The 118243-nt window shown below is 43.4% G+C and overlaps 2 protein-coding genes and 1 non-coding gene across 4 annotated transcripts; 1 reads left to right on the top strand and 2 right to left on the bottom strand.

The window, feature by feature from the left end:
- Window positions 1-485: 485 nt before the first annotated feature.
- LOC124216429 (toll-like receptor 6) lies at window positions 486-98466 on the bottom strand. Of its 2 annotated transcripts, none has more exons than XM_046620933.2 (2): window positions 94079-98466; window positions 486-4304 (listed from the first exon to the last, which is right to left on the bottom strand). In XM_046620933.2, the coding sequence occupies exon 1, from the start codon at window positions 97759-97761 to the stop codon at window positions 94096-94098; it is 3666 nt and encodes a 1221-aa protein (XP_046476889.1). In that variant the 5' UTR covers window positions 97762-98466; the 3' UTR covers window positions 486-4304; window positions 94079-94095. The 2 variants fall into 2 exon arrangements, with proteins under 2 accessions (XP_046476889.1, XP_046476888.1); XM_046620932.2 differs by lacking the exon at window positions 486-4304 and adding an exon at window positions 75069-75526.
- Window positions 98467-109457: 10991 nt separating this feature from the next.
- LOC124218333 (U1 spliceosomal RNA) lies at window positions 109458-109608 on the bottom strand. Its single transcript, XR_006883034.1, has one exon. It is a non-coding gene; the product is annotated as a U1 spliceosomal RNA (small nuclear RNA).
- Window positions 109609-112991: 3383 nt separating this feature from the next.
- Window positions 112992-114750, top strand: LOC124217318 (cilia- and flagella-associated protein 53). Its single transcript, XM_046622726.1, has 2 exons — window positions 112992-113280; window positions 113390-114750. The coding sequence occupies exons 1-2, from the start codon at window positions 112992-112994 to the stop codon at window positions 114748-114750; spliced, it is 1650 nt and encodes a 549-aa protein (XP_046478682.1).
- The last annotated feature ends 3493 nt before the right edge of the window (window positions 114751-118243 follow it).

Genomic DNA, 118243 nt, shown 5'->3' with positions numbered 1-118243 from the left:
GGATTCAGCTTATACAGGAACAGTGATGAGTCCTTAATGGTCCTGCGATATGAACAGGCGTCAGGCGTGCAGGCGGATCGGTACAATTCGCTCAGGCCATCCTCTCAGATTTACCTTGTTACATGGCTTACAGCAGCCGTGTTACACCGCTCTTGACTCAGCCCTGTTGGCTCGAGTCGAGTGCTGTAACGCTCCAAAATAATGGGCATTGCGATGGGCCGATTGCCCATCGTTTGTGCAATGCCACCCCGCTTCGAGTCCGCGAGTCGATAAACGAGCATCCTCTACTCATCCATGAACATGTCCAGGCACAGGTGGGCATCCGAATTTCGTGTTACGTGAGTGATTGGCTACACCCGTTTCACGCGAGAGGCTTCTAACCGTCTTCGTGAATGTTGCAGACTTTGATTCTTAATCGTAGTTTTAGAGTAAAGGGAAAATTGGATGAATACTTGAAAATATTGAAAGCCTCGTGCAACAATTGATTAGAAATCAAGTAATAACTAGAAATCTTTATTATTTGTCGTGAATCGTGTTACATTACTTTACAATACAATATTAATACGGGTCGACTAAATGAGCAAGGCTAAATTATTCACGCAATAGGAATTGATTTTCATGTAATTGCTTCCTGTGAGATACAACGATGCGTGTGCATCTTAAATCAGTTGCTTAGTGCACAACGTCGTGACGGTTTTGTAAGAAAGAAAAGTGTGATTGAAGCTCATGACTTCTCAATTCTATGAACTCTGACTTTTCTTCTTCTTTTTTCATACGTACATACACACCGTTACAGATTAATGGATACATCGATGAGTATTCAGTCGGTACAAGTCCTAATATTAATAATGATAATAATGATAATAGTACAACGCGTATTACGTTATATATGTACAATTTCGATGTTGAAAAAAGCCACGTGAACGGTAACAACATTAAAGTGATTGAAGCGGTAAGTTGCAACGAACGCAGATGTGAGGAGTGAAAAAAAAAACGTTTTCCCAGCGGAGCTTTAAAAAATGTGTAGAAATCGCACACTGGGAATTTTTTGAAATTTATGTCAGATCTTATTTACTCTATTATATACACATTGCGTTCAGATTAAATATACAAAGACAATTTTTTTTCTTTGGTTCTTACGTGATAGGATTACTAATTTGCATGATAACATTTTCTATACATATATGTACTACTATAGCTTATAGCAGTAATTAAATATTTGAGACGTTAAAGAGCAGTGAGAACAATAAAAGTTTTATAATCATACGCTTTTGTTATACCGGGTGAACGAGAATTAGGCTTACGTTTAAATTCATCATAGCTCACCGTACAGGTTATAAAAATAAGCGAATGACGTAAACGACGTTACTGTGTTACAATGGTTTGAATCGGCCAAAATTTTCCCGAAAATCAAACCAGCCATCTTTTTCCGATCACCCCGTATAACTAATAAGTTTTATGCATGACAACAAATATTTACAAACATCATTTATATTCGCTTTGTTTTTACTCCATCCTTCCTATAAACCTTTAACCATTTTTTAATTACATTGCACGGAAAATATAGAAGCTCGTTTCTCATCCCTTTAATCTTATAATTCAAGTACACCGTATCGCCCACCGCTATACAGCCAGAAGACGAGATCGCGCATATATTTGTTATCTTGTCGATAAATCGGAAAACGTGTAACGCGGCTGTTTAGACGTTAGTGTGGGGATTGCAGAATCGAATATCAAACTACATATGGGGAAACTACGGCTCACGCCTTGCTGTAATCGTGTACACATTATGGTATTTATTTCCACTTGAATATTTTACGTCTGTATGTAAACGAAGAAGCAACAATTGTCGTCTAACTGCGCGAGGCCTCAAATTTTTCAACGGTAAATTTAACAGCAAGGTGTTATCACTGTGATATGAATGAAGCAGTGTTATCGTTGTCTTTCGAAGTTTCGTGAATATCCATCGTCGATCATAAGACAAATTGAATTTCTATTAGACGTAAATAAGCAGGCACTGAGTATTGTGGGTGAGTATTTCATTCATTCATCGATAAATTACACACTTGTCAAGATATCATCGTATTTTATGCTTATAAGTTGAATATAAAAACTATTATGTCAAGGTTAACATTTCAAAATTATCACTAATATTCTTTACGGGTTGTGTCTAACATCTACAAAATATCATTTTTCGAATCGTTGGAATCTGGCTCAAATTTTCTTTATCTACCTCTATCGTCGATCATTCTGGATACTGAAAGCTGATAGTGTTCGGGGTAGGTATAATATAATATGTACATTGTCTTTTTTACACTATAATTATATTACATCTTATAGTATTGAATAATACGTAGTCTTCATTTGATCGGAGTATTCCAAAGTGAATAACTTTTACCGGGGTATTAAATCATTATACGTGTTTGACACTCTCTAATCTATTTACTCTTATCAGCAAACTATATCAGTACGTGTAAATATCACTAATGTCAAATAACATGTCTGATTACCGGAATCGAACTGATTTTCACTTTTTTTTTTTTCTTCACTAGACGTATCTCAAGAATTTCGCTGACTTGACAACAGATATATAAAATTTATTATCAAAATATCTCTTTATATCGCACCGCTAAAATAGTACATATACTAGTCACGGAGTAGTTTTCGTGATATTGAAAGATAGACAAAAGAGATCGTTTCAACTTAGAATTGTAATTCGAAGTTGCCCGACTGCAGTAACTTTAACTGTTGAAGTCAGTTGAGTGATCAATATTTTTGAAAAGAGGTTCACATCTTGCACCAAATCGATGTCTTACAATTACGGAATATGTAAAAAATAATGATTAGAAAGTATTCAACGCAATATCATCGACTACAACTGATTGTTCCGATGATTGATAACAGATACCACAGAATTGAAAATAACGAAAATAGCATCCTTTTCGGTAAAATTCCTAATTGATTAGCATGACCTTTTGCATGAATGTCCAATCAGCGCGATACGGAATGGCATTGTACTATGTAGTTTGACAATCAAGATCTACCGTAATTCTGTCACTAGATTGCAATCTGATTGGGAGTTTCGTGTTTCTATCAGATAGATGTTTTGTAGACGTGATTGCGAGTAGTGCTGCTAGTGTAATTTGAGATATAGGTCAAATTTAGATAACTGCGCGCCTTTAAATCATAAATAATTGTAAAACGTTGAACGTCAGATATTCCAAATGGGATTTAAATTAGCCGTGCCAAAATCACGAAACTACTGGAACTGTTCAACCACTGACGGTAAATGCGTTTGCAGTATTTACTGTACACCACAAAGCACTGCGCATACCATTAAGAGTGACCCAGTGGTAACCTGTACCGATAAATTTCACGAACGAAATCGTAAATTACTTTTATCCGCTTTTGCCAAAAATGAAATCATGCCTAAATTATTCCTATATTCAAGCGACAATACTTCAATATACGAGACAAATTGAATTTGAGAGAAGTTTTCAGTTCAGTGATTAATTACAATACCCTTTTACTTGTGTTCACCCTAAAATAGCTATTGCGGTTTGATCTGGTCATCCAAATATGATTAAACATAATCCAGTGAAAAGTGATCGAACAAAAACCCACAATAATAAAGAAGGTACAAGCCGTAATCTTATACCGTATTTCTAAAATATTTCACTGCAAATGTTGGGATGAATATTTACTCGCAAACAGCAAGCTCCGCGAGCTCAAACAGTCCAGACATGAAGCTGTACAGAGATAATATTTATTACATTTGGACTTGTCGTCAATTAGAATAAATATCAATTAACAACAAGCGAGACGTAGAAATTTGACAATTTTTGTTAGTTACGTATAAATGTACGTACCCTTGGTGGTACGTAATGTATTATTTACATGGATCGATTAAGCTACTGTTATTAATTGAATAACTCCAACTACAAGCAGCTCGTTCAGTGTCTATATCAAGAAGTTCATTTGCGTCTTTCTCTTTTTACAATAGCACGAACATTCGCGTCAATATGTTATATCATTATTCGATACGAATCCTCAGCTTCCTCAGTCATGTCTTTTTATTCGCTGCAGAATTTGAGGCTCGGGCTGATTTGCTCGGTCCCCGAATGACCCCCGGATATGAGAATAGGGGCCAATTTCAATATCCACTTTCGCAGAACCTTGCACAGGGCGATTCTTTGCCGAGGTCTTCGTACTCGTCCGAGGATATATTCGGATTCAGGATATCCCGGCGGATCATGTGATAGCTGCAGCTCAGCTCCAATCGTTCCAACGGCCAGAGTTCTCGGCTGGAACATAAAATAGTTTCATTGATACCTCGCGGAAATAGAATTGCCTTCTGGTCGGCCATTACGCGCAAAATCGGTTGTACTGGGAGCGTTTGAGAATCTGTAGATCAATCGTACACTACGAACGCCTAACCGAGTTTATTTTCAAGCTAAGTGCGTTTTCTTTCGATTCGGTGTTTGTCCGTGTGTCCGTGTATCCGTGTGTGTGTGTGTGTGTGTGTCTGCCTAGAACCTACGGAATCTCTTATCCTGGCGGAGATTACACTTCACCGTATTGCCAGGAATTTCAATATTAAAAGCCGGAGTAAACGCAATACCAAGGAAATTACCATCGATTGCTTTCCCAACAGGATGCGCAACCGCAAGTTGCGATGCACGAAGGTGCAGCAGAAATAATACGTGCAGCGATCGCTGACACTCGCCTTAGGATATTGCGTACAGTCCACAGATTCTTGTATGTTTACATTTTCTTAAATAAACAGAAGAGGTGGAGAAAAATCTGCCCCTTGACAGTGTCAGATGCACAAAGGTTCGCAGAAATTTACGAACAAGAGGGCACCCTATACCCGCCTAGATTTATAGAGACACTTTGTTCGACTAACGTTCTCGAGTCATTCACGGTCGTTCGAAAGCAGCCATTGCGCCTAACATAATTACGACGTTCCCCCTTAATCTTCAGTTCGAATGCCTTGACGACTCCCTCATGGACGCTTCTCCACCCATTCGCATTGAAGCCCATGGTTTTTCCTAGTCCGATGATAATATAGCTGATAGTCACCGGTAATGACTCCGCTAGGATGAATCTAACCGCAACGTCTCTATTATCCACTCCCCGTTTCCTCGTCGTGTTTTTCCCCCCGCTCATCTCAAATATTTAAACCATAAACGATTAACGTATCGTCCGATTGTTTGTAGATGCCAATGAGCGAGGGTATTTAATTTTAAGACACCGTAAATTCGGCTTACTCAAAAGCGTATCAAATCCCTTCTGTTTCGAGGCAATTGTCCAAAGCCACGTTCTTCCGCCTTACAGGACCGCCCGCTGTGTAAAAAGCCAAAACCCCCCCGCATCTTTCTCGAAATAATCCGGAATCCGGGGAGCTTATCTTGGGTATATTGCCTCCCGGCGATACGAGGTGTCTTTCAGACTGCTTTGGCGCTACGTCAGAAGACCCTTTAATACTGTGGCACGGTTTAATCTTTTTTGCGGCATAAGGCGGATGAGAGGACGCCACACGTCTTACTTTTGCTAGACTGAATCCATTTTCGCATACATAACGCACAGCGTTTGCTTTGTCAATGATTTTCACATTCGTTTCCAACATATGTTCCTTCGTCGGGTTATAACATTGCACAAGTAACCACACGCGCGTGATTGATTGCGATGTTCGAATCTTGAACATCAAAAGATGACGAACAAGTCTGTATAATCGATTGAATTCGTGTGTTATATGTCTATATTTGTATACGCAAATACGGGGAGGACAATCACGAAAGGACAGCAAATGATAAAATCAATACACATCCGCAGAGAGTGAGAGAGGGAACGAGAGGTCGGACTGGCTGGCCAATTTTGCACGTAACTACCACGCGCAAGGGTGTGAAATTAATTGTGTAATTTTATCATTATAACGAGAATACACTGTTTGATTTCTGTCCCATGAAATTTTGCAATTAATACCGAACAACTGCTGCGTAGGATGCAAAGGGATGAGAGCGGCGCGGCAGACAGTCGGGGGTTCGAAGAGCCACCCTCTCAGCCAATATCAGCCGAGTAATTGCTGACAGATTTATATATTTTAAACAATATTGACTGCGCCAGTTGGCGAGATTTCAGATTGGACGTAAATCAACAAATTAATAATCCTATCAACGGTGAATATATTTCACCTCCACAGCAAGTTGCAGTACAACAAGAGGAAATAGAATGAAAGTTGTAATTAAAATATTATACCTATAGTATGATGGTATCGTGATAATTGCTTTTTAATCATAGAATTTTTCATTGCGATCAAGTTGTAACGCAGATACGAGTACACGTTGTACAAGATCGGATGTAACTGGAGCAATGCGAGCTGCTTTCAAAACTAATTTCTGAGAAGAAAGTTCAACGTCATTACGGTTAGAACAGCTCTCATATAAAATTCTGAAACGAAACATTAACAGTCTTACGAGTCAAACTTTGCTCCACTTAAATCGTTCCTGGTGTAACTTATTCGGATCTCTTTGAATATTGTACTTGGACTGATCGTCGTGCATAACCTTATACTTCTTCAAACGGTTTCAAACTCGTATCAGTGACGATTCGAATTCCGTCGCATTGTGGAGCCATGGCTCGTTTCACAGGGTCCATTTTAAAACATAATTTCTCAGATCATAGTTCGCTATCTATAAAAATAATACAATAGTTCGAGCAATCGTCCGTCATCCAAATAATCTGCGCTTTGACAAAACTCGGGAAATGCTTGTACCAAGGACGATTCAAGATGTTGTTATGATTATCTCCGAATGGCGTGCAAGAGACTCACCTAAGCACGGCGGGACTCAATGGGTGGAAGATCGCCTTTCCGGAGCCCCCACAGCAGAGCTTGGAGCCCAAGAATGGTCGCGTGCTTTCTTGATTGTAGCTTCACCCCATTCTTCGACATTCCGCGAAGCAGAAATACGGGAGCCACCGACCAATGGAGATGCAGGCAAAGACATTACCGAGAATCTCTGAACCTTCCGTTCCACCGGCTCCTTTCGCAAGGTAAATAAACGCTAATTTCGGCTCGCTATGTACACCAGCAAAGCCCACATAGCCACACGACTCGGCCCAATGAATATGGATGCTCTCTACTGTTAAATATGAATTATTTAGGACTGGCGAACTCACCAGGTCTAATTTCGCCCTGCACCGCGTGTACAGATTATAATACGCGTGGAACGTTCGCTGGAAAACAAAAAGTACTCACGACTCGGAAGTACCATTATATCATTGTACCACGAAGAGTATTATAATCATGACGCATTAGAATCCAGAACCATGTTTACCGTTACAGCGAACATAAGGACATCAAAATGATAATTGATGCCAATACAGGAGCGACGGCTAGACATAGAGGTATAATACGTGTATAAGATGCCCCCGAGACCAGGCGTTACGTATCCATATAAATCGTCGTAGGGGCCATTATCTCTAAGAAGGATAGAAACTTTTATCGATGGTGGAAGAAGTCAGGTACTTAAACTGGTTTACAGGTGCTCCATAGATTCCGTAGTGAAACCGCGGGCTTGTGAGGAATATTTTATGTGACGGTACAGAACCCCGCGCCAAAGCACCAACCTACGAGGATGCATGCGATATACGAGTGGATGTTTGCACGTACACACATGCCGCGTGTGCATAACGTATAATCTGGGAGCGCGAGGGTGGGCTGGAGACGGAGAGGGAAGAATAGTTATGGAGGCATATGTAGCCGCCACGTACGCCAGCATCCACATTTCCGTGTCGACCACGAACGGTCTGCGGTCCAAAATGTTCTTCGTAATGTCCGCAGTTATTACACTACGTTGGGTCACGTGCGCTACGTTCACCTACCTGACTCAGACGATTTATCTATGTGGTTGTACTCAGCATCCGTGTGTGTGTGGCTACACAGATCACACAGAAGTCAGTAAAGACCAAGACAAGAATGATATTTAGCTGAATACACCGCCCCGTTCTACATTCGACGGTGTATGTCTCCCTAAATTTATAATCGAGTCTCCCGTCATCTCTGCGTAAAGGTGGACGTACCTTAAATCTCTGCTTCTTTCGTTCGGTCAAATATGGTAGAGTCTCCTGACCGCGCGGTCTAATTGCAACAGTGACTAATTAGCTCGACGCATTGATCGACGAAGAAGCCTCGCAGAACTCCGGGCATTTATCAGCACGGTTTCGGTCCTTAACCGCGATCTCTCAGCTCTCACCCAGTCGTGTCAAACGGTGGAAACAATGCTACGTCTTACGGTTCCACGTCTCTGCGAATTACTTTGATAGTTCTTGGCGCTCGACTAATCCAGTTTAATTGGGTCCAAAGGCTCACCTTGTTTACCCTAGGGGTAAAATCTTTCCCCGGAATTGACGTCCTGCGCAAACACACCTTATGCCGTATCCTCTATTGGTCCTTTCAATCTACACCACCCGGGGCAGGGATCCCTCAATTGCCTGCAGCGACAACGTTGTCGAGATTAACTTTTGAAAATGTACGGAAGAAAATATTTTCACTCCACGGTTCTGAGGTTCTTTTATCTTTTCCTTCATTTCATCATCAAGCCAAGAGTGAAGTATAACAAAGAGGAAGAACGACAAGAAAGCACTCTTACGGACGACTTCGAGACTGATTGGGAATGCATTGATTGTCGCATTCTCCGAGATGGAGCGTGACAACAAAGATATCCATCAAGTATTGCTCTATCTCCTGTAAATATCCCATCCGAGTTTTCCGCGCGAGTATATATCGATATAATGTAAAACGTGCGAGCAGCAGAGCTGTGCTGGTATAAAGTCGTGGCTGACAGAGAGGTTTTCTCGCGGTTTGAGAAAAATAAAAAGAAATACACGGAGCCGTGCATAGAGCGAGATTGAGGGGTGGGAACTTGCATCGATACATACATCATATCGGAAGCGTGATCATTCGAAAACGAGGTCGAGCCAAGACTCGGGTGCCGCAGGCAATCCTTTTACGTACGAATAAACTGAGGTAGCGCGCAATTATTTTAACGCTATAATTATTATCCTCGAGATAAACACTCAGGGCGGATATACCGTGAATCGTTGTTTCCGGAGGGCTGCATGGTAACCACTCCGCTCTTTGTGGATGTGGCTAAACAGCGCTTGACCTATTCTCTGACCAGACTGTGCACGCCGCGAATGGCCGCAGAGGTTAGATTTTGAACAGAGCGAATAAAACATGGAAATTTGGGGTGCACCAGCAGTGGCACTAGCGGCCGCCTCGGTACAGTATATAGTGCCTGTATAAACCAGCTGTCAACGAATTATATATGAGACTCGTAAAACAAACGGTCCTGTGGGAAGCCGGGGAGCGTAAGCGGAGGATTTATGCTTCGGTTCTCTATTCCCAATTCTCAATATAATTACAGTTGTACCGTTATGCAAATAACGTGTTTACATCGCTGATTGAAAACGCCTACCGTCCGATCGTATTATACCTAATTCGTTGTCGAACCAAAGGAGGTCAACGTGGGAACGGTGCTCTACTTTATCGACTTCTAATCAACCACTTGTGGGGCCAATCAGCTTTTGTGATTGCCTTTCCGCAACTCTACTCGCGGTTCTCCAGTTCTCTAGTTCTCGGTACCTCCCTTACTCTTCTTTCTTCTCCCCATCATCATTCCTTTCCAATTATTTTTAACCTCAGTCGATTCTGCCGCCACAATTCTTAGCTGGTCGGGTTCAACTGCAATTGATGCGGGACTTTCACTATAGTTCGACATTTGAAAGAAAAAAGTTAATCCTACAAATGGGGATAAAATTATTCGTCTCAAACGATGAAGAGATCTCGTTTGGTCCGTACTCTTGAATTGAGACGGTGTCGTCGAGTCGTCGAAGCAACCGGAATATGAAAGTGTGTATCGTTCGATTAACACGGGAGTTACAGTTAAATAAACGCTTACGCCCAAATGAGTGCAGTGGGGTGCGAAAGGAGTTAAGCAGAGGACAGAACGACTAATGTCGAGACCCTTCCTGCAGAGCTGAATGCCTTGTCGTAGCTGAGGGCGAAACGAGGAAAGAGAAGAGAAAACAGAACGGAGCGGAAGTGAGACGGGGGGAGTGAAGGGTCTATGCCAAAACGGGATGAGCGGACCGGGACAGAGCAAGCGTAATATATGTACGCCTGAGAGAGCTTTGCGTTGTTCCATAGCGAGAAGGAAGGTGAATGGGGGAGGGAAAGCGGGGCGGGGCCAGCGGAGAGGGAAAACCTCCTTCTTTTCTTCTCCACTTCATTTCGCAGCACCTTCAAAATACTGGCTGTCTTGGAAAAGCCCCATAATCATAAATACTATACACCGTTATAACGCGCATATACCATTAATATTGCACCGCGTGATTTGCGCGTCTATCTCATCCGGGTGGACTTGCTATTACGGAGGAAACTCGCATGGAAACGTTTCTTTCTCTTTTTCTCTCTCACCTCAACTCGGTCTTTATTTTTCATACCAAGATCTATATTGGTTAAGTGCATGAGATTCACAATAGATTGGACGTATTGTCATTCGGATGTAAAAAACGAGCCGTATCTCAAACTCGAGCCAGTTCTGCTCCTATTTTCCGATTACTCAGACATATGTATGCCAACCCGTTCCATCCCTTGATCCCCTGCCACGTAACTGTACAACTGACAAGTAAATGTTATTTGAGGGACTGATTTTGTGCTAAACAATGGTAATGACGATCCACCAAATCCTCATCCGGTGTTTTCAGCTGTTCTCGTTAAATCAACTAGTGTTTCTCCTACCATCTATTTATACGCAGAGCCTGGTCCGTTTCAGACCTTTGACGATCCTGGTCGGGGCTGAAGAATCTTGTTGCGGTCGATTCCAGTTGATTGTCAACGAGACTAAGCGACACGAATCAGCAAATCCGACTTTACCAGCATTATTGAATCGTGAGCTTTCCGAATTTTGAAAAGACGTGCGTAAAAGCAGTGTCAAAGATTTCCAGTACATGAATCGCTTGCCTGCTGATACGGAAAATTCCTATCGTATAAAAAAGCGCGGTGATAAAATTTGCTCTCGTGAGTACAGAACCACTTCAAAGTCCAAAGAATAGAAACTTTGTTCAAATACAGAACGGAACAAGCAGATATAATTGATTTGCAACGTATGCAAACCGTCGAATAGTGCTTCCATTTTACTAAATCCAAAGCTTAAGCTTGATTGCGGTTTCATTCGCACTCGCGTTTGAACCATACCTATATGCACGATACACGTGAGTAGCCTAGAAAGCGTGAGGTAAACAGAGCCTCTCGCTGATCAGCTCAATGCAACATTGCGAGCATCATGGGAGCGAAACGAGTAACTGTAGCAGAGCGGAGTATAATCACGGGAAAACTAGCGAACAGTAGCTGTTATTATGAGTGCTCTACGAATTGCTGATGCTGTGTTTTCCCAGCCGTTGCGAATATGCACACGCGCACGTATAACGCGTGTGTGTATCGTAGATACGAGAGGGATTTCGGATGTATTACGGGCATTTACTTTGTGCCCTCGTCCTCGTTAGAGGCATGCCTGTGAAAGGTCGATCGTTGGGTTATGGCGGCGATCACATATTGATAACATTCGGACGACGTAACATCGTTAACCCGGAAAAGGTCTACCGGCTGGATGTCTCTTTGATTGGCGGTAGATCACCCCTCGGGAATCAGGTTAAAGCAGCCGATTTGAAGTCGGAGCGGCTGCCACTCTAAATTACCAGAGTAAGGAGACATTAGTGGGCGCGGACACGTAGCCACCGTGAAATACAGAAAGGGAGAAGGAAGGAGCGAAGGAGCAAGACTGGGTCGACGCAGAAGGGGAATATACGTGCAACGCGATGGAATCGAAGGCCTTCTATAGGCGATATACCGTGCCATCTTGATCTACCGTGAGAAGTGGCTTTGCGGGAACGGTATGCAAAGCAATGGCCTGTTACCTGGAAACTAATGATTGCAATGTATACGATATGTACAAGATGCGTATGGTGGTGGATTTGAAGGGGCTCGAGAACGACAACTTATCGTTAGCGGCGGTATGAAGGACTTAGTGTATCGAGGAAGTGACAAACGCGTTGGAAACTAATTAAATGGCCCTTCCGGCTGACGCAACGGGATCAAGGGAAAATAAATTTTCGGAAGTAGCAGGGAGGGAATGTGCACGGCTACTTTCCTAGTACCTCGATCTCAAAGAATCCGAAAGAGGACGGTATTTATACCGTAATCAAGTACAATCTTAATTAAAATCCTTAACAAACTCTCAAAGATAAAGCTCAAATTGAAATAATACCTGAAAGTTGATTCTTTTAATCACGAGATAGGATCGGAGCATTAACATTCACTGAACTTTTTGGTGTTCACGCTGTGTTGTGAACCGAATACAACCCATTCCCTTCTTCCATTATCTTTTTTCTTCAATTTTCACAAAGATGTTCAACCTGAGGATGCTTCGTACCGGAATACCTCTCTGTAATTAACAACCTAATGGAAAGAGGTTTCAGATTCCGTGGAATGTCTCGTTTCGAATAGGATATCGAGTGCTTGTACCGGTTCCATCTTCAGCCTGGCGTTGAAAATTGCTGAAACGTGTCTGGAAAAAAAAAAATGGTAGAGCACCGAATGCGGTCAAAAAAGCGCGACAGGCATTGCACAGTAATTCACGGGGTGCAGGGCCGTCGAGGAAAGGGTGTTAGGGTTTCCCGCAAGGAACCCCGACACTACGCTGGTGTGTAAAGTGCGTAACGCGCAGAGTGGATTTGGAATTCGCGGAATGACGCGCGAGTCGACAGGGAAACCGAGAACTATGTCAAAGTGCAAACTGCAGACGGGTGCGTGTGATTTAAGGGGTATGGAAGCAAAAAGCTTGTCCGCAAAAGCGGGAAGCTTGAGCTTAAGACGAGAAAGAAATTCTTCTTCATCCTCTTCCTGTTATTGAGACGTTCCTGAATCAACAGAGCATCCAGAAAGACGGGGGTGCGAACAAGCTATAGGTCACAAAAACTCTTCAGTCCTTGCGAAAGTATGGCTCCTCCATTCTTTTTGACATCCAGTTCTCGCCCATCGTGAATTCAGCTCGCAAGTTCCCCTGAAGGCTTTTCTTTCTCCATAGGTCCGCGCCTTGGACCCGACACCACTCTCTCCTGAGAATCTTGTTCGGAAAAGTTGCCACTCTCTTTCATATTAAAGCCTGCGATAACTCAATAAGTCCGAAAATATAGACCACGGTAACGTATGGCTCTTTTTTTTTCCTCTCTCTATCAAAACTATAGAGAATTCACAAAGTGCGGGCACGGACACAGGGTATAAAATTGAAATTAAGACTTGGATATTCTGTCATCGGGTTCGAATATATACGATTGCGACAAATCAAAGTGTTCTCAAAGAAGTATAAGTCTCGATAGGGATATCTCAGGTTCGCGATGTAGTTTATGAAGAATGAGAGGAAATAAGGGAATGAAAGAAAGAGACACAGAGAAAAAATCTCCCGTCAATAGTAACTAATCTTAAACTTTGTGACATTTATCTTACCAAGGATTTTCAACATCCTCTATCTATCAAAAAGTTCATATAGAAGGGTGGATGAATAACAGCATTTTCTAAACAGAGAGGAGAAAAAAAAGTCGAAGAAGATAGATGCCAAGGAACTCGACAGCGTATCGAACAAAACCGTGGTCCAGACGAAACTCCTTCCCCCCGGAACGACTAAATCAAACTCATTAGATTATTGTTACCACTAGCGGTCCTCATTAATACTAAAGGTAAAGTTTGCGAACCCTAATCAAGATCCATCACCGGCAGCCTAGCGCAATCAAATCGTCTGATGAAAGGTCTACTTTGATTTCAGCCCCGTAGAGAAAGTTTGTTATCCAGGCTCATGATCGCTCGACTGGATTAAGGCAAACACCATATAGTACGTAACGTAAGTCATGGTTGTGAGCAAAGTACAAATTATAACGGTTCGCTGTTCAAAACACCAGCGGTACTGCTTAGTTTAGAAATATCTTCGCGAGGCAATAATCTATTTGGATTTGTTGCGATACGTTTCTTGTTCATTCGTTCGTAGGCAAAGTGTAGGCATCGCGTGAAAGCCTTCAGAAGCTTCCGTACACTGGCGGTTCATTGTATACAATAATGATGGCCTCTAAGTACAGGTTCTCAACACACCATGAAACGACGTTTCAGCTTAACTTGACCACTGTGAAACTCCAAAGTTTGCCATCTCGTACGCCAAAGGGCAGATGCTCTCCAGATTACACTTGACCATACTAGCTGAAACTCCCTCGACCCCGTTGAAGCTCTATAGTCAGAGTGGCTAACTTGTGCGAACTGAGCGGTGTTAGTGACTCGAGCCAAGTGTTGTTTACTGTAATTTTCCACAGACCCGAATTTATGGTAATTGAAGTGATTGGTAACGTAAGAGTTTAGAATAATTCCTCTTGCTGACTTCAATACGAGTGACTTGCTAAGTGTACACTGTGTGGTATGATCTTCGTTCGGGTGAATGTTTTGTAAGCTGATTCATACAACCGTGTGCACTTGTTAACAATAATGAGAGATCCGAGTAGTTTTTAACCGACTTACGCTATGAAGTTATCTAAATAGGAATTCGGGTACACATAAATTTTGTAAATTATTGTTTAGTCAAAACAATGGGTACTGACCGGATCATTGGGGTATCAGAGGTGACCAATGAGCTAGGAGAATATTGACAATTTTCATGTATATCCCGGACGAAATTTAACGGCATGAGATAAATCCATGAGCATTACGAGCAATTGATGCACAGATCAGCTTATCGTTTTCAATTAATGGGAATTGTTCAGCTACTTAGTATAAATATGCCAATAAGCTTCACGCTGCAAGGTGGAAGAAATATCAATTTCCGAGAACACTGTACATAGGCCAGAATCCCATCGCTGTGATCCGTTTAACTTTTAATCACTTTGCGGTGATCCGGCTGGCCGGGCGCAGGCTGCAGCAGGAGCTAGCGAGTTTCCATTTTCATTCGAAAACTCCGAGTTTCATAGGGTGCGAGGCAAATACGTCAAATGAAAATCCATTCAATTATTCCATATTCTGTGTCGAAATCCTCTCAATTTACCATTTCACAACTCGAATTGTATAGGAATGGCCTCCAAGAAGTACTCAAAATCATGAATTGTGAATTTCAATGACTGGTCCCCAAAGTCGGTCCATTTTCTTCTGTCGAAAACTACTATTACCTAGTCTGCATATTCTGAATGGAGATAAATCGTTTATTTCGTCGGGTAAAAGTTCGTAAAATGTTTCAGGGAGTGAACCGATATCTTTTTACCGTCGATCGCGAGCTTTAGAACGGTTTAGCTTAGATTTCCGGCCACGTACAGAGATCAATTTTACAGCGATCAGCTATTGGTCACCGGTAGCGATTATCGGTTCTGAAATACCGGGTTACGGTTGTCGGATGAGGGGATTTGCTTCATGCCAAGGAAAGTAAAGATTGAAATTCCGGAGAGGCTGATTGACTCGGAGTCTAATTGGACTTCTCGTTCCCGTTCCCGTCTCCACTTCGGGGATGAGGGAGGCGCACCGCAATTATCCGGCACAGGGCGTAAGCTCTCCAGATTTGGGTGATCGGTTGTTTCGGACACTTGACTAGTCCCTCGCCCCCGGGCTGGCTGTCTGGTGCCAGAAGCAGCGTGAGGAAGGAAGGAAGAAGCAGCGGAGGAGGCGGTGGAGGGATGAGCGCAAGAGAAACGGGACTTGTTTAACGGATGCGGATGCGGAGCAGGGCGGTGCAGGGCAGCGGGGATCAGCAATTAATCTCCCTGGCAAAAACCGCAGCCGGATTATCAGCCCGTAAATCCCTGGATAGAACCGCCGCGAAGGACGTCTAGAGGAACCGAAACACGAGGCGCCGGGCGTGTACCCCGAAAACATGCTATTTGATAGAACAAAACTCGGCTAGATTGCATTCCTGATGTCCGAATACGAACGGAGTGAAATTCAGTGCCGCATCGGAAACATTGCGGTGAAGATTTACTCGAAATTCCAGCGAGTGTGACAAATTCGTTTCCATGTTAAATTCTTTAAATTCTAATCGTCGAAACTTGAATTCATCAACTCTGTAATATGTTTCGAATTTTTAGAATTCATTAGAATCAATCGATGATTCGACACTTCGGTGACTCGAATCATTCGAAACCAGCTTCGCACGTACCTGTGATGGTCCATCCGAATATCGTCTATTCGAAATTTCGACCCGCACTCTGACTCCTTAGATCAATCACAATAATGCTTCATATCCCTGGGGGTGAAAAAAAGATTGCCAGCCGTAAATTCAGCCATGCGGTATGTATGAGCTCAGCGTTTTATTTTTTAGCATACATTTACGTTGCGCGCATAGGTAGGTGCGGTACTATCTCTCTGCCCAAAGTTTTCCGCACAGCTGCCAAGGCTTTAGCCTGCAGTGATGGCCGTTTACATGCCCCGTTGAGCCTGCTATAACGAAATTGCTCCGGTATAACGACGTTTCTCACTTGTTTGAACGGCTTCTCGTGCGGTTTGTTCGTACCATTAATTACCTCTTCGCTTGAGAGACAGACGTAACTTGCATGCATAATTAATCTGCAGCTCAAGCCCTAGCGAATTCTGTCGAATCTCGCGACAGGCACCTGCGTCAAAAGCCTATCAGAACACCGTTGCAGTATTGGGGAAAAAATTACAGCTGAATCGATTTATCATTTTATTCCAAGGTTTATCCGCAAGCGAATTTTGACGTTACAACCACTCCACGTTTCATCACAACTTTACTTGCACTTGCAGGTTTGACAATGGGCAATTCACTGACGAACTCTTATCGATGACACGCATGAATTATGGTGTCTATTTCCGACTCGCAATTCTAGGAAACTTCGGGAAGTCAACGTTTGGCAAGTGTAGTTGCTGCAACCGGTTCTATACTACATCGTTTTGCGAAATAGAGAGACAAATAAATCTCTGCGGGACGAAAAGTAAATAAAAGTATGCAACAAATTTATTACCGGATCTGGACTACGTCATTTGCATGCCGGATTTTACTTTGGCGAGAAATTTATCGTCGCTCGACGATCGCCCTCCGACACACATATCAAGAATCGAAAAATACCCCAAACGCTGAGTCACCGAGGACAATTTACATATCGAATCCAAAAGAGACGGTCCACCGATAACGAAATTTGTTCTCTGTTTTAGAAAGTTTTGCTCGGGAGACCTGCAGGCGGACTCGTGACGAGAGAGCAAAGAAACTTCCGCTACACCAAAAGAACGGCAGACTTTAATTACCGAAACTCCTGAAAGAGTATCCGCTCCCTATCTAGCTGCCTCTCCTCTCCTATATAGCTCTCTGAGAATAACTGCACACGGAAGCAAAGACGGTCTGCCGAGTTTCCAACTGTCCAACAGGTCGATACTGATACTTTCTTTCTCACAGCGGAGAACTTCTCTTATTTCTCTTGTTTGTCGCCAAAGTATTTAGCTACGCTTTCTTCTTCCACTTCTTCTGTCTCTTGTTTCTTCTCTTGGCACTCCGGTTTTTCCTCATCAGACTTGCAGCCAGTCCCGAGCTGCAGAAGTAGTCTTGGTAAAAATAGAGTCTATAACGGATGGACCGAGATCTCTTCCTGCTTATATACGTACCTAAGTAAGAGAGGATGTAACCACCCGCCCGTCGTAACGTCTTTATAGACCGAGTCCGAAGGGAATATTAGGCTGAGAGCAGCTGACATGAAGGAAATGAGTTTATCGTCGGAGACGCGATCCCCTACTTTTCCCATTACGACCCACCAACGACTTTTCATAATCTCTTTTCCTTTTTCCGGACCCTATTCTTAACCATGGCGCCGTTGTTGAACGAACCTCTTCTTCGGACGCGCCCATACATATCTTGTTCTCCTTACTTTCGTTCGGGGGAACGATCCTGAGTCAATTTCATCACCTCGAGATTGAGGTCTTCTCGTAAGGATTTCATTTCTAAGAATAACGAGGGCGCAAGGATTATCAACGGAAATCGTAAAATTCATTAACAAAAGATCTCCGGTTCCAAAGTAAACTGAAAGTAGATCAGCTGTTCCCTGACTTTGTATAATCAAGGTTTCGGAGAGAGAGAGAGAGAGAGAGAAAGAGAGAGCGGCAGGCCTAAAGTTTGTATAACTTTCGTGGCTCGGAGAGTCCTCTCAAAGATCCGCAAGCACTTTCACATATACACAAGGAAATCGGTTAAGAGACGGCAAGACGAAGGGGTAGTTCAAGCGCCACGCCCTTGCCTGGCTGTTTGGCCGAATGAGTGGATCTTTGGAACACTAGGTCGTTTGATAGCTGGATCTCTCGATCGGCGAGTCTGACTGCCGGTAATAGTTTTACCTCCCCGCCGGGCCAAAAACCCCCTCGAAACTTCCAATACCATAACTTACCTCCCTCAGGATTCCATTGCTTACAATGGGCAGGCATTCTGCTTGCGTGGCATTCGCACATCGACCGCTACTCAATTGTCCCGCACTCCTGAGAGCGGAGTAAAATCGCTTCCTCCAACTTTTCTTCAAATAACCGTGGTGCAGGCAGGGCAACAATCGGTCATGGAATGGCTCTCCGTCGTCCGTGCCGAGGATAAGATAGCTGCCACCGAAGATGGAGATACAAGACACGTATGAGGCAGAAGAGGGATTTTCCTCGTTTCCACATTTCCATACTACGACGATAGTAGTTCCGTTTCGCCGAGAGGAAACGTTCGATTTAACTCAAAGTATTTTTCTCCTCGCTTCCACCGTATACGTATAATGTTATACCTTTCTATTCGTAACGCATCAAAGACGCACCGCTGCCAGATTATTTTTCCCGCTCATCATCCTGAATTTTGCATGCGGTAGACGCGATTCATAATCGGTGGGTACTCAAGCACTTTTTTCGTTACTGTTTTTTTACTTTTTCTTCATTCATCTTTTTTCTCCCCCACTCAGACAGGGGTAATTTAGTCCAGCAGTTTACAGCGGGGTGAAGTAATATTCCCGTGAACAGGTGGGCCCCCGTTTGCGTCTAATGGAAGTTATTATTCACGCTTTGATAAACGGTCCATGAAACTATATCAGCTGTTGCAAAACGACGCGACGCGACGGGACTATAACGCAAGACTGGTCTGGCGGTTGATATCTGTCGTATTTACCGACGAATTGTACACCGCGTATGAATCGTCGTAGGTGTAACCAGCTACGTGTTAACTGCAAGAGCAAACAGGTTTTTGGGGGTAATCTACCATAAAATAACGCCCTTGTACCCACCGTGAATATAGAACACGTGCTCCGACACTCGGCTCTCGTATACCTACCTATACACGACTTTGCCACGCCCACGATACACACGATTCAGTGAGCGCGGAAAATCTCTTTGCAATTGCCGTTTTCTCGAGAGATTTCGAGTACCTTGACGGTTCTGAATTCTCTCAAGCGAAATATATTCGGTACAGTCTTGTCTTACCCATAACCTTGCCAAAATCTCCGCTCAATGAACAGCTGGATTGGTAGGGCTGTTATCACTCTTACACTTTCCCGGATACGAGTTGCCTTGACTAACAATAAGTAGCGGGTCAATAAAATCACCGTCGACAGCAAGAAAACTCGTGCCAAACTTGGCTGATCTGATTATTGTATATTACGAGCGGTAGGATGTGCGTTTCTGAGAATTGTTCAATGTACCCAAATTAGTCACGCATTGTTGATAAAGCTCTCCTCGAATCGTTTACCCATAGGTATATACAATTAGGACCTCCCCAGCTTCCGATGAACATTCCTCCCGGCAGCATGAACCTTCGCTGAACCCGAACATCACAATACAGTCCTATAGATAAGATATTGGTTAATTAACCGAAAGGGAACTAATCTCGAATGTACATTAGTTGGGTACAAATTAGCACTTAGCCTTGAACTGTAAGAGCGAATTCAATGTTACAGTAGCACACGTGTTCCGCAGGGGTTGCGATTACTAACAGGAAGTAGGTCGCGTGGGAAAGTTTTAACATGAATTAATTCGATTTTCGTTCGTTGCCGTCACTAAAATATGCTGCCGGAATATTACCTTTCATACCTTTCTTCACCAAGCGAGAGGCGTGTATTTCACTGCAATTATAAGGAAGAGGCTTTCTGCGATATTAAGCTTCAATAATTCGCTCGTAAGAAGGGGCGGCGAAGGGAGGGCCTGAGTCGAAAATCCTCAGGGGATGATTGATCCCTTCGCCAATAACCGAACCGGCCTCATCTTTAAGGTAACCGACCATAACCTTCGCTCCTCAGCTCACCTTCAAGTTTGAACCTCAATTTCTGGCTTGAAACAAACGCTCCTTAGTCTCAGTCATCTATATCCACTGACTATCCCTGTCCTTTGCAGGGCTCGAAATACGAGGGCCGCGAGTTATTCCGAGGAAACTTGAGAATCAAAAAGGGGTCTTCGGTAAGGGCTTGGCCAAGTTTAACGGGGAAAGCAGCGACCTCGATGCCTCGCAGCACGTGGCAGTTCTTAAATGTGAAATTAAAGACGCCGCGTTGAAGTGCAGGCGCTGCCGAGTTCGTGTCTTCATCTTCTTTGAAGTACTAATCCTGCGTACATCTAAAAATAGCATCGGGAAAACTTGACGAATGATTAATTGGCGAGAAAGAAGGAATGACGAGAAAGCAGGGAAGTGGTTCGAAAATCATTTTGAGACCGTTTTATCGTATATTAAGTACTTTGAGAATTCTGTAAACACGGGGATATCTCTCGCGCGTTATTAAAATATAATTCCTGACGCGCGGCTTAGAAACCCACCTGCTCGTGGATGAAGAAGTTCTTCTGTGAGTCCCTCTTCGAGTTCTCTGGATGGCGTCGCCGCAGGCACGTCGGTGGCGCTTGTGCACTCCTTCCTCTAATTATCAAACTTAGCCGCAAACCCTCCTGGGTCGCGTTTAACCTACATTTAAATTATATCTCCCGAGTCGTGATCAACTTCCTGATGAATAATCTATCCCGTTCCAACTCGGATCTCCGCCAGTCTTATAACCTTAGTTTCCAACCGACCGCTTCTCGACCTTCGCAAGAATCTCTCACTCTCCCCCCCCCCCCCCCCCCCGCCCTTCTCTCTCTCTCTCTCTCTCTCTCTCTCTCTCTCTCTAACGCTTTCTCCTGGCATCTCCCAGCATCTCTTCTCCTGTGCGATCCTCTCATTTTCTCACTGTTTTTCCCCACTCCTCTTCCACCGTCCTACGGTTCAAAGTTTCGATTAGGTTTGCCATGCTGAATAAATTCCACATTCTCCCAAAGCAATCTAATTAGAATAAAACTTTGCTTAGTGCATATTGGCCGAGTCGCAAGTAACGAATGCAAACCGGTACCACGGCCCTAACTTAATTAGGAGGTCGCAAAAATTAAAAGACAATGTTTCGTGCCCAGCTATTCCACGATTTTACGAATTTTACCAAGAATCAACGGTGTCGTTCTCACAGACTTTTTTTGAAACTGTTGTCTGCAATTTACTGATTGAACTGTATACTTCGAAGCATTTGCTACCAACGAACAAAAAATATTGCAAGATTCGGATTTTTTCTATCCGTTTTAGAGTCAACGAGCACATCTCTTCAATTATTTTAATTGGGGGTTTCCCTATTTTCGGATTCGGCACTCTGTAGCAAATTTGAAAGTTGAAGTTGCATCAAATCTGGAATTAGCGACTCATCTGCGGTCATGTCCTGAAACTTGATACGTCGATTTGTTGAATAATTTAGGCTTATCTTTAATCGTGCTTCATAATTTTTATCTCGGACAACATTTCAGCCGATAACAGTTTCAAATCTGACGCGTGCCGAATATATGCAAAAACGTATTACACAATCAAGGCATTTGTTAAAGCATCAACGAATCGTGTAACTGCTTAAAAACATGCGCAAAGGGGAAGCGGTTCTGATACGCGAACCAATATCATAATAGTATCACGATAAAGTATGATAGCGGGTTTTGGGATGTAAAGGGAAGAGGTTTCGTCAGCGAAGGATGGCGCGGCGTGGCAGACTGAGTTTCGATAGGATTTATCCCCATTGTGTACGAAAGTGGTCCAACAAAGGGAATTATGTGTAAGGACCCAGGGAAGACAATGTGCTTTCACGGATGTAAGACGCCCGGAGGCTTTAAGCAGTAAAATGTTGCGCAATATAATGCCCTCGGAGATTAGGGTAATATTGCCGCGTACACTGTACAGTACCGATTAGTACAGTTGGTTCCCTTCGTTTCATGGGCTGGAACCAGGGAAGCGGGAAAAGCGCGCTACGCCTTCGCATATTATATCTCAGAGCTCGAATCCCTGATTTATTGAAGGGGCGCCGTACAATACGTTCGAAAATTAAAAACACTTGACGCAACTTCGTTGAACATTCAGGCGAGTGGAAGGGCTCATCGAGGACTTGTTTTGTTTGAGGCAAACGTGCTCGATCACGCGAGTCTACGCAAAAGACACGGGAATAAACGTACTAGTTTTATGCCGCTGTGCCCGGTGGATATTACTGAATTTGAAAGCGAGCTTTTATTCATTAATCACATGATCTGTAGTTATTCGTAAGTTAGTTCAAAGCAATTACAATACAAATATTTAAGAAAATGAACAACAGATGAAGAAAAAATAGAGATAACGCAAGAGACGCTGAGGTTCCATTCATCGCTTGGTTTTCTGGGGATATGTTTATCTTTATGGGTATTTCAAAGGGGATCCCCGCTAAGCTGGATCGATTCGTCAGCCTCACGTATAGATTTGGGTGTTCTTTTTTACACCCAAGTCCTATTTTTCGCGCAATATCACAGAAAGGGAGAAAGGAACGGGCAGCGCTCTCGGGCATCGAGCCGTTAGTCACCAGGGAATTATACCCACGGGTTGCGTGAATAACACAAGGCTCATGGGGCCCTGAGGCAAGGCTGAGTCCGTCGAACGATCGCTGAACGGTCGTTGAACAGTCACCGAGGGTGGCATACGCGGGTTTGACGGTGCCTCGGGGGCGGAGGTGAGCACATACTGACGACCCGTTGAAAGGCGACCTACCAAGTAATAATCCCGGTGCTACGTCCACCCTCGATTACGTCTTCACCGATCGGTGATCCGTCCGTTCCTCTATTTTCTTTTTCCGTTTCTTCTTCTCTCGGAGCAATCACTCGCTGACTTCGAACGGAAGATTCTGGTTCGGAGAAAGCCACCGTAACACGGAGGAATATAAAAAGTATCAGAAAATTCTATCGCGTCAAAACTGGTCTCTGTTTCCGTCGTGCAGATGTTACTGCCACCTTTTGTTGTACGTCGGGGGTCTTCGGTGTGTGTGCTTTCCATCCTTGATGTCTTATGTGCGGGACACGAACCCGAGAGCCGACGACTGGAGGAAGGTAGCGAAGAATCGATGCGGCTTGCAAATAAAAATGTACAAGACACGTGGCATCCCTCGCTGAAATTCTGCAGGTCTCCCCTTCAGTGGGACAAGGACGATTGCTCGGGAACAGTGACCGATGATCCATATATCTAAACACCAGTGTACCAAGGTATTGGATTACGCACAAACTTTTCGCTTGGCTCCCGATTTACTTTCTAGGTAGAATTGATAGTTTTAAAAATTTCGATCTCTTATAGTACTTTTGCGACTTAACAGAGATCCTTAAACATCTACAATCACAGCGTTTCATATTGTGATCTTCCTTTGAATCTCCAGATTATACGGGAATAGTTTCCTCGAATCATCAAATTAGTTCCAGGCTCATACCCAAAGGTGACACAACCCCGATATCAAATGATGCGCCCAAGGGATAATCCATCACTTATCGGACCAAACCGCTGCGAGGTGAACCCATACGTGAGTTAAATATTAGTTTGGATAAGCGACATCGGTACAATGTAGAAACCGCAGTGTGCTAAAATTGTACAACGGTATAATACGTACGAGTTGGAAGTTCCGATATTCGAGCACTTGACAATAATTGCAATATTTATACGAATATATCGGGTACATAAGGTGTCGAAGCGATAAGAGCTTGAATTTATATTAATCTGTGCTTTTTACACCGAACCCCAAAAAAAAAAAAAAAAACAAACAAAATCAGTTCGGAAACGAATTCTCGAATGAAATGTAAATGCGTCAATTTTTTGTAACGAACGCCGCGTCGCTAATTACACCTTGATTGATCGTAAATCAGAAGAATCGCTTAACAACTTGGGTAAAAGAGGCGGTGATAACATGAGACATGTGTAGCCGGATTGACCAAGTCCAACAAATTGTGACTAAGAGCGAATTGGCTGTAGGAGCGATCATTCGAGGAGAAAAAACGTTGGGTGAGGGGGATGTTCGGGGTACGAGGCGGATTTCCACGAGGCAAAGAGGAGCCTGGATACGTGTCCGGCCTTTGATCGAGCCGGAGCACGATCCTCCGCGTTGCCTTGCCCGCTCAATCAATGAATTGGAAACGTACATGCCTTGTATGTGAATGCGATACGGATACCCCTCGGCCCCGTTCGTCCCCCTTTGACGAAGAGTGGTGGTTATCTTGTACGAGTCTAGGTTACAGCTCTGCCAATTCGGTGCGCCTTCGCTGCCGCCATCGGGAACCAACCGAAATTTTTTATCCTTGTCCTCGCAGAGGTTTTATTAGCAGACCGAACCCAATCCAAAGAAAGAGAAAAAGTATCGGAGTATCGAAGAACGTCCGTCAGAGATTCGCAAGTCCTAATCTCAGACGAATTTCAACCGAGTTGTTACATGTCAACATCTGGCTGGCACTTTGGCTACTTTTTGTGCTATCGTAAGCTTGGGAACTTCGTCCAATACCGAGAATCCTGATTGTGACCGTTTTCACGCGAGTCCAAAGGCGCTGTGCTGATAATTTTTCTCGTATTCTAGACGTTATCTCCATAAAACCTTGTTTCCAAATCCACTCTCATACGGCCGTACTGTGCACGGTTTCCTTAATAAATCGGTTTCCTTTAAGCTAGCATTATTCAGATAGACTGAGGATAAATCCGACATGCGTGAACCGAATGTAAACTCCGGGCTTCCGAATAAGCCGGAAAGATATTGTCGGGCAAACGTTCCGACGTGAGATCACGGTTTCACGTGAAACGTGCAGCCGCTCTCTGCGGCTACACCGCTATTACCGAGTTAAAATTTCTCCATACAGCGTCCTGCAGCATGTCAGCTAAATCCAACAACCGATATCCGTTATACAGTGGCGTTTAAAAAATACGGGGGATTTAAATTTTCGTTACATGCAACTCCGTCATGCAGTGAACCTGGATCATTACCTGCAACGGGTCAACGGGTTAGTTGAAAAAGCTCGTAAATGACCGGCGCCAAGCTTTACGGAGCGGTGAAAACAATGAATATAACAATAACGCTTTTGGTCCTGTTCCGTTTCCGTTTGAACCTGCGGTATAATTCCGCTTAGAAAGTACTTTGAAAGAAGCAAAGAAAAAAACCTATCCGAATGGGAAAGATAAGGACAACTTCCCAGTAATATATTAAGCTCAACCTGTTTATGGTAATCGGGGTAATGACCCACGTGCTAATTTATCTCGTAAAATTTCTTGCTAAAACAGAATAGATACAGGGAGCGGAGTTTTTGCTGCTTCTTCGTTTTCTTCCATTTCACTGCGGACTCACGCGGTTCCGATTTCGCTCCTGGATTTTCTCCCTTGTCTTCAAATCACACATGTAACACGCCAATTTTGACGTTGATGCTCCCCAATCCGATGGGGTATTCGGGTCAGCGTATCAGACGGTAACCTGCTATAACGGAGAAAATGTCTCAGCATCAAGCGGGATTCTGTATTCAGTACGCAGAGCAGACGCCGGCTAGCGTCGACAGGCGAACGCCTCGCGGCCATATTGCTGCGGGCAGCATCCGTCGGAAACAATGCTCCCTCGCCTTTTCGCCACCCCTCTTCAACCCCGGTTTCAACCTATCATCTGCGCTGCTCTGACAATCTTTTCTCGTCCGCATTTCCGAACTTTTTTTTTCTCCCTTTGTCCGTAGAATATCCGCGTCCACGTTTTGTAATATGGACTCTGTACACTCCTCAGGAATTTATACCGCTCTGTTGTACCTCATTGAACGTGGACTGAGACTCTCGGTCGATGGAAAATTCGGAAAGTTTATTGTGTTTTGGACTAACCAATTCTTGAGGCACAACGGAAGAAGTTAAATTCATAATCAGTCTCTGTTGTTCACACATCGAAATTAAAATCTCAATCCAATTTGACTTTTTTGACGTTTCTTAATTGGCTTGTACGACTCTTCACATTTAATTAAATAATATAAATTTGCAACCCTAGATATATTGTCTTCCTACTTCATCGTAGTACGAAAAGATATAGATGTGGACCATTTTTTTTTGTTCAGCAAAGCCGAGCTCGATAGATTCATTAGTTTTCGGGGGAGAGGCACGCAAGAGTTGTGAAAAGAAGAATTGCCCGAAGCATCTTTAGGGTTTATGAGAGTAGAATTGTGTGAGAAAATTCAGGTGGCGCGTGCAGGTAAGAGTTTATGGCTACTAAATTTTGATTAAAGATAACACGGTGATTCATTCGTGGTCGACACGTTTTTATCTTCAAGTAAAACCGCCTTGGTGACGGGTCGTCGAGGCCGGCAAGGAATTCAACCCACACGTTCAGGCTTCATCCGAAACTCTCTTTTTCGAAGCCTTATACTGCATCGCTTAACTCATAATCAGGATTGGAAAAATTATCGTAAACAATTACTCCCCCAAAATGACGTATTGTTGTGAGAAGAATACTCGAGGAGCAAAAGAGGGACTCTTGAGACTTGGATGGAAAATGGCGATGGCGGCGCCGTTGTCAACGTCCTCTTAGATGTCCTAGATTCCTTTATCGCTTCTCAATGAAAGGCTGAGAGCTTATGTACTTATTCTCCAATATACCGGCAAACATCAACCGGCTGGTAACCCCGCTTTATCCGAGGACAGGAGTCTCCACTTTACGTCTTACTAACACACTGCCAAATCAATACAGAAAAGGATTTATGCCGGCATTGAATAAGCAGCAGTTCTGCAGTACTGTAAGTCGGATGAGCCATCGGTGATTCTGACAACTTCCGCGCAAGCTGTATGCATATACATTATACAAACAAAACTCGAAATATTCAGTTTTATGGTCTCCCTACGTCTGATTCGAAATTCATTCGAGCATCATACATCAGCAGACGCCTCCGCGAAATTTATTCGAATCAGACGTTTTGAAAAATTCCATCCATGCCGATGCTTGCAGACTTTCAGTGATAGGGTCATATTTCATGGAGCGTGGTGAAATTCATTTTTCGTATTTATAACCACGGTGATCAAATGTGGAAATATACCGACGATAATATATAATGCTTTTGCCAAAGTCACGTGTGAAGTTGATTTAGTATCGGTGATATCTGTAATGCCAAGTACACGCCTTTCAATCATCAATTTATATTCAGCCAACTGCAGGTTCAAATATAAAACATTGATTTTTCACGTTTAAATGAATAAGGTCATTATTTTACTACATTGAAACTACGAATGCATCATTTCACGGTAGGTGAAATTAAAAAAATCCCACGATTACCGATATATACTGCATCAAAGATATCTGACAATAAGAGATAAATTTCCGCACGAAGAAAAATCTGTTGAATATGCATGCGCGATGGTATTTACGTTTTCAGTACTTTTTTTCAAGTAAAAACTTGAAGCGCATTCGTAAATGTAATACCAAGCACCCGAATCGGGGTTCTTACTGGATCCCTGCAATTTCTACTCCAACAAAATTCTATCCATATAATTACCGTAGCACTTGTGAATCCGATAGGTTCTTTTCTCTGTGTAGGATGCCTATTTGAATTTTATTCGTTCCCACTTGATATCATGGTTTACGATTAGTATTCAGATCGCGAAAATCTTTGGCTTGCCGGTTGAGAATTTTCATTTTCAAATATGACCCAGTTCTGCGATTCACGGACGAATAATTATTAGAATTTAAATACGTTCATTGCAGATTTTTTTCCCAAGCATATTTCCAGGTGAAGTAGCATTATTTCCATTTCATTATCTCACTGTTATGACATTAAGAAATTCCATCCCCAGAGGATATTTTCCAGGCAATAGCACACGTGTTACGCCACGACCTACCTTTTTCAAAATTTCAACTTTTTTCTGATCTTTACTGGCTTTTATATTTTCACGAATAGACGCATTTGCGATTATTCCATTTTCCGTACCGAATTAGGTTCTGCCCTGATTCAATAGAATTAGGTAATATTTGGAGTCGTTTTAAATAATACTCAACTACGTTACCAATTTTAATAAATAATCGCTTCAAACTAATAACAATTCAGTTATTTCGTATTATAATTAATCGTGAGTGAACTTTGTAGACATTTTTGAACAATAACTTTTCGACGACAGAAATATCCAAATTCTAAATTCACAAATCATTCTGAAGCTTATCCAGTACTGCATTCAATACTGTCAAGTAGCTGTTCGTCTCTGTGAAAATGTGTTGGCCTTGATAATGGACGCTGGGTATCACGTAACCATCGGTTGAAAATGGGGTATAATGATATCCGGTTTTATTTCATTTTCCCAGTGAATTTTTCAATTCTCACGTAAGGTGCGGTCTCCCGATCACAGAATAGGTACCAACTGATCTGTGGGTAATGGGCACGAGTAAAATAGTGAAACAAACCTGAGTCATCCGATCGAAGGCGGAGGTGGTAGACACAAATTTTTCACCGGGTCATCGACTCGGAATAACAAATTACAAGCGCGTTACGTAGTAGACTAGACCCGAATGAGCAAAGCCAGTGAATCGAATGCGAGGATGCGATACCAGATCGTCGGAGTGACTCGAGAACGTGTCCTTCGCCCCTCGAGAGTTCCTGCAAGGACCGCGGTCTCGGTTGTATTCAACCGTCGACGATGACCCCAGCAACCACCTTGTGAAATTGAATGGACGATGCGTGGGTGCAGTTACGATAACAGTTCCAACTTTCACAGTTTCACACCTTCCACTTTGAAATTTATACGTGAAAAAATACTGCTTTCCTACTGTTCCACCAGCCAGTGGCGACTCACGGGGATTTTTCATCCGTGAATTGTTCGTGCAAATCTCAGCAAACAATTTTCAACAAGCTTAGTCAATAGGGAATGAACTGGAAAATTCTTTGGTCAACTAAAAAAAAAAAGAAGAAATCTGAGCTTGCATTCCTTATTTCTCAGAATGTCTTGGAGCTGAAACTATTTTTTGTAATTCGGTGAAAGACGAGTTTCGATCAAATAGAAACAAAACGAGATCTGATCAATAATGGTCGTCGTTTCCTTTCATTCGCAAATACCATCCGCATATTTCATCAAATACTCCGATTCTGCGTATCAAAAAAGTAAAAAAAAAAAAAACAAATCATTGTTCAAAGCGATACCAAGGACTCATAAAATCATGTAATTAACTTCGGTAACAATTCCAGCTCAATTTCTCATAGCTAAATATCTCTTCTCTTGTGAACTGGAATGAACAACTCGTCTTCAAAAATGAAAACGGTAACTTGGTCAAAGACTAAAACACGCGACGAGAGTACGGATGAACTGGTATTAAGAGATATTAACGGGTCAGAAGATGGATAACTTTAAATATGAATTCACGATACCGAGCTTTCACCGAAGACGAAATCCGATCAGTTGAGTGTGAATTTATCGAATGACCAAGGCGACACAATTGCGCATCGTAGGCCAATCCTTCCTTCATTTGATACCTGCCTGTATCCGTTATGTTATCCGCACGGAGATGAAAGTTGCGGAACGCCACGTCATCTCGGCCTCATGCATCTCTCGCGACAAGGCATTGCCGCACCCTACCTGCTTTGCCAAGTTTAAATTTGGCGCGTTAATAAATTTCGCCGGTATAAGGTAGGTGTGCGGGGTTCGAACGGCGCGTTCGTGCTAGGACCGGATTGTCCCGCTAACTCTGTGACCCTTCCTATAGTCGGACGCAGGGGTTGGGTTAGGGTGGATGGATTTTAGAACGAGTCTTTGATCTGTGGGGATCGACCGACCCGAGACCCTGAGAAAACCGGAAGTGTTTCTACTGCAGCTATAAAAGCTCTGCCATAGCGCAAAGACGGTAATCATCTATTGTTTCCAGAGCTCGAAGTATAATCTTTCAACCCGGTGACATGTACATATGTATTTCTATATGTGTTACATAGCTTCGTAGGTACGAAAGCAGAAAGAGAAAAAAAAATGGTAGAAGAGGAGGAAGAGATCTATCAGACTACAATGGGCAGGTGGAGGCGACTCAGAAGCGCAGCCACATAGAAAATGCACCGGGAGTAATTCTGGGAGCGCGAGAATTGCGGCTCACGCCAAAAGACTCATGAATACTATTCTCGCGATAAATCGCTCCTCGGCTAATTGTTCACCGCGACTTTGGACCAATTGTACCGCGACACCGGCATTTTGTTCTTGGTCGCGATAGGGAATCCCATCGAAAACGAGACAGTCAATCTTGGGTAACCAATCAATAAATTCAAGAAGGTTAATCTTTTCACGTCCAATTATCAACTGAATTTATATGTACCTGAAACATGAGGTCAATTTGTATCTTCACCGTTCGCGTCCGGTCAATAATCGTCGAAATAAGCGTGACAATCGTTGTTCTAAGTCAAGAGACGTGTTCTTGCTTAGAAAATTGGAGGAGATCCGGAGTAATTTCGCGAAAGTGCAGATTTTAATACCCCCGTTTGGGGTTTTCCGCGCTTTTTGCAGTCTTTCAAGAGTTCCGACAACTCCTCACCCCGCGCTATGCGATTATGAGGGTGAGTCAAAAGTTTGTCGCAGGTAGGTGGGAATAAGGTATACCTACTTTGCTGAGCATAATATCACAAAGTAAGTAAGTAAGCGTCACTTTGCAGGCAGTTAACGCGGCGCCTACGGGAAGAGGAAAGGTAGACGCGATATGCTCGCGGGGTCATACTCGTGGATGTTTTATCTTGCCGGGGCCTCGACAAGCCCGACGCCCGGTGTCAGACCGCCGAATGTAAAGCAGGTGGGCCAACGCCGGGTAACCTTTACGATCTACAAGACCCCGCTAATTTGTTAGCACCCGGGCAAGAATTTAATTCATATTTTAATTTTTAGGACTTGTTAAGTAAGTTGCTCCAGAGTTAGAATTAACTGTTGCTATAAATTTCAACAGTCCTCCACCTCCTCCACCACCACCGCCACCACCTCCATTGCCCCTTCCTTTGACCGACATAAGCTTCTTTTCCGCCCGCTCCGCGCAACTTTCGCACTTTATTATCCAACGGAATTATTCCCTATCGCGAAATGAGTCTGAGGGCTGCGAAATAAAATCAGAAATTACCAAATTTCTCCAGTTTCCTTCATTCCACTTTACGCATAGCCCAATTCAGCCTCATATAATTTCAAAGGCAGTTTAAATCTCATCCGGCTTGGAATGTACAATAAAAATTGCAAAAATCACAAATACATTGGTAAAAAAATTGGAGAAAACTTCAGTCCGTAAAATAATCACCCGATTATATAATATATTTGTGATTTGATGCTTCCGATTCATTATGCAACTTCAATATCCCTCAACAATCAAAAGTCACTGTTCCTAACACCCGGATATTCATTTCGATCTCAGCTCATGAAACATCACCTTTCTTCTCGACTCTCTTTATAGTTAAAATATGTGACAGAAACAATGCTGACACCGCGGATGAAAAGTGGCTTTTAGCTACGGAGGGAAACACAACAGCTGTACCGCCCCCTTCAACAGCGGACACTTCGTATAACTCGCATCCCTGGATGTTCGGGACGCAGAGCTTCGCCTCATTCCGATGCAGCGGGTAGGGAACGGTTAGTATGAAATGGCGGCACGAACCTCGGCCACCGTATCACAAAATTGTTGTAGCCTAAAGCTGTAATGGAAACCATCCGTCACAACTCGGGACTCGAAACTGCGGGATGCGGCTGCAGCTGCAGGAGCAGCTAGATGTCGAAGTCAGCGAACACCACCGTTCACCTGGATAAACGAGAAAGGCTGGACGTCCCACAGTGGCGCGGCATTTTGCAATGTGTCCTCGCGTGATATCCCAGCCTGTATTTCGCACCGACGCGACGCCGAGCGTCGGTTAATCACGGTTCCTCGTCCCCGCGAGGCATGGCCATGATCGGTATGATTCCGGTATTGCTGCATCAGGCCGCAGTTGCAATGGGAAAATGAAAAAAGCGCGGTGACTCCGGGGTGTTGCTGGGATGTCGTCCAATCGGCAGCATTGCCGTTATTTATCGACTCTTTTATTTACGGCCATGGTGGTCACTGATTCATTGACAGATTCGGTGTTTATATGCGCACCATAAAGTTTTGCCCTCGGGTCCAGCAGGTGTTGGCCGCTGGGCGAGTGTTCTGACTTCCCCCACCCGTTATTGCCACAATATTTTATCCTCATTTCTAACAATCGCTGTTCCGGATGAATGCCTTCCTTTTTTTCTCCATGCTGCGTGCTCGTGTCGTAACTTTTACAACTACGTCACCGCACTGAGAAAACATTTCGTTCGTTACCGTTACTAGAGAATAATAGTGGAATAGGTATCGTTACAATAACTGTTTGAATATTGGACTCACAATAAAACGACGTAAAAGCAACTATTTTGTACATCTAGAGTTGTCATTACTACATTTTCTCGTACTAATTGCGATGCAAAATCAGTTTGTTTGGTTTATTGTACTTTTTTAGTTAAATAAGACCTTGAAATCAATCTATCGTCGCAACAACATCAAATTTTTACAACAGTTACAAGAAAATATCGTAACATTGACCATAATTAAAAAGAACAATAACAGGTACTATATTTTGTGGTTACAGGTATGAAACTAATTTTTATTTTGTGCCCAGAAATATATTTGTCAGTTGTGATAAAAACGGAACTAGTTGAGGACTGTGTAGTAACCACAACAAAAAACTTCTCTCGGTGCATTAGCTAACAATAGTTATTCGAAATGCGTCACATTCTGTTTAACTTAAATTGATTTCCATCTTCCGCCAATCTTCAATGTTCATAATTCGATGAGAAATTATGATCATATCTTACCGTGCCAATTATGCTACCGTGAAAACACGTTTCAAACTAGCGAGTTTTAAATTTTTCGACTGGTCGGGTGACAGCATGGGGGGGGGGGGGGTAGTTTATTAGCTGTAATTGACTCAACGGGGGTGAAGGAATAATTCCTCACCAACTTCTCGAATAAAATTCACAAACTTTTCGACAGTCACGGATATTTTAATATGTACTTTTACTTTCTGCCTCTTATTCGGATTTACATCGAAGATATACTTCTACGAACAATTAATTTATATCGATGACATACTTCTAGGAACAATCTATTTACTATACGTATATTTAAGCATACACTTTTAGTATATCGATTGGATTTAATGGAAGATTGGCGACTATTAGAAAAAAAAGGTGAAGAACGGTGAATGAGAAACAGGAAACAGGAGGAGGATTTGTGGAAGGAAACAGCTAAGGAAGTGGAAATAAGAATCTATGAAATTTTTCTGGCGTCTATTAAAAGCCATTCGGTCTTCCCCTTCGGGCGCGACAGTTTTTGTTGCCCGTTCCCGTGTCCTTATCCCCCTATTCCTATCGTAATGGCAATTTTTTTGCGTCACCTTGATATATCTGATATATTCTACAAGTTAGATTGCAAAAACGCACGCACGAACTTTGCCCCGGTCTTCTGGTGGAGTGGCAAAAATAGCGGAAGAGCTTTGGCAAGAAGGGAGGGGAAGCGGATGAGGGGCAGGCCGAGCTATAAGTTATGCCGCGACCATAAATCCAGGCACTTTTAAATGTCTTGTATTTTCCGTGGAAAAGAGGAGATTCGAACTTAGTAGGAATTATTTTCCCTCCTACTTTTTTCGGTGCACCGCTGCAGGGAAAATTGTTACTTCATTAGCCGCCCGCACGACGAGACAGTTTTTTGTGATCCTCACAAATTACTCTACACGGCTGAGCGTCGTTGTACACAAGCGGTAGTTTCTTACAGGAATTTCGTCGGTGAAGCTATGCTAAAAACGCTGCGGAATAATTTTGAAGCGAAACTCTACGCGTGTAACCCGGCGTAACTTATAACCACATGGCGTTCAACTCTCGGCCGAAAATCGTTTTATAGATCGTCGATCTCGAGCCTTGTTGTTCGCTGGCTGCAAAATCCCATGACCTTATTTCAATCAGGCCACGTTTTGAATATATTATCAATCCTAATTACTCTAATTAATTACCCAGAATGCCGTTTACTCGGGCCGGGTGAATTGGGTAATTTCGCGGAGTTATGGATCGATGGATTCTCGACGCCGCTCGAAGGTACTTGTGCCTTACACACACCCGCTGCCCCTACCCACCGTAGGAGTTTATTCTCCATGAAACAAATCCCGCTGATAACACTCCGCGGGGTACAAAGAGGCCAGAGGGGTTCGTAATTGGTAGACATTCGCCCCCGTGGCTACGATCGGTGGCATGACAAGACACTCTCGCTACAGCCGGCTGGAAAATGTTCCAAGCCCACTTGGAAGAAAGAAGTGCACTCGGGTGTATCACGTTCGGCTTTTCTTTGCGTGGCTACAACTTGGCGATTAGATAGAATCTAAGAGGGCGGCCAACCAACTTTTTCCTAATCTCGTTCTTCGTTAGCGCAATAATACAGACCGTGATTTTCTGCCGCGCCCTTCGCCTCTCTTTTTCGATGGTTCGGCATCACATTTTTCGGGTCAAGCCTGCAATATTTTCCGATACCCGGTAGCGACAATTGTTTTCCAAGTTCTTTAGCCTGCGCTTGGAATTTCCAAACATTAACGATTCCGTGGCTACAAACCCCGTCTAATTTCCACGGCTAAATTTCAGGCCCTTAGTGTCCCTCAGAACTTTCGTCTTTCTGCGGGACAAAAGTCCTCTAGAAAGTCGGCTGGCCCCACGGATGTATATATGTATACCTGTATCTACGATAGTCGTAAAGTAAGATAGTTTCGCGGACGATAGATTTTTATTTCAACACTATTCCAACAATAACGCGCGACTTTTATCATTAAACTTCCGACTTCGTCTCCCTTCTCGATCCTCGAATCACGCCATGCACGATTCGATCCCATGAATTTCGGTGAACATAATGGAGCAATAACCAGCTCGTAACGGCCATTCTGGCTGATGAAAAACCCTGCAGTTCCATCTCGCCGTTCTCAAGCCCCGTTCGCTACACTCTAAGTGGATAATTCCGATTACCATATCCAGCCTTGGACGCTTAAGAGCATGAAACGCGGTTACGGGCATCGGGGGTGCATTATCAACTATTTGAGCATAACCCGAAACAACATCGACCAACTTCCCTGCCGAACTTAGCCACAATCACATGAACTAGCCTCAGAGACTAATTGTCAAGTTCGTGGAAGTTATTTCAAAATGTTCTATTTCATCGTGTATCGAACATTCTTCGTATCCTAGTTACGTTATTCTCGTCTGCAGGCGATGGGCACGAATACCAGCCATCAACGACAGCTGGGATACGAACTTTTCAAAACTAATCTCCGAGATGGCAGCGGCTAGATTATGTTCGTGCCAGAAGCTCCCACTTTTTTCCAGCTCTCCCCTCCTCCCTCCCTCGCTGCTTCTCTCTTTCTCTCTTCTAAACTGAATCTGGCGTTGACATATTGGTATTATGATTGACTGGAATAAATTTCAACAGTTTTTTCTTGCCGCTTCTATCTCCTCGATGTATTGATCAATCGATTGATCTTATTTTGTTGTCTCAACGAGAGATATTACGACAGAGTTTTTCTTTCTGCGTTTGACGCGTCTCGAATCCCCGTCCGATGATATTTTACAGGCCCGATTGAAGCTGCGGCTGCGTCAGCGTCATGCAAGTGGCTTTTGGCGAGCGAATCTCTAGGTGATCTTCACGCGAGCTTGTAGCTTCGGCAACGCGACGAGGGTGGCAATATGGCAATTTCCGGGTGACATGCTACGGGTTCGTGCACGTCTAGGGTGGATGCATAAAGCGGCAGCGCGCCTTTGCTCTTGGGCCAAAGTGTCTACCGAGGTGCACGAGACTTTGGACACGGTATACGGCTGCGATTCGCAGCCCACAAAGAAAAATGTTACCGAGTTACCCTCTCGGCTCCTCTCACTTCTCGTGCACTAAAGTGGTGGCACATCAGTGTCTCGCTTTCGCGTCTCCGAGGTGCTGAAATTACGCGGTAATGCTTTCGCTAAATTTGGCATCCTCCTCTTTCGGCTCTGCCTCGGCTTCTGGATATCTAGCAGAGTAGCAAGATTCTCATTGCATCGCCTCTTACGGCTCGTATAAATCATCGGCTCACACGGCGATGCAATTTATGGACAAGACGAATCAGCGGCTGCGATATGCACGGCCATCGAGCAGCCTTTCCTTGCAGATTACACCTTTTTCGATTAGAGGAGACTGAGGTGAAAATAACTGCTTTATTTCAAATCTATTCGAGTGAGTGAAACGGAAGTCAATTTGTATTTTTATTGATTGATGTATGAACACTTGTCCACGTACACCATTCAGTGTCTGGTTTGCACGTTACTTTTCACCTGTCTGTCAACGATGAGAAGTATTTTCTAAAGACTTGCATTTGGTCCTTTAGCCTATACCTTAGGTGAAAAGAATTATCCTTGCACAGTTAAGCATTACCACGTTGGGGATAAAAGAATCACTTTCAAAGGAAAATTAATCTACGTCAGAGGTAAAAGCCAAGATCGATATACATGTTATATTTTATTTTTGCTCCTTAGTGTTTATATCGCGTGAACAATTTGATCTCAAATGATAAAACGAGAAATCAGTACAGAGACCAAATTATTCTTCTTCGGAAAATTCGGCATTGCCGTTTGATGATAGGTCAGGCTACAAGGATAAATCGCGTTCGGAAGCCTTTCTTTACTACACGCTACAATAAGACAAAATGCTCACGGTAATAAAAATCTCAATTCGCCAATGAATGGGTATTGAAATTGTATGTTGAAAACATACAGCATTGCCTGCAGCAAGAGAGTTTCAATCTGAGGATATTTGAGAGTCCGAATGAACTAAAAATCACTAGGTAAAACTACAAGTATCTGCTAAAACTACTCGAAACTTCACATATCAAGGGAAATCTAAGGCGTATTGAAAATCCAGCCTCTCGCAGTCGGTGAAATTGATGCCAGTTTCAAAATACGAACCACTCTTTGAATCTGCTCAAACGATGGCCTATACGTATAGACTGGTTACGAAGTTGGGAAGCAGTGACCTCTTAAATCGTCGAAATGGACTGCCATATCGTTACTTGGGGCGGGTTAGACGCTCGATGCCAGACGGACGAGGAACCAGTAACGGCAGGCCTGCTTTATTGGCACCGTAAAGATTGCGACATCGGTTTATAAACGTTAGGATGTCGGAGAACTGCGAAGGGCCACCACCTATAAGTTTTATCGACAAAGCCTGTTAATCCGAGCGCGGTACCTCTAGCAGACGGAATTCCGTTACATCGGGGAGTGAAACAGCGCCGTTCGACTCATGGATAAATGATCAACTTTTACCGTTCCAATTTTATTTCTTCATTCGTTAATTTTCACTCCCGCTGCCGGATGCACAAGTTATTGTTGGTACTTTACAGGTTACGACCCCGTTTTTCGCACAAAGAAACCGCTAGTACTGTGTTCCGGTGGGGCGAGGAAGATCCACCTACCCGGGGAACGCGTGCTGGGAATATATAAACTTCATAATACACCGTGCGATATTCTTCACCTACTCCGATCTTTACATAAATATGTTCCTGTTGTGATGCCCCTCCCTTTCAGCCAGCAGGCATTCTGTATCACACTCGCTTATTTTCGCTCACGTAAACGCACTCGCGAAAATTTGTCCTAATAGAGAATTTCCTCTTCTCAGAATTGCACACGCTTCGAATATCGCACGGATTTCATAAAAAAACAGACTTTGCAACGATGCGGCTCGAATGCATAAAATTCAGTTTATCAGTGTCTCAACTTTCCCAAGAAACTCCTCACTGTATTCATGTATTCTCGACCTGCAGCTGTCGCAAAGAGTTGCATTTACTCACGAATGATCGCTCAAAAATGTACTTTTACTCAACTGTGCTTTCACCTCGTACCATGCCGAGACTGCGGTGCATGTTACCCACAGCGAAAGAAAAAGCGTCGCACACAGCAGGCTCTGTCGACAAACGCGACAACTCAACGAGTTACTTTCATCTTCGCCATTGTTCCCCATATTTTTGCACCGAGCACACCCGTTCGTGCTGCTCAAAAATACCAGACGCTTTCCCTAGTTACACTTCATCCGCAAAGCTTTCTTAATGGGAAGACGTTGGGTCCAGACACCAGAATGAATCGCGCAAGTTGTACGAGTTTCTCACAATCGGCCAGACTTGGAAACGGACACTTGTGGGAATTAGGGCGTACAATTCTGATCAGTTTTTCCAAAGTGTAGAGCACAATGAGTATTACGTCATTTCAAAGTGCATTGAATTCACCGTCGGTTAGGGTGTCTGGTAAATAAAATTCAAAAGCAAATGCTTCATATATTTTCCAATATTGTTGTCACTCTCATAGCTGTCGTTTAGAGTCACCTTCATGTCACCCAATCTTACGAACTCTATGAAAATTATCACCTCGCATTAAGACTACTCAGAAATTGACATGCACAATCTTTTTCATAAGCTCGAAGCCGGATTACCAGTCGGCAAAGTTCAGGAAGTTGTAAAAGCGCAGTATCTGATCAGAACGAAAGATACCCCAAAAACACGTTAAGTTAAACCGGGAAACTTTGAATTTTCGATCGACCGCGCTCCGAGGCTCATATTGGAAAGCATTCGGAAAGTACTTTAATTTAATTACTTACTCCCGCAAGGAGCTTGATCTGCGGTACGGGACGAGGACGGGACAAAATCCTTGAGCAAAGCAAGCTACTCAGCCGGGGCTCACTTAGCATAAACCGCTCCTACAATTTGCACTCCTTCCCCTCCTCCCGTCTTCCTTCTTCCTTATTTCCCTCCCCAACTTGCCTTCCTCTCTTTTCTCCCAACCCCTGAACCCCGACCCCTGATCCCACGATCTCTGAACTAGAGAAGCGCTTCACCCCCTACTTCGGAGCAACTCTTAGCCTGTTTTGTTTTCTCTTACCTCCGCTACGGTATACATGTTAAGACTATCCGAGACTTACCCTAGTTCCGCAGTCGAGCCTCACATTGAGCACCTGAGCATTCCCGCGTTAAGGACATAACCTGAATCCAGACTTTATTACACGGTGCAAAATTATTACACGCACTACGGCCAAGTACTTTATCAGTACAGTGTTTTCGGTTTCACATTTTAATCTTTTTCAACGTGTCGAAGCCTCGCGAATGACGGAAATTGCTACATTTGATCAATGATTTAGATTTTTCGTTCGAACTGCGGATACGATAGCTACTGCATGCAGATGCGGCCAGGGGAGTTTGGATTTTTCACTTTGTTTCAATTTAAAATAATCCCATTCGCAAGTCCCATTGGGAGTAGATAATCCGTGATCGAGTTACCCCGTTCATCGTTAGCTGGTCCCAATGCCAATCAAGTATGCTCGTAAGCGATATTCTGACCCAAATAAGATCATACGTTGAATAGACGAGTTCAGAAAATCGATAACGAATGAATACTCCTCGGAATAATGATAAATCAGAAAAGTTGATTCCGGAAAGGCAACAGCTTCTAAACCTGAACACAAAAAATGTCGTCATTGCGACTTATTATGGAGCTTAATGTATCTCATTATTCGTGGTAAAATTAGATAAAATACCTTTCTTAAAATTTTCAGAGATAATTCTTTATTCCACTGTCAAAACACCAATACGCTTGATGGGTACGAAATACTTTGGAGAAAGGAATGACTTATCAAGAAAAGATTTATTTACTCTGATAATGAGGATGAAAAATAAGATGAGGATTTCATTAATTACCCTGAAGAGCTTCTTAAACTTGTCATTGGAAATAATTTATTCTATTGAAAAAACACATCCAGAATAAACAACGGCGGACTTATTATTCACTGGCCATTCAACAGACTTTTTGATCAGGATAGAGAATATTGAATAATTAATTGTATCGAATTTACACGATCACGCAGTGAAAGTGAAAAATACTTTTCACTTTTCTGATCAAATGGCCACTAGAGAAACTACGGAATAAATTTTGACACACAAGTGCCGTGTGTGTGAGAATCGAGATACATTTCGTACGTGTGTTAATTCAGGGAAAGATAGCAAGGCTATCCCCTCGGAGGCATAACACGAGAAATCATTAATGGAGCGAATCTCTAGTGGTCCAGAGCGAGGGGCGGTCACGTCGTTCACAGATTGCTCCGTTGGGACTTCTTCTCATACTCGATGGTATTGTTTTCCCCGGTGATTCATCCGGGGCGACAAAGCGAGTGATAATACTCGAACGGTCGCACTCACCTCGGCAAACGATAGCAAAGTTAATACCGACGAAGCTCGAACCCTCGCCAAATTGTCCGGTGCTATTATTACGGTCGGAAAATCGTCGTGTATTCTCTCTTGCTAAAAATATGGTCAGTATATTTCCCAGGAAGGTATTTCGAATGCTCGTCCATATTCATTTGTGATCTTGTTAAGCGAGGTTATTGCGGAATTCCTACAAACATGTGAAGGTAGAAAATCCCGAGGATTCCAGTACCGTTTTGATGGAATTAATTGAGTTTGATTTTAATGAAACAAAACACCACCTATAGATTATACGTAATGCGGAATTTTTTAAACATCGGGAACGGTATTTTTTGTACGGCTTGCTTTAGTTTATTTCTTACCGTTCTCTTCACTTCACTCTCGGTATTGATCGATTTAGAACGTCAGCTCCCCGGACAAATTTTGACTATCATATGGACGATTAGAATATCGCATGAATTTTATAGAAATGAACACAGCTTGGAACCACCGAAATAAAAACGCCTAAATATGTGTATGTAGTTTATGCCCTCGCTTAATTTTTCCCAAGCATTGATTATGAAACGGCATTCTGGCAATCCTCAAATTTACTACGTACAAGTGTACTTCTCTTTCTTAAAAAATACCTCTCTGTTATTACACATCAGCTGAGAACAATGCCGCCAATACAGTAATCAATTTTCATGTCCATTGATTATATTCGCGCGGCTCTTTCTTTCCCCACACTGGGAAATATTTATTTTCGTTATTTGATTTGAATCAAAAAAAAAAATAAATAAAAAAATACAAATAATATGAGTAATAAATGAAGAATAACAATCGACCCATTGTTCACTAGTACGTGCGTAATTGTTTTGTCATATTCGACCGTTGTCATCGCTATGATATTCAAGTGAGGGTAAAATTCAATTTTATCAAGCATTGTTACACTCGATTAATTTATTATACATACATTTAACACATATATGCATAGAGTATCGCAATTTCAATCTAGAATATGAATTAACTTGGCTAAATATTAATTGAAAAACTAGCACTGTAATGAATGAGAACGTGGAAACTCTCCATTTTTGTTTCTAAGATGTAACGGTTCTTGTCTGTTTACCTGCAAGGATTAGCCAAGTGCTGTCTAGCTCTTACGAAAATTGTAAACACCGTCCCAGTACACCGAACGACGCCCGTCCGAACGGATGTGACTGAAACGTGCGTTCCTTCGCTGACAGTCAAACTCGTAAATCATTTTCTTCCAGTTTTTCGCGATGAAATTTATCGCACCCAGGTGCATATATGCAGTTGTATAAAGTTTCAATTCTCTTTTGAAACGTTTTTTCATTTTTGAATGAACACTTTGTCGTTCAGGTCAAGTACAAGCTTGATTTTTGCTCGTTCTGTTTCTTTTCTGATCGTATGCTTTCCAAATTTTCTACATCTGCGGAAAGAATGAAAAGCTTGAGTTTCGGTAAACAATAATAGAAGAGGGTAGCTTTCGCAAATTTACCCGTTACCTGCGGCACGTAGAGTACACAAAATCGTGGCCGAGGTTAAACGTCGCAATATTCGAGTGACTTGATATTAATCATGTGTGAAATAGTGAGCCGGAAGGTTGAGGTTTGATACAGATTATACGCAAACAGTATCGGTATTTCGACGTGTTGACCCAGCGATGACGAGGGTCAAAAGAAGAGGCCCCGCAAGTCTGGCTCCGAAGGTACACGAGGCAAGGGGCATCCTTCGGCAGGTCGTGAATCGAAGGACTTTGGAATCCGCCAGCCACGCTTCGCTCGCCACTCACAAAGGCTCGTCATAAAAATTAGGGTGAGTGTAAATTTTTCTTCCGGATCGAAGGATCTAAGAATACCAAAATTATGCCGTACTTCGAAGAAACTGAAACACTAGATTAAGATTGAACGCGAAGTAAACGATGTTCGGCTGTTATAAAATTTCTATGTATGCGGCATTCCAAGTTAACTCGACCAATGATTTTCCCTCGTTATTTTTTATTTGCGTCAGGATTCTTTATTCGATTTTTCTATCACGATAAAGCATTCCTGGCTTTTTTCGGATTTTTTTTTAGCACATTAAACACCTCGAAGAAACAAAACACCATGCTGCACCGTTGCGAAAATTCTCAAAAAATTGTTAAAAATTCTGTGTTCAATTCTGAATCTTGTCACGCAAGGACGCAGAGTTTTTGATAATTTTTTCGTAATTCGTTTCGAAATGTTGAAATATGGTTTTTTTCTTGTTTCTTGAAGATATTTAAAGTGCTAAAAAAGTCACAAAAAAACCGCCCTATCACGGGCCGATTTCCACTTGATCGGGATGAAAAATAAGATTTTTACGATTTAAAAAAATGCCAATTTTCAGATAGGTTTGAATAATTATAAAAAATTAACGGTTCTATGGAAAAATCTGAAAAAAATTCAGGAGCGCTTCGTTGCGATCGGAGAATCGTATGAGAAATCCTGAAGTAGGTAAATCAAAAATGGCGCGGTAAAATCAGTGGTCAAGTTGACGTGGCATACATATTATTGTGCTAAGGATACATTTCGGTAGGTTCACTTACAGTGTATTTCGAACTGATTAAATTTGTAAGCCTTCGCCGTTAAAATTGTGCGGTTTTCAACCTCTATTTGGCATTTTGCCAAAATGCGACTGAACCACTATTGGTATTAGCACAATACGATATGATAAAAAACACAGCTGACACACATCGATGTAAAGATTGATAAAGGAACAGGGGCTCGACTATAAGATTAGTAGTGAGAAGGTATGAGAAATCTTGAACACCGAAGTTATCCGCAAATTCTGTTCTCTCCTGGTTCCCCCGAACTCTGGGGTTCGGACCAGGCCATTCTTGGGGTAAATAAAGTCTGCGTAAAAGATGTGGTCGCAAAGAGCCGGCGACTCAGTTCGAACGACCGTCGTCCTCCGGTAGCCGAAGAAGAGCTCCTTCCCCACGGTTACTCGTCTCGGACGGTCGTTGGCGGTCGCGGGGGTTGGACAGGGGCGAGCGGGAACGTCGAGGGGGTGGCGGTGATTCATGGCCTGGGGACCGCAAGGCGGCAGACCGGATAAAGTTACTCCGGTGGACCGCGTGGATAAATTCCGTTACGAGTTTCGATCCGCGCGCGATTCAAGAATATTACACAATACAGAAGCTGCTGCGACGTGCGGTGAGCGGTGAAACGAATGAGAGCGTAAGAGCGATTCGCTCGCTAGACGGAAGGTTGAATATGTATGGACGTGCGGGGCTCGTACGAGTCGCCTGGCAGTAAACTAGTCGGGATCCGAGGGTTTAAACCGTTCCTACATAAAGCTGGATAAATCAAAGCTTCGGAGCGAGTTGAGACGCGCGATCGAAGATTTTATCAACCAGACCTGCGTGGGTGTGCGATCGTGTGTGTATTTCAGAACACCGGGGAAAAGTTCGTTTGAACAAACGTCGGATTAAATGACAGCCTGAAGAAGTTTCCTGCTGTCCTACAGGACAGGTTTACTCTCGGCCAAGATAAGCCGGGATGAAATTGGTCCAAGAATTGGAAGTTATTTTCATCTGGCAATCGACGTTTCTGCTCTTTTTCCCGTTTTTTCTGATCCAAGCACGCTCCTTTAGCTCGACGCTGTCTCATGACAGTGTAAAACTGATTTAGGCCAATGCGAAACGATCAGCAAAGCGGCACGAGAAATGCTCGAATCAAATTGTTTCTGTCCGAAACGCGGCCAAAATCCATCCTGCGCAAGCGTAAACATGGTTTATAATGTAATTTTATATACTCGGCAACTTTTTCACCTTGTAGAAATTTTCTAACGCGTTAAAATATTATTCAGATTTTATTCCGTAGCAGATATTTTAACCTTTCTTGTATTATATACCGAGGGCTCTGTTGAAATAATGAGGTTAATAAAGTTCCCCTCCACTTTTCAAGACTTATTCGTATCGTATTGACGCTTCTCTCACTCCCACTCGTGTAATCCAGTTGAGTGGAAGTATTATACATATAATATGTATACGTATATATATCGAAGTATAATATTCCTCTAAGTGAGTTTTGTATACATAAGGATATTAGAATATCTACTTCGCCTCTTCTCGTTCTCGGAAAATTCTTCCGAAACTGATGGTTTCGTATCACAAAATGCGATCGCTAATTACGCGATAAATCACCTTTAATTGGGCTCCAAATCTCATTTTGCCTGCGCCGATATCTTTTTATAACCTTCTAAAAAGACAGTCGGCCTTGAGGATTTATTTTTATCTAATACTCAATTCCAGTATATTCTTTGAAGTGAAAAATGAAGAAGCAAAGAAAGGAACTCGCGTTATAATTGTGAATGCAGTTTCCTCAGCTAGTTTGTTAAAAATCCACGATCACTGTTCTCGCATCATGTGGAGATTCAGTCGTCGATAACTTGCGTATATAATATGTTTTCAGATGTATTGCAACAATATAAGTATCCGGTTATTATGCCTTGTGGGAAGGATACTATATTTTCCTTATCTCCCCGCGAATACAAATGTACGTTACGCCAACTCCTCGTCTTGACAAAATCGATCTTTTCAAGAACTCTTAGTTAGTAAATCGTTAATGAATATTCGTAACCAAAAATGTGACGTTGATAAATATTTCGAAATCGAGATCTTTCACGTTTTCAACAGTGCGGCGAAAGGGGGCGGGAGGGGCATTACGTCACGTTAGCCCCCCTCCCCTCGCACCGAGTTTGAAAAATGATTAAAAAATCATGCGCCTTGTTCAAAACCGTAGGTAGATTCGTGAGCCAAGAAAAAACGAAAAAAATCATGGTCATTGAATAAAATTTCAAAAAACCTGCTTCCAAATTTGAATCTCGAAATCTCCTTCCATTTAGGTTTCGATTGGTTGGTGAATCCTTGATAAAGATTCGTAAATCGTGCATTATCGATGGTAAAGTCTCGAGAACAGATTTACGATTTTGGAAATAAATTTAAATACCTATATTCAACATGTGTATTAAACACGTCGAACCTCTCCAACTACATCTTCTTACTTATTTTCGATCTTATTCAGAAACTTGTATTTCTTAGCACCCAAGTTTGACCCACGTGAAAGAAAACTTGAAAAATCTCGATTTCGAAATATTTACCAAGGTCACATCATTGGTTACGAATCTTTACTAACGATTTACTAACTAACAGTCTTTGAAACGAGATCCCCCATCTCGGGGGGCTGGCGTAACGTACATGCGAATACAGCTGATTTAGGATGCAGGAACGACATCGCGGAATAGGGTGTTGCTAAATTATGCACGCATGCGTCAGTATGTGCGTCTTCCTCCACACATATACCTGCAATAGGGAGGTGAGAACGTCGGGGTGAATTCTCGATGAAAATCCAACGTGGAACGAGAAGATAACCCCGCAGTGCAGCTCCGGTTGTTATACGTGTAGTCTGGCGTTATTTTAACGCGGGTTAGCCGAACTCCTGGTCACGAAATACATTGCTTCATCGGGAATGTCGAGGTGAATGCGTGCGATAAATTACCACCAGTAAGGTGGCGGGTCAAAGGCAATTCTGCACCGCAAAACCGTGACGACAGATCCTCCGAGAAATACCGATCCTTAAATTGAATCCGTTTCGCGGAATCGCTGATCCCATTAACCGACTCGCCCTGAGTTTCACCGCCCCCGCAACACCTCGGCTAGACTGTAAGAGAAACCGCAAGATTCACTCCGAGGAACCCGTTAATATCGAGCCAGTGACATCCTGCACAACAGGAACGCGGATCGTCCCATATACACCAATGAACCAACTAATCGCAAAGCGTCCCCTCCCTCCCCGCCACCTCTCGGCTCTATCTAACTTCCCATTTTCATATCGCGTACATAACTCCTGGAAGTCGCCAGTAAATCAGCCGGCCCTGGTACACGCGATGATATAAGAATACTTCTCTGCGGGTGGTGGCTCGGCGGCTTGCGTTGAGCTGATAAGGAGGATTAGGTGGCAGAGGGTCGCGGTGTTCCCCTCGAAGTTACCGGGGCCCGGAACGGGCCCCAAGGCCGCCCCTCGGAGCCGCGGTACGTGCAGGTATAGGAAACGTACCGGGAGATGGCGGACGGTTATAAATGTCGACCGAGATGAAGAAGTCGGCGAGTAATGACGGAGCGAACGCTGCTGCCGTGCGCTCAGCTCGAGAGACACCCTTACAAACTACCGAGGCTTAAGTAAGACTGTGTGCTCGGACTCCATTTTACACCATGCAGCGCCTACCGCGCCTCGGAAATTCTCTCCGCGCTTTCGGTCTCTTACGTTTCTTCGTTCATCCGTTCATTCCTTCGTTCGTTTTCACGATATATTTGCCGGGTGACGACGCCGCGCCTCCGCCACGTAGGTATATAATATATATCAACCTGGCTAGCAATTTCACCCGTTTCTGCAGCTATCGTAGCGCTCCTCGCTAACTTAGTTCGTCACGTTCCTCGACTCGTTATTCGGTATTGCTGGAAATCGATTTTTTTCTCTCGTTTCGTTACTTTCATTTGCTTGGCTCGTCTTCGTTTCGTCCTGCTCGCTCGACTGCGATATCCAATTTCAGTCTCAGTCGTCAAATATCAAAGAAGATATTGTGATATCAATTACTATTTCACTGCGTGATTATTTGGAAAGAAAAATTCGTCCAACTTGTAAATATTTATGCTTTTATGCACTCCGTGCTTCGGCGGGGAAGTTTTAACGGTCTACCTGTGATTTCTCGGGCCGCCAGGAAGAAAAGCGTCTAACGTAAAGAGGAAAAAGGGAAGGACAAAAGTTTTGAACCCAAGGGCAGTGGAAAGCTCCGGGTACCTGATGGGACAGGGTAAGGAAGATGATTTGTTTAAATCTGCCTCTCATATTTCTCCTTCTCCGCATCTCCTCTCCTCCCTTTCTCCAGTATCGTTTCGTCTTCTTTCTTTCCTTCGCACCTCATCTCCTTACAAACTTCAACGTCGTTCTAACCCAACTTATTATGTCCCATATTTTAAGAAGATACGTATTTCTATGTCTGTATGTTATACATATGAATATTCCTAAGTCTCTGCACTCTGACAAGGCTGCTGCTGCCGCTGAACCTTTTATTTTGCTGAACTTTTTTTCCTCAGCTACATAAGCTATATGTAGACAAGCCAAGTTGTTAATATGCAGGAAAGGTTTACATTTTGAAATGAGTTTTCGTGGAATCTATTATCAAAATTAATCGAAAATTTTTTATCGTTGAACTAACGCAAAGTTTCTTTTAACGACTCTTTGATGCGTCAACATTACAGATTACCTTCTATATTTTACGCAGAATCGTCCAATCCTAAATCTTTTTTTTTTTTTTGTTTTTTATCTCGACGCGCGTACTTACACTTAAAACTTTACTGAAAACAATATTCATGCTGAATGTCCTCCCTCACTGCAGTCCTTACCTCCAATTACAATGGCCTAAAACGTCGCAAATAGTTTCAAGCTCCAGATAATTATATGTCATGGTTGCGTTGGTGGACATTTTTATGAGATTATTCAGTAAAGAATTACTCCAATTACACTTATTGTATTTCGAAATAGATTTATATCACTCGAATGTGATTCAATTGAAGGCCAGAAGAACATAGAATCGGATTCAAGCTTCGAACTTAAACTCAAATTTGGCGGTTTGGCTGTTTGAACATTCCCTGTTGACCAGCAACAACGATCTGGTGCCAGTACTTTTTTGATTGATTGTAAGACGTGAAGCCTTGTCGCGAAATATCAGCAGAATGGACCACAAAGGGTTGAATTAATCGGGTCGCGGATGATCTCCAATTGTTTGCTTACACCCTCGCCCCAAATTTCCCAAAGCACGTCTGAGATACAATTACCCAAGTCAGAAGGCGGGGGGTGAAAGAAAACGCTACACGGAAGCGACAATTATTAAACTTGACGGTATGATTAAATATCTCGTTCAAAACTCATGCATGTGTTCATGGAACTTTCTCGAGGAAAGAGTGAGAGAGGGAAATTGGGGGATGGGGGTGGTGGAGTATAGCACTGCGGCGCTTGTGGGACGAAAACATCGATCCGTGGAGGCGGAAGTAGGGGTGGAAAGGCGAGATACGTGACGTCATGACGCGACCACGAGGCTGGCTGTCGACGACCTCCTCTTCCCCCTTCCTCCTCGTCCTCCTGGCCCTCAAAAGACAGGAGTTCGAGACCCCCGAAAGGCGAAACAGGAGACTCTGTTCGCTCGAGGATATAATCCTAAGACTGTGAAATACGGGACGCCGCGTCGTTATCGACATCTCGGTGTACGTGTAGGAATACCTTGCAGGGTGTTTTCGAGTGTACAATAAATGTAATCGCTTTTCAACGATTTCGTCTTGTTCAAAACTTTCGTGCATACGTCGAAATTGTCGAGTTAAGAACGCAGTTTGCATGGTTCTACAACAACAGCGATTCCCGGTTTCAAATCTCAGATTCGTTCGTTAAATTCATTAGAAATTCTAAACGGACACTATGAATGAGAACAAGACCGACAAGGGCTAAAACTTACCGATTGAACAAAAAAGCTTGACTTTTTTCAATATACACGATCCGATGATCGCATTTCTAATCCTCGACAGCTCAGTTTAGTTCGTTAAAAGTTTGAACAAGAGAGACCGGGGCGAACTACCGTATTGAAAAAATTTCCAACCAGCGAACGATACCTAGTGCGAAACAGATACGTCTGAATTGAAAACAAAAGTTCACGTATAAAATATCATAAAAATTGGTGGAAAATTATGAAAGTCGATAGTTTTTGTTTCAAGTTCTTGCTACTACCATTGCATAACTGGAAGTCGACAAATATTCAACAAAATTGTGTAGAATCTAGAATCTTCATTGAACGGATAATTTTCTTAATAAAATTTGAATCGAATAAATTTGACCGCTTATTCGGAATTCAGGATATACGTAGCGGAAGTAGCAGATAATTATTTTTACGAGGTGACGTTGCTCGCAATTACAAATACTGTAGGTACTCCGTTTTAAGATCGTACCTAATAAACACAAGAATGATCCATACCGACGATAATCTCAGCCGAGTTGACGATGAGTGAGAAATAAAAGTCAAGGAAATGGTTTCAACGTACGATGAATCTTGGCCCGTGGAACTTCAGGTTGGAAACTTCTGACGATCAGTTTCCACACTTGCATCCGTGAAGGATTCGTTAAACACAAGAAAATGGCCCGTGCACATAACCCATATACACGTATCGCAGGACAGTGAGAGAGGTAAAGAGAAAGAGAGATGCCTCATAAAGAAACAACTACCGTTGCAGCGGGATTAAATCTTTCGGTCGAAATGTTAGACTGGAATAGAAACTTGCATTTCTACAAGAGCGACGAGATCAGAAGGGAATGCATTAGGCACGTAAATTCAAGCGAACATAATTATCATATTGTGATTCAGTGACTGGTCACAACGCAAGTGAACCTTGTTGCTGCGAATTTATACGTTAGCGACGATGTTGCGAGTCGAGTTATTACAGTAATTTATAATTTGCGCAACGCCTGAGAATCCGGCGAAATTTCTATCTCATTGCTCGGAGTACAATTCTTGGCTGGTTTTTTTACCTCTCATTCAACGAGTGAATATCAGTCGAGGGTTTTCCTAAAGTTGAGAAGTAATAAAAAGCTTTCACAGCTAGTGCGCTTTTTTTGTTCGTAGATATCACGTTCGGCGAACTTTTATTCTCGAGTCTCGATTTTGCCGGGACCAAGATAGCTTTAGTATTATATTCCTGACTATTAGCAAAAAACTACCGAGATGGCTCACCAGTCGAGAATCGTTTATTGTTTTACGATCCCTGCTCGCGAAAAAGTTATTTTACGCGACCCAGGATCGTATCTGAGAACTCTTGCCGTCTTGGAATTTTATTATTATCCATTGGACGTTGAACTTACAATACCCTGTGTATTTTTACCTCCGAAATTTTTTGTTCCATATTTTTTTTCGCTTTTTTTTCAAACTCTATTACTATGGAATTTATGAACACTTGAAGACGCGCGTTCCTAACAAATTCGTGCTATTGTGGCTAGCGGGAATGAAAAATATCCAAAAGTCTAAAGCTACCCAACTTTAACTCCAGAGGTAATTTATAAGAAACTGGTTTTTCAAAGTGGCGAGGTCCGTTTCGTACATGACACTAAGATCATTACGCACTCGACTGCCTCTTCAACTACGCGTGGGAGGTTAGTAAAATTCGTGAGTCAGTGTGAAGTGACAACAAGTTGTACAATATTCGAATATTTTGCTTAAAAGAATTGTCAATGAGAAGGTTTTGGATTATTCTGTTGGTTTCATTTTTCAACAATATCAATTTTTCACCTACCGTAATATTGTTCACCGACTCATTTTTGTATGAAAATTCTAACTCAGTGAAATTAAAGTGAGAGACAAGTTTCTCTTCCAATTTGCACAAGCTTCAAAGTGTTGAACTAGATTTCAATAAAATAGGGAAAAAGCCAAAATTTATATCGAATGTGCCGGGGAGTTTTCTACGTTTGTCACAGAGGATCACAGTGATCTTACAGAGTACTTAGACGACTGAGAAAGGATTTGTCAGAGCGTGAGCTAATCACGAGCACAAAGGCAAATATTAGAGCGAATCACTCACGTTTGCTCCCGAGAAGGATGCACTTCAGTGATACACAATTACCCAACTCGGCTGTAGGGGGCTGATTCTAATTTACAGCTCTCTGCTTCCTGTCAGGTACTCTGAACCACAAAGAGAATATCTCGCCGGGTAATCACACTTGTACAAATTCTAGCTCCTCTTTCTCCGTTTCCAGTGAAAGAGAGGAAGAGAGAGAGATAGAGAGGCAGCGTTCTCTTTGTTCCTTATCGTAAAACCAGTTACTAATGTGGTGCAAAGTTAATTTCATCTAATCTCGAGGAAAGTTTGGGACTAAGTTGGAAGCGCAAATCGAGCATAAGGATCCTCGGTTCTTAGTCGTTGCGTTCTCTGACTTTCACCTTTCTTCATCAGCCTCTGTCTCATATACTCCCTATTTCTCCCTCTTTCTCTCTCTTTCTTCTCCAATTTTGCCCGCAGCCACTCTCCGTCGTACCAGCCCCTCGGTAGGCATAGAAAACAATTAATTCGTGGCCGAGGGTCGCACCCAGGGTCCACACCATGACACAAGAACAGCCCGGTTCCATCGGTTCGTTTCGTAACGTTACGCTGTAGTTGGTTTGTTTGCCTGTATTGTCACGGATCTGACATAATAAGAACTCGGTCTTTTACTAGCTTATTCAAAAAACAACCTTCCACCTCTTGCGTACAGAAACAAGAAAAAATGAGTATCATGGGTTCGATAGGAGTAACAACCCAAAATCAGGTAGTTTTGATTAATTATAATATACGTACGAATAAAGTATACCAGTGCATTACATCGAACAATATTTCCGCAAACCTCGGTTAGAAAAAATCGAAACAACAACAGCGGATGGCGACGTATTTTGATGTAAAACTCTGCCTTACAGCCATCGCAATTCCCTTTGTGTCTCCCTTTTGTATCCTCTTGTTGAGAATACAAAAATGAGGAGCGAAATTTGAAAGCAAGAAACTACGCGAACCGGTCGCCGGAATATTGTATACGAAGCGCCATAATAATACGAGGCTTTTCGGCAAGGATCCGCCTCCCGCCTGGGGAAAATTCGAGGCTTATCTCAAGAGGCCGTGCAGTCAAAGAGATCCTGCAGGAGCGGCCATTGTTCGCGTTGAGATTTAGCGCCGCCTCGGTCCTGTCCTTAGTAATTTACACGCAATCCGGAACGCCGGCTAGTCTTGTGTGGGAAGTAGTAAAGCGGAACAAGTCATCCTAGATCCCCCATGACGTATGGATCGAAGGCTGTTCTATTGCAGCTACCGTATATGCAAGGACGCTGGATGCACTGTACTCTGTGCACTGAGCCGTGAGCCAAGAAGATTTAGTGAGATATCCCTGCACCCCGTGACCCGTCCTCGCGTACCGTTCTGTGAACAGGCCAGCCTTATACGCCGGAATCAAAATTGATATCAGCACGGATTCTGATAAATGTGTAGCAGGGGCTTCGGATTGAGATTTGCAGCTTTTGCTATCGTGACATCTTCATATGAGTGTACAAAAACTCAAGCTGATTTAAATTATTCGTGCGAAATATATTTACGCAGCCAGGATCGCCACACTGGAGTTTCGTGATGTAACCAAATTCCACTTCAGACGCTCTACAAAAATTGTCAATGTGCCGATTTCACGATTCCAGTACTTTCATCTGTGAAATAGATTTAAAAAAAGATATTTCGATGAAGTATAAATTTACGACTGCCAACTATACCAACGAAAAATGATATCTTAGGGCTCCTGTTTGTTTTACATACGTTTTGGCTACAAACTGTAATTCTTCAATCTGATTATGCGTCCTGTAGAGAGTAATTAGCTTCTCGCGGGCTTGAACCAATTTCTTATAACTTGATAACTTTCTCCGTTAGTGTTAGACCAGAACTCGATCCGTGCTAACAATATGCGGCTAAAGGCGACAGAAGCTAGCAGTATTTGTTCCTCTCGCTATTTTCGGAACAAGTTCACGCCCCCTAATTATCGTCGTACGTACATCATCACCAGTTTATCCTCGTAGATCGAGACCACATAAAAAATTTGAAATTAGATACCAGGCCGAGAGATCTGAGGCAAATCTACTCTCTAAATTTGAATCAGTAAAGATTCACTGAATCCCGGTTATAAGTATACCACTGGCAAAAACCAGTGCATATGAACTGACAATTCGATAACTTTCCCCTGATACTTCACTGACTTCCAGAGTATATACACTGATTTTCTTTAGTTATACACTTATAACTGATTCACATTTCGAGAGTCCGTTTGCTGAAAGACTAACAGCTGACCAAACACATTGAGTTGTGTTTTACTTTTTCGATCTTCGCGACAAACTTATCAATAATTGACTAGGGTTCAGTGAGCGCGAAATAAATGCCAGAAGCCAAATGCGCAAGGGATTAGAAGGCGACGAAGAAAAGGATCCAGCTGTGATAGAAGTCAGATTCCGTCTGTTCAATAATTTAGCGCATGAAATGCATCGAGGCGGGTGCAATATTGCCTCTGGTCGTAAGACAAAGGCTGCAGGCGTCGCGATGGATTCTAATATAAGGAGCCCGAGAGGTCGACGACGCTGGATGGAAAACGAAGGAGTCGACAGAAGCGCGATGGGGGAGATATGCTCGCACCCTCCGCGCAATGAGGAGCGCCACCGCCGTGCCGATATCCTTATTGCTTCAGAACTCTGCCACGGAGGAACCTGAGGAACCTGAGGAACTCGGAGAACCAACCCACCGTGATGAGACCAACGATTGAACCCATACATACATCTGCCTATCGCTGACTTTTCCTCTGAGGGAAAATACTTATGGCCCGGTTAAAATTCTCGCTACTGCATTTCACTACTTCAGCACCTCGAGAATGGAGCATTTATCATACTCAGCTAACATCCGTTACCTTGTTCCTCGCTCATAGACTTTAGTTATAAACAAATGGTCCTACTGAAATCGAAGAATAGTATATTGTGTAACAAGAAGGCAAACTCCCCATCCTTGTTGTACTCAATTTTTTGTATAACAAGAGTATGTCACATACCTTTTCACGAAGCATGAAATTGGGGTTATGGTCGCGTAATATCAGCTTTGTTTGCGAAAGCGCGTGCGCGCAGTGCAGAAAAGGCTACTTTAAAAGTAAACTTCTAGGAGTGGTGAAAATGGTTTCTTCTGTACTTCGCGCATTCGCATTCGCAGACTAACAATATGACGAGAATGATGTAAAGTGAGAAGAAAAGATTTTCGACTGGTAGTGGCCACTTTGACTGAATCTTTTCATTTTTGGTACTTCCTGTTGAGAAATAACGATGCTGTTAATTTCTTGGGTTTACTGGAATCTCCTTACTAGAGTCTTTGTGTTAGGCGACGTTCTCCAGAAAGTTGAAACAAAGCGATTTCCTTTTCTGCGACGGCTTTACATGTCAGGTTCTCTCTCTCGACTTTGCACGTTGCAGAACAGACGTCGCTGTGATACAGTATAAGGTGAACTCCGTCTTTTCTTCGTTATCGTAACAAGCATTGGGATACCACGAATAAACTGCTAACTAAATTGAACTTTCTCGTCATGTTATATTTCAAAGTATACGGGAAGCATCTATAGAAATAAATGAGGAAATTCTCCCTACATATATTGCCTACACTGTACTACACTGAGCTATAAGCCAGCATAAAATAGTGGTGTAACAAATAAAATGGCTGGGTGAACTCAGAACGAGATAAAATGGAGCTAAATCAAAGCTGTTGAATATTTTTTTAAATCCCGGTATCGCTATTTCAGCAAGCCGTGCCTATGCACAATAAAATAATTGTTTAAAATTTGTTGAAAAGCAGCAGGAACGTTTTTTAAAATTCCAACCGCAAATTGATATGGTTACCGGTTATTACAAATCATTTCGCAAATCTAGTCATTTTTTTTCTAGTCAATTATGTGCTGCTGACAATGTATCGAAACACGTCAGACAATGGTGAAACAATGAATAGTGCTGCTTGTTCATTGCTGCAGAACACCGGCCTTGCACAAGTAAGGCTGATTCCAGTAGTCCGGGTCAACGTCACGCGCGACGTAACGCCCGGAGCTAAGTTTCAAGTATTAATTTCATTTGGCAATGTCACCGGTTCTCAGCTGACCTGTATTGGCTCCAGGCAAAATTTACCACAATCACGAGGGATCTTACTCTGTTTAACAGCGACGATCCAACAAATAGACCAACCCACCGGGTATAAATACTCTTTTGTTAAAAATTCGTGTGTTATAACTCTTGATTGATTCTCAATATGTAACTTGAACGGTAATCGGTAATGCTCAACTTTTGACAAAAACTGTTCCTCGAAAAGTGAAGGAAACAACGGCATGTAATTATCGTCAAACAAGTTGAGTTCTGCGTAAAAACATGAATGTATAATCCGTACCGGCAACATCATCAATCATTTGAAAGAATCGGTACAACCAGACTTTCATTTCAGCATGCAGGGGATGACTGAGACTGACGCAGAGGAGAACATATCGTATCCCTTCTCTATCGATCAATCTCAACAGCAGGCAGGAAGGATAAAGAACAGAGGCATCTCGATGAGAAGTAGGAGCTTATTAATAAAATTAATTAATAATTAAAAAAAGAGGAACAGCAGCACGTGGCGCCATTTGAACTTCTGCTCGACAAGCTCTTCTTCCGCAAAGTAAACACCACTTTCAATTTGTTACTCTAATCCTCATTCAACTCCACAAATTAAATCCGTGTTTAGTCAAGTTTCAATTTCGTTACCGCACTAAATCCACTGGATTTTTCTTCACTTCGTTTTCCTACGCGACGTTGTACAATCACTTGATATGTACTCTCGCTTTGAGGTTTCCCATCAAAATCCAACTCATTTTACAACAGGTAGACTCTTGTCGAAGTTTCTCGGCTTTTGATAAAATCACGTTCACATTTGTTCGATGCGTGGCTTACAATTAATCGCCGATGGCAGTGTTGATAATAATTGACAGGTTCATAGGGTCGAATACCGAACTCATTTCTACTGATCAAATTAGAATCTATTCATCTCTTGATCATGTTCAACGAGAGTTTATTCGGGAATGCATTGCTGGAAATTCTGGCCGAGGTTCTAATTAACGTCTGCATCACCCAACGCGTATAACTTTACTACTTTACGGAATACCATGGACGCGTTTGAGAATCGCATTGCGATAGTTGGAATTCAGACGAGGAAATTCTCGCGATCACATTCGCAAGACATCTGCACTGACCTTTGCATAAAATGTACTTCAACCTGACGCAGCATCCCGAACTTACGGTGCAGTAACTCGAAACAATCCCCCGTGAGTTTGGTGGTTTGACAAACATGTGTGCGTTTGTGTGTGCGATACGCGTGTAAAGTCGATTATTCAAAAAAGGCGAGTCACCGAGGAGGGGTTCCAGCTGACAGTGAGTTCCACCAGCAGGCTGAAGCCGCAGAATTTGTCTCGACAAATTTCCTGGCCCTACCGCGTCAATGCGCGGTTGCTTTAAGTAAGAGGCAGGGTTAGGGCCAAGTGAGGATCACCAAGCGGCCCTGGGTTATATCCAGCTCAAGACTCGAATGTCCGTGAAACTTCCGGATGGTTCCACCGCGTGACGAAGGAACTACCGCGAGACTGGTGAGAAAGTAGCAGCTACTATCTAGAGGGATGCTAATTCAAAGTAAAAGTGGGCCAACCACCTCAGATAATGGAGGGCTGCTGACTTGCCAGCCGCCACCTCAATCTCCAACTCCCCTTTCACACGGATGTTATAACAGCCGGCTCTCTCCCCCCCGAAAAGGGACTTTGGGACTAACAGAGCCTGTCGTCGATTGGCATCCGAGAAGCCGTGCTTCGTTCCTTTCGACTAGTTTTATTTAGTGCGAAAAGCTGTACGTACTTATACTTGACCTGAGATGAGAATCGGAGCTTTACCCGCAAAAAGATATGAATAGAGCCCTAGAAATATAATCCTTTATACGAACTTTCAGGCAGTCAAATATCATCGATGTCCTACCCTTTGTTGCTTACTGACCAGTTGCACGTTATTGATTTCAGCATCAATTTGTCTCGCATTTAGAGAGGCGTGAGGATGTATTTCTGGTGTACGAACGTCTGTCGAAGAGCGTCACATGCTGCCGGACGATTGTACCGGAAATTAAAGGGGCAACGAAATCAGCGACCTATGGACCCGCAGCTGGCTGGCGTGGCGGTTGGCTCTGGGCAACTATTTCCGCGGCGTTTAAACATCCTATTAATCTTACACCCGGACAATCTCGCGGTGTTCTCGGAACCCTGAGTAATTTCCGTGTAATGGCGTATTTTTATCTCGATCCCTTCGCGGTATTCGTTTTTCGCACTGTTACCGCTACGTGCCGTACCGCTCATTTTCTCTTCTACAGAATGTAAGTACGTGGGTGTGTCGTACGCTAGTTCGAAACGAATGAAATTTGCACTGTACAACGGGGCCTGATGAATGCGTATTCTAAGAGCGACAAAAAATCGGTCGAACTTCGTAGTCAAAAATTCCGTAAACCATTCTCCGATGGCTAAAATTCATTGCACCAGTGGCAGTAACGAATCGATCCAGTTAACCGATTGCACGTCTATTATAAGTGCCTTCGCCAATAAGCGAGAAGACGCGCAGGAGCTTCGGATTTTGACGGTAATCTATTATTTGCGAGCTCTATTGATTCACCCTAGGTGGTATCAGGGGTTCTCGGAATCCTCTCGTAATCCGCGCTCTCTCTCTTTCAAATGAATTGCCCGACTCGCGAATAGGGTTGCAATTTCGTTTACTATTTTACAAACGCGTGAGATCTGAGATATCGACGGAGTAACAGTAATGCAGACATTTAATCGTTCCGCGGGGTATAAATAGTACAATACAATATCCGTCGTTGCAACGAATCGAGATCCATGGGAATGCCATTCAGAAGAAGGATCGTAGAGTGTAAGTTCAAGTTGGGGTGGCACTTACCATCCCAAACTATTCTTCTGAATTGCATTGGGCCTTATCAGCTATAATCAATTACTACACCTGCACAGTGACGGAATTTGCATCGTATCTGTTTGCATGGTGTAATGACGGACTTCACTGACAATGGCTGAAAGCGGAAAAAGTTATAATAACGAGAGTAAATATAAGGAACCGTGAGGCATACGTTCATCGCTATTAATATCGGAGAAATTGGAGGTTCGGTCTTTTCTTCTCGTGATCCTGTTAACCGAATCGAACGAAATTTAATAAAATTGGGCGTTGATTCAATTATTTTTAATGTCATAATTTAAGGGCGTCAGAGCGCGGTGCGGCCTCCACGTCACTCGCCCCCTTCGACATAATAGCTTTTCAATCCGAGGGCTTCATTTAAAACATGTTAATTCTTTCTCGACCGTGCCCTTCTCCCAGGCGTCGCGTCGCTTGGTGCGGTCGACTCGGCTCAGCTTCGCGCACCCAAGCGTAATGAGAGGTGTCACTCACAGCCGGTTCCTCTGCTCTCTGCTCTACCGGCCCCTTCGTTCCTCCTCCACCTCCTCCTCCTCCTCCTCTCGACTCTTTTCCTTCCTCCGCTTTATTCCTCCTGCTCACCCTTTTTTCTCGCTCTGTTTCACCTTACACCGAGCGTGAGGGTTGTATTGCTTCCGCCCTACCCTTTATTGCCTGTAGGAATGAAGGATGCGCGATCACTTGTTTCGAGGCAGTACCTCCACCAACGATGCCTTCGTTGCATCAGAAATGCGAAATCCCGTTTGGCATTCGGCCAAGAAAACAAAATCTATTTTTAGGAATTTTCAATTTGGCTCACTACAAGAACCCTCGCCTTGAAGCCGAACCAACTCGAAATAATTAGACGACCAACTTTACGACGATACGCTGCACTTCGGGTAATGCAAGACCATGCACTGATGCGCAACCAAATAGAAGCTGCATCCCAGCCAACTCGACATACGACGACTTCACTTCGGGCTCCTGGAACTTGTATCAATGGATTGTTCGACCATCTCCAGTCACGAAATTCGAAGTTACCGCAGTATACGGAAATTTTTAATCCATTCTAGGGGTTCAACCTTTTTTCGTTCAGCCGGAGTATCAGCCAACGACCTTGCGCTGTATATCAGTGAAATTTGACTGACTTACGTTTGGAGAGTTCAGGGGCATTCCTAGCGCGCCTTTCCAATACCGGGTTACACTACGACTGCTTGCACTGCATGGTACGTCAAACTTTGATTTTCCTCTCCTGAAATCTGATACCCTCAAGCTAAACTAAACTCCCGAGTAATATCCTATATCCTTAGAGTTTCGAGCTCCTTTATAAATCTCCACATGATCGCTTTCCAAGTTTCAGACAGTTTCGTTCAGTTTCATTTAGTTGTTTAAGCTATTAATGGTCGATATATTTTCGACTAATGTATGTAAGGTGATTACAGCCACATGCAGTATAACAGCGGTAAACGCATAGTCGTGTTTTTGACACGTAATGATGGAAATTCGTCACGCTTAACTGCCTTGTGTAACATGAGAGTGGCAGGTGTTGTCGGAAGTCACAGAGGAACGAACATGGCCGAGGATAGACCAACGTGGATGGGAGATACGCAGCTTTCGATGTGGGAATCGGGCCGAAGGATTAAACAGCGCATGTGGTCCTGTTTCGATCCGTCAACCTTGGGTACCTACACGATATTTGAATACATTCACCTTCACCCTGCAGACGAAGTGCTTATTCAACCGTTGCAGCTTTCACAAATAGCTCACATTTCTGAATATCCGTGGCAAATAATCCACACTTTAGAATGGAATGCTGTATTACTTTTTAGTTCCAGGCACAAAGTGGGTGTTGTCCCAGTTCCGTCTATTCACAAGGATGGTTACGTACCGACAATTTCATTTCAATGAATTTCCCTCAACGAAACTCAGATTTCTGTCACAGGCTAATAGGATTCTAAGCAGAAATAATCCATCAAAGATACTTATAATATATATGATGTACTTGAAATGAATTTGAAACATATACGGCAGCGTCGTATTGAACTTGTTTCAACAACTCTGGAAATTACATTTCTTTATGAATGAAAATATGGTGCTGTGTATGTTATTTGCAATTCAAAAGTGCAGATTTTGTACAAGCTTCTTGTATGATTTTTTTTCAGCTAATTTTCAGCTGTCCATCATTTCTCACCACAAAGTACAACGGTATAAATTGTTTAAAGATGTACTTGATCTGGACGCGATAGGAGCTGCAGAAGATATTTAACGAATAACATTTTCTCAACCATTTTCATCCATTGCAGTACCACGCCTTGTTAATAACAGAACTTCAAAGTTTTATGATTTCAGAAATCTCCTCGACACGTACCATTCATTAGCTGAGACCCGCGGTCGTTAAAAACTCGGAGAATGAACGATGTCGAGGTTCAGCTGCTATCTGGCAAAAACGGATTGCAGCCCTGACGCGGGCCATTCAACGTCATATAAATTCTATACATTCTACCATAATTCCTACCCCTATTTTCATCCTTTCTATCCAGATTGTGGTTTTGGTTCAAAGGAACATCCCGGGATCCCCGACAAGTTCCAGTGCGCCGAAAGGGTAGTGAAGTAGCTGCTTCCCCGCGGCCACGTTCTCTTTAAACAAAACGCGACCGCTAAGCTCTAAGTCCGTGCGGCTCGGGCTGCGGCACGGACTCTGCAGCCGTTTGACGGTCACGTGGCCTCAGGATTGCGGGCAGGATTAGAGCGCATAAAAAATCATATCATCGTGGCTTGGCTGGCTGAGACTGCCGTTTTCCATCTGGGGTGAGGAGGAGGCATGGGTGTGGGAAATTGGCGGATACGCCCTGCCCTCAGCCTGGTTTCCACATGTCGCCGCTCGCCGAGGGGAGATCGCGTGACGTTGACGTCAACAGCGGGACGTAATCCGCATACTTCACACTTCCGAAGTACGTAACTCGACTCGCCTTGTCGCAGAAACGAAATTGTAGGTTTGAATTTGTTTGGAAATTTTTTAAATCGTTACTTGATGATCTACAAAAATTTTTGAATTTCGCCATGAAAGTCCTTGCTCCTTTTGAAATATTTTTTTTGTTTTTATACACCACGTAATTTCATCCCAATTGTAACATTTTTACAGAATTTCGATGAGGATTGGTAACACCGATTCATAAACCGACTGATTAGAGACGAAGTGAAGAAATAGCGAGGACAAACTTGACGCAATGCAACGCGGTTACATTGAAGTGTTGCGCCCAAGTCCTCGAGGTATAAGGTAAATGCAATTTCGAGAAGATGTTTACACTACCGCGGAGAAATTTATTGTACGGGTTTCTCGTTTACCCTCCGATACCAGTTCACTGCAGAAATTGCCTTGTCAATATCCAACCACGATCTAGGTTTCCTCGCCTTTAAGGGAGTGAAATCGGTTTTGAGTATACCGAGGTAAGCAAAGTGGCTTGATACTACCAAAATATATTCAATCCACCCCATTTTCTTATTTTCCGAAGAAAGAAGAAAAAAAAATCTCAAGCGAGATCTGACTTCGATTGCCTCTATCCGGATCAGGAATACTCGCCGTCTCTCGATTTTATCAAACCCTAACGTGGCGAAGGCGCGTATATATATATATTTGGACGGGGTGCTAAACTCACATAATGAACTTTTCGCCCGGGTTTCATTTCCCGCCTGAATCGTGTTACTTATATAGTGCGTTATTTAAAGTAAAACGATGGCAGCATAAATCAGGGGTAAAAAGCCAATGGATTTCAATTCTGGATACACGCGGAGCGTGCGAATGTTTAATATGCTGCGGTAATAGGCAGTAAGGCGTAAGGCGGGGGCCAGTGGGCGATTTAGAGGGCGTCGGAACAAGCCATGATTCGAAAGGGAAAAAGAACCCTTGCACAATAAGTCACTGCGGTCCTGTCCTTCGTGCCTTACGTTGTACCGCGCGTCGTGTGAAATGAACAATTTTAACGGCACCTAGCGGGGCACCAATGGACGGGGGTGCCAGCTTTTGACCGGCCTGAAAAAGCCGTACGGCTTTCTATCGGTTGCAATGCGTTACCGGGTAGAATGGGTTTGGCCGGGAGCAGATCGGCAGAAAGAGAGTCTCAATTCCGAGAAAGGCACTAAATTTGATTAGCTTAGCGTCGGGGACTTGCAGCAGAACGGAAGGCAGAGAAAGTAGAGAAGGAGATGGAGAGAGAAGCAGAGAGAGAGAGAGAGAGAGAGACTGAATCCTACGATTTACGTTTTCTCGCAAGGCCAAGAAAACGATGGCGGGTGTATTATTGATTCCTAAGAACGAGGAAAACCTTTCGTCGACTAAGCTTTTGAGGGAAACGTCGGGGTAGAGAGGAGAAAAGGAGAAGAGGAAGAGGAAGAAGAAGAAGAAGAAGAAAAACCCAGATCTCGCAGTTTTATCGTCGAATTTCTCACCCGACGATCGTGATATTCGAATTATATTCGTCCGTTCGCGGTGATAAAAATGAAAAAGTGGGGAATAAAACAACTCTACTCAGTCACTTGAAATTTTAGGTTTGATTATAGCGGAGTAGGCTTGCGAGGGTGGAAAAAGGGGATGAATAATTACTGGAAAGCCGGCAACCGGCGAGTGAGGAAGTTGCCATCAATAATATTTTACGTGTCGTGAATCCGACTGTATACACTTATATTTCACACAAACACCGTGCACGCAGAAACCGGGAAACCCACCGCGTGTAATGGAGATGGAGGTGGAAAGAGATCGTGGAGAAAAATTAGCAAGCGAGAGAAATGAATTATTTATACCGCTAATACGTTGACCGACGAAAAGCTACGTCAAAGCTTCTTTCTTATTGTTGAGCTGAATCTGTGGTTAAATCACCCTTCGTGATTTCCTGTTCCGCGGTTCAAAATACATCACTTTGATTAGTTTCATGTAAAATCAAATAATTAGTGAATCAATTTCTCATTGGAATGAGCAATAAACGAAGTATCAACACCCCATATAATTGGGCTGATTGGCAATTACGAATTTATACCGTTAAACCCACACCGCACTCAATAAGGCTTGTATGTGGAAATGCCATTCTCACTTTTCGCGCGAATACATGAATCGACACACGTTTTTTCGGTAGAAAAATTTGATGAACGAACATATTTTGAAACTTGGTTAAAACTATTTTCCAACTATTTAGCTCGACAAATTTTGCTTGAATAACGACATAAATTCAAATAGATTGCTTGCTTGCGAAAATTTTGATCTACCAACGAGTTGGTTAATAAAAAACTATTCAAGTAATAAAACTATGAAAACGTCAACTAATTTCGTGACACATAGAACGTTAATATTAGAAAGTACTAGTTTTCAACCATGAACCACGGGGATTTTAAATTATCATGAGACTAAAATATCCCAGGTATTTGTATTTCAGAACTTCTCATTCGGCACGTAGAGCTTAAACATGAAAAACTATACTCAAATTCGTTCGTTGAATGAATTTTCCCCCGCAAGCTCGACGTCATTAGAGACGAAATTTTTTTATTACCTCGACTTTATCCCTGAGGGAATTGGATTGCAATTACTTACATGCGCTTTCAAATAAAACGTGTTTAAATAACGATGGACAAGCGTGACAGTTGCGGCGAAGGGGACGAACGGCTTATCGAGCAGTTGACGTACGGCTTTGGATTCTCATCCACGCGACTTGAGTCAATATTTGCATCGCTAATGATTTATTTCGCAGAGGCCGCCGTTTGTATGACTAAGTTATTACCTATGGTGTGATGCTAAAAGTCTACCGTTCGTAGGCCTCGTGGCTGCGCGCCCCACTCGCGTTCAACCCCTACATCGTCCGTAAAATGAGCCTGAACGCACGAGCTAATACCTTGATTTACGCGGAATCATTTTCTCGATGGACCGACCCTCCTAACACCATTAAACGCTGGCGACGGAGCTAATAAACCAAGACCAAACTGGGACTTGTAACACTTATTTATTTCATCCCTTATCGGACGAAAGAAAAATCCTATTTCTGGAAAAACGCTTCGTCAATTTTTATTTCATTCTAAGCTCTCTAAAACTTGCGCAAATGATGAGGATTAGTTTGATTTTTATTTTTTAGACACTTTCTCCAGAGTTTCCGAAGCAGTAAGACAGAGAAGTTTTTTCAAACGCAGTGGTTTCAACCAATTATATTTCTCATATTTATACATATTCTACTTTTATGTACTAGCTTGTCATTTTAAAACGCAATGGAGTCGAAGAATACTATATGACTTGATTAACCAAAAGGTTATTCGGGTATTCGCAAACATATTATATTATTGATACCTTTTCTTTTGGTTTTTTTTTTTTAGGCCCACAAACTTACCTATGATACTCATTCGTTCATTGCAATTTATTCAAGACCAAAGGCATCGAAATCCTTTATTACATTATTCGTTTCTGTTTATGCATTGAATACACGATCGAAAATTATACGCTACTTGCCGAACTTAGCTGCGTGCATAAAAGTATACCAACAGGCGCATACGATCGCATTATATTGTGACACCGTATACTTGAATACGCCTGCGCAACGCAACCGGTCGCATCATTTGATCACCGTACGTTTTCGGAAAAGTGTAGAAGAATGCATGTTGATAAATTCTTTGATCAAATTATTATTCAATGGTGGGTGGATACCATCATAAATCCAGGCGACTCTATGACCCTAAGCTCCCAGAATTTTAATAACGTCATATCAAATAATCCAGGTTTGATTAAAACGCGTTTACCCTAATCCAGAATGATTGTCAGCTTTAAGCGCATGATTTTAGGGCAACCGCTAAAGTGCATGTTGAAATCGTAAGACAGTAACGAATGGGATTATTTTCAACCAAGGAAGTGTAATCTAGGAAATGAAACTCCCCGGCCAAGTACATATATATATATTATATATTATATATATGTATATATGCATATAGACATCTATATACTACAACGGGGGGGATGCAGGATGTGAGTCACCCCTCAAATGTATTATATGACTTTGATTAAATCGTAACCACGGCAAACAAACTACTGCAGCTCGGCGATAATATCACCACAGTGCAGACGGCAGACCGCGAGGATATTGGGTGGGCTGACCGTTATGCAAATGGTAGTTTATAGATGTTGAGCTCAGAGCCGGGGTTCCGCCTTGGCAAACCGATTCTGGCCATATTCCGACGTAACCGCAACCCTACTGCCTCATATGAATATTTGATTGATACTTTTCGATTTATCTCGGTTTGCCGGGCTTATCAAACGCGTTTTATTAGCTCGAACCTTCCAGATGTTCTCGAGCTGCTCAATTACGACTATTCGTTAACTTTCGTAATAAAAGTTTCAAATCGCACGCATCAACGTTTGACATACTCGTTGTATCTGATTCCGAAAGAACTGAAATTCCACGGCTCTTGACCTACGTGAAGTTTGAATAAATCGATCGATGAAAAACTTTTTTTGACGTAAGTGATAAGAGACATAAGCTTACGCAGCATTTTGTTTCAATCGCACTCGTATTAGTTCCTTGAAATTCATATCTGTACCGAAGTTTTCACTTCTAATATGCAATCGCTACTTATCTAGATTAAATGGCCCTCCGAATATTATCGGAGTAAGTAAATTTGACGCATACTTGTTATCAGCCATTAAGGTACAAAGAACAGCAGTACGAAGTCCGTTGTACTTCGAAGAGCGAAATAGGTTAGAAGAATACACGTATGTCAACTTTTCCGTCATAGAGAGGAACGTAAATATATTTCGGTACACGAGGGTTATACTTTATATACGTGGATCGGTACATGGATGGGTATAATACGGAGTCTGCAGAGGGTGCCCGAAGTGTCTCCCGATCTTGCTTTAGCATGTCACTTTGTCCCTCCTGCGGTGGAGACAGAAATAGAGAACCAAGAGCTGGCGCTCCGAGGACGAACAGGACCAATCTAACAAATTACCCATCCGCTCGCCCCCTCGCCGCCAAGCCATTCACCTAACTTCCTCGTTTTCGTCCTTGTACGTCCCTGCACCAAGTTCCGTTTGTCTCTTTCTCCAGGTCTCTCCATTTCTCTTTTCATCCCGCCGCGTCTACGTCAGACGAAGAGCTTCGAGCTGCTTACACGTTCGACACCGATGCGATCGAAACTAATGCTTTTAAAATAGAATTATAGACCGAGATTAGATTCACACGAATTATTTCGATGGTTTCCCCATCTCTCGGACTCCATTTTGCTAGTCAGTACGAGAAATACATTTTGGTTGAGACTGCCGTCTGAAAAACGTTTTAATTTGTATGCGAAAGCAGATTTTGTTTGTATGGTTTACTTTCAGCTTTGATGTTGAAAATTGACTTTTCAATAAATGGCGATAACAAGGTTATATGCTGGCTGGAAAATTCTTTCGAATAAATTGATTGAACAATTTATGAATCGAATTCCTACGGTAAAGTAATCCATCTATCCTAGATTTTACTCATTGTCAATTTCAAAGTGATTTGAAGTTAAAGTAACTTTAAGTGAAGTAATATTCTCACGTTAGCCTGCCGTCCTCTATTGTCGCTTGTAGAGTAACATCGGATTTAATACCTTTTGATACCGGTACATGTTCCTTCTTTAAGATAGTGTGGTTCAGTTGTCGGCCAACATTCTCGTATTTCGTTGGCGCCATTTGCTGCATCTAAAATCGTATAAGCTGTAAACACTGAACCTCGTCTTCCGTCGTGGAATATTCAGTCAGTATATTTTTATAGTTTGAAAACAGAATGACAAATCTTATAGCTCTGGTAACCAAGCAATTTCACTGATACCACATTTAACGAGTATGGCACGGACTATCTCCGGAGATGCCTCAAACCGCCTCCACTAACATGTCTGAGCCTTTATCACCAGTCGAGAAAATTCTCGTTTGTGGAAGTGAAATGAAAGGTGGAAGTTCCTCCCATCGAACACACGTCCAACCGAGAGGCCGTGTACCTACTCCAGATAAGCAAACCTATTAAGCGTTATGATAAGAAACGCGAATGTGCGGGTTTTTTTTTTTTTTTATCCGTTTACCTTAACCATCGGCAGGAATTGGATTTTGAACTGGTCCAAATTCCTTGGGCTGCGGTAAAAAATCAGTCTAGTGCGCTTCGATTATTTTGACAAACTGAGGAGTAAACCAAGCTGAATTAAATTACGAAATTCGACCAACTATGAAACAAATTGTGGAATAAAACTTTTTGCATTTTTCGTCGTTGGATGTGTAATTTCCACATACAACAAACAGCGAACAATAACGTATGTGAAGTTTTAAGGGAATAAATTGACAAAAAATATTTCTGCTTCTCCTTCCAGCTGTGTGTTCGGTAGAATTTTGATAATCTCTGTTAATCCTCGAGAGTATCATATATACGATCAAAATTATCAATCGTAAACAATTGCGATTGTACACAACCATTTACAGATCCTCGCTGCAACTCAGTAATACAACAGCTGTTATATCAATAACTGTATAGAACAAGTGATTCACGAATCCGCTATTAACCCTTATTCGAAACGCGCGTTCAATTGCAATATCGCCAATCGATGTACAGCTCGTAGTGGATGATATTCTCTCTGTATTTTTATGAAGTGCTAATAAAAAAAAAGAATGAGACAGCGAGAAGAACAACAGCTGTAGCTTTATTTGAACGCAATTGGGCTCGCGGAATCCGCGCGTAGCACGGAATGAATATTAAAGTGATATTTTATTCCGCCAGTGAATAACCCATGGCTGATGTCCGTTTTGTACACCATACACCTGCGTCCACAAGCGCACCGAGTGTTTTTCCGAGATAAACAATACCGGGTTTCGTACCGAAGCATGCGTACCCGCCTCCCTTTTCCATGCAGGTGAATAATATATACCTAACGCGTGTACGCAGAAACGGGTGCGCATATAAAAGCCATACGGGGTTCCGGATCCGGTTGTGTGTAGTACGACTTTTTCAACCCCCCGCGTATCGCCTCTTTTTTCTACATTTCTTTATAAATTATTTCTATTTTATTTTTTACTTATTAGCAAGTTACTCTTTTTTCTTCTCTCGTTCTGCTTCGCTCTGTTATGTTCCGCATTTTTTTCTTTTCTTTCTTTTTTTTTTTTATTCTTTATCACCAGCGTTTTTACCGCACGCTCAAGCGGATTTGCGGGCAAAAAATTCGCACGTCAGGTAAGCCGATAGAATTATACACAGGGTGGGCCAAAAAAATTGGACCGATTTGAAATGCGAAATAAAATCCGAGAACGCGTTGACCGATTTTCGAAAATTTTATGTTACTTGAAACTAGAAGAATGACTCTTTCATGTCGCGTTCAAAAATTTGAAAAAAAAAAAATAAAAATTTGTAACAAAAACTTGAAGGAACAATCACTATTTTCTTAATTTTACAATGATTTTTAAGGATTCTTTGCTACGACTGAAAATATGATGCTCTAGGTAATTCGCCAATATCAAAAAAGGCAGTCGTAACGTCATCTCGAAAAATCAAAAATGCTCGTTATATCTGCCTGGTGTTGGGTGGTTCGTCGTTGGCTGAATCAACTTTGATCAAGTTCTCGACATCGTTTACAACCGACTTTTTTGATAGTGGACTCTCTTGACAATGGTTCCTAAAAACAGGAATTTAATTATAAAGTGCATGTTTTGATTCTAATTTTGCAAGAAACGTTTCATGTCATGTGAATAGAATCTTGGAGAATTTCTAAAATGTAAGAATCAATCTTCGAATCACAATTTAAGAAGGAAATTAAGTTGAACATTCTTTAAATTTAATTTTCTTTTCAGTCTCCCAGCAAAGTTTTTAAAACCTATTTTTCAAGAGCGTGTATCTCACCAACCAATAAAGAATTATCAGGTTTTCAAACGCGAAATGAAAGCTTCGTTCTTCTACTTTCGAGAGAAAAAGTTTTTGAAAATCGGACAAAACTTTTGGATTTTATTCACGTATATAATCGGTTCCGTTTTTATATTTGTTTATTTATTTATTTATTTATTTTTGGCCACCCTGTATATATATTCATCTCGTTTTGATCTCGCTACAGAGCACACACGCCGCCTCGGTATATTGCTGTTTCCGATAAGGTAATATTTGTGCCGATAAACTTTCGGAACCGGGCGAGTTTGCCCGGTAACTACTCAAATAGGGCCGGAATGTTATGCAAATCTACGATCATATCCGGTTCACCTTGATTACACGAGCAGGCAGCCCTGCCATTTTTTTATTCACAGTTTTATCTCCGGCTTTCGGGTGGCTATTTTTTATCATATTCTGCAGATTTCCGTCAGTTATTTCGCAGTTCGTATATTTTTCTGCCCGTGTCCGATATGCACCGTAGTATTTTATTCCTCTCGTATACCGACCGATGCGACAAGTGTTAAAAAGTTTCCCCTGCCCAGTAAACGTTGGCGTATGTCCCTAAAGCGCGGATTCACTCGGGATACGCGAGCGGCGGGAAAAGCAGGGTGGTAAAAAGCGCGATTACAATTCATAAATTAGGGAATAAAAATCGCTGGGCGATTTATCCTCGACTCGCTAAAAAGCTGGTCAGGAGGGAATTATGTTGAAAATTCGCGGCAGTTGCGCTGATGGCAAGGCAAGTGAGCTTTTTTTGCTGATAAAAATAATGACAATTGCAAATATACGTTGGAACAGTATCGAAGCATATAATATTCACTCATGCAGGCATATAACGATACTGCAAGGAACTCACGCGGAAAGCCGTTCCGCTGCCGACAACGCGGATACTTTACAAACCGCCTGATTCACATTCTGACGTTTCGTAATTATAATGAGGTTCACCTCATTCGTTGTACGAACACAAACCGTGAACTTCACACGAACAGTAGTTGAGAGCAGTAAACAAGGTAAAATTCGTTTAGATTTACTGAAAACTCTGCTTCGGCTGCGGTGAACGAACAACTTTTTAAAAATATTTAGTCGTCGTCTCGTTATTTTTAGTCGAGCAAAAATTGCCTGTCCGATAGAGAATTTGACTTCTGCGGGTCGCACGAATCAATTTTCTGGTTGCAGTTGCAAAACTTATCTTCATTTCATATCCCAGAACTGTATTATTCTGTTACAGTAAAAAATCTAAATAATGAAGAACTGTACGTTAAGCTCATCCAGAGATTTCTGTCCGTGCAGTTTGTTAATTTTTCCCATGCATGTGTTACTGGGTCGAAAACTTCACCCCTCCATGTGTTAAAAAAATGATTGGTAAAAAATCGTAATCTCAACGCTCCCGCTCATCAACGCCCTGAAACAGGGGTCCTCGCGTAAACACAGGAAATCGTCGCGAGGCGTTAAAAGGGGGACACGTCGCTGGGAGACTGAGGGCGAGGCAAAATTATGAACCCTCATTGAGGACGCTGACAGGCAAGGGTGTAGTTCGTTAACGTAGAATGTCAACGCCACCTGTTGGCGAACAGCCATTTACGTTTGCATCTGCGTGTCCGTTCGTCAGTCTGTATTTAAGTACGTGTCACTTATTACAAGATTGGCTTTCCCTCCTTCGTCATTGCCGACTGCGAGTAAACTAACGTGTGTATCTTGCGAATGTACGTGATAAATTACGATACAAGTCTTTTTTATATCAAAACTAAAACGAGTCGCATATCTCTGATGAAACCTCTGATGTCACCCGTTGAATTTTGTCGAAATTCCAATCTTGATTCAATACCAGGCTATTTGTCTCGATGAATATATTCTACTACTACAAATGCAATGGGGTTCTGAGTCCAAAAACGTTCTAGAGGAAATTGGAAATATTTACATGAAACTGACCAGTGTTACTTCTAGAGTAAAAAATTGTTTTCTCCCCATTAGTAAATCTGCAGCTGCGAGTAGAGTATCATATATGGCATCAGAGAAAACTGTTCTTCTCTCGTTAGCGGATTTTAATTGGAACGTGCAGTTACGCTACGAGAGCAATTGCAGAGTTTTCAAAAAATTCAGATATTTTTAAATGTTCCGAGTCTTTCTCACTGCCTATCCGGGGTGATTTAATTGGTTGTTAATTGAGCCCAGTATTAGTCCAATGGCTGTTACTATGACCACATCGTATTCAATGATGATTTCGATGCAGTCGACAAACCTGCTCAACAAAAGCGAAAGGACAAAAGGGTACTTAAATAATACTGTGGCTTTAAAACTAGAACAGAAGTATTTTAGGAGAAGTAAACTTAAATTGGAGATATTTTTTTCAATTCCGTTAGTGCCATTTTGTGAAAATTTAACAAAAATGCCAGATCCTCGTTACATGCAAATTAAAAAAATAAATCGTTCGTATCAGGCCTTACTTTTTGGAAAAGAAAAAATTGGAAGACAATTATTATTCGCATTCCAAGTTACGAAGTATAATCTCGTCATGAGTCATAAGTAAACGCAGAAAATTATTACTCAAGTGCATCGCATGTGTCCCGACGGTATAAGATAAGCTTAGAAATTAGAAGTAATACAGAATAATTTCATTTGCGAAAAAAAAATATCTGAAACTAATATTTTGACTTTGTAGATACAGCGCGTGTAGAATGTAGATATATCCATTTATATACGTAAACTGGGTTAACATACGGCGGTAATAACGGTACGTACCTGTTACGGATGAGGAATTTCTAATTAAACTCGAAGCATGTAAAACGCTAGTTTTCCGCCGGTGCATGTACAAGAATGCATAGATATGACGTATATTGAAAGAATAAAATAGTGAAAAATGAAACGACACAGAGAGAAAAACCCGACCTCGTAACAGCTGGCCATAATTAATCGAACCAATACCTTAAAATGTTATAATTTTCGCAACGCTAATTGGTTTTCGAAAGCCCCCGTTCATTTTCACTCCTATTTCAACCCCACCTTCTGTACTTCCGGTTATTTCTTTTACCCTGTTTTATTTCAGCAATACGTACAATCGAACGTCGCGGTTACATAAATTCAGCGCGTTATACTTCTCCGCCTTTTTCTAGAATTACACTTTTGACGAAGCTTGCTCAGTAAAAAATCCTCCATGCATATAACATAAACCTCACCAGGAAAAGGCGAATTTTGAGCTTTGAGGCCTGGGCTTAACGCCTCGTATTGCACGTCCGCAAGCAGCCGAGTAAAAGAAATTGCGTAAAACGCACGGCTCGAATGGCATTTTGATTTGACGGGGGTATCAGAAACATGATTTCCTGTACGAGATGAACCTGTGCGAAAGTTAATCTGTAATTTTTGCGAAATCTTGATCAAACCGGCGCCGCAAAATGACGGTAGTTTTTGCCAATGCGACTTACGTGCCTCGGTGCATTGGACAGCAACTCAATTTGTCGTCGCGTCATATCCCACAGACGCCTCCATTATGTCCCGAAAATTATAGCTGTGTAGCTGGAAACTTCGTACCGCTTTCACGTCTTTGTGAAAATCTGATAGCCGGGGGTGAATTACGTTCGATAATAGATTCCCCCGCAGCTACTCTCGCTCATCAGGCTGTGACACACGTGCTTCCAACGATGTGGCGACGATGAAATCAGCTAGTGACTAACCAAACTTCCAAATAATAATAATAATAATGAATAAAAAATACGCCGCCCGGTTGAACGCGTGATTACTAATTTTATGAAATTACTGAACTTGTATATTCGTGCACTCATTGGTGTATGTGTTTAGTCGGCATTGTATTATACCTGTTCAGTTATTACAAATCCAATAGTTGACAATTTGTGGCGAATTATTACCGGCTGTGTAAAACGAAGTGAGTTAAAATTTGAATTCGGAAGAAATGAAATTCACGAAGTTTTCTTTTTCAAACGTTGCGCGATTTCGAAACGACAATCTAAAATTTTTTTACGTTCATTGAGATCCTATTATCGTATATAATTAAATCAAACAATCATCTTTAATAATAGAATTCAAAAAAGTTAATCATGCAAATGAAGAACCGAAATTTCAGTTTAAGAATTTGAAAATCGCAATCTTGGGTGTTTGCACGGTAAACCACATCCATTATCATACTCATACACAAGTCAAACTGGTATCTAATACCCTGGGGTGAATTTGAGCTAACCTGTAAGAAGTGCCGAGGTAACGTGCGTATTTTCATTATAATAAAAAGAACGGTTTTCCGCTTTCACAGGATGTTTTCCTTAGCTCCGACTCTCTCTTCTCATATCTCTTCATTTTTTGTACTTTTGCCTCCCTTCTCTTTCTTCATTTAATACATTTAAGAGATATTCACCGACCTTTGCATCGCCTACACTCACTCACATCGTAGTCTTGGGATCGGCTAAGAAATAAAGTATCGCCTGCGAAGGAAAACCACAAAAAACTACTCACGCCGAAGAAATATAAAATCTTAACAACCGCCGGTATATACGTATATGTACGTATTCCCCGGGACGAAGAGTTTATTTTTTATTTAAATCATTTTTCAGCAGGCTTACGCGGCTCTCACGTTCTCTTGAAAGTAGAAGAAGAAAAAAATAGGTATAAAAAAAAAGTAATTCTGTACGGCTGTCTGGAGAAAGATCGCATGCTTCTGCGGATCGTCTGCGGCACGAAACGAGGAGAATTTTAACTCGTCAAAACAGATCTAGCGTAGTATGCTTAAACTTATCGTGGATATTGTTTTTGGTCCGCGTCTAGAGGTGTGAAGGTAAAAATTTGGCCAGCAATTACAGTCGCGTGACGAACAATAAACGCGCATCACTCACGCCGATGATGTGCAATCAAAAGTGGCGAACGCTCGACTGGCTGGAGGAAAATGATAACTCGGACGGGAGAGAAGAGCCCAACCTGTTGGTGGACATGTATCAAACGGCAGGACGTGTCAAGGACACTCGGTAGTCGGTTCGTACGTAAATCAGTTGAAGTATGCTGGAGCGACCAGGAAGGATGGCAGAGGGTTGAGGGGCGAGACGCTGCTCCTCTTCACGCCATCCTGCGGCGTTGCAACGCGGTCCATTAAGTCATCTTGAAGTAGCGCTGGCTTGCTTACTCGATCACTTTCTCCGTCTCATTTTCGCTTCCTCGCCATTTGTCTCCCTGTCTCCGGAAGCGTCGCCACGCGGTGAACTCGACAAACTCTTCGCTAAATTCCAACCCGTTCCCATTATGGTGACGGAATTTTTTTCCACCCTCTTTTTCTCCTTCTATTTTTCAGTTCCCCCTATTTTACGATCGAAATTATAGGTCGGTGCACTGGTGGAAATATTCAACCTGTATATAGTCTCGATCTCAATTTCTGACAGAAAAAAAAAGGAACGATTATACTTTTTCAAGCGGCCAAAATTTACTCTTCTCTTGCCAGCCGCGCTGCGGGGAAAGGATGTTGCTATCATTAGGGCAGCACAGAAGCTCAGGCCATGATTGACTTTATTAAGCTTATCGAGACAGTGACAGTGACGAATAGACTATCAGTCTTCTCTTTTAACTGGTATTAATACCTACGTTGATATAAACAGGAAGCGAGCCGTTGATGGATACTTTTGATTCACTCGTTGTAAGCATTGCGAGGTGTTGTTAATCTCAGAATGAAAGAAGATAAAGAGAAAATCTACCAGCGTGAATTCTGAGGGTTTTCATCGCACGTATATTTATAAAGATAGAGACTGAGTTTTTATACCTTGGAATGGAAATGAAATGAAAGAAATATTGACATGAGGAGCAAAGATTTTTGGCCAATCCTAAAAATCCGAATTTTCGAATGCAACATTCGTTACTAACATTGGAAGAAATGTAGCATAATTTGGATCAAAAGGATAAGGACGATCCTAGATTAAGTTCATTACTATATATATTTAACGATCGTTATTACAGTATTCGGTGTAAATAAGCGTAATAAATTATTAAACCCATTATATCGATTTAAATTCAACGATGTGTATTTTTTATTCTAGTTAACAGTAATCGTGAAACAGTTCCTTCAACATAGGTAAAATATCGTACAATCTATCTTATCAAGCATTAGTTTGAGTTGAGTCTTACACCTGACATTTCAAAAAATTGTGGCAGAACTTCAGTAATATTTTCCGTAGCTCTAGGTGACAATTTTATCGACATAACCTGTTCCAAGATCACCATCATTTTTATTACCTAAGTGTGTTGAATATGTACAAATATACAAATTTCTAAATAATTGAGAGTACAGGATTTCACATTGTACAAAGCAAAAGAATCTTCTCGATAATAACAAGAATGACGGTACTATTAATGATAATAATAATAATCATAATATAATAATAATGTTAATAATAATAATCAGTCGAGGTTTTGGGCGTTGTCTGCTTATATATTTCGTTGTGGACGAGATCGGGATTAAAATCTGGAAGAAAAGAAAGAAACAGAAGTGGTTAAAGTAAAATACCAAAATTAAGAACATTAGAATAATATAAACAAGTCAAGTTTATAAGTCATAAGACCGATATTGCTCGCAGAAATAAGGCATATGTAATAATAAGTTTTTCGTGGGGATTTAACAGCTGAATTACAATGATAATCTTATTAATAATGATAATCACAGTAATAAAAATAATGATAATGTCATCTGAACAAGCTTCAGAACGTAACACAATCAAATTCCAAAGTTGATTACTTCCGAAATGGAACATTAATTTTTTCATCAGTATGAATAGCTCATTCATTCAGTGTCGATCTGCCAAAAGCAGAGACGTGAATTGCTGAGATTTCGGTGAAATGTATAAATACTGGAATGCTAAAAATCGGTTTGCTATTCGTTTGCAAAGCGGGATAATGAATTCTCAAGCGTATGCAGGAGCCTGATATCCTTGCAACGCGAACTGCGTTGGAAAGAGCGTTTCGAACCTTAACATTCCCAATGTTTTTTTACTATGCACAACCCAACTTGGAGCAAAAATTAACCAAGTCAAGTAAGTTGTCTGCGGTAGAAAGTCTTCGTGTATACGCATACTTTACGATGGCTTCACGCTACCTCGTTACCCTCTCTTATTTAACTAAATCTCAAACGAAACAGTAACGAGTTGAGACAAGTTGGCGACGCCAATGACCCTGTACGCTGTTCCAGTTTTTTTCGCCTTTCAATCGAAAAACGTGACTTTGATGGCTCTCTTTTGATCTTGAAAATGCGGACCACGCGAATCAATTTATACTTGAAAATTTTGAATTGAATTGTCGAGTTGAAAATCAAATTTACAACGATTGCCGAAGAAAAGTATATTTCATAGATTATTTTGCCCACCCAAGCCAGACTTGATATATAATGCAGTTGCAATTTTTCAAATCAATAAAATTCCGTACTGCGATTGTGGAAAAAAAAATCGATACCAGCTTTTCTCCGGCAATTATATTTATACCATAGCATCGCCGCGACACGCCACCAAAAACAGTAATTATCAACAGCCGCCACTTCACAGCAGACAGAATTGAAATCGGTTCGCGTACTTGATGATACTCAAAGCGCGCTTTCACTCAAACACACCGTTGACCCGAAAATCACTCGAATTTGTTCGATTCCGAGATCCGACCGTGAGTTTTCACTCGAGACGTACAGCATTCACACTCGGTAGGTTGTTTATATAATAACGCACAATGTACATAAGAATTCTGTGCGTGGATGACAAAAAATTCCGTACCCATCGTGTTTGACAATTTTTTTACCAATTTTTTTTTTTTTTCTCTTTGAGTGCCCCGTTTTTAGTGGCTTGCATTACCAGCGTGAGAGGGGACATAGGGTAAATATTTTGAGCCGGTGTTTGAATAAATAGGACTGAATGGACGGCTCGGCTCACACATAGCAGGGTTGATAGTGGGCCCGGGGCCCGCTACTGGTTCGGCTACCGGCTTGGGGACATTGGGTATAGGTATACCTGAAGAGGACAGGTTTTTTTTTTCCCCCGGTCCAACAATGAAGTGCGGGTCTCCTGCGCTTCGACGAGAGCCAGGCTCGTTTTATTTGTTCACCTCGTCACATCTGCGTGCGTCAATCGGAGGGACTGGCACTACTTCCTTTCTCCGGGTACGAACGCAATAATCAAACCTCTCGGATCTGGACGTATCCTCCTTACACATCCATCCCGACATCCCTCGTCCCTTTTATCAAGGATTCAAAGAAAGCAGGACGACACGACCGCGGAGGGAGAAAAACGGTGAAGGAGAGAGGAAAAAAAATAATGTCCCCCAACCGCGAATGCACGTTGCCATTAATTTCTGCCACTCTTCAAGCCCGACTCGTTTCTCCGGCTCGCACACAATTGCACTGGGACAAATAGTTCTCTGCAATGGGCGACGTTCTGTTCGCTTTAAAACGCTTTATAGTAGAGCTAAAATATTTCAATTCAATTCCAGTTTACGATATGACCATGATTTTTTTACACGGAGAGACTTTTGGTATCAATGTTTGATTTACTGCTTCGTCATAGTGACGATAGAATTTACAAAATTATGGATAACGAACTGTAATAGTCATTCCTACAATAATAGGAGATCATAGTATTTCTATATGATTTGTTATTATCTTGACGAACCAGAGTTAGTACAATACTGTACATCTTGAAACGATACTATCCATTGGGAGAATTTGGAGTAAATACGTTATTGCTTCGGTTATTGCTGCGAATATGAAAATTTTTCCGTCAATTGAAGAACTCCGCTTCTAGTCCTGAAAGTTATTCTCGCATTGTCTGGACGAGGGCTGGCGATTCGCGAAAAGATTAATTATACTTCAAGTCTCAACTCTACAACAGGGCGAAAAGTTCAACCCTTCGTTGTGACGGGCATGCGCCTTGAACTTCGCGACTCCGATTGTTGTCCCACTTTCATAGGCAGGGTGGTTGCCTTATTCCAGAGCGAGTAGAAATCACCTGGTGAATTGGTAGTACGCTTTCGTCCCCCATCGCTGGCCCTTCACTTTTCGGAAAACGTAGTTGGGGCAAATTCTCAAACAAAGGAGAGCGTCGTTCGTTCTTGTTTTGCCCGTTTTGTTTCCAAAATGAGTAAATTTGTTTATTGAGATGTTCAAAAGTTGCACCTCGTCGAAATGACGAATTAATTTATACCACGTTGTTTTTTTTTTCCAGAGTCGGTAAAAAAGGTAAAGTGACTGTAACTCGACTCCTCTTTTTTTGTCACTTTAAAAAAATGTATAAACTGTGCAATTAGCCTGGTATAATTGGAAACCCGAGCTTTTCCTCGGTTCCTTTTAAGTCGGGATGGACTTTCGTGCGCGTCCTCTGACTTTCGCTATATGATACCGATTAGCCCGGGGGTATAATAATCATCGGCATATTTGGCCGGTCGAAAACGTTAAGTACACAGCAGCTGTCGGGGTGCCAAATTGAAGAGAGATTCCGTGCTTGCGTAACGGAGATGACTGCAGACCGGCCAAGTTTCGGTGGCTGGACTTCTGAACCCTCATTTAGCCGGGCGGTGTCCCTTCACTAATTTTAATAGCCGACTTCCGTGACCAGCTCTAGGTCCAGTGCCTCTCAACCGGGCGCGCCGATCGCATCTCAGATTGCCGGCCGGTTGAATTTCAAAGGAATTCGAAATCGGCCGAGGCGCTCAGCCGGTGTATTCACGTGAAATTTGCAAACACGGATCAGCTGTCGCACCCGGTTAATTATCCCCCCGCAACTTTAAACAAATTCGATTCGCTGCGATTACAGTCTGCACACCTCGCTTTGCTGCGATAAGGCGGGACGCGCGCACATCGGCTCTATGGACTGACAGGCCTTTCCGCACGTACCGGACGAACGATAAGCGCCGACAGCGTGAATGGCCCTGGAGCATGGCTCACGTAGCTGCCCAAAACCAAAGTCACGCAAGCCGGTGGGTATCTACCTGGCGTCATTAGGACCGGGATGCGCATATGTCACGTAGCCACGCGCCATGCACGCAGAAGAAGAGCCGACCCAGCTCCTGGCCGCCTGTCCGTGTGCCGGTTGGAAACCCGGGATGGACCGGTGTGTAGGCACATCAGGGAATCTAGATTCCAGAGGCTAGACGACTAACTACCCACCGCGACTAAAGTTCGTTCGGTAAAAGCTACTGTCGCTGCCGCCGCCGCCGCCGCTTGGCTATTCAATTTCGAGGCATTCACTGTGGGGCACAAAAAGAGGCTACCGTGTCACGAGCATATTGAATACCTTCTCGGCTGCTGCACGGCTATACAGACAACGGGCATTAAGAGTGCCGAGATTAAGAGAAATCATCCCAGTCAAATTGCTCGTTTCGTCCGTTTGGGTGGTCAAGTTCGATGGCCTGCAGCTTAAGACCCTTGGACGAAAAAAAAGTTCTTAAAAACCTGTCACGCATGGAGGAGCATCTTATTGATTACAGGTTGAAAAAATATCATTCGTATATTCTGGTCAGCGGCGGCTGATTGTATCTCATTTACACTCGAAATTCACTTCATTAAGAATTAGCGTCAGATCTTTTCAATCGATAAACTATTCGAATAACAAGAGATATGTAGGTACGTACATTCCTACTTTTATTTGACATCGGGATGCGGTAGTACATATCAATAGATCTTCTTTTCCGTGGTCGAATTATTCAAAGCTTTTTGTGTCAGATCGGGAAAGCAAATTCACGTATCTTCAATATTCTTCCATAATGAATAAGTCAAGAGATGCCTGATGTACCAGGCACAAAATAATTGGTTCTATGCAACTCCGTGCCAAATTTTGGAATTAGGGTAATTCACTTTGATCATCGATTTTTAACCTTCGAAATTAATTTATTTACATGTATAACTTTTCCGCTCACGTGAACTACGAATATAACGGAGAAATATTATTTTTACGAGAGAAGCTGGTACGGAAATTTTTCATCTCTATATCCAATGACACGGCGTCTTCAGAATGCATTACGAGTATGTTTCCATTCCTCCTGGCTCGCCAATTCTATTACTTGGATTTATGCATTGGTCGCCGAAACTGCGTTCAATGGAAATAAATCCATAATATGGCACAGCCCGTAACAAAAGCAATTCATTGACAAATATTTCCATTCAGGGCTCACCGCATTCGCATGACAAATGGAGTTTTCGTGGTTCCATAACAATGGCTGCTACAAATTTTTGTCAATTCACATTTAAGCTAAAAATATGTTTCCATCATTCATGATTTTGTTATTCACATATCTATTAGGTGTGAAATTATACCCGTATATCTATGCGTCTCTCTTTTAGGACACGTGCTAGTTGTCTTCCCGTTGCCAAAATTCTTATTCGCAATTTCCGCCCCTCCGGCTCTCTGCAGTTAATTTGAGCGTGAACGTTTTCAAAACCACATCACCACAAGCTAAGAATTTACTCGCCGAATTTTCAGGTCCCTTCCGGTATTTTGTCATTTGTACCCTCCAATTTGCCATTCTCCGCAGCGGTTACACTTTTCAAATTACAGCACGACCCCGGCCTGCCGTAAGGCACCCCTCGACCCTCGCTGTCCTCGCGACAATTCTCGACCACGCATAACAATAAGATAACCTTCTCCTTCTCTATGCCGGAGAGGTAACTAATGCAAATGAAAATTGCGCCTTTGGCCAACCGCCGAACTGGGTTGCCAACACCAGGACCTATCTTTTTCACTTAGTTCAAGGCTTTTGGATCACAAATGGCCTGGAGCCGTTCGAAGCAGCTCCCACCGAGTCTGGCACAATTTTCAATGAATGCCCGGAGGTCGAGGGAACCAAAGAAAGCGGGGAAATCCTAGTGTATCAAGTAACAAAATCTTGAGCGTACATCCAGCACCTGCTACCCGCCTGCCAACCCAACCACCCTTCGACCTGACTTTGAAAATGTTTCACACTACAGTGGCGACGGTAAGAAATTTGATATTTTTGGCACATGTCCTTAATTGGAAAGCGGAGCTAGCGTGGGAGCCTCGCTGAGTGACTGCCACACGATTTTTCCTCGCACGTTATCTCGTGTACTCACTCGTCAGAGTCTCTCGACAAATCAGTAATCGGGTTGAATGACGTCCGATGATTGTCATCAAATTGACAATCGAACAAGAAATTGAATGAGGAAATTTCAAAGCCAAATGTTACACTGTTCGTGTTTTGCGATAATTCAATAGTAAACCAATATGATAACCAGTGTAGTCGATGAAACACTGGCGTATTGATATTTCAATGCTGATACCAACGATTCAAACTAAATATGCAACGATAAGTTCTTCACTTCCTATAACCGTAAAGATTAAAATTTTCGTTAGGCTGTATTTTTCATGGTATAACGACACTGGTCACCATACTCTTCCATTTTGTGTTACCGGAGACGATGTACCGACTGAAAATGGTAGTTCAATATCAATTCGCGTAAGGGGCCCGTAGGTTCGTTTGAAACATCGAAGCCGTGGTAGGGTTGAAAATAATAGTACACGAATATTCTCTATCTCAAAACCATGTACCGGCTGATTGAAGTACGTTGCGCGTTTTGAAACGGAATGTTAAATGGTATGAAATTTTGCGTTTCCCTCATTTTTAACTGCTCATCATGCTTATGGTTCTGGCTTTGTGCTTGGACTTAAGTTACGATCACAGTCTGAAGTATAAACACGTACGATGATAGAGTTCTGGGTCATATGCACGAATATTTTCTTTCACGACCGGGACTTCAGCGGTTGGTCAAAGCATAACGGTATGCTATAACAACAATATTCCGCGTGTTCATCATTCCAGAAATGTCACCCTTCCGAATAACAGGGTCTTTGATCCCGGAAAATTTGAGTATTTTCCCAGCCGCGACGAGCGGATAACGATTTAATTTATGGATAGGCGAGAATCCAATCTGCGGTAGGCTGGGGAAAAGTATGAAGAAAATAATATCCGTGCAGAAATTTTGACATGGACAGAGGCTCGGGGATTCATTGTATTCAGCAGTTGCGACGTTTAAACGAACAATACGGTGAATCTGGTTCTCAGCAATGCCGGCACATCTACAAAGTCCGCAACACCGCCAAAGTTGGGGGTACGCGTGTGTTCAAAGCCTCGCCCAATATTCAGGCCTGAAAAGCCGGCCGTCCCGGAGGCTGCGTCACGGATGAAACTGGTCCACCTTGACATGCAGATTACCGCCGAGAGTTTATGAAAGCTAATAACCAGGGGATTGCGTTAGGCTCTGCGGGACGATCTCGACAATATTTTACACTGATTCTACAGTTGCGTCAGCGGTCAACAGATATAACCATAGATTTGGTAAAATTCTGCCTCTGCAGCCGACACGATAATTACTTCAGGACACCTGCCCCTTTTGTGAGTTATTCGATGGTTATTGCTGACTGTGCAATCTTTGCCGGAATTGATTGTATTTGTCAACCCGCGGTCACCGCGCTCATTAATGCCAGGGACGTGAGAGAGGTTGTGGGATTATTTGAAAGGTCACGTCATCCTGTTTTTTCATCTTTCTATTGTTAGTTAATCAATTTTATATGCTTCTTAGATTATTCTATGATTTCAAAATGATTTATCAATTTTTTGCGTAAAGGTGTACGAGAGCCATGTAGCATTAAAGCAAGCTTAATCAAGTCACTTCCAACTTCGTGATCAACGCGTTGAAAGTAACATTGCCATATCGCAATGGGATTCCATAAAATGTATGGTGTGATTTTCACGTGATCTAGATTGACAACCAAAATAAATCCAATTACATCGTTGACTACTGAAATTGATTGTGAGTTTGATGTGGGTCGGTTCAATGACTAGAAATTTATAGTTTCATGCATCCGATTTTAATCTTTTTGCAATACCCAAATCCGTTTGATGTAACATTCAAGGGTATTTTGTGTAGTCGTGTATTTAATACTTATACATTCAGCACTGAAGTTTTCACAAGCTGTGATAATATAAGCGTATCGGTCAATTAGTATCGAAGAGCACTAATCTTAAGAGTTATCAATTTGGTCATAATCATCGCCATACTGAAACTCGAGCTGCATCGGTATAAATATCGTGTTTTGGTCAACCCGGATTAAGCCTAATCCACATCTAGCGATGCCGTGCTCAGCGGCGTGTAAGCACGCCTTAATTGAGTATCTCGTAATTGCTGGGGATCAGTCGCTTTGCATAAGATGGTTCGAAAAGAGTACCGCAAATCGAATTATATTCAGGCAAAGCGATAATCGCTGTAGTCCTCCTTCGGAACAGACTTGGAGAAGCGCGTAGTTTTTCACGCTCGTGTCATCAGATAAAAGAAGCCCGACATATATTCGCTGCGGAAGAAGTGACCGTGTGTATTTTATCTCTCAGTTTAGGATGGGCGTAGAGCCGGCTGGGCAGGGAAAATTGGGGGTCTAGGATTCCCGTACGAGCGCTTAGGATAACATATTCGACGCGTGGACCAGGAATACGAGAATGAGAGAAACGCGCGGAGAAAATACTCCGACAGCCGAGGCTTTCTTCTCTCTTTCTCTCCCTCTCTCCCGTGATATAAGTCATATTCTTCTGTTATCTCTCGATAATTTACTTCCCATATCTGTCCCATAACTCCGACACCCTATATCCACCCCTTCTGACCCCTTCCTCCCCCACTCCTTTCTTCCAACGCCACCCCCGCTCTCTGTTTCCGCCCACATACGACATAAACAAACCCTTGGATTCTGGTCGAAACCCGGAGAGTCTGTGTATGTAGAGTCTATATGTAGAAATCAAGATTCCCTTTCTCGCAGCCGCAGTCCAGGCTCTTCGCCCTTTCGCGAATTCAAAATCGAAGACGTATGATTCATCGAACGTTACACATATACGCACAACTTGCATCTATACGTATAGTGTACTCGTAGTATTTTCCTTAAGCCCTACGCTGCACATCTTCTGTGTTAGAAACGGATATATGGACAAAATTCAAATTCGGAATCTGTACTCGTAAAGAATTACATGGACGTATATTCCTCACTAATTCGTTTGGACGCAATGTTGTGTGACTCGATTGTTTTTACGTGATTTTAACCTATTTTATTTTAAACCCACTTTACGAAGTCCGAGAATAAGAAAAACAAGAACCGTTTGCCCTTTTCGAAAGGGTAAAACTTTCCTCAAATCCGAACCTGTCGCGGGGTGCGCAATGTAGGTATACTTAAGTTCGGTTGTTTTTTGATTTTCATAGATCATATGATATATCTTACAAGCTATAAAACCCTAGCACGGGACATTGACGTGAATAGAGGATGAATATCCCGACATGGTTTTATTGAGACCGCAGGGAAACCGCGCGCAAATTTTCAAAGGCGTCTGGATGCCCGTTGTCGGAATACAGACACATCTACACGTATTAGTTATACACTATGTACGTACATATATGTATATATGAGGCATTCCATACGATCTGTACCAACGTTGGACCCTCACTATTTTCGATATTGTTCGAAAATTTTTATTTGACTATGATTTCAGGAAATCAACGCGACTCATGCCGTAATTTAAAAATGTGAAAAAATTCTCACAAATTCTGTAATGCCCTCTATATAGATTAGATGTAGATATAGATCATGTGTATAAGGAGAAAAGGGACCCGACATACACTGGCGCCGAACTTTTATAGGGCTCTATTTATAGTTTAGGTCAAGTTTGCGCTGACTACGGTGAATCCCCCATGCTGCTGCAGTATAGCGAGAACTAAACGACCCCACAAAACCAGCCAACCTCTATAACCGAGCGGGGGTGGGAGGCGGAAGACGGGGCGGCATACCGCCGTACAAGCGACGCGTAACCTATAGCACAGCCATCCATCACCGGTTGCCGCATTCTCATATCACGACCCCGTCCTAAACCTGTTATGGCGAAGGCTCCGCGGGTAGAATTCGAACTCTGATCGGTTATTCCGGCAGAATAGGTAAGTGACGAAAAAGTGTATACCGCGTGAGTTGAGTCAGGTTTACCCTCGATCGCTGCTGGGAGGAGGAAGAATGAAAATGTAAAATGAAACGTGGGTAAATAACGGTAAATAAAATGTATGAAAAAAATGGGAAGAACGAGATATTCGAGCGATGGAAAGTACGCGAATGGTGCAGCGAAGCTGCGCTCGACGCTTCGCACAGACGAAAATGTGTACTTAATATGTAGGCCAAATCATGGTGATGCAAATAATGGTTCAACTCGAATCAAATTTAAGAAAGACACTAGTGAATTAATAAACCACATAGCAGCGATCTGATCAATAAAGTGATGAAAAACAAAAAAAAAAAAAGATCGAGGTTCCGTTCGCAATTTCAAAACTGCAATTTTGTAAATAAAAAAATACAAGAGAGCAACAGCAAGAGATTGGAAAATAATACAAACGTAGAGAGAGGTACCGTCAATTTAATTAAATCCGACCATTGAAAAGGAAGGAAGCGATTCCGTCGAACCGGGAATATTCGCACCACGCGTTTAACGCTCCTGTGCCTCTTCAGGCAGATTGCTTGCCGTGGTCGGGAACTGTTCCTGGATGTGCAGAACGGGAGGAACACTCTGGCCATATGGTTGACTGTCCCCAATTACTAGACGTAATTGTGTCCAACTGTCTACAGATGGATTCCATATGGACGTTTCGCGGTGTCAGTTCGTTCTGACTCGACTGTATGTAGTGATGGCCTCAGGACCCCGCGTTTCCGAACAAGGGAGGAGAGGAATGAGAGGGGGAAAAAAAAAACTCGGAGCTCTGGAATTTCGTTTCGAAATGAATAAAATCCGTTTCACATTGCCCTTTTTCCACGATCCAAAAACTCTTCGTTATGTAGATGAATTCACCCTTGCCTGTTATTTATTCAAAACATTATGACGCGCTGTGAACAATTTAGCTGAAATGTCTGCTTCAGTTGTCGAATTATGCGAATATTGTGTTCCGTGAATGATTTGTTCAAGCTGTGCTTGCTATCAATTTGATAGACTCTCGGGATATTGCTACTGCTAAATACTAAAAGCTAATAATCAGTTCCACACATTTATCCCTGCGGCAGGAATTGTTCCGCGGAGTATTTCCGTTTTGTCTGTTTGCACAATTATTCAGGTATACATGACGGATACTCGGTGAGTGTTGGAAGAGTGATTTACGTTTCACTTTTGCTTCAGGAAATGCTACACAGCTCTCGGTGCGTATTATATTGTACCAATCAGTCTCATCTTGAATACTGTTCACTTTCTGCCCGCCCTACGAAGTAGAGGGTTCTCCGCAGACACTGATGAAGCAGAGTGATAATGAAATCTGCAAAACCAGTAGAATTCACTCTTAAGAGTATCATCGAGAATGACGGTGAAATTTGCAAACCGAATGAAAACATCGATGAGACCATCTGGGACGTGTAAGACGGACTACATTGACATCAGACCGAGGGGCTGCTCACTTAGGAAATCATTGAACCATTTTACAAAAAATCAGATAGACAATCGCTGGGAATCGCTGGAAATCTCATTGATTCAGGCGTTTCGAAAATCGCGAAATCACAAGAAATCGATTCCTTTCGGAAATCGATGAATCACGGAATAAGCGAGTGAGCAGCCCCTCGCATCAGACTACGAAAGTTTTCCGAGTATCTTTGGGTCTGATTCCGAATCCACGGGAAGATGCGATCAGGGAGAATCCTAAATTGGTCCCTAATATCGGTTGAAATTTTACTACAGAACACGTGTTCCTACAGCAATGCATCACCGATTGATTAGATCATCCAATCTCGCAGATCAAAGATACGCTCGCCCTGCGAGTAATTCGAGAACCCGGAAGTGGACGCGAATGAGAAGTGTCTGCCGTATGCCACCGTGTCCGTCGAAGAGTTGCGGAGCGTGAAAATATCCGATAGAGAAAGTAGGCCGGAGATGAGACATGACACTCTGTAAAAATCAATAAGTGGATGCTGTGGGTGCGATCAGGAGGGGCTCCTGCGGGAGGAAAGGGCGGGACGCGTTTGATTTAGGTGGCAGTCTGCGTGCGGGCCGTATTTCCCCATAATGCGGATTTCACGGGGAGCTGACTGCACATCCGTAACTGGAGCCGTCCGACCGAACGTACGCGTTCGCATTCGGACCGATACACGTACTCGTCTCTTGCCGCCGCATGCGGTCCTTCTGGCCGCACGTTCGAGGCCGCGATCCCGGTGTTCTGCATGCGGGTACCAGCTCCGATAATATTTGCTTAATTGGCATTTCTAGTCTGGTTACACGATCAAAGCAGTCGTGAGGCCTTCGCAGGATCCGCCGACTACCGTGGCAACAAACACTGATCATTTGCTGTGATGCAACCTATCCACGCTTTACGTGCAGGCGACATTGTTGGCCGCATGTTCGAATTTCGATATAATCCGGTTTGGAGTGTAAGCAACGACCGGGTTGACACAAATTCAATCGTTCGATATTTGGACTGTTCTCATAAAATCACTCGAGTTTAAATATCCTCGATTTAGTGACCGAAATACAAGTAGCCTAATCATTTGTTTGGAAGTCAAATGTATGATGGGAGCAAAAAATTTCCCGAGTACATGAATGTTGACCGTACAGCAGAAAAAAATTTATTTTTAAACCTCTGGGTTGCCGGCGATTCTCCCTTTTTTGTTGTTGTTTTCATCATCCCTCCCGATCGAGCAAGAAGGCGGCCTCAATCTGTTGTAATTCAGGTGAAAAATGTTCGCCCATCAGGGCGGATGAATTGCGTTAGGTCCGGGATCTTGATGAGAAAAAATCTAGCAAGAAACGGGAATTTATCAGTCCATCGGGACATCGTTCATGCATTTTTCGCATGGCTCGACCAAGCCGCAGATCATTCGGTTAGCAAGCACCCGGGAATCCCGCGGTCCAGTCGCAGTGTCAATTACTTCGATCAAAAATCGCGATTAAATGCTTTCACCTGTAGGGTCAGAACCACCGGCCATAGCCAGCTCAATTATGAACGAGACACATCCCTCGCTGATAGATTGACAAACGATTAATGAACGCACCTTCATGTGCACGTTGACTCGTGTTTCAAATCGTGCACCAATAATTCTCTCTTCAGGTTCTATTTCAACCAATGGGATCAAGGGAGGAAGGAAAATCATCTCTTACAATTCGGCAGAAAAGTATACATGAGATAAAATCCGCGGATGGATCGTTGATTATTTTTCAACAAACTGATCTCCTTCCCGCATGTCCTGCACACCTGGATCGAACGCTGTCGTGCCAAACAGGAGTTCCAAGCCTGGCCGAGGATTTAATGATCGAAGCACAGCAGGTGCGCATTTGAGAGTCAAGATTTAAGAAGTGCGTTGAAAGTGATCGACGAGTAGTTTGGCTTTTCTCCCGCGGTGTGAAGAAGGTTCCGGTAGCTTATAAAAGTCTGCGTTGAACGCTAGCGTCCCTCGTTACTTGGACGAGATAATCTCGACACGCTGCTTCATAAATCGCCATTATCTAAATAAACGGTCCTATTACTTTAGGAGGCGATAAGCGCCCAGCAGGGACTCTGTCGAGCGATCATGCGTCATATTTCACGGATCCGTAGACACGTCCGATTTTGATGCAGCTATACACGCCGGGGTCGTGATATGATCCACAAGATGGACGTTGACGCATCTCTTCTTGTGGCTTTAAACTTGCGCTCCATCGTCGAGACTGGTTATTTATATGTACGCCTTCATCGCGAAGTACGTGCGTATGAATCGAGTAGCGGTATTAAACCAGTTATAAGTTGCATCTAGGTACATACCCGTAGGTAGCGCATAATGCGGTTGGAAAGTCACCGCAACCGTCGACCGAAACTTTGATAATTATTAGAAATTGTATCGTATCGGGGAAAAGTTTTTATAAAAACAGAGCTACCCGCGGCCACAACGTCGGATACAACCTTTTTACCACGACCTGCAGGCTTCAGCGGCACGTCTGAGCGCAGGCCAAACCCGCGAGAGCGTTATGAACAAACTTTTATTTCTGTTCAGGCACGCGTGTTTCATATTAACGTTATTCCCCCCTATATTTTTTTCAACGTCCTTCGCCCTCTCCACCTTCCCCGCTCTCTTGGCCCTCTCTAACGTCGAAGCACGAGTCCCTCTTGCACGTTCTCTGCTTTTATTACTCCCACTGGTTATATAACGGTAACGTCTTCTATTCCTCTATCGGAAATTGTCCTCCCCTGTTCAAATTTGCCTGCAGGGGATTTTCTGGGCCTGTTTAAAATGATTGAATACAATGAAACGGAACAGTTTCAAATACGAGTGCTTTTCTTTATAGTTATTTCTCCTTACGCAGAGTTTTATCGCCACGTGGGCCTGAATACGTCGAGACGAATCCTTCGGAACGAGAAAACGATTTTTAAAACTCATCGCGTAAAGAAAATTCCGCAGATCCGAACGTTTCGTGCAGAAGAGCGCAGGTCTATGAGTTGGAAACTTATGTGAAAAACTGACGTCTGAACTTCGGTCATGATCCTATTAAACTGAGAATTCAGCTTTCTAAATTCACTTTGGAAAATCACCGATCGGTTGAGCCGTAGTCAGAGTTCGAGCCTTTGTCAAGAGACCCCGCTGCGTATGGAAGGCTAACTATAAGCTCGTGAAAACGAGAATAGTAGATATTTCGTCCAATGGATACACGCTCAAGTTCCTAGTTGGTGACCATCTGTCCGTTGCGTTTATGCCGTTTACCCCTGGGTCAGAGTTCGCCGCAGGGGGTGCGAACCAGCCCTCGATAAAAACGGCGTTGATCCGAGCTTTTCTCTACTTCTAAGCTAAGCTCCGTTGTATGTTGCCAGTGTGTTTTCTATTTCGACAATACCTTTGCAACTGGAGAACGATTAATTTCAATGAATAAAGTGTGTAACCAGAGGCCGCGTTGTGCGGTCTTTTTACTACCGGGACATTATCTCATTGACGGTATGATAAAATGGATCGCATAAAGCCCGTCACATTGTCGGTTCCATAATGTTATTTTATTTCGCTCATTTCAAAGTTACCGTTATAGTTATCAAGAGACTTGCCGAGAAATACAACGCAGAATCCAGGCTAAAGTTTTTATTTTGAATAGGTGCGAGCAGAAAGTTAGTCGATGCTAATTGCTCGAATACACATGCAATGAAGAGAATGGACAATAATCGGGCATGAAGAGGCGTCGGTTGTTCAATAGATTAAATTCTCATCTCGTGACCAACTGAACAGAACGGCTAGCTCAACTGATCTTTCTCGCCTTCGGATTCTGGCACCCGAACGAACTTTTCCCACCAAGAATTTTTCAACTTAAATCCTTGCGGCTTTATAGTCTGCGCAGATTTAACAGGGTGAGAAAACAATTTTCAACTTATCTGTTGTAGATCTCTGATGGAGGTAAGTTAAGTCAAAAGCCAAATCGTTAATGAAATCTTCATCCAGCCCTAACTGCAGATAATCAGGCCAATTATCACACAAATGGTAATTAGCTGCACTTGATGGTTGGTTAATTTATTTCGGAAATCCGATCTCTGAAGCAAAGATTAAGGTGATGACGTAATTTGTCATATGAGAATACAATTGAGAAGGTATGTGTATACATTTCCAAATGAGCCAGGTCTTCTGTATCGCTAGTTCAGTGGAATAATTATAAGTGACTCAAGCGGGAACGCTCGAAAATAATTTGAAAAATATTATAACTCGCCGGTTTCCACAGAAGCGAATTTATTCCAAAATATTCATAAAATAATACAGAGGCGGCGGCAGAAACGAGGCCGAGAGAATTGCGGCGTTTCGTGAGAGAGGGGCGTGAAGAGAGCAATGAGAAGCTGAGGTAATGGTGTTACAGTTGCTACGATAAATTTCAAAGTTAATTTTTGCAAGGTTCACCAGGAACGAGATTTCTCGACGGAATAATGGCTTTATTTGACTTCGACACAACGGTAGTTAGTCTCACCGGCGAAACAAATTTTATGCCCGAGGAATACTAAACGACCCATGATAAGCTCTCAGGTTTTGGCATTATTTTCACAATGATTACCCGCGATGACGGAACAGAGCGTCGACTAAACCGGAGCATCATCATTTCGCATCACAACTTCCAAGAGTCATGCACGTCTCATAGGTCGACTCTTATCTTCGACAGACACGAGGACGCCACCATGTAAAGAAATATTCAGACTTTTCCGGTTTTTTTCCAACGACGAACTCTTTTTCAAAACTTTCACAAGCGATGTTCCGACTATTTTTCACCGTCGTTGAAACATCCACCAAAGGTACACAATGTGAATAAAAATTGTGTCGTAGAAATATGTAACCGAAGAGCGTGCGAGACTTTGCCGCGTTTTATTCTCGCCTTTTTTTTATTGTTTTTGTATCTTCGTGGTTTTATTTTTTCTCATTCGAGTATCGCTCCGTCGAAGAGAAAATAGTGGCAACACTGGAAAACTACCTCGGTAAATCAAGCGAGTACCGAGAAACGAGGCTACACGTTGGCAATAAAGAAAGTTGCAGATACTTTAAAGAGTTTATTGTATTTATTAGTCGTAATCTCATATACGTTTGCCAATTTGTCTCAAGAGCCTCATACCAGCCCTCTAACCCAAGGGATAAAGATAAACTTGCGATAGACCTCGAACCCCTTTGTTCGACAAGTCTGGCTCTCGCACATTCCGCTGGTTGGTGTCTTAACGCAATCTTTGTTGTCTCGGGTGCATTATGGGTCTTGGCTAATGCCGGGCGCGATTCTCTCCGAAGCTTATCCAGAATCCGGGCGAATCCACCCCAATCCAGAGTCGGTGAATGGATTTGTTTTTGGCGAGAGGAACGCAGTAAAAAGGCCAGCAACTTATTTAAGGAGGGACGCGTACGAAGTGTTTCGCTTCTTGCGCCCAATCTTATTTCTTTCCGCTCCCGATCGGCTTACGAGTATTTCTGATTCTTTCATTCGCTTCTGCTGGGCACCAGCCATCGCGTTGCTCTTCTTCAGAATTGTTTTCTTTTCTTTTCTTTTTCACCCTTGGCTTTTTATTTTCTATTCCAGTTTTTTTTTTTTTTTTTCTGCTTTTTTTGCTTTTTTCCATCTTCAGCAGACAAAACCACACGCAACTTACCACTGCAGGCAATCGTCTGACAGATCGCGAAAATTCCCTGAGAGCTTACTATTAGCCACGCGGGATTCATGCTGGCGGCTGTGGAGATGCGTCGAAAGGAAAAGCGTTATTACGAGAAAGCTCTGCTTCATAATGGGTTGAGCGTTACGGAGCAAAAGCTTGCTGAAAAATAAAAGCGCTCCAGCTTAAGAAAATAAAGCTGGCCTATCCCGCTGAAAGAAACGTTGTTTTGGCCTGTGAGAAAATAAGTTCTTCATCTCAAGTATACCTTCATTTAATCATTGACGAAAATATTATCGTTCGTACGCCAAATTCCTCGATTCATAATTCCCATTTTATCTTGCTGGCAATATTCAACAAAGCTTTTACTAGCGGCGTTGGATACTGAAAGTAGAAAAATTCTAATTGTAACACTGACTAATCGTAGTGATATTATTCATGTGGTACCTACACAGTCCGTGATTTATAAAGCCGCGTTATTTATCGTCAAGTCAACAGGCGCTTCAAGCATGCGATCGATCAATCTAATCAGCGTGTCGTACATTGTAAAGTAATTCGTCGATGCGTTCTCGCCCGGGCGCAAAGAATCGGTGCCTCCTTTGACGTCGGCGTTTATAGAAATAGAAATATCGTTTGCCGTAGACCGGGGACTTGAGTTTGTCGAAAAACAAAAAGGTCCCGGATATCATCCCTTTCCCCCCGTTGCATCGTCAAGGAAAAAAAAGGTGAAAATATTCCCCGGAAACGTTTTATTATTCAGTCAAGTTCTTAGCCGGATTCAGAGGTGGAGCCATCAACGCCGGGCTCCCTGTTTCTGGAGGAGACAGTTAGTACAATTTCCAGCCTTGGTAGATCTTTGTCTCTGGTGCTAAACTTTTGCCGCTGGCATTCTCCTGTCTCCTTCTTCCTCGTCTGACGACCGCGCAGCGCCTTGAGACTCGTCAAATTTGCATGCCAAGTTTTTCTCCGTGAAATTAGTCGAGTCAGGAGTCGGTTCGAAACGACGGTAGCGAAGACGCGCCACTCTTTCCAATTTCGAGGTGTAAACACTCGTCTAGCTGCCGCGTGCTTTTTAATAATTTTTTCTACAAAGTTTCGACGCGGTCAGGCACTCGATGTGATTTGTAGATCAAGAACCGCCGAGAGTTTACTTTAATGGTACCATACCTAGTCCTGATACGACGATCACGTTCGGGTAAATGGAGGTTAGCCCGGTGAGTACAAGGCCGTTGACTCAGGTCGTAAAACCTGGATAAATTGCCTTATTTAACCACGTGATCCTTTGTAACTGTGCGACCCTTGTAAACCCGCGAAAGCCAGCCTAATAAGATATCATCTAACAAATTTCGCGGGGGAAAAAAATTTCTTCCTCATCTTTGGCAATGACTTCAAGTTAACGTATAACGAATTTTTACTACCTGCTACCCGGCTACCTGACTCTACATACACTGCAAATCCCGTCGGAACTCACCGCCGACTATAATAATATTCTTCATCTTGTTCGTACTTTATTAGCCAACCGGGTGCAGTCAGCCGTTTTGGCCAAGATTTACAGTAATTATATGTACGCTGGCTATTCACCGCGGTTCTATTTGCTAGACTCGTAAGTCGCGTATATTCAGCTTTGTATAATTTACCCACCTACGCGAACGAATAGAAGTGGGACGAATAGCTGCAGGTTGTTTCGTTCTCGTACTCAGGAACAAAGATCTCCCTGTTTGGATTTGCAACGTTAATTTGCAAGAACTATGTAATTGTGGTTTGCGAGAGTCATTTTGTAGTTTCGTCAACGATTGTTCGTGTCAATGTTATTCTCCCAGCTGCTTCGTGGCAAACGAGCGAATTACCGCCTAGACCACGTGGGGACGTGATCGGATACCTTGAGCGATGGCGTATAGTTTGAAAACATGTTACAATGTGACTCACCTGCACTGAAACATCCGCTACGCCCACAGGTGATGCGGCGGCGGAGGGAGCGGCGGCGGAGGAAGTCCCCTGTCTAAGGTAACCAGTGAGGCGGGTGGATCAGGCATTGCGAATCTGAGCTTTTGCCAGAAGAGTTTCTCGCCCCAGGCGACGACCGTGTGGGAGGCAATTCGCTTCCGCAAATCCGAATCGAGATCCTGGGGACTAACACCACCAACCAGTAGAAAGATAACGGAGCGTCCTTTGTCCCTGAGGATGCTTCTGAGCGCTGCTTTAAACTCAAATCTCGCCCATTCGCCATGGATGAAGTTTCTGGACAGAACGAGGATGGTTCGTCGCGAGGAGTCGGCCGCCTCGTTTACGGCATCGGCGACGCTCGAACCTGAGCCGAGGTCGCGGTAGTGGAGACAGAGTCTGTAGGACATTTCGAGGCCGGGGGCAAGGGACCTCGATACGAACGCCTCGTCCTTCGCCGAGTACGAGATGTACGCGTCAAAGGGTCTGTCGCTCTCCTCGAAGGCGGCGGTCTTGTAGCAGGCTCTCAGGCCGCATCTGCCCGCAGCCCAGGCTCTGAGGGTCTGCCTGTGTCTCAGGGCTCCGCAGACGAGTCCGATCAGCGCGAAGAATAACGCCGCGGACGCCAGCAGAAGAGGAAGGTAGCCCTCGAGAGGGCGTGTCTCAATGGCGGGAGTAGCGCCGGACAACGCGGCGCAATTTATCACCGAAGAGTTTCCGTGAATACCAAGGGGCGACCCCAGCGCGCAAGAGACGCGGGCTAGATCGGTAATCTTGGCCTTATGAACGGAGACCCATTCCCTGAAGCGGCCTAAATACCCGCACTCGCAGCTCCAGGGATTATTAACGAGCCCGATGTCCACCAGGTAAGGGTTCTGGGCTAGCTGCCAGACTGCGAATGTCGTTAGCCGATTGTTCTCCAGCCGCAGAACCTCCAGTTCTCTCAGCGGGAGGAAAGTCCCGTTATCGATATGAACCAGGAGGTTGTTTTGTAAGTACAGTTCCTTGAGGCCGGCCAGAGCGGCCAGCTCCAATCCTCTCAGCGTGATTATCTTGTTATTCTCAAGATGAAGCACAACCAGCCGCTTCAGTCCGCTGAACGTGTGGTTGTGAATGGACACGATGTTGCTGTTATTGGCGTAGAGAACCTGCAAGTTCTTTCGTCCAATGAAGGCGTGCGACGTCAGCTCTCCGAACTCGTTGCCGTCCAAGTAGACCTCGGTAGCGTCCATGGGCAGACGTCCTGGCAAGTTGGTGTAGCCGGACCGCGAACAGTCGACGACGTTCGCCGACCACGATTGGTCGTGGTAGCAGGTACAATTCGTAGGACAAGTCATCTCGCAGTCGCAGGCGTCGAAGTCGCAGCAGTGGCAGAGAGCGAAACAGTGCGTTTTGTAGGTGCAGAGAAACTGAGACGGCGATGCTTCGAGAAGCGGTGCGAACGACTTTCGCCTATCGTAAGGAAGCCGGCAGTACACCGATGCCAAATCCATAACTTTCGGATGCTGGCGTAAAGTTAACGCGTTTATCCTCTGCAGCCACTCCATGGTGCAGTCACACTGGAAAGGATTTCCGCCGACGTAAAACTCTGGCAAAGCTCTATCGGGTGGCACCGGGGCGAGTTGCAGCGCCGACAGTTCCATGCTCACGATCTGGTTTGCATACAAATCGACCCTGGTGAGGTTCACCTTAGCCACGAACGTGTGCGGTTCGACACTGTGGATGAGATTGTCATTGAGGAAGAGTAGCTCTATAGATTCGGGCAAAGAATTGGCCGGAATCTTGGTTATTCGATTAAAGGATGCGTCCAGGGTTTGGATCCGGAGTCCCGGCGGGGCGACGCCCAGGTCGGAAATTTTGTTCTTGTGCATGTCGAGCCACTGCAACTCCCGCGGAAGCAGGGTGTAATCGAAGTGCTCGATTGCGTTGTCGGACATGTTCAGCCACAGCAGACCCGGAGCGTTCATGAATATACCGCTCATGTCCCGAATGAAGTTCGCGTCTAGACGAACAGCCTGAAGCGCTGGACTCTCCCCGAAAGCACCGCTCTCCACTCTCTCGATTTTATTCCTAGCGAGGTTCAATATTTGCAAGGCCGGCATCTCGGCGAAAGCTGCTTTCGTGACGTTCGCTATTTCGTTTCCAATTAATCTCAATCCGTACAAACTAGACATACCCTTAAACCCCGGATCAACCAGTCTCTTTATCTGATTTTCGCCCAGATCTATCGTTCGCAGCATCCGCATGTCCTTCAGAGCTGCCGGTATGCTGTCCAAGTTATTACCCGACAAATTTAGGTCGCGGAGACTGGAACAGTTTCGAAATGCGTCCGGATGTATCCCTTCGATGTGATTCGAGTCAAGAGCCAGCAAAGACAGCGCGAATAGTCCGTTCAATGAGTAGGCATCCAGGTAAGTTAGGCGATTATTTTTCAGCACGAGAGTGTGCAGGTTACTCATCGGCGAAAACGTGTCCGCAGGTATGGTTTCGAGCTTGTTATTTTGCAAATTCAAAATCTGGACGGTGTACAGATCCTTGAAGAGCGCCGGGTCCAGCGTGGCTATTTTGTTCCTCGACAAATCCAGCAGAACCAATCTAATCAGACCCGAAAACGTGGTCGAGCTGAACCAAGCACTGGTCAGTGAATTCCTGGACAAGTATAACGCGACGAGCTGTTTTAAGTCGGCAAACAAACCGGGCGCGAGAACACTCAGTGAATTATTCTGCAAGTGGATTTCCTTGATAGTGTTGGCCGTGTCTCTGAACAACTCGGCGGGCAGGGCGACAACCCTGTTGTCTGACAGATCAAATATCTCAAGGCTCCGAAGACCGAATAGCGCCTTGTCGTCGACCATATTGATCTCGTTCCTCGCGAGGCGCAATTCCTTCAACCGTCTCAGAGTGGAAAATCCTTTCGAAGGAAGCACGATGAGGTGGTTCGAGGAAACGTCAAGGATTTGAATGTCCAGGGAACACGAGGTCGAACTCGTCGGCGGTTCCTCGGAGTCGGCGACCAATGATTGCGGCTGGGGTTCGCTGGTCTCCCGAAAATTGAGCTCCGTGACATCCTGTAATCTGTTGCCAGACACATTCAAATATACCAACGCCGACAGGGGGCAAAACAGACGGTCCGGAAAGGACCATATGTTGTTTGAGGCTAGGTCCAATTTTTCTATATGAGGCGTGACGGCGAACGCGTCCGGGAATAGTTCCAAGCTAAAGGCAGGATAATCGTTGTTCCGCGTCCTGATGGCGAGGTTCCGCAAATTTCTCAGACCGTTAAGAGCGCCCGCGGGCCAGTTGGCAAGTTTGCATCCGTCCAAGTGAAGCTCGCGGAGTTTGTGAAGGTGGGCAAAGCTGTCCTCGCTAAGTGAGCTTTTCGTCTGAATACTGGTGTCGCATTCTATTTTCAGCACGGCGGTATGTTCGCTCGGTATCAGGCTAAAGTTCGTCGTGTCGAACTCACTGTTTATCGAGCGAAGCGAACAGGTCAGCGAAACTTCGTCCTCCGAATTATGCGAGTGCCATGCACAGTCCTCCGGCGCAGCATATCTAAGAGGCTCCGCGGCGGCCTCGCCGACGAACAACGCGAAGCACACGGCCGTGTTGTAGCTAACCAATATCCTGATCACCCAAAAAAGCATCATTTTCATCACAATTTCCCGCATTTCGACCACTAGTCGCGCACCGTGTCAGCCGGTGCTCGATTGTCTTCCGTTGATGAGAGCAAATCGAAACATAACTTTAAAAAAGGAAATTGGTTAAGAATCGCACTATCCTAAGCTTCGAATCCGTCCCGAGTAGTTCACTTCGGATTAGAAAATACGTTCCGCGTCAATGCCAGAGTCGCTGCTGTAGATCGCGAAAGCAAAGAAGCCCGGTATGACCGAGTAATAGAAATAACGATCCGTATGCCACAAAACCGAACATTTTCTCTCAGCAGCGAATGTTATCCGTAGATAACGGATACCCGAATCAAGACTCGAAATCCTTGCCAACTTTCCCTGTACTCCGAAGATTCGAAGTCGACAGCATTAATCCCGTGATCTCGGGGCGAGTTCCCTCTCCTCTAAGCCTTCCAAAAACCAGGGTGGTTCAAAGTTGTCATTCGTCCTCGTCGGCCCTTCTCACCGCGGGCGATTCAGCAAATCTCCTCGACGAGGGTATTCTCATGATTCGCGAGGCACAGTCGCCCGATCATCAACTCCACGCCGGCGCTAATCGCCGCGATAATTTATCATTCCCACAACCGACGGATCAGTGACACCTACAAGGTACGTCTGGCTCCATTAACATCTCGGCGAGGCTGTGCTCTGACGACGCGACCGTTCATCCCGACGCGCGGCAGGAGACTGCTGGCTGTTCCAACTCTCCCGTCCGACCGGGTCGACGGTGCCGCCAGAACCACCAGAACCGCCAGAACTCTGCTCCGAACCCCGCTTCGCGGGGCTGCCGAAGCACACAGCATCACTGCAGCCGGCGGGGGTGGTCAGCGGGGGTTGTTCGCCCCGAAGGCATCCGACGACCGCCGGAAAACCCCGACGGGGGTGAAAACGCGTGGTAGAAAATCCAATATAGCCGACAAGAAAACTACACGCGGGGTGTCCGGGTGTTGGTGGGAGTGTTTCTACGTGCAGGAGGAGCGCAGTCGTGCGTCTACTGTGTGGTCTAGCACATGCTAGCTACACCTCATCGCCCTGTCTGTGTGCCTCTATGTATCCCGGTTTCACCGCTCGCAACACGGGCTCATGTTTTCATTTGCAAGCGCTCCTAGCTTTCGTTCTTTGCCTTGGTTATACTCCCGCCAACCCCCCTCGCGCCCACGCTGACGTGTTCAAGGGTAGTTTCTTCGTGCTTCATGACTGAATCAAAATTTTCACCTGAAACTCAATATTCGCGCGACGTTGGCTGCGAGATTGGAAATTGCAGTTGTTGCTACCGCGTCTTTATACGTATCTGTGATTTGTGCCTGTATGGTATTCTGTCAAAAGAGATGAACCGATCGTGATAAGTCATGTGCGAAATTCAACGTTGGCCGGAAAATTTCGCTCACCTTTTACGAGAATGTGAGCGAGAGAAAAGGGTGAAATCTGTGTGACTTTGAAGAGCAAACAAGGCGGACGCATGTAAAGGCTATTTTTGGTCCCGTCTCCCTCTGCCTGTGTTTCCTCTCCGCTCGGCTCAATGAAAAAGTTCCTTTCCTTCATTTGTCCTTGTTAAGCATGATGTATATCTGTACAGGGCAAAGCTTCGCGCGAACGAGCGAGTGAGCAAAGTTTCCATCGAGCTTCCCGCCCCGCTGATGGTAGAAAGCTCGTTAAGCGACACCGGTTCAGCGATAGAAGAATATAGACGAGCTGCTTCCAAAGACAAGGACGCCCATCTTACATAACACTCTCCCTCGACGCTTCGTTGATTAAAGAATTTTCAGACGCGGTTTCCGAGTTGGCCATCGTTTTTTCACCGAGTTTGAATTACGCTTTAATAACCAACGGTAAATATCAACTACATCTGGATCATCGATGGAAATGAAGAGTTTAATTGGATCATCGTTTACTTCGAAGCGATATACAAGCACGCGGTGTATCCGCACCTGCGAAAATCTGCCACCAGCCGGCGTGTCAAGGAATGGATTGGTTTTCATTGCTTTAATGGCCAATGGCACGTAGCGGTTCTAATTAGAATAGCACAATCGCACCTGAAATGGGATCGTTGTGATTGTTACGAATTGTGGGCGTCGTAGACGAGAACAGGAGAGGGACAGATGCGTGGAGAACGATGGAAGAGGGAGGGCTGGAAAGGTGCGAGAAGGATAATAATCCTCGGGCCGATTGAATTTGTATCCAGCTGTGCGGGGTGCTGCCAAGGGATAGAGTGACTCCACGGACTGGACCTCGTGTAATACGCCGAGTCGAGCCAAGTCGAAGCCCTCCTGGAGGGCGGCCGTGCTTCCTGTCATTGTGCCGTTAATGCCCGCCTCCACTTGTTGTTTATTCCCTGTGATTGCTTCGGCCCACTAACCAGATATTGCTCGACGTAAGAGTTGTCGTCTGGTTCGAACGGCGGATATGATGTAAGAATGTTGCTTCTCGATTGTTTCGTTTTCTCGTGGAATATATGAACACAAACGATGTTTTTTTTTGCGGGGTCCCAACCGTATGAGACAAAATTTATTCAGATATTTATTTGTTATCTTCCATACAACCCGTAGTAAATGTGATTTCGTTTCAAACATGTCGTTATGAATTTCTCATGAGTTTAGCAAAGAAAATATTACCTTTTTGTCTCCTCTACTCTTTGCAGGTTTTCGCGCTTCAAACGAAATACTCTCTCCCGACGCGGGAAGGAACAACTGGCGTTATTCTTGGATGTAAAGTAAGGTAATCCACGTTATTTCCTGCGCGAGTTGTAAAACTTTTTACAAAATGCTAGAATCCTGCAGGCTTTCGTAAAACGGCACACCGCTGGCCTGTTACGGAAACTGGGAAAAAGGAAAAAGTTGTAATTCAGTTTTGCTCAAAATTTTTGCAAGCTTCGCGCAAAAGGTGTAATTATTCGCGGACAGGATGCAGTACGAAAAATATATATATCGTGCAGAGATATACGAGTACGACTGTCCTACGTAGAAAAATGGCAGGGATATTCCCAAGCAAGGTAAAAGTCTTTCTCAAATGTTCCCCCTGCTTTTTTTCCATCTTGTGTCCTCGGGGAGTTGATTATACAGGAAGACGACCATGTTGCTGCTTTTCCTTTCCGCTGCGAGGAATAACGAGGTTGCGTCAAGAGTTCCTGCAAGACTGCCAGTTACACACAGTTTTCGGTCCCTAATTAGGATGCGAGAACCGTAGAAAATCTGACGTCAGTCGACCTAGATTAGCCTTTCGCTTGGACGGTTGAGCGAGGGAGCGGTGAGACTCGGGGGTGTGTGAAAATTCAATGAATATGATTTCCTTACCTCTGAGGAAATTACGAGTATAGTTCTCCGATCCTCGCTTTCTGAGAGATTGTCAAAATTGATTGGCAACCAACCGGAAATCACTTCGGGCAAAACAATGTTGAAATTTATTTTACCCCGCGCCGGACGCAATTTATATGGAATTCGATTTTCGCCTCAGCTGATTATTGACACGGATGATCCACCCTAATGACTCGACAGTAATTTTGCCTTTTCAAACTAGATTCCTTTCGTGAACGAACCCCTCGATCGTTATTATAGTTATATATACTTCTACCCTGCGGCCCTGCGTTGAGATGCGATACACAAAAGCATATTGTTAGCAACGGAATTAGTGGCTCCCTGAGTTGGTATGGGTTTTATTTTGTGGAATGACAGACTGTCCGGTTGCCGCTCGGTTCGAAATGGTCGAAATACCCAACGATCTCTATTGAATGAGTTTTATTCGTTTTTCGTACCAACAACGATAAAACCGCTTTGTGTTCCTATGATTGCGCGGGTAGCTCGGGCTGGTGCTCCACATTCCATCCTGTCGTTGCGTTCTATTTCATCCCGTAGAGCTTTAATTTGAAAAGATTTGGGTCCCAGCCAAATTGGCGTTACGACCCAATTATATAAGTAATTATGCCTCCGAGTATCTCATAATACATAATGCACTTCCCAAGTACGGTTCATTTCTTTAAGTCGTTTGTTTTCCCACTTCTCTAATTTCTTCTTCTTTCACCGCGATCCCTTTTCCCGAAGAGACGCGATGATTGCATCTTGCCAATTAAATATTTTGCCACGAGAGAACGCGTCCTTTAATTACCTGCACGTTCGTTTAAAGAAAAAAAATAAATTGTTATTGCTTGTTGAATTGAGGGAGCAGTAGAGTAAAAGGAAATGAAAGAACAAAAAAAATATTCGGTAAAGTCGTCGCTGAAAAATGACCTGTTTTATTTCGCGCGGCAATTATTACAGAATTCTTCTTAATAATGGAAGCGGAAAATTCGCAGACGCAGACCAACCTAATTAATGAGCGCACTAAACTCCCAGATGAGTTGTTGTTACTTTCGGCCTCTCTGTTTTCAGCTTCCACTTGTTCCCTGTTGCACCATAATATTCGCAAATGATCGTGGCAGCTGTATTACTCCAATCAAAATATAATTGTATAATAAGTTTTGTTTTCGTGTTATCGTATGGGCGAATTTTGATCCAAGTTATTTATATCGTTAGATGATTCATGAAAGGCAATGAAAGTCAGGACTCTTGGGAGGGAAAAAATGCACTGTTATCCATATTTTCCCGTGCCGGCTTGTAGTCACCGCCTCGCAGCGATAATTCGTGTCCTTCTTAGCGAGCTTGCGAGCTCGTTTTAAAGCTTGAACACTGCAGGTGTTATGATACCCAATTTTCATGAGTAGAAGAATATTTAATGCCTGGAGGGCTGCCTTAGCAGCAGCTAACTGTGAATATGAATCGAGAAAATAAAGCTGCAAGGCTCGTTGACCAGGCAATAAAATAACCAAATACACCGGGTCGTCATTCGAGCACGCGTACAAAGGGACCCGGTGCATGACGGGGAAAAGTTGTTAGAAAGAAACGATGGCTCGAGCAAACATACCCACCTGAAGTACCGATCGTCCGAGACCCAGAGTGCTGGACAAACATGTCCGAGTCGCATCGTGTCACGACCTGTCGTCTCTGCTTCGTATGTCTCGAAGTCGTTCTTCGATTCGAGTGCTTGAACGGTAGTCAGTAATTATTGTCCATTCTGACAGCTTGAAATTTTATGATAGCCAAAAGCCAACGCAGTAGCGTGCAGCGCTGATTTCCATAAACGGAAAGCGTTGAGCTCGAGCAAGCTGCTCAATTCACGACTTACAGTCGCACCGGCATCCGACTTGAGACTCCCAAGTGCAGTCCATGGGATTGCGTAACTTCATTACCGGAGAGTCCTGATTAAGACAACCTGGAACCCGTGAAAAGGCGCACTTACTGCAGTTTTGCAGGGAAGATTAATCTCTTTCATAGTTCAACTGCCTTCCTCTTGGTGGTCCCAGTGCCGCCAGAGATGAATTCGTTCGTCTCTACCAAGCGCGTCCAATCTCGTAATCCCGAGCGCAGATGCACTGTCAACGAGTAGGTACCTTGTAAGGGCAGTGCGAATGGATCCGAAACCTATCCGCCTTTATGGGGGCACGGATGCGGTATATATCTCGCGCACATGTAGGAGAAGTTGGCCGTGCGTGAAGGTTGGGTTCGCGTATTGAAATTCAAAAACTATATCGAATCGCTGAAATTATTCCAGGTCGGTCCTTTCGGCGATTCAGGACTCCCATGAAATTCGGCACCCGTGAGAGCGCCTAGACTCAGGACCAGAAATCGGCGGAACGAAATCACGACAAATGATTGCTCCGTTGCGTACGATGCATCATCATTTTCGTGGTTATTTCAGGTTCCGAATTGACGGCTGGAATGAAACTAATTCGCCATTGTCGAATTGCGCAATTGCAGAACGCGTTCAAGGCTTGGAAATGGTGGGACGATCCGTTACCGATTTTTCTGCGTCCCTCCTTCTTACGTGCCGCTCTTTTTCTTCCACTATTTTCCCCCTCTCTGAATACACATATTACGTTTCTGGACATACTTGGTTCTGTTTATTTGACCCGCTTGGGACGGCAGGTATTTCCATTCTGTGGATCGTCAAATATATTCGTACAAAACGGTGCAGAACGCTCAAAGCTCATCCAGACTGTTCTATCTCAGGATTCTGCCAAATGAAGTCGTGATCTAGACGCGGCTCCGAATTGCTAAATAAGACCATTATTGTTGGAAACAATTTAAATTTAATTTCACCCGCCAGATCTTGAAGCCGAAATCACTTCCTCGGATGGCGAATACGTTAAGGTGACTTGCACGACAGCGAGAAAATGCTCGGTAATTTAAAAGAGATTTTTCGAGGATCCGGAAGGAGAGTTACTGAAAAATTTAGTGAACTCTTGGTGCAGTTGAGTCTTGATTACGGAAAGCTTCGAGTGATACGGTGTGTCCGTGTGTATGTGTGTGCATATGTGAAAGAAACGAAATTCTGCACTGAGTCGCGCGACCTCAATCGTTGCACACTGCCTCCGCGTTTTCAGAATTGCCGATCGCCGATCCTCTGAAGGGTTTCTCCGTTGTCTGCAAACCACTTCTACACCACATCCGAGAAGACTTCACAATAAGAATTACCACTGTCTCGAGAGAGGATTCGGTTTTCAGTTCGCCTATGCACCATGCTGAATGGTGAAGTTTCCATGCTCTCGTCTTTTCGACGTTTCCTCTTTTCTGCACAAAGTCCGCATGACACAGGAAAATAATGAAAATTCAAATGACCTTCTCGCCGTGATCAATACACCCTCCAAGGCCTGTGATTCAATAAACTTGTGTCCAATTTACCAAGCTATTTTCCATAGTGAGAACGATCCAAACGAGCGTTTGAGCTAACTTGTCTGAATGAAACTTGAAAATCGGCAGCACAGTAATTTCATGATCAACGGTCATCTTTTTCAGAAACTAATGAGCTCAACCGATCATCAGCCTTTCGAGGTAGATGAGCCTCGAGTCCGTTTCGTTTGCGGTAGGCTTCAGAGTCCCGACCATAGATACAAATGAGAGTTCCGAGAGTAGCCTCGCACATTACCCAGGAAAAACTTGATCGCCAAGACTGATTCACGAAGAAACAGTGAAAAACATTTAGATAGACTGACTAACTGTTGATCCTTTTCTCATTTTCACATGTGAAACCCTGTCACTCGAGGTGACACAAAGTTGAATACGAAAGAGGAAATATTGCCAAACCTCTGTACCTACACTTTGTTAATCTGCTTTGTATAATCGGCCGTGGCATTTCACACCTTGGCCAGCTTGTGTTACGCCATTTGCAAGACTTTTTCCCTATCTGAATACGGTCGTTGGACGGTGCCTATCTGTACCTACCGCTGCCTATTCACGGACCGTACTTCAGGGCGATAAGGTGGGCATACTATAACGGTGTATAGTCTGAATGAAATATTTTTCAGATAAGAGAAACAGGACTTTATTAACCCGGCCGATATAAATGACTATAATGTTGCAGATTTATTAATGGGGGACGTGCTTTGCGTTGTAAGCCCTCGAGCACGGATGTAGGTCTCGCCTTAGCCCTCCGTTGTTCATCCTAAAAGTCGAACGAGTAAGAAACTCGAATCTCGTCTAGAAAGAGATTGAGCGGCTCTTATTTACCGGATAAATATTGATCGCGTTCAGAATATTAGTTTACCGTGGATGTGATTAACCCTACCAGCTAATAAGACGCACAATAAATCCTCCCTTTCCAATCTCACATTGCCAAGCCGCAGGCAGTTTTCACGAATATAGCAAAAGGGGGTGCAAGCAATTCGTTCAGAAAAACTTCTGTGTAGAATTTTTTTTATTCAATTTGGTGGTTATTACTATTATTATCATGCCTCAAGTTTCGTATATCTACTTATCTTCATGTGGTACGGTGTTGTTGCGTACAAAATGAAATTCGTATCATATGTTGGTACGTTAACGCCCTGAGGTTATTCCCATCATGTCAGCCAGATGAATTTCTGCTCAACTCAATTATAAAGTTAGAAATAAATACTCGGCAAGAGATAGGGCCATGCATTGATTATGAGTTCGTTGAACTAATTTTCAACTACTAGAGAATTCTTCTTTAAGCATTTACTCGGAGTCTGAACTCTCAATTTTCCAACTCAATTTTGCTAGAATACTCCGAGCTCTAAAAAAGGTTCAAAAGATTTCAACTCGAAGGGGGAATAGAGTACAAATGGTCATGGTTTCCCGAAATAACTGCAATTTTAAACAGTAAATATGATTATTCGGAAATTAGTTCGAATGTTCTTGCAGTGAATTTCATTTCATCCGGAAACTCGACTAATTTATGACCCAAGAGGTATGTAATATATTTATAAATCGTACTCTGAATTATTCCGCGTGAAAAAACACGAGGTAACGTTTTTTGTTTCTTTTTTTTTTAACGCAAAACACATTAGTATAACTTTACAAGTGAGCACGTACTTCCGCAGGAACATTTGTACGCGTAATGGTGACACAAAGTCGAATTTAAAAAGCTCACCAGTTAAGTGCGGTAATTTGCACACCCTTTATGTACACGCTTGTCGAGCTTACAATTTTTTTAAATAATTCAAAATAATTACCGACGAGCTAATTGCGGCGGAAAAATTGGACCTTGTGCCTCTCCGTGATCCTCCAATATGAAAAGAAGTCCCGTGAAAGCTGTGAAAGCTGGAAAATTATTCGAGTCTGAAGCCCAGAAGCTCCGTGAAATAAATTGCTTTTCGTACATCGCCTACAAATTACCCGGTAAGGAAACGCTCAAAGAATCTGACAAGCCGGACGAAAGGATAAACCGAGAAAGGTTAGGAATCAGTGAATTTTCAAAAGATTCAATGTCTAGGCCACGTTAATCATTCTACATCACCTATTGAATTCTCCGCGTGAAAACGATTTCGGAATTCGTCATTTGACAACGCAAATTGTTCCACGCTTTGCTGGCTCGTAAACTTATACAAATTTGTAATATTTGCAAACCACAGTGCCAAGTATCGGAGAACAATTAACCTCGACCTCAACGCGAAATCCAATGACGTGAATGACATCAGCTCCTCATACTTATACGTGATCCTAGACATCGCTTCGTCGACAATTTATAAAGCAAAAAATATCTTCGAAGCCGCATGGCAAAGGTCGATGTATCCTTGACGATTAGCCGAAATGTGCCAATGATGAAATTCCATCGGTCGCTTGGTGTTCTTTGAGCAAAGTGAAGAGACACATGTACCGTGAAATTCGACGCAATGACAATATTGCGTTCATCGAAGCCGACTAAACGAAGGAAATTCGTCACATGCAATAAACATTGCCGGAATACCGGATAAGATCTGGGCGTACCCAACGTGTTGAATCGCCGCCCGGAATCCATTTGGAGTCAAGTCTCGACCATCGTGCAGCCAAAGTGGCAAGAAACAATCTCTGCCTGAGGAGGGTGGGAGAATAATTGAATCTGTAAAATAATGCGCCGCGAAGTGCTGATTCGGATAAATTAAGGAAGGTTATTGCTTCTTGTCGGGCAGTGCAAGGGGTGGTAAAGGAACTTTGGCTCGTCTTCGAGCAGCCGTTACATACGTAGACTCGAGCAATTCCTATAATATGAGGGAGAAAAGGACGATATCTCGCTTCTCCTGTGCAGCTGTATACAGCGCATGAATTTGAAAAGTTTCCGAGATCTCGGTTTCCCAGAATATGCAATGAAAAAACGAACAAGTTTCATTCTTCGTACCTTTCTTTTTATGCTACTTGGGGTGAAAAAAGCACAGCACCACTCGAATGATTCGGGGCGAAACGAAATGTGAAAGGAAATTTCGAGGTGCTATCTCGCACGCATACACACGTACGCACTCGTAGACACACCGTCACTCATCCCTGACACTGCCCTCTCGCTTCACCCTTCAGCTGCTATAACCGGGGTTAATTGGAAAATGTTACAGACAGCCGTGACGGTTGGCAGACTGTGACAAACACTTATTACCATTCACGAAATTAGATCTACCCAATTTTTCCTTTCTTTTCTTGCCTGATACTTCGTAAGGCAGGAACGCCACTCGACGATGAAATTGCCTGTGCCAAAGAAAGAAATTCTCGGAATCAATCCTAAAAAATTGCCCGCCCTCTTTCCCACCCGTTCCGCACGTCTCCAGGTATTTCGAATCTCGTGTATCCGTCGTAGTTTGGTAGGAAAAATACGTGCGTGATTAACATTCTTTTCTGTTTCACTGCAGCGCGGGATTTAGCCGTACGGCGTACCGCGACGAAGACAAAGATTGACGGACGTTGAATTCACGTAGGTACCGTTCAATTTCTGACGCAATGCCGTCATAGTGCATGCGCGTCGTCTATTATGCATCTACCAGACAGACCCACATGAACGCGACTCTCGAGAACATTGCACGTTGTGTAGAAATTGCACAAGTGACGACGCCAGTCGACGGTGCAGCCAGCAGCTAACAGCCGAGGCTCCCCCCAGTGTCTGCATGCCTTTGTACAACATCCCGCGGGCCTCGTTATCATCTTGATGAGCAAACTGCTGGTGCAAGACTCTCCGAATCTACGGGCTAAACCGAATGCCCAGTGTAACGAACATCCCCCCGACATCCTGGGGGCGCTTGCAGTTTCATGCCTCGAGTTTCCGCCGCTGCTCTGCTGTTGTACCCTAATAAGCTTTCCATCGGAGCGCGCATAATTTACTTTAATATTGTTCGAATCTTAATTCATAGACTTGCCGCAAGGAACTCTCCTTATACCCTTTGAATAACGGACGGTAGAATTCTCAGGGTGAAATTCAGGTCATCCGGCAATTGAACAGTCCGTTATTTTCATACTTGTCTACTACCACGTCTAATTTTATTCGGGCACTTTTGACGTTGTTACAAATTTTATATTTCTTATTTTGGCTGGAATATTATTGTAACTGTCTTGCCCGTGTCTTCTAAGCTTCCATTAAATCTACGTTTTTGAAGTTCATAAAACTGGTCGCTTACTGACATGGACGTGACGGGAAAAAAAGAACGATAAATTTCATCTGCGGTAGAAGAAATTGGTAAGATTTATTCAGAAGTATTTTATTTTTATATAAAAATCGTCATCGCAATCTGTGTTTTACGGTCAAGCTGCATAAGATTCTAGGACTACAGTTTTCTGAGATATGACTGGCTAACATTCCATCTTGTGATACTTGTATTCTGTTGACAGTTTCACTTTTGTAATACATTTTCCCAATTCCATGGGTGCACGGATACCACAGTTCTGGATACCTAAGTTGTCATACCTTTAACAACGAGTATAGAAAACTGAGAAAGACCTTGCAATCGCAACAATACCATATCATTGTATTTGTACAGTTTGATTAAGGTTTCGTAAATACGGACGTCGACCATACCTCGTAAAGTTTCGTGACGTTAAAGATAAATGCAGGGTATGACGCGTAGAGAAGATATACATCGAGTGGAATCTATCGTTAGTTACTCAAACTACAGAACAAAGTAAGTAACGCGTTTAGATTAAATCCCAGTAGAGGAAATAGATAGAAGTTGGAGGAGCTAGACGTTAACAGTCGGGAAATTCGTAAAGTTTTAAAGTATCGTAACACGTGTGTGAAAGAAGTTTGAAACGGGACAAGTGCATCGCACCGTTCATTGGAACCGTGACCGTATTACTTTAACGCTCGCCTTACCCAAGTTTCTGGATTACCGTTGTTTCCACGTATCTCTTCCACTTCTTCTTCGTTAACCAAACTCAAAACAAAAAGAAAGAAGTGGTTGAGTTTCATTTCGACCGAACGACGCGGGGACTGCGCGACCGCAAGAGCCCCGCACTACCAAAAATTAAACGCACAAATACCCACGTTAGGGATATTTACAGGGTTCAGCAGTCATGCCTCACTCCCGGGGGAACCACCATATTGATCATGGTGTCCCCTACGCCAGGTTAGTATAGTCAATTTCATATTTTTACTCTTCTTCTACTCCTTCTGTCATGATTTCACTCGCGAGAAACAAATGTTTCGCAACTGTCGCATTCAACGGTTTGAAATTATCTGTAACGACATATCGATCGTAGCCCTGCGTGACATAAAGTCTGTGATATAAAAATAAATTCGGTTGAGATTCATGCAGAAGGTATTTAAAAAATGGTATTTCAACGCTCGCCGATTACGAGCATTCCATATTTTTTCATTACTATCAAATTTGATCAAAAATAGTATGAACCGAGGCTACAACAGCATATTGCGATAATAAAAATACCGTGTTTCCAATGAAACCGCGCACTTTCGTCGTTCATTTTGTGTTGGAAATAGCAATGCTGAAAATATGGCAATAAATATATGCCTGAAAAATTTCTTATTTCATGGTAAATGGACAAAGCAAAACCCTGCGCTACATGCTGCAATGATTTTGTAGTGTGTGGATAGCTGGCGTAGTTTATCTGACTTTTCTCCGGAAGAACAACCGTTATCAACACCCATGATAGTAATTTTATGCTCTCGATGGATGCAGCCGGGTTACGTAGAGGGTGTAAGTCAAAGAGTTTATATGCCATCGAAGATCGTTCCACCGAAGATTTACAACCGGAGCAAACCTACGAGGATCTGTTAAGTAGCAAGTGCGTACATTAGTTATCAGATAAGTCAATGGCCGAGCTTTTCTCCTACCCGATAATACTGCGCTGTTGTTGATTGAAATGTAATTTTAATCTCGGCGTGTGAACCAAATTGAGGGATCGAAGTACGCCTGTCTTGCCGTACAAGGTATCCTTTTTTCCAATATGCCTTTCAATAAGGTTGGAATGATTTACGAGCACGGTTTCTTAGAGTTGTTACGTATCGATTATATCAGCTGTGATTCCATCAAGGAAAAAATTGATTTGAAATGCAAAGATAATTGTACAAGGTGTATCGTATGCTGCGATAGGTATTCGAACACAAAGGAAGAAGTGGAAAGAAATTTTGTTACAATGAAAATGCTCCGTGATGAAAATCACGCGTAACAGCTGTAAAATGATGTTTACGAAATAATTTGACCTGCTGCAAGAGAAGAGCGAAAAATATAAAATAAAAACGCGTACTGGGTTATCGGATTCACGTAATTGAATCGAGCTGCAGGGGGAATAATTTATATTGAATTTTTAACAAAGAAATAAACATTAAAAAAGCGAGACTCATGTTCCAATTATTTGTGCAACACCGTGGCGAGGGGTTAAACGAATCTAAACTGTATAATGAGCCAAGACCAGAGGTCCACGTCGCTAATGGAATTTGAATTTACATAATCCAGATTTATTTCGGCATTATAGGAGTATGAGATGAAGAAAAAACTGGAGGAAAAAAAAACATGAACCATAAATCAACAAGCCCGTAGGCGGAGTGATTTTCCGTTGGGGTAGTCAGGGATTTGATAATTACCACGAGAAAACAAATAGCGTGCCTACCCAGCGGCGCGGGGGGTGCGGGGTTCAATTGCACGGCTCCACTCTTACTCTCGAAGTTTGGCATGTAAATAAATCGCGTCTCTTTTCCCCTGTTTTCGTACATTTCCTTTAATAACGTCGCGCCGCCGAAGGATCAACGTGCGGGAAAAATATTCGCGGGCTGCTCCTTAAAGGGGTCCCGTCCGAGTCGTCATTCTCGGATCGATGATTCCTTTTTCTTCTCTGTGTTTATACCCCGCCATAATGCATTTATTCATTTATCCGTGCATCATCTATGCGCATATCGATCGTGGAAAACTTACACGAATGAATGAAATTTAATAACACGTACTATACTGCGTCGCGTATAGACGAATGTTCGAGATTCCGAGAGGAGCTTTGGTCGAAGGATTCTTTTTCGAATCCATTCCCGACTCTTATTTCTTTTCGAATATCCTACGGCCAAGCGTATTCTCTTCGGAGAACTCTGCGCACTTTCATCGCAAGTAGTTAATACTACATTGTGTATCGAGGGCGGAAAGAAAGCGCGTTACGCCCTTATTGCACACGGAATCTTTTTGTTCGACCCCTTTAAAAATTCGTCATTTCACGCGTGTAATGCAGGTGCAAAATAGCACGTTTTAGGCCAATTCGGAAGAGCGCGGACGAGGACTTTCCGCCCGGTTCTAGCACCGCTTCCGAATTGGCCTGAAATGTGCAATCTTGCACCTGCATAACATTCATGAAATGACGAGTTTTCAAAGGGGTGGGACAAAAAGATTTAAAAAAATCAAATAAAACCTGATTTAGCGAATTAAAATGAAGTTCTGAAAGGTGCATGTTTTATTGAATTAGCCATGCTGAAAAACTTTTCTCTTCTATATTTCAATGTAGATCAGCAAATTGCCGCGTTCTCTTTCAGGAAAAATATGGCCGCCGTGCCAGTTCCACTGTTCTACCTTTCCGAAAGCCCTCTTTTCAAATTAGTGGAGCTTACACGTGTGCCTAATGTCCGAAATAATGGTAAGCCGAGTTTTTGAAAGAGTCCAACACTTGATAGCCAAGTACTTTTTTCTGCGGGTAGAATTTCGAGATATAAAAGGTATCGTAATAGGATTCGTATTCTCGAGTTGCCGCACTTTTAATCCGCTTAATATAAGGGTATTTTAGGGAAAAGTTTTGAAAATTTAATCGTCGCTAACTGGTGTTCATTTTTTGCATGTCGGGTGCGCGCTAAATTGAATTATCATTGTATCCCGGCAACAATTGAGTATACTGCTGTTTTTCGAGCATTGCACGTTCGCGATATTTATTTTACCGTGTAACAAGACATTTACCTAGAATATGAGCCAAATTTTCATACACCTTATAAGTTCGACTGATAGATCCGCAATATAAAAATGACCCTGGATTTATAGTTCAATTTAAAGTGGCTCCAGTTTAATGATGAAGGACCATTATAACATTATAAGAGCTAGTCTTTATTACCGTCAAAGTTTAAAACCGTCTAGACTATAGACCGCGGTATAATTTATAGCCCATCTTTTTCTCCCCTCTTTTTTCACGTTCTGATCCATAAATTTTGTTATCAATTATTTTTTTCAGTTTTTTTTTTTACTCCTGTCAGTTTAAAGCCTTAGATTTATTGGTTAGATCAAAATTTTATTTATCTGTGTGCGTATTTCTGATATCATGCGAGTGTGGACTCTATGCAGTGCATCGAAAATTTTCAGATAGTAACGCTTGTTCAACGAATGCATCGAAGCCAGTGACAGGCACCGTCAAATGGCCGTCACCTTGACGACGAAAAACAGATGGGTATCGACTTAACCCCGACGCACTTCGTGTCGGAGCATCAGCTGCGTGTAGTCCATAACCTGGTCCGGTGGTGTTTCAAATAAAATTTCAAATATGAATTTCGGTGAATTTTCTCCACCGGTTTGCGCGGCGCTGAAGCCCCGACACAACCCGATCGACTATCCGGGAACAGCGAACGTGTCTTGTGCCCACAGAATGCGCGAACCAAACTCGAACTGTCGGTACGTGAAACAGTTTTACGAACTGCGAAAGTCTACGGAGATTGACCCAACCAAGGAGCTAGAGGACAGGCAACTCGTCGCACTCAATCGTCGATTCGCCTTTGAAAAACGTACCGACAAACGCGTGCTGAGAGAGAACATTCGACGAAGCGTTGAACAAGGTATGTAAGTGCTGTCCACGAGTAAATCATTCCTCTTTGATACCCGTATGTTCTTCGGTAATAAACGATAAGTATGCCACTATAAGAGATAACCTCTATGTGCTCTAAGGAATGATGGCGTATGAGGATGGGATAAACAAACGACGAGAAAAACTTCGAGCCATGATCTTGGTCGAGGAGGCTGCCTTCACGAAGGAGATCGTCGACCAGGCTCAGCATGGCGGGGACTCCAAGATAAACGAAATGAGGGCGCGGGTAGAGGAGCTACGGAAGAAACACGAAGAGGAACACCAAGCAACCGTGGCCGCTAAACGGATGCAGCAGTATCTAACCTGCTGCCTGGAAGCGCGCGAGAAGAAGACCCAGAAGTTGACGAGGGACGCGAAGCTCTGCAACCTGGCGCAGATGGCTGAAAATGAGGCGAAACGTAAAGCGGAACGGGAGCTGGACGCGCTTTGGCACTGCCTGATGCTGAAGGAAGTGGAGGCGAAGAAGGGGAGGGAAATCGAGGAGGCCAGACGGCGCGAACTGACGACAAAAATGGTGCGAGGCACGCTGGACGACCAGATAGCCGGGCTGCGAGCCCTGGAGGCTAAAGGGCGACAGGTGAAAGCGGAGCAACAGGAAGCTCTTCAACTTATGTGGGAGAACATCCGTAAAGAGGAGCAGCGCAATCTTGATAGAGAAAATTACGAGCGTCAGCGGCTGAAGCGGGAGCTGGAGGATCAGCTGATGAAGAGGCAGAAGATACTGGCGGAGCGTGCGGCCGAGGAAAAAGCGATGGACCTGATGTTCAAAGAGCTCGGAGAGGCAGAACTGGACAAGGAGAAAAACGAGCGGTCATCGACGGCGGAGAGACTACGTCGGGAGATGTTCGCCTATTTGAGTAACCTCGAAGCCATCCGGGAGGAAGAGGCGAGACGAAACGCTGAGGTTGATGCCATCGTCGAGGAGTCGAACAGAAACGTCGAAGCTAGACGCACGTTGGCTATTCGAAAGTTCAAGGAAGCTCGAGAGCGAAGCTTGCGCGAAGTCATGGCTGGGCGTGAGGCCCAGATGAAGGAGAAGCAGGAGCGTGAAGAGCGCGAGAAGAGCGAGAAGGAGCGGGAAGCTCTGCTTTTGCAGAAGGAGCTTGATCTCGACGCTAAGCTCAACGAACTCGCCGAATCCCAGAAGAAGGAAAGGGCCAGGCATTACGGACTACAGCTCAAGGCCCAGCAGAGCTACGTCGATGCCGTCCGACGTCGGGATAAAGAGGAGGCTCAACGCATGTACCAGGATGGTATCAAGAGGGAAGAGGAGTACCAAAGGCAGACCAAACTCCTTCTCGAGGCCTCGGAACACATCACTCCTCACGCGTTCAAGACGCTGCTCAAGGAGTGCGCGGCTCGTCACGATGCCGAACAGAAGGGACAGTGCTACTGCCCTCCACCACCACCACCACCACCGCCACGCGCTGAAATCTGCTGATTTGATAGGGATTTTGATTCTCATGGTGAATTTGCCAGACGAGTGAGACGGTAATGCAGGCAATGCCTATAAGAGGAAGTCGTGGCGAAGGAGATATTGAATTCGTTTTCAAAAAAGTGTCGCCTCAGCGGAATACAGAAGCTTCTGCAATAGTGAAATGGAATAAATTGAGGAGCATGCCACCACTTTAGACCATGTGTTTTTTATCTCGAAATTCGAATGCCGGGTATATTTAATAATTCAGACATCGGACTGGGGAGAGGATGAAGCCGATAAGTTTAGAACGGAGAGAAGATCAGTTTGTAAGTGCGGATTTAACCGCGGATACCCGACCAAGAAATCTCCATCGCTTGAACACCGAGTCGAGAAGGCTCACGTCCGCCGCCGCGACTCTTTCCAATGAAAAGTGCCTCCGTAGGATTACCTTTGATTTATTGCTTCAATTGCTTCGTCCAAAGTTCGTTTTATTAGACTTATCAGGCCATGCTTTCCGGCTGATTCTATATCTTCTCGCAGCTCCGCGCTCCATGTGCTTTTCTCAATGCCGAACCTAAGGCAGCCGGACCGGCAGCTCATGGGCTCTTATGCCGCGTCCGACGTAATTGAATCTTGAAGCAATTTCGAGTATTGGTTAAGCAGGATGAAATTCTCGGCCGGGGATTCGTCATAAAATTGGATAGCCTACGTCGTCGCTTCGCGAGGCTCAATCCATTTTCATTCTCCTCTTAACCCGCGCGTGCTTGTAAGGATACCGAAGTATGACACATACGCGCAAGCGAGATCCGTCCAAATTTTATAGTTCATCTCGTACCGGAAGTACCTGCGGATTTATACATATATTGGTTTATCGTTTTGAAAAAGTCGCCCTCTCACCCTCACGTTCCCTGTTTATAAGCCTTTACCCGTCCCGTTTCCGAGAGTGGATCCCGTTTTTTTCTCTCTCACTTTCCTTACTTTTTCAGAAGTACCCGGGAAAAGTCAGAGCCGATAAATTGGAACGATCAAGTTTGGATCGTGCGGGAACCTCGCCTGTGCCGAATAGATGTATCGCTGCTTCGGGATCTTCTAAATTTTTCAAACGCCCGGCAATAAAGTTTGCAATCTTCTCGTGGAACCTCGTTCATAAATTTTGAACGAATTCAAAAGCAGTTACAAGCGCGTATATATCGCACTGTGTGTACCTCTCTATATGGCGTAAACTCTGCGCTGCCGTATAGCTCTGGAGATACGAATCATTCCTGCCATGCGACTGTTGTACGTGTGTGAGTTGTGCATGTGCCTGCCCGCCTGCCCATACACGTGTAAAAGAAGCTCCGTGTGATAAAGAAACCAGATCTTTGAATTTTCTTTGAATTTCTCAGCAGTGTATCACCGCCAGCGGACAGTTTAATCTTAGGAGAGCGTGTGCCGCGTTGAAAGGTGAAGTGTGGCGTCGCTGCGTATTCCTGTCCCTGTCTTCGTTCACATCTTCCGCTTCTTCCCGTACACATCCTGACTACCGTATCACGATGGGAACGTTGCCGCGTTCTACAAAACCTGCTCTGTGTCATCGGGTATCCTGCCGCCACCTTCGGCTGGTGTGTCTGTTTTAATATTTTACCTTTCAGGGCGCAAGATATCCTTCACAGAGATACGGAGAGAAGGCGCGAAGGTGAATTTTTAGAAGAAGAGAATAAAGAAATGGGCAAAATAATATCGCACCTCAAAGCTCGGGCCTTTGTCCTGCCGAAATTCCTCGTGCGCCCTTGGAGATGAATAGAACTCCTCGACAACGTTGACTGAGTTTAGCTGGAGGATCGCAGACTAGCTTGGGTTCAAACTCGGCTCTACGTGATCTCGCATTCTCTTTCGGTATAAAATTCCGGGAATAGTAACCGACCAAAATTAACCGTTAAATAAAAAATTATCCTGGGTTTGGGGCGCGGCGTTAGGCGGGTCGAGATTAACGTCTTCTATTTCGATAGTAAGCCTTATTGATCTCAAAGGGAATTTCGATGGAAATCACCACAGGATGCCACGTTTGCTCAGAGAGGGATGGAACGAGCCGTCTGAAGGTGCGAGGGATCGAAATGGCACGGGGTTGGGAGTCCGGAAGGGGGAAGAGATCAGAGCTCTCTTTAAGACCGAGTTTAAAATAAGCTAACCTTCTTTCGGTAGGACGTGCTTTATCAGTGACCGTAATAACCATCAACTTTTATTCGCAACAGCCTCGCCCGGGGCCAGCTGAATCGGTGTGCCCTCTCCCCACCCCCCTTCGCCCTCCTCCCTCCCTCAGCCCTCAGTCCTGAGTCCTGAGTCCTCCGTTTCGCCCAGGCGGTCGGTGTGCTCCGGGCGATTGGATGTGTACTTGGGGCACCGCGGAGGGACCATAATTGCGTGGAAAAGGTTCACGTCAAGAGAAGCTCGCCGGTTCTTGGATCGCTTGTAAAAATCATTAAATTTCGGTTCTCATTTCGAGGGGGAGGAAGAGAAATTTAATGAGCTGGGAACGAAAAGTAGCTACATGTATTTAACCCTCGCTCTACTCGCGTGACGTCGCGAGTTGAGACAATTTTCACGCTGATTGTCAGTCGCGGTTGGATTGGACCTTGCTCGGTCTGGAGGTGAATTCTTGCACCAGAACATAAGTAATCGACCTCCTCCTCCCCATCCCCCCCCCCCTGCCGCCCAGCCGCATGTCGCACAGCATCAGGCCGACGGGGTGCAGACCTAATTGTCTACGTTTACCGTGTTTATATTTATGACAAGGCTGATAAATATGCATAAAGGATTCCAGCGGCTAGGAAACTAATTCAACATTCTTCTTGGGCAGGGACGAGCTCGGAGATGTGTTCGTTTTTAAGATAGGGCCCGATCTGGTCCTCGTACCCGGCTAGGAACCCCACGGCTATGCAGAGTAGCTGTTTATTATGCTAGGGTGAAAGGGGGCGCGGGGTGGATCCACGCTCCGAGGTTTCGTATGTAAGGATACGAACTGGAATAGACTTTCGACTTGTCGCTGCCGGCAATACATACTAATGCCTCACTCGGCTTGATATAATTATTGAACCCTTGTGACTGCGGCGGACCCTCACCACTCACTCCTGGTTCAGCCCTTCCGCACTGTTCTGCATCCTACACTATTTTCATTCCATTCGAACTGGTAATCAGAAACAACCGCTTGTCTGGACCTGGTAATTTTAAAGTCGTGTAAATTATCTCTAGAAAGAGGCGAAACTATGCCGCTGAACATCGGGTATAAGCTACGACTTTTTTCACTTCTTTGATCCAGGGAGTCTGATTTTTTTTTAATTTGTTTCGGGACCATCGAATAGCGATCGCTTCTTTTTCACGTACATTTACTTATATTAGTTACTGTAATCGAATTAGCATCGTGTTCAAATACAAGCAATTTGATGGAGTATATTAACATACATCGTATATTATAATATTCTTGTTCGCAGAAAATGTCGACAATGTATTTATTAAACTGCAAGTGATAACTATTACCACC

Source organism: Neodiprion pinetum, chromosome 4 (genome assembly GCF_021155775.2).
Source record: "Neodiprion pinetum isolate iyNeoPine1 chromosome 4, iyNeoPine1.2, whole genome shotgun sequence".
Classification (NCBI taxonomy): Eukaryota; Metazoa; Arthropoda; class Insecta; order Hymenoptera; family Diprionidae; genus Neodiprion; species Neodiprion pinetum.
The sequence above is the reverse complement of the archived record's forward strand: the minus strand, read 5'-3'. Positions and strand labels throughout refer to the sequence as shown.

Excerpts from the sequence above, each read along its gene's own strand:
- LOC124216429 (XM_046620933.2), bottom strand. The coding sequence starts at position 97,761 with ATGCGGGAAATTGTGATGAAAATGATGCTTTTTTGGGTGATCAGGATA.
- LOC124217318 (XM_046622726.1), top strand. The coding sequence starts at position 112,992 with ATGAATTTCGGTGAATTTTCTCCACCGGTTTGCGCGGCGCTGAAGCCC. Across the intron at positions 113,281-113,389 it reads TCGACGAAGCGTTGAACAAG|GAATGATGGCGTATGAGGAT; the intron begins GTATGTAAGTGC and ends ATGTGCTCTAAG.